The sequence below is a fragment of the Cheilinus undulatus genome, linkage group 7 (assembly GCF_018320785.1).
Source record: "Cheilinus undulatus linkage group 7, ASM1832078v1, whole genome shotgun sequence".
In the NCBI taxonomy this organism is placed as follows: Eukaryota; Metazoa; Chordata; class Actinopteri; order Labriformes; family Labridae; genus Cheilinus; species Cheilinus undulatus.
Genome location: NC_054871.1, coordinates 6,883,117 through 7,002,998, shown reverse-complemented (window position 1 = coordinate 7,002,998; position 119,882 = coordinate 6,883,117). Strand labels below are relative to the sequence as shown.

The following is a 119,882-nucleotide window of genomic DNA, read 5'->3' as shown; positions in this document are numbered from 1 at the left end:
TTTTTCTTTCTCAGTAAACCCTTTCTTGCCAGTTTATATCAATGCTTCATCCCATGTCACCAAACTTCCACCCATTTTTGCAAATTTAACCCCATTTCAGCCACATTTTATCTCCTTTATACCACTATTTATGCCCATTTTTGCCACTTTAACCCATTGTTGCCACTTCTAACCTATTTCTGCTACTTTTAAAATCCAACTTTACCACCTTTTCCACCATTCTTTGCCTTTATTTACCCATTGTAGCAATTTTTAAACCATTTCATTTTTTTTTAACAAGTGTTTTACGTTTTTAAGAAGGCTTTTTACTACACAATGATGAAAAAAAGGTATTTTTTAAATGTTTTAGAAGACTAAGAGAGTCTTTAAGGCCATGACATGTTTTAAACAGTTTAAACATTCTAAACACTTTTTAAAACGCTTAATCTGCCTGACGACACACATGGAACCTGGCTATTCTATTAGCATTACAAGGTTACGATTCTTTATTGCATAAATTAGAATTTAAAGCCCTTTTGTTTTACATTTTCACCATTTATGGATGTTAACAATACTGACCCTTTTTAATTCCTTTCTTTCATCTATTCTTTGATAATCCATTTTTCATCTGTCTTCTGTTCAGAGTTTAAATATCATTTATCAACATGACAGGATAAAACATAGACTGGACATGGTTAATCATTCACCCTTCTCTCTTTTTCCTGCCGCTCTCTCTCCCCCTCCACAGTCAGCCAATTAAAATAGTTTCTTAGTGTTTGTGTCTGGAACTAATTACCGCTGTATTTGGTTCTTTTTACATGCATGTCCATGTGCAAACAGCAGAAACAAACTGATTTTAAATGCTGACTTTATTAGTTTGACCACATCACTGGTAGGTAGGTGGGATAAGTGTTTGTGTTCCCAGGTCTACAAAGAAGTTGTTTTGAGGCTCCGAGAACATTCTGCAAGGAGCCGAGGGCCAGACAGGCGTCTGAAAGGAGGGAAGACAAAGATGGCTTGTTCTGCTCTGCAGAGAAGGAGGAGGTGGAGGAAGAGAAGAGGAGCAACAGGCTTAAGAGGAAACCAGAGGAGAGGGAGACGTGATGAAGGATGGAAAGAGGGAGGGGAACATGAGAGAAAGGGGAGGGAGGAGGGGGTTGAGTTTCCATCCCTCACCGCAGGAAATCTGTGTTTGGTTTAAATGCAGGCCAGAGTCTCTTACAGGCTGCGAGTGAGTGAGAAGAAAATACAGCAGCATGGTGAGCCGGTGAGTCGCCTTTCTATTCTTTCATACAGGATAGACAAAAACAAGCCAACTTTAAATAGTTTAAGCTTGTAGATTCTTAGAAATTAAACCCTGGAAAGCATCTTAGTGATGTTTTATTTTTCCTTCTTTGTGAAGATAGCTGTGATGGTGAGATTTAAAGATGTGTGATGCAAGTTTTCCACTATTCCCTTCACTCAAAATGGGTGAATGCTTACTGGAAAAGAGATTCCTGCAGAAGTGAGACACTGAAAAAAATGTAACTGCATTCTTGCACTATTTAATGTTTAATGAAACCATCCAAAGCATGCCATCAAGTTCTAAATCAGACTTCTAAGACTCCGTAAGGCTCACATTTCATTGCAAAATATTTAGATTGCCTGAGTTATTTGCAAGAAAACTTTCAAACTGCTTTCGAGGTTAGTTTCAGGAAGAAAATACCTGAAATGAAGCTGATAGATGACCAGCTAACCTCAACACATGGTCTGTGTTGTTGCTGTCCTGAGGCTTTTGTGTTTTTCAGTTTAATACCACCTTAAAAGAGACTGCACGTGCATAAATTTCACTATAATCAAGACATTAAAAATCTGTTTTTCGTGTTTGATTATACTATGAGAGCTTGAAATAATGTAGACCCATTTCCAAGGGAGTTGGGACGGTGTGTGAAATGGGAATAAAACAGAATACAGTCATTTGCAAATTGTTTTCTGCTTGTATTTAATTTAATACAGCACAAAACATGTTCCAAGTAATTAACTATTTTTGTATGAATGTACACACATTCTAAATTTGATGCATGCTACCTGTTCCAAAGAAATTTGTACAGGAGCAAGTTTTTAATTGTTTCATCACCTTTTCTTCTAACAACACTGGAAGCATCTGGGGACTGAAGAGATTCATTGTTGAAGCACTGAAAGTGGAGTTCTTTCCCATTCTTGCTTGTTATACATTTAAAGTTGCTTCACAGTGTGCAGGTTTTATAATGCCATAATTGCCCTTCATATTTCATCATACATTCTCAAAATACAGGACTGGACTGCATGCAGGGCAGTCTACTCCCTGCATTCTTTCACTGTGAAGCCATGCTGTTGTAACTCATGCAGAATATGGCTTGGCAATGCCTCCCTGAAATAAGCAGGGACATCCCTGAGAAAGGTACCACCTGGGTGAAGGCATAAGTTGCTCTAAAACATGTGGGCCCAAATACACCCCTACACAGTCTCAGATGCTGGCTTTTGAACTCTGCTTTGATAACAATCTGGGCGGTTCTTTTTCATCTTTAGGCTGGAGGATTTGGTGGACATTATTCCCAAAAACAGTTTGAAAAGTAGAGTTAGACGTCAGTCCACTTTTCAACTTAATATCAGTCCATCCCAGATGAGTTTGGGCCCAGAGAAGTTGATGGCACTTCTGGATGTTGTTGATAAATGGCTTTCACTTTACATGGTAGAGTCTTAACTTGCACGAGTTTGCTGATGCTGAGCAATAATGCAGTGCAGTCCGAGGAATCAGAATTCAAGAGCATTTAACTTGGTGCTTTGCCTGCAGAGATGACTCCAGATTCTCTGAATCTTTACAAATTAAAGACTTTTGGGGGGATGTTTATGCCTTCACTGAAGGAGGACAGTGGAAAGAACCAGGAACAAGGATGAGAGGGTGGGGGAGAAACATCAGTGAAGTAGCTGCAGGCTGAACTTGAACCTGGTCTGCCCATGTAATATATGGGGCAAGACCTAACCCTAGGCCATCTGTGCCCCCTCTGAATCTTTAGATGATATTATGGACTGTAGATGCATGAAATCTCTACATTATTTTCAGTTGCACGCCAGATGGATTTGTTTCACATATCCAGCCTCTCATAGACAGCATTTGGGAAGGGGTAGAGGCTTTGCAAAAAAAACTCGGCGGGTGACTGGATGAACGTTCTGTCTGTCACATCTTTACAGGCCAATCAGAGCAACAAAACATGTGACATAAGCTACAAAGGAGTAAATCCATAGAGAACTGCATAACGCCAACCATGGCAACTGTAGACATGTCAGTACACAACTTTTGTCTTTTTTTTTAAAAGAAAACAACTCACTGCTGTTCTTTGTTCTTCTTCAGACGAAGAAATGTCATCAAGTTCTGATAAAACTGGTGCTTTAGCAGCATCCTTGCACTGTCTTCCACCACAATTGCACCGGCCTCTTGCTGCTTGCCTGCTTACGTCACGACTCCGCCACACACCCGAAAGTACTGCCCCTCACCGCTGATTGGTTCTGTCACTTTCTAACTGGGCCCAAACGGTTCAGACGGTTGCTTTGCAAGATGGATTACCAGTGAGAAACACGGAAATGGGCGTATCAGTTTGCTTTGCAACGTTAACTTTGAGGAACCTGTCCAAACTGTTGGACTCTTTGAGGGGTGGGTCACCTTTATTATGATAGGACAGCTGGAGAGAGACAGGAGATTTGGGGAGAGAGTGTGGGGGAAAACATGCACCAAACAACGCTGAGACCAGGAATCGATCCCATGGCCTGAGCATTGGGGACTAAAGCCTACCATCAAATTCAGAATGTTTGTATATTTCCAAAAAGACAATAAGTTTATTAGTTTGAAAATTCAATACGTTATCTTTGTGCTATTTTTGATCCAAAACAAGCTGCAAAGGATTTAAAAATCACTATATTCTGTTTTTAATTATAATTTACACAATGTCAAAACTTTTTTGGAATTCCATGGCTTGTGATGTCAGACTGGGTCTATAAAAGCTGTTAACCTTTTTTATTTCAAGACTGAGAATGTTATTAAAAATTTTACACAAGAAAAAGGCAACTCAACTTTGAATGTTTTTTTCAAGATTTGGTGGTGTACTGTTTCTTAAGTTTGATCTTTTATTTTTCCCATCAGTGTGGAGCATCCTGCTGCAGGATACAGGAAGATCTTTGAGACTGTGGAGGAGCTGAGTGAGCCCTTACCTGCAAGAGTCACAGGTAGGAAAAAGAGCAGATAATTGAACATTTTTCACAAATTCTGTCTTTATTTATTTGATGCACTTAGTTTAAATGAGTTGTTTGATGATTCAGGAAATAAAATTAATCTCCTTATATCACCAAAAATGGCAGATCACACTTCACAAACAGTGTTGCTAAAAAACTCCACCAAGGTCAAAGGGCATGTTGAAACATCAACTCTAGTCTTATGTTTTTGTCTAAAAGTTGTGTGACTTATTCATTTTACTAAGATATGAAGCCAAGACTTCATGTGATGTTTTCAGGAAGGATACCATCATGGCTGGGCGGCAGTCTTCTCAGGATGGGTCCTGGGCTTTTCGAGGTGGGGGACGAACCTTTCCACCACCTGTTTGATGGTCAGGCTCTCATGCACAAGTTTGACCTGAAGGACGGACAGGTGACCTACTACAGGAAGTAAGAGCACCAGTCCTTACCTCATTTATCTTGTTTAATCTTGGTTCTGTTGTGGGGAGAGCATACTCTGAAGTTTTGAGATGATTTCAAAAGTTTTGGCATGAATACGATCAAGGTGTGTGTCCAGGAATTTTTAATGGATGCCTTATCGTTGCCAGGTCAGGAATTTTTTGCATTTTCTGCTGACAACAAGAAAATCCTGCACATTTCCTTTCTTTTTTTATCATCTTGATGCTGATCCAAACACACAGAGATTTTTTATCACATCTGATTTCTGTTAGTGAATCCTTTGCAAATGAAGAAAACAGCTGACATTAAATTCATTCAAAGTGGAATGTAGCAACAGAGCAAAGACAACACTCAGCAGCAGACCACAAAAATCCCTCTGCTGCTGAAAAGACAGTTAGTTTATTTAGCTAAGTCAGTGAGATATTTTATGGCACTCATATCCACCCTGGCAGCTTGATTACTGTTGAATATTTTAAGGATTTATGACTCTCGTGAATGATTCTCTGCAGGTTCATCAGAACAGATGCGTATGTTCGTGCCATGACTGAGAACAGAGTCGTCATTACTGAGTTTGGAACGGCTGCATACCCAGACCCCTGCAAAAACATCTTCTCTAGGTGACCCAGATACACAACGTTGCACAGACACTGTTGAACTTTACATTTGGGATTTGATAGTCAGATGCTTAAGAAGTACAAACTGGTAGACATATTGGAAAATAAAAATATTTAAAGCATTGTCAGGTCTAGGTAAGGACCAGAAGACTCTTGGTTTAGCTTAGCATAAGACTGGACACAAGGAGTTACATGTCAGCAGCATTTGTTTGGTCAGTGCCCTTTTCTTACCATGCAACATGCAAGTTATAACGTGATACTATTTGTTCTCTAAGAGGTGCTAGTTTAGAGTTGTCTGTCTGACCTAGCTCATTTGCATCACTTTATTTATATACATTTCTCATCATATTAAAATAGATTATGAATATTTTACGTATATGCAATCCAAGCATCAGTGTTTCTCATTCCTGTGCAGATTCTTCACCTACTTCAAAGGTGTGGAGGTGACTGATAACTGCATAGTGAATCTCTATCCAATTGGTGAGGACTTCTATGCTGTTACTGAAACCAATTACATCACTAAAGTGGATCCTGATTCGCTGGAGACTTTAGAGAAGGTGAGAGCTGATTGGGTAACATCTTGCTTGTGTTTGTATGTTTGTTTGTGGAGGTGATGAGAGACTACAAGACAGATTAACATTATTAATCATGTCATTTATTTCCTAATACAGATTATGATCAGTTTATTAAGACAGCCATTAAAATAGCATCTTAAATAGAAGATTTATTCGAGTGTATTATTGTGGCGAAGAGACAAAGGGCCCTATTTTGATGGTGTAAAGTGTGTTTCCTTAATTGCATAGTACACATTAATTTAAGGCATTTCTGTCTACATCTGGGCATGAACTCCAGAGTGCAGCACACAAAGAGGTTGGATAAAGTTGCTTGTGCATGGTTGTTTTGTGAGTAACATGAATCAAACCTGGGATGCAGAGGGTCTAGTGCAGTGGTTTTCAAACATGTTTGCCCAAGGCACACCTGAAATCACGCCAAAATATCAAAGAACACTATACTCATTCTATATGTGAAATAGCACACCTGTGTCCCTTGCCACATCAGTTGAGAACCACTAGACTCTAGTCATGCCCCATGTTTGCAAGCAGCCTGGGTTTAAGTCTGGCCTGCAACTCCTTTTGAGGCTGCACAGCAGCACAGGGGTTAGTGCTGTTTCCTCGCACCAAGAAGATCCCTGGTTCCCTGGCCAGTGCTTTTCTGTACAGAGTTTGCATGTTCTCCCCATGCATGCATGGTTTCTCTCCAGGATTCCTCCCACCATCAAAGACATGATCCTAGGTTAGTTGGTGACTCTGAATTGGCTCTGAGTGTGAGAATGCCTGGTTGTTTGTCTCTGCATGTCAGCCCTCTGATTGGCTGGTGACCAGCCCAGGGTGTACCCTGCCTCCCGCCCAATGACAGCTGGGATAGGCTCCAGACCCAGACCACAGACCGGATAAGCAGTGTAGAAAATGGATGGATGGATGGACTTAAGCTATTAGAGCGTTAGCTCTTATTCTCTAAAAGATTCAGGGAGCACCTTCAGGATTTAAACTATGGATATTCTTATATATTTATTCTCTAACAGACTGAACTCTGGTTGGCTCTTTAAACTTCTCTACATTAATTGTGTCTCTGAACAGACAGAACACACATGAAACTGTATGAAATATGCTGATGAAGGACATGAGTTATATTTCCAGGAAGCACAACATCAGGAAAAGCTAAAAGAAATGTGAAAACATCTTCACACTGTGTAGAAATAATTATGGAAGGTAGAAATTAAAAAGACATCTGCGCTGCATGTTAAATGCTGTGCGCCATGCATACTCTAGGGCCCTGTGCTTTTTTTTTTTTTTACACACACATCAAGCAGTTCAATATCTTGTCATGTTTTTACATGTGCGACTATTTTTGCTGTTATTTTGAATGTGCATAAAGTTAAAATATAACAATGTCATTCAAAATATCCTGTACTGCCTTACAACAACTCCTTGATTGTCAGAATCTGTTTTCATGGGTCATTCATGGCTTTCTCTTCTTGAATCACTAAATCAGGTCGACGTGTGTAAGTACCTGTCAGTGAACGGGGTGACTGCCCACCCCCACATCGACAAAGATGGGACGGTCTACAACATCGGTAACTGCTTTGGCAAAAACATGAGTCTGGCGTACAACATCGTCAAGATCCCTCCTGCTCAGGAAGGTGAGTTCATTTTCAAATTTAAATAAATGTCTTTATTCAGATGTTATATAGTTTTTTCTCATAATTAAATATTTTATATTTATTTAATTCAATAAGGTTAATTTCAACACAGACAGAATTACACTTGAACTATTACCTAGAGGTTACTGGCCTCTGTGAGGTATAAGGACTGTTAAAGTACAGTAGGGTACAACTTTCAAAATCTACTCATTTCTTTTGGGATTACTGGATATTTTTCCCAAGTTTGAAGATAACCCTTAAAGCAGGCCCGCCCACAGAATTGACTGAGCCGCTAATAAACCCAGAGGATGGGCCCTCACTACTTGTGTTTTATTGATGATGTCAATGCATGTGTGCTGGATCAGTAGCAATGGTGCTAGCATCCTAGCTAACAGGTACCTTATTTTGGAACTGAAAAGGGTGACAAGCTGTTACTGGGTTCTGAGGTTGGAATTATTTATTCATGCTATTTTTTGATCCGTTTCACCACCTTTTCCATCCATAACTGCCACTTCTTTTTTCCACTTTTAACCCATTTTTTGTCTCTTTTTTGATTTTTTTTTTGCCACTTTTATCCCGTTTTGACAATTTTTTTATGCATATTGCCCCTTGTTGCCCATTATTGCATTTTTTGCCTAATTTTTGCCATCTGTCACTAACTAATGCTCTTAATTGCCATTTTCACCCAAATTTTACGTTTTCTTTGCTATCTTTTGCCACCTCTTTTTGCCACACCATCCCATTTTTGCTACATTTAGCCAATTTCTGCCACTTTTAACCCATTTATGCCCTAATTGCCCATTCAACCTATTTTTGCCACCTTTCATCTATTTTTGCTGTGTTTTGCTTTTGCGACCTTTCACCCATTTATGCCACTTTTTAATGCCGCTTTTTACCCCTTTTTTGCCAATTTTTGCCACCTTTCGCTCATTAATGCCATTTTTGCCATACTTCACCCATTTGTCCATGTTTTTTGGCACCTCTCTTGCCACATTACCTCATTTTTACCACTTTTGTCTTTTTTACCCATTTTTGCCACTTTCACCCATTTCTGCTCTTTTTGCCTACTTAATCTATTTCTGCCACTTTTACCCCTTTTTTGTCTCTTTTCTCTTTTTCTCTTCTTTCCACAAAAAGTTGGGGTTTGTTCTAAGTTGTTTTCTGGCATCCTGTCATTTGTGCCCATTGTGGCTCAGCTATGAAGTCTGACATCACTTTCCTAATCATTTAGTTCAGTGTGCCCATCCACATCATTAACATCACCAAGAAAGAAAAGTCGTTAACATTTAGAAAAAAGGCTGTTCTGTACCACCGTACTCTTAGATAAAATTCTCTGTTTTTGCTTTGATGGGGGGGGGGCATAAATAAAATAAACATGATTATCACAGATTAACTCTACAAGGGACCATGATGTTGTTGACCTCCATGGGCTAACAAGCATAGAACGGACTAGGGATGCTCGACTGCATCTCTTTAACATTGGTACAGGAGACCGGGTCTGTTTACAAACATCAGTCATTGGCCATATAATGTGACGTACAGAAATGAGTTATTAATGTTTAGTTCAGGGGAGAAACAAACTAAGAACAAATAAAAAATGTTTTAAAGTGAGAAGATAGATAAGAATAAAAAAATTATGAAATCTTAAAATAAATATGCACGAACAATAAAATGAAGAGGGAAAAAAGCTAAGTACAGATGTACAGGAAGAAGAACAGTAAGAGACATAGAAAAAAATGAAATAAATCAGTCAACATCACCTACCTTTCGTTTTATTTGTCTTTTGTTTCCAGACAAGTCGAATCCGCTGGAGAAATCTGAGGTTGTGGTTCAGCTGCCCAGCAGTGAGCGGTTAAAACCCTCCTACATTCACAGGTAGACGCTTCATTTCTTTCTCTTCTTTCCATTGCCATACTAAAAAATAAATTTGCTCTTTAATAATACTGCAACTATTTCATTCGGTACAAAAATTTTCTCTGTTTGTGTCTTTGCAGTTTTGGAATGACCAAAAACTACTTTGTGTTCGTGGAGCCGCCAGTGAAAATCAATCTGCTGAAGTTTCTCTCAGCATGGAGCTTCAGAGGAGCTACGTACATGGACTGCTTTGAATCCAATGAAACCATGGGGGTAAGCTACAGGGGACACTAGGGGGAGGTTGGTTACTGATCACCATCTACCAAAGTCAGAGGGTTTCAATTAGATGGTTTATAAGAACCACAGATCGAACTCTTGAGATTTTTATGAAGTGACTGCCAACAGTGAAGTCAAGATGCACTGACTGAAAATTAAATTCAGTACCATTTAAAATATCATGTAGCTGATTACTCCTATGTTTTAATCAGCTCTCCCACTATGCCAAATTTCCCTTTGCATTTGACAAAAAAACAGATCATACTTTGTCCAATAGAGTACTTCTGCTTCTGTCTCTCTCTGTACCAGCATCAGTCTGCCTGTTTAAAGTGTGAAAAGTAGTCACTCCTGTTTGGTATCATGGTGTGTACCACATAAAACATGGACCACAGAAAGCTAAGGAGACAGCTGTCCCAGGAGATTAGAAAGACAATTATAGACAACCATGTTAAAGGTAAAGGCTATAAGACCATCTCCAGGCAGCTTGATGTTCCTGTGACTACAGTTGACCATATTATTCAGAAGTTTAAGGTCCACAGGACTGTAGCCAACCTCCCTGGACATGGCTACAAGAGTAAAGTTGATGACAAATTGAAGAGATGGATAATATGAATGGAAACCAAAGAGCCCAGAACAACTTCCAAAGAGGTTAGAGGTGAACTCAAAGGTCAAGGTACGTCAGTGCCAGAACACACCATCTGACACTGTTCAAGCCAAAGTGGACAACAGAGGAAGACTTCACTGTTGAAAGCAAATCTCAAAAAGCCAGACTAGAATTTGCCAAAATGGATATTGACAAGCCGCAAAGCTTTGGGAGAATGTCGTTTGGACAGATAAGGAGCTTTCTGGAAAGTCACGTCAGCTTTATGTTTACAGACACAGAAATGAAGCATCCAAAGAAAAGAAAAATGTAGTTACTGTGAGACATGGAGGAGGCTGGGTTATGTTCTGGGGCTGCTTTGCTGCATCTGGCACAGGGTGTCTTGAATCTGTGTAGGGTTCAATGAAATCACAAGGCTGTCAAGGCATTCTGCAGCCAAATGTGCTGCCCAGTGTCAGAAAGCTTGGTCTCAGTCCCAGGTCATGGGTCCTCCAACGGCCTAATGACTCTATGAGCTGTAGTTAACCACTGCAAAGAACCAGACATTTAGGACCATTTCACTTCTAATCCCAGTTTTACCCTTGGAACGAAGAGAGGGATTTTTTGGGTTGATTGCATGTGACAGCCTGTTTATAGACTTTCATGTCTGTGTTGTAGACGTGGTTCCACCTCGCCACAAAGGACCCTGCAAATTACCTGAGCAGCCACAAATACAGAACGTCGGCTTTCAACATCTTTCACCACATCAACACGTACGAGGAGGAGGAGGGATTCATTGTGGTCGACGTCTGCACCTGGAAAGGGTGAGTGTCTATGTGAACGTTTAAACGTCAGTCTTATTACCTCATCCTGACATTTACCCCTTTTTAAATAGTCATGACTTTGTGTATAACTACCTTTACCTGGCCAACCTGAGGGAGGAGTGGGAGGAGGTGAAGAAGGCAGCCATGAGAGCTCCTCAGCCAGAGGTCAGACGATACGTGCTGCCGCTGGATATACACAAGGTGAGTGGTGCTTATACGCTGTATTCATACATGCAAAAAAACCTCAAAAGGGTACTAAAACAGGGGTCATCAAGTACATCTGCACAAGGGCCAGATTTAGTCTCGACAGAAACTCTGGGGGCCGGACTTTCAAATACACAAAAATTAAATAAATATTTTGGTCTGATTGAAGTATTGTTGTAGTAGTATTTGTATTTTCTTTCAAAACACAGGGCGTCTTTAGGCATTACCAGGAACATATCAGCCTACTATCTATAATGCAGCAGGCCAAAAGGAGACAGGCATGACAACAAAATTGGCTGGGCTCTTGAAAATCCCAGAGAATGGGCCCTCGCCAATTGTGATCTAGTAATAGTATTAACTCATTTTTGACACTTTAACCACTTTTTGCCTCATTAATCCAATTTTTTCAAAAATGTAACCCCTTTTGAACCACTTTACCTTCATGTTTAATCCCCTTTGTGCCACTCTTATCCATTTTTGCCATTTTTCTTTTAGTTTTGCCACTTTCTAACCCTTTTTTATTACATTTTTTCAACAATTTCTGCAACTTTGAAACCAATTTTTGCCATTTTTAACCAATTTTTGATACTTTTGCCTCTTTAACCCAATTTTTGCCATTCTTTAACCCATTTAAACCACTTTTACTGCATGTTTTATACCCTTTGTGCTACTCTTTTATCCATTTTTGCCACTTTTCTTCTATTTTTGCCATTTTTTTTAAACCCCTTTTCATAATTTTTTTTGCACTATTTTCTGTCATTCGTAACAAATTTTTGATACTTTCTGCCCCTTTTTTCCTCTTGCCATTTTTGTCACATTTTAATCTCTTTTCATCACTTTTTCTGCCAATTTTTGTCCCTTTTTGTCACTCCACAACCCATTTTGCCACTTATCACCTATTCTTACTCTCTAATCCCCTTTCAACACTTTATCTGGTCATTTTTGCAGCACTTCTGCCAACCTTAACCCTTTTTTAAATATATACTAATTATGACAGTAAATTTCAGTAAAAACAAATCAAATGTTAAGTCGTTCCAAAACTATTTAAATATTGTTTGTGGGGTGGATTTGACATTTAAAGCTAAAGGACACTCTTAAAACCACAGCATCTTCTTTTCCTCCTTTTCTGAATTCAATGATTTTTTGGGGGGGCTGGACAGGAAGCTTTGAGGGGTCTGATATGGCCCCCAGGCTGCCAGTTGATGATCAGTGTACTAAAATATGGGCTGAAGGAGTCTTAATGAGTTTACTGTGTTTCTCTCTGGACATTGTGGACTTTGACAGCTGAAATGATAAATGTCAGTGCAAAATTTGCAAAACTAAAACTTGAAAAATGTGAATTTCAGCAATGTGACGACTCAATTTACTTAAAAATACTTTATTTTGATATTTTACTTCCTGTGTATCTGTTTGTTTTGTCTCCTTCCAGGAAGAGCAGGGGAAGAATCTGATCTCTCTGCCCTACACTACAGCTACTGCCGTTCTTCGCAGTGATGGGACTGTCTGGCTTGAACCTGAAGTCCTCTTTTCTGGACCAAGACAGGGTAACACACAGATGTAATGAATGCATGCAGCCTCACCTACTGCAGTCTTCCATTTATCTCTTTTATTTTATATTCTGTGTTGAATAATTATACACCAGTCCTCTCTTTTAAAGAATTGTTATTCATAGTACAAAAATCAGATACTAAAAAGCTCCATTTAAATAAAATGTATGGAGTTTTGGTCTTGAAAAGGTAAAAGGCAAGCTTTCAAAAAAACCCTTGCATAAAATTGCAAAAGTGTTTGCAATGAAATATGAATCAATATTATGTTAAAGAGACCCAGAAGTACAAGAATATCAAAGAAAACTTCCAAAGGTGCCTCTGAATATTAACCTTGCAAAACAGATATATTGGCCAGATTCCATGTCCCATGGACCAATCAGGGTCATTTAATGAGAACAAGGCGGTAACTAAAGGCATGGGTTAGATTTACTGCAAGCAAATAAACAATGGTGGCCAGTGTTTAGCTTAAATGTAGTTAAAACAGGCAGAAAGAAGTTTTTGCTCTTCTTCTGACTGACTTGTGTGAGAGTTTTATGCACCAACTAGCTTCACTGATTGTTAACAATGATAGTGACTTCCTGTCAAGCTCATGTTATAGTTTTCTGGTCTAATCCCCCTCCTCCCCTCCCCCTCGGAGGTTCTTCCCTTCCCAAACACTGACTATGACGATATCTCTCCCTCAGCGTTTGAGTTTCCTCAGATTAACTACTCCATGTGCAGTGGAGAAAAATACTCCTTCACCTACGGCCTGGGACTCAACCATTTCATCCCAGACAAGGTAAGACAGCCTCACTAAATACAGCGTCAGCGTCCCTACTTTTAAGAAATCAAGGGAGCGTCTTTGTGATGTTGTTTTTGCGGACTTGCTGCAGATAGTGAAGCTGAACGTTCAGAACAAACAGACCTGGGTGTGGCAGGAGGAGGAGTGTTACCCATCAGAGCCGCTGTTCGTACCCCGACCTGGAGCAACAGAGGAGGATGACGGTACAGCACACACAGACTTAGACTTTAATAGACAACAAGCAAACTATGACTCAAGAACTTCACCTCAAACAAACCCTTATACTAGTGGTGATAGGTATGCTATCATTAATGTTTACACCTCATCATTGTCACATCTGTGAGGGAAACAAACACCTGTCTCTTGTGTTTCAGGTGTGCTGCTGAGTATCGTGGTGAAGCCGGGTGCAGAGAGACCGAGCTTCCTGTTGGTGCTGGACGCCAAGAAACTGAGGGAGCTGGCCCGAGCAGAAGTGAACACCATTATTCCTGTGACGTTACACGGCATGTACAAACCCTAAGTCTTGATGAATAACTGACTCTAAATAGTGGATTTCTGAACATATTATACCCTTAAAAGTGACTTTAAGCTATACATAGGTCAACAAGTACTTCTATCAAAGGTCTGGTTTACATATAGTCAGGTATTTCTGAAAACTGAGGTTTTCACCATGTTACATGTATTTTCAACACAAAGAAACGCCTCAGTTTTCAAAAATACCTGCCTATATGCAAACTAGGCCTAAATGGTTTAAATTAGTGGATCTCAATTGGTGGGTCGGGACCAAAAAGCGGGTCATTAAGTGGGTCCTGAATGTGTGCCTGAAAAAAAAAATGCGCCAGAAAGTCTGTGAAACTTTCAAACTCACTTGTTTTGCCCTGTCTCTTTGTTTTGTCACATTTGCATGCTTTAAGGTAGTGCAGCACAATTTGGTATTAAGGTGTGATTTTAGTTGTACTGGACAATAATGCAGTTTGCAAATGTGATATAATACATTCAAGTTTTTCCTTTCTGAAAATAAAGGTACTTCTATAAAGTGCAATGGTGGCACCATTGTAAACTCAGAGGCCTTTCTGCAGGCTTTTTCATAAACCTTTTAAGTTCTACTAAATGCAAAAAAAAAAATGCCTGGCATCAAAGGATTTTGATTAGAGTAATTGTGCAGCACTACTTTGAGGTCTAAACTATACTATTTTTCATTAAATAAATCCAGTAAAAAAAAAAAATCAGATTTTCGAGTTTATTGTCTCATTGAGGAGTAGTTGGTGGGTCCTGGAGCTCAACTATGTAGTTAAGAACCACTGGTTTAAATTATTTATTGTGCTTAACAAATTTATTAGACCACTTGTCATATTTGTCTCAGAGACCATCCAGCATCATGAAGTGCTTTAATGCGGACTGTTTCATTTTCAGTGAGCTCTCCACCTTTTACCATTTTGAACAGGAATGAGGAATTTCAAACTGAATTCACCCAAATTTGAGCCGGTTCACTGGGCTTCTCTGAGATGTAAGAAATTAATCAAGCATAACATTCAACCGCTAAAACTAATTTTTCTGTTCAGGAATGCAAGTAAATAACTATAATTTGACATTTTAATCAAGAAATAATAATGTGCTTTACTATTTTTCAGTTTTTTTGTTAATCAGTAAATTTGAAAATTCCTGGATAACAACAATAATTATATTTTAGCACTAGAAATATCATTTGGGTTAAAGAGCTTCTACATATTGGTGTATTAACCATTGCAGAAACATAAAAAATGATTTTGGTAATTACCAATGCTGTTAATTTAGGGCAGCTGTGGCATAAACCTTACTTTGGGCGGTGGTCTAATACATTTGTTAAGCACTGTACATTATTGGTTGTTTCTAAGGGGGCAAAAAGTACAAGAAAAGATTCTCAGTATTTTTTTTACATGCACGGGCCTCAGGATACAAAACAAAACAATGTAATCTTAATATTTGTCTCAAAAAGATGTTTTAGTACATTTATCCAGCAGTTAAAGCTCCCTGCTGATCATATCTTTTCATGTAATCTACTTAGCAGAATCAGCAGCAGGTGAACAAAGACAGCCATTTACTTATCCTCAATATTGTCTTATTTAAAATCTCAAATCATCTTGTGATACATTTTTCATAATTTCTTAAAATACCAAAAGTATATGGTTTTATTTAATCAAGTTATCCAGCACGTGGTTGGGTACCATTATTCATAATACCTTAAAGAAGATGACATTTATATTATTGTTCGTATAAGGCTATGTTTTACTATTTTTGGCATTCAAGCTTTTTTTGTTATGTATGTGTTTGCAGCCTCTTGTGTGTGTGCATGACAAAAAAGAACATTTTTGCTTCTTGATGACTGATTTATAAAAATATTCTGCAATGCTTTGGTAAATTTGATACTAATTTCTTCCCTGAAATAGTTTTCAAAACGTTGCATAAGTGTTGCACGTGCAGCTGCATGAAACGGCCTAAACAGGCTTCATCATCCACTGTTGTTCAGAAATAAAAAAAGTGTTTTAAAACGTCATTGGGTCTCTTGATTTCCTTTAGATGTCTCTTTAACTTTATTTTTAAATATGGGTCCCCTGTTTGTCTGAGTTCTGGTTTAAAATCTTCCTGTGTAACCAGCTAAAACAACCTGAACAATCTGACAACGAGTGGTGTGGGCCTGGTTATTTGTACTATGGGAGCTTGGTGAGCTGAGGCGTCCCAGGAGATGCGGGTGGATTGGCAGCAAGAGTGGGACTGAAATACTGACAGAGAACAAACAAAGAGGGCTCAGCTTCAAAGACGGGAGAATAAACCAATGCACTGTAAAAGAGAAGGAGCTCTCAGAGGTTTTTGAGTTTCACTGGAGGGAGCTGAGATGTACAAAGTTCACATCAGAGGCAGGTTTCTCTCCTGATGTAAGAATCAGTTTGAAGGATTACTCATAAAGCAGTGAGGGTTTAAGAACAGTTAGACATTTACTCTCAGGTTTACTCAGACAGGTGAATATGTAATTGTAGCGCCTTAAACTGAAGCCTCTCCAGTATCTGTTGAGCCAAATTCATCCATTTAAAGGGTGCAGTTTAATGTGAATGGTCTGGAAGACGAAAATGTTATTTTAGTAAAGACTATAATGATTTCCCTGCAGCATGTGAACCCCAGAGTGAGGGGGATCAGAGTTTCATCACACAGTGAGCTGCAGAGTCTGGCTGCACGGATCACACAGGTAAGGACTTTATTTATCAAGGGGCACATTTAGTCTGTTTACAACATTACGTTTACAAATCATGGTGTTTTTCTTTGATTTTTTTGTCTAGATTATTAACAACAACATTGTCACAAAAATGTAAAATGAACTGAAGTTGAAACGTGAAAACTTCTGCTGCTCAAACTTCCACATTTGCCAAACTAATGAAAAAATTAAGGCAATTTTTCTTCTTTTGCAAAATGAACAAGACACGGGAAGAATTCAATATTTTGGGGGAAAAAAACATGCTGCTAAGAAGAAATAATAGATATAGATTATGTAAAAACAATGTTTACTGAGATAAAATAAACATATTGTATGAAAAAATATACAAAAATAAATCATTCAGACAAAATTAACATGGGGAATTGATGCAAATTTAAACAAATGCAAAAGTCCTTGTCATAATTCATCATTTATTAGAGATCACATTTTTGATTATAGGGTACTTTTATATATTTGATAACAATCAGTTAAATAAATCAGTTGTATTTGTTTGGTTACTTGTATTTTTTGTCAGAATTACAGAAGCCCTAAAAGGATACCTATTCATATGTTTAATTTTACATCATATTTATATCAAAATTAGTACATTTTGCTAGAGGTTGCTCCTTATTCTGAAGTAGAATGTATGGATGTAGGAATTCTTCAGGACACATTACAGTTTGCATTAACATCCTCTATGTTGATCTGATAAAAGGTGGAAAGCACTTCAGTACAGCATGGTGTAAACAGGGTCTCAGTCTGTCCTCAGGATGCAGTGTGACGGTCATGCAATATGGAGTTATTTTCCTGCCAAAACTTCACAAACAAATAAAGTGTGTTTCACAAATATCTGGGGATGCACAATCTAATACAGCAAGCAACAAACAAATACACACAATTTTTTCTAATACAAAACCATGCCATATGAAAAAATATGAATATGGAAAAAAGCGTCTAATATGACATAGTTCTCTGCTGTACTAATGCATGTTTCCAGCAGGTGGCGCTGAAGCCCTGTCAAAAGGTGATTGACGTCAGCTCAGGTGATCTCCAACAAGCAGGAATGAAACCAGTCTCATTCCTTCGTCAGGTCAGTTTCAGCCAAATGATTTCCTTCTACACATTCAAAACTTACCTCTTGACTCTGCTGATTTTCTGTTTTTTATTTGTTGTAAATCAACTTATGTTCCTGAGTTCTGTTTTCTAGACACGTCTAACTCTGTCATGTTTTCTCAGGTGTTGGCCGTCTGTTTGCACCCTGAGCTCCTTAAAGACAAAGATCTTCCTCTGGATGTCAGACTCCGAGCTCAGAGGTTCCTGGAGGTCTGTGATGGAGGAAGTCTGGGTGAGGACTTCTCTGTAGCATCTGTCTGTTCAGGTTATTTTATAGAATCATAAGGAGTCAGGGTAGAGGAGGGGGCACTTTGTCAGATGTCCACAGGAAGACTATTCTACAGAGCAGTGGTTCTCAAATGGTGTACCTTGAGGCAAGTCTATGTGTGCCTCGGGAATTTTTATAACCATACATTATTACTACAACTATACAGCAACTAAAGATACTGTAACCCATGTCCTTGCTGCATGCACGCATCAGACATTGCATTGGATCATGCAGCACTGCATGCTCACTGTCCATCTGTCATATTTGCAATTCTCTGCCCTGTATATTGACTGTTTCCATCCATCCATTTTCTATAATGTTTATCCCGTTTGGGGTCACGGGGGCTGGAGCCTATCTGAGCTGTCATTGGGTGAGAGGTGGGGTACATCCTGGACTGGTCGCCAGTCAATCATAGGGCTGACATGTAGAGACGGACAAGCAGGCACAGTCACATTCACACCTACAGCCAATTTTGAGTCACTAGATAACCTAGTGAGCATGTTTTTGGTGGTGGGAGGAAGCCAGAGTACTTAGAAAGAACTCACACATGCACAGGGAGAACATGCAAGCACTGCACAGAAAGGCCCTGGCCAGAAAGTGAACCAGGAACCTTCTTGCTGTGAAGCAACAGTGCCGTCATGCAGCCCCTTGACTGTTTGGCTGTTTTCCCCTTATAAAAATATGACACCTCATAATTTGAAAGTGGAGAGTTGGAGGTGTGGTGCCTTGCATTGACTAGACTCTGTGAGCCACATAGTTTTGTCTCCATATTTGCAGACAGACCATAACATTTCATAAATGGATGTGGGTAAAATTCATGCATCACACTCTCCACTTAGTAATAAAAGCTAACAATTTTGGTGAGTAGAAAGTTGAAAATAATTAAGAATATCCTCTCGTAAGATACTCCTGGTGCTTTGTCATCCTCTGTGCAACCTCTTTTCTTGTCACTTGTCCATCTCGATACGAGTGACAGAGAGGAAAATAAGAATATGGTGACAGGGGAGAAACCTTGTGCCATTAAGGTGTGTGCACTCTGTCGCTCATAGGCTGTCAGGCTGATTTGCAGTTGCGACACGAGCTTAAAAGACTGTTTAAAAGGACATGACTATAGTGTGCCTTGACACTTTGACTTGATTTTTAGTGTTGCTTGGGCAACAAAGTTTGAAAACCACTACTGTACAGGGCCCTTTGTCATGTATTGTCCAATGAGAGGGCTCATCATTGTGTTTCATACAACAGGGTCATCCAAAAAAAGTGCCATTTTTCAAGGCATTGGTGAGTCTACTGGGGGTTTCTGACCTTTTTGTCAGTGTTCCCTTTAATGAATGAAAACAGTCTGCTACAGGAAAAACCTTGTCCAGCACCGACATGGAAAAAATGGTTCATTGCTGTCAAAATTAGCATCAATTTCTATTGTTCTCATTGATAATGTCCCATTAAAAAGGCGCATACACGTGTGTCACTACCAAAATAGTCTTTTATGAACCATCCTGTTACATTAGTTTTAATAAATATATGCAAACCTAATGTTGACAACCTCTGGGCAGACAAAGCCTCTGACCCCTCTAAAATGTTTGGCATCTCTAGGTTCGTACACGGCCTCTTCTGGTATGGAGTACATCAGACGAAGAATTGCTGAGTTCATCACCAGACGAGACGCTGGAGTTCCTTCAAACGCCAAAGATGTCTTTATTTCTAGTGGCTCTCAGAGGGCCCTCATGGTAAAAATTACTTTGAATGTAAACCACCTTTGCCTGAAATGTGTATGTGTAATGTATAAATATATGGATAAGTCTTGCATTGTGTTGTTAAGGTGGCAGTGAAGCTGATTTCCACTGTGGAAGGGGACATCCGTTCAGGAGTGCTGACCCCGATGCCCTGCCCTCACACCCTGCCTGCCCTGCTGGATGAGGCTGGGGTGACACTGGAGCCATACGAGCTGATTGAGGAGCAAGGATGGGCTATAGACCTGGACAAACTACATGAAGCTTTGAAGGATGCTAGGGGGCGCTGTAACCCTAGAGCTATTTACATCAGCAACCCAGGAAACCCTACAGGTAAATGACAGACAAAACCTACATTAAAGCCACATTTAACCTCTTTGGGATTGTCAATTTTTGTTGCTTTTTGTCATCCCAGGTCATGTGCAGGACAGACATTCAATAGAGGAGGTGATTCAGTTTGCAGCAGCAGAGAGACTTCTGCTGCTGGTTGATGAGGTAAAACTTTATCTACAACTCAGTATTTTCTACGGCGGCACATTTCTGCCAGCAAGCTAAAAAATCATAACTTATAAAGTAAAAATGTAATCATTCAAACAAAATATTTATCACAGCATACAATAATAGTAAATAATAGTAGAAGCAAGTAAACAATTTCTGTGTCCATGTTTCAAAATTGTCGTTTTTTTTTTTTAATTAATATCGATATTTCAGTGCAGAAATTATACATAATGTATCTTTAAGGGGCCACCAAAAAGGACCTAGGAGGACTGACTGGGCCTCAGGACCTCCAATTGAACAGCCTGGGTCTACAAGATTAAGAACTGTTTAATGCATTTTCAGTTTATTTGGGACAGTGATGCTGTTTGGGAAGTGAAGGGAAATAAATTCTTTTTTATTTAGGTTTACCTGAGTGTCAGTCAGTGTTTTGGTGGTGTGATAAAAAGCAGTCACATTTTGATTTTGTTAACACAGTATTTAATTATCAAATGAGGAGAAGTCTGTTCAGTGATACTGTCCCTTTTAACCTACAGAATCTAATCTAATCCAACTGCATTAATTCCCTGTTATTCTGTTTTTTTCTCCAGGTGAACCAGGACAGTGTGTTTGGACCAGGCAGAGAGTTTATTTCCTATAAGAGAGTCCTGTTTGAGATGGGCGAAGAGTTCTCACAGACAGTAGAGATGGTCTCCTTTTACTGTCTCTCCACCGCCTGCTGTGGAGAGTGAGTTCTGTCTGCTATATTTGTAAACAGCATTTTGTGGGCTTTTGGGCTCCTTTGGTGGGTCCTGAGGCTAGACCAACCAGGAAACAAAGGGAGTTAGAATGAAACGTCTTCAAATATGTTGAGGATGAAAGAGAAACTAGCCTTTTTCACTTGTGCATAAAATGTTTATGCAGTGTTTTTAATGTTTTTTGTGGTTTTATAAGAGAAAAAGTAGCTAAATTGCTCATGGTTTGTCTTAGGTGTGGTTTGAGGACAGGATACATGGAGATGATCAACATCGACCCACAGGTGAAGTTTTTTGTCGACACGTGTCTTTGCATCGATATCTGTGCTCCGGTGGTGGGACAGCTTGCTCTGGATGTCATGATCGACCCACCAACACCTGGAGACCCGTCCTATGACACATATACACAGGTAGCACATCAGCCTCTTTAGGTTTATAAAAGATTATCAAAGAGCATCAAGATCAGGAACATGCAAGTTTAGCACACAGCCAAACTCAAATAAAATCTCTGTTGTTTCCTAATCCAAAAGGAGATTCTTCTCACTCGAGCCACTTTGTCCCAGAATGCTCAGCGGGCTCAGGAGTTCCTGAATGATCTACCAGGGATGAGATGTGAGCCAGCGATGGGAGGGATCTACCTTTATCCCCGCCTTGATTTACCATCTGAGATTGTCAGGGAGGCAGAGGTGGGAAAATAAGACAAAAAGCTTTAATATACAGGTGAAAAGCAGCAGATTAGACGATATTTTTTAACAGTTCATTCCTTTTGAGAATTTGGTTAGACCAGAGCCATTCCTTGAGTGTTGATATAGAGTAATCTCACCTTTACCTGGCTGTATACAAGGGGCTTTTGATTTGTAAAGTGCTTTTTGTTTTTTCTCTGCAAACGTCAGCTTTCAAACTAGCAATAGAAAGTAGTAAAAATGTGTAAAATCCTCCCCAGTGTGCTTTAAAGTCTTTCCATAAAATAACATTAAACATTCACTTCTCTGTCTTTAGATATCAGAGGTGGAGGCCGATGTTCTGTACTGTCAGAGGTTGTTGAAAGAAGAAGGCGTGTTAGTTGGAGCTGGGAGTCAGAATGGTCAAACTACCGACAAACACCATCTGAGGTGAGCCACGTTAAGTTAAACATATTAAAAGGTCTGTTATGATGTCTCATAGAGTGACTGTATCATGTTTTCTCTCAGGCTGTGTTTTAACGTTCCTTCTGACTCTCTGGAGGACGTCCTGACTCGACTTGGTTCTTTTCACCTTCGCCTCTTGGACGCTCTTCCTCATTCTCACAGAGGTGTGGAGGACATGGATACGAGGGGAAAATATAAAAAAGACATAAAGCCTTTGGTGTAGAAGGATTGATCCTAAATATGAATGTGTCCTATAGAGAGTAGATTTGTGATACTAACTATACTTTAAAACTTTTGATGATTAATGATCCAAACCAGACTGGGACTGGTGATCTAAAACACCCCAGTCCTTCTTTTTTATGCATAAAATTCCAAGGCAGTAGTACTAGTTCAGTATAATCACCTACTGTATGTTTGTCTCCTGCTTAACAAATAAACAAAGCACAAAAGTCAAAATATCATTCTTTGAAAAGCTTTGAATTCAAATTTAATTGTACCTTGAATTTTGTGTAACCATCCTTGTATAGCAATTGACACACTGTAAGACAATTCAAAATATTTACAGTTCTTTTAAAATTCTTTTATACAAATAAGTAAAAATACATTACAGCGATTAAATTACAATTGTAATTACAGAACATGATTTCCTTCTGATGTTTTAGTTTGTTGACATTTAAATACATGGTTACAGCAAAAACCAGTGCTGAGTATTAAGGCTGGGTGACTCTTTATGTCACATGTTTTCCTTTAAAAAGGATCTGAAGTGGGTTAAGGCTGAAAAGACCCATGAACAGCACACTCTATTTATGTGCAGAACAAATTTAAATGCATTTCCAGACTGCAATCCAAAATCTACATTTATTCTAACAGTTTACAGGTTTTTAATCATCTGTATACAGCTTTTGTCAACACATTAAAGACTAGGGTCATCATAATTACTGAAACTTTGACACTATTTTGATGTCACTTGTTTCCATTAGATTCAATCTCCAGAAAACCATGAGTGCTGGGAGGTAAAGAAGCTGTGAAAACCTACATAACCTCAATTAGATTTTTAGCATAAGGCTGCTACCAGAAAAAGAGAGAGGAGTAATGGTCCTTCTAAAGTCACAGGTCAGCAAATAGTGATGTTTCTCAAGACTTTTTGGTATTAAAGTTATGTTTTTATCTCTAACATTCTCTTAACTGCATAAAAACACATTTCATTTTCAGGTATGAAAACAGGTATAAATGCTGATTGAGTCTTACTATCAAAGTTTAAAGGGGACATATTATGCAAAAATCATTTTTTCAGACTTTTCTAACAAAAATATGTGCCTCTGGCCTGTCTACAATCCCCTCAAGTACCAAAAGAAAATCTCTCTTCAGCTGGCATCTGAGAGGAGGATCAGGAGAGCTACATCCATTCAGCCACATCCATTTTCTGAGGGGGGCGGAGTCAGACAGCTCATTAACATTTAAAGCCACAGACAGAAATAGCTTGTTCTGAGCAGGGCTGAAACAGAGGGTTTTTGTAGACATGAAAAAATCCAACACTGGAGTGGTTTTTTAGCAACAAACTTCATTGGCATGTTTTGGAGCCTCTGAGACCAATTTAACTTTTTCTTAATAGGGTAAAATATGTCCCCTCTAAAATTCTAATATCAAGACTTTAATTTGTAACGACCAAGAATGTGCAGAAATCTGGATAAGATATTTACATTCACCAGTATCTTAGTCAGGATGTGGAGTTTACATGCTCTAATCATAACCCCGATACTTACGGTTCTCAATCTGATCACAACCAGGGCATCTGTGTGGACATTATCTCAGTCTTTAATTGAAAACCTTGAGGAAGATTGCTTTTTTCCCCTAATATGAGGTTAGAAGACCAGCATCTCGACATCTCTATTGATATTTCTGTATCATGTGCAAACAAATGTGTAGATATTCAGCGCGTCCAACTTGCGTTTCCTTCAATAATCAGTCAGTGCTTCTCAGAGTTTAGTGTAAATCCTCTTGGCACGTTGGTGAGGAATCACTTATCTGCAGTGTCATTTTAAGGCTGTACAGAATGAGTTTTGCTTTGTCCAGAGAGAACAAGGATCCTCTATATACGTAAAAGGGCTGACTGAAGTTTCTCGGTGGAAAGCTGATACCGCTGTTGTCTGATGATGTCCAGACAGTCACTGAGAACCTGCAGGCAGAAAAACAACAATCATGAATATCTGAAGCTGAAACTTAGCTTGAAATCTCTGCTGGAGTGACGGCAGGATCAGAAAGTGTTGGTATGTCATGTATAGAGCAGTGGCAAGACTGGCACACTCTGGTTCAGCAACATGTAGTTTAGACTGGGAGAGGAACAGCAACATCACCAGGGCCCTTGAGGAAACTAAATATATGAATTCAGGACAAGTTCTCCAGCCGTTCCTTTAAATAATCTTTTATCTCTATTTTAAAATCAGTTGTCTTTCTTCACTGCTTGGCTGTTACAAGTTGTGACTGTTAAGAAATTACTAAATATGTTTATACTGCCCCCTCCTGGCAAATAATCAACACATGCAGACCAACACCTATAGCAATCATAAAGATGCCTAAAACAGGCCAATAATGTGTTTACAGCAACACATTAGTCATTCAAATTAAGTCTTCAAGGTGAAAAATTGTATCAAATATTCACATTCATTAACACGAAAAATAAAAACACCCCATTATAAGACGTTTTGCCCCTGATGAAGAAGTGACACTGATGCAGTGTTGTTTCCAAAAGTTGAACTGTTCTCATCTGGTCTGTTAAGGATGCTTTGATGCTTATGATTCTGTTCGTCATAATTCTCTAATCTATTTTTGAAAATAAATGCATTAAATTTGTGATTTAAAAAGTGATGGATCTAGTCCACAGCCTGTGATTTTCTTGAGTCTGACCTCTTCATATAAAGTTTCTTTCTTTACCTTCCTGGTGTCCTGAGGCAGAATAACTCCATCATCCCACAGCCTGCCAGAGGAGAAGAATGCTGAGCTCTCTTCTTCTAATCTCTTATTTAACTTCTCCTCCCGTTTCTTCTGCTCCTCGTCTGGCTGCTCACTGTCAGGGGGGAGCAAAGAGTCAGAGTGACCAGGAGCCGCCATCGACACTCTGGCGTTTGGCCACAGGAACAGGAAGTTTGGATCAAAGGCCCGCCCACACTAGAGTAAAGACAAATCAAGTAAAAAAGCTCATTAAAGTGTGTAGCCTAAATCCTGCAAATGCATCATGTTACCCTTACTTTACGAGGTTTAATACACCTTTCACATTGAGATTCACATTGCATGGCTCTCTAAAATTGAATAACAAACTTTTTTTTTTAAACATGCAACATGTATGACTGGTGTGCTTATTTAGGAACAAAGAGCCAACAATTGTCTGGCTGGAACATTACACATTTCCAACTTAGTGTTTTAGGAGTTTACCTGCGATTTCTGTTAATTGAAAATCAGAAAATGCTCAATATTGGGTGCCTATAGCTTCTATTTCTGTTGGTATCAACAAAAGGGTTTTTCTCATTGGCTTTCTACTAGCATTATTTTGAAATTTGACACACTGGTACAACCTTGCATGGATTTATTAAATCATTAAAGTGATAATTTTATTCTTCAGCAGAAAAGAAATAAAAACCAACTAAAGCACACATTTAACTTTTCTATTATCATTTTTTCAAAGTGAGGAGTACTTAAAGTTTAAATTCTATCCATGTAAAACTGAATTCAGAAGTATCTCCTCAGACTCTCACCATGGCGTAACTATCAGCACCGTGACAACCACCAATCACCACAGTGATTTTAGGGACGGAGGCACATGCCACTGCTGACATCATCGACCCTTGAGCCTTCAGACGGTTACTGTTTGTCTCTGCCTGAAAAAGAGAAACAGACACACAAAGACTACTTAATTATTAGATAAAATACTGCAGAGTTTAATCACATATTCCTTATTTTCATTCATTCATGTATGACTTTACTTTTAGTTGTTTTGATGTCCAGAAAATGGCAGATAGAATTAAAATACAAGAAGCAGAAAGAAGTTTTGAAATTGACTTGTATGATGCATTTTGAAACTGTTAAATTAAATTAGAATCAGAAACACATCATCTATCTGGAACAACATTCACTTGTTTAAGTCCTGGGTTCTCAACTGCTGGGTCAGAGCCCTAAAGCAGGTTGCATAGCCATTTTCAGATTTATGCCTGAAAAAAAGTTGTGTCAGAAGTCTCTGATGTGCTTTTACTTTGAAGGATGTGTCTCTCTGTCTTTGTTTTGGACCATCCCAAGTCCAAACTGTCCCATAAAAGTAATTTGGTTATGATTAAAACCACCAAACAAATTTGGGTTAAGATTTATTAAGGATGTGGTGGTTGGTCCTGACACTAAACCAGCTGAGAACCACTGGTTTAAGTTGCTCTAACCCAATCTAGCAGGGAGAAATAGAGGTATATAACAGAAGTGCTAAAAGGAAATCAGTATGTTTTTTTTATTTTATAGCTTTCTTGGAACAGCAAGTAATTTTAAACAAAGAAAGGCAAGACCACGCTTCAGCTGAAAAACAACTGCAAACGACTGCATCTCAGAGCAGACAGACTATAATATTTTTACTCTAAGGAAGACACCTGCCATCTCATAACATCAGTTTGTGGTTTGTTTACACCATATTAAAGTTGCTGAACTAACCTTGAGCTGCAGCATTTCTTTCAGTTTTTGCTGTGATAAGTCTTTTTAGTTTATTTTTTCAAGCTCTTAGCTCATTTATATTTTTGTCTCAAGGTACTGACCCTTTCTTTCTCATGGTAACAACTTAGTTTAGGACAATTTCTCAAGATCTTGAGAAACAGAGTCTTTATCAGGGGAAAACCAGTGTTGTCATCACATGATAACACCGTAAATTTACCACAATATCAAGAAAACAACAAAACTTTTCCTGCTGTCACAGGAAATCTTGATCCAATTAAATGCATGGATGCATTTCCTCTTAGGGCTTTCTAATAGAAATGCAATTTAAAAAAAGAAATGAATACAAAACTCCATAGTATCAAAACAGCCACAGACAAAAGGCTGAGACAGTTGAAAGAATACAGCATTTTGTCCAGAAAGCACAGTAATGGACAACAGATGATGCACATGCAGAGTGTTGCAAAGTTCTTACCTGTGTTGTGGAGAGTGTCAGAGCAGCTGAGGGGGCCGTGTTCTGCAGGAAGATGAGTGGGATGTCTCTCTGGTCACATAACTGGACAAAATGACTGCCTTTCAGTGCAGCCTCGTATGACAGCTCTCCGTTGTTGGCTATGATTCCCACCAGGTGCCTAAAAAGTGGGATTTAAACATAATTTGACAATTGAAGTACATTAAATAATAAGTGAATACCTGATTAATCTTTACTGCTGTTCAGGTTCACTCAACATGTGCATAAACATGTTGCTCAAAGTGTCCAGAACACAAAAAACTATGTACCAAATGCAAAATCAATAATGGCTACATCAACCACACCACTGTATTGCTGATTTATGTAGGCTTGTATACATCAGTTAATGTTGCCCTTTTTGCAAGTGCATCAAGAAATGGTAACCAGAGTCAAACTGCATGTTTGTGCATATATAAAGACAATAAAGTTGACTGATTCTGTGCAACACAGACAGGATTGAATGGGTATTATTGGCGAAATTGTCTTGGATTCCTCAGACCTGCTTTAGTCTATCACAAAGTCAAATTAGCTCCTCAGACTCTTATGAATAATTAAATTACTATTCTATTCATTATTGTGATACTTATGACAAATAAATGCTACTAACTGAACCCTTGTTTAGAAATCTTATGTAGCTTTTAGTCCCTATTGGAGGAAACGCATTGGAGTTTTGTATTTGGCCTCTGTCGCTGAATACTGATCTGATTAAGAAGTCACAGAGGGCGGCTGTTAATCCCACAGGGGGTCACCCAGTTTATAAGGGAGGAGTTTAAACATTCATTTTCAGGTTAAAAAAGCAACTATAGCTTCAGATAGATGAGAAAAGACTGTATTTTTGCATCCATGAAACAAAGAAGATACTTTTACATAGTAATACAGTATTTGACCTTCCATCTTGAGGTCAGTCAGTAATAAATTATATATTCTATTCTTCAGCTTTTGGTTCTGCAAGAGAGATTGCTCTTATCTTTTCCTTTTCTATCACTCTTAAAAATATCTAATTCCAATTCCTCTGTTGTTTTTATTTTGGTCTCTGTGTTTAATAGTGCTCCAGGATTCTTATGTTTGATTGTAGCTTTTGTTGTTTTTAAATGTGCTTTCTAAATAATTTTGTGTTTAATATTTACTGGGGAGATTTTATTTGATTTGTGCTGGCAGGGTCCTTACAAAAACAGAGATTCAGTACCATACAATATCCTACTTACCATTCTGACATTACTAAGGACATAAGCTGCCAGTTTCTTGTTAGAAATGTACACTATTCTTGTATTTGCTCTGATGATATCATTCTGTGAATGTGTTTGATTACCCATGTATCTTCCCAAATCCGGTGACGAGCGTCGTCCCGTAGCGAGCTTTAAACTCCTGGAAGCGGCTCCCGTCAGTTAGTCGACTGACTACCTGGACGGACACAAACAGCCAAATAACCGTGATCAGTGCTGGTTAAGTAAATATTCACTTCTTCTTCACTTCTTCTTTTTTTTTTTTTTTTTTTTTTTTTTAAATCCCGAAGGGCTACTGGGTAAACACAAGAAAATAAAACAACAGATGGATATGAAAACTACAAAATTTTCAATGTTAAAATTTAAAATTTTAGGAACAAAACAAGCATGTAAGGAATGAATCCAGCATTATTTAAGGATATATGAGATAAGCATATTCCCAACCATGAAAACATGTCTGTCATATGTTTTTAAACATAAAGGCTTGGTGCAGAGATTGTGAAAACTTTGATTGTAAGTAACGCTTATCAGTGTACCATTTTAGCATCCAGACTGTAGTTATAACTCCTTGGAGCAAGCCCCAGAAGCTCCTCTGGACTGTACCGGGGCTCCTCCTCTGCTTTCCTCTTCGTCATCACCTCCTCATCATCTTCCTCTGGTAGCTGGAAGTTTAGTGTAGATATGATGTTTCTGGTGTAACTGTATGCCTCCTTCTCTTCCCAGGCAAAATGGTCCACACAGCCACTCACTCTGTAACCACAAAATGGATAAACTGATTCAAATATGTTGTTCTTTCTTTTGTTTCTGTCTGTTTAGGGTTTTTTTTTATTTTATAGACTCACTCAGCATGAAGCCTAGCTCCTCCCAAGTTTTCTGGTGTGACTTCTTCTCCCGTGGCAGCCTTAACAAGAGGTGGTCCACCCAGGAAGATGGTCCCTATCCGGTGCACCATGACTGCTTCTTCTGCCATAGTAGGAATGTACGCTCCACCCGCTGTACACGACCCACAGACCACCGATACCTTTAGAATTATAAATGTTTTAATCTAAAACAGTACTTTAATGTCTAATGTGACTTCTAGTTATCTTTATCTTTGGATACTGCCCAAGTAAAGAAAGCATGCACAGCTTTTAATTCTTTACCTGTGGGATCTTCATGGCTGACATGATGGCTTCATTATAGAACGTCCTTCCTCCCTGGTTCTTATCAGGAAAGATCTCAGACTGGATATTTATGTAAACATAGAGAATTAGAGATTAAAACAGCAGGCAGCATATCATAGCTTTCATTCAGACCTCCTGAGAAGATGCCTCTTTAGCTCTGTCAACACTGGTAAGAGTTCAGACAGAAACCAGCATTTATATGCAGTACTACGCAAAAAATCTTGGTCCATGCTAACACTCTAGAAAACACAAATCATAATAAAATTCACAGCTGTGGGCTTACATGAGTAAACAGGAACCAGATTATTTTTCACTGTTTGGTTAATAATTTGCATTAAATATGGTACTAAAACTGAGGAAAAGCAATGCAAGCAAAAAACAATAATGACAGCCAATCATTAAGATAGATGTGCAGAGATGTGTTCATATGTTAACCTGCAGAGGTAGAAAAGCTCCTCCAGAGTCGACCAGATACACACAGGGCAGGCGGTTCTGTATTGCTACCTCTTGTGCTCGTAGCTGCTTCTTCACTGTGATTGGATAAGCTGTGCCGCCTTTCACTGTGGCATCGTTGGCAATAAACACACACCACAGACCATTGATCCTGCCAATGCCTGAAGGGGTGCAAAACCAACACATACACACAGTACACAGGGACATATGTCATTGGTGTTTATTTGTGTATCGCTGCGTTTTCATACAGTTAAAATGAAAGCGATAAATGTCAGAAACAAAGAGATAAACAAAGTTAACTTGGTAAATCAGTAGCAGTTCGCTGTAGTCAAAGCGATCAGATTATACAGTCTATAGTTAGTACCAAAGACACAGATGCAGCGAGTAGTTTCTGACCAGTCAGGCAGCCGGCTGAAGGGATATCTCCGTACGGCAGACCCAGACCAGCAAATGGAGACAGCTCCAGGAAGTCCTCATCATCCAGCAGGAGCTTTAGCCGATCCCTGACCAGCAGCTTTTTGTTCCTCTGAGTGTGTCTGGCGATGGCATTTTCCCCTCCACCTTTCCTAATTTTTTCACTCAACTCCATGAACCTTACAAAGACAGATTTGGAAATGTATTACAGTAATGTATGAGCTGATCAGAGCTCTAACAGACCAGCTAATGAGTGCATGACTTACTCTTTGTGGCAGGTGTTGCTGTTTCGGAGGTTGGCTTCATAAACGTGGCGTTGGATGAGTTGTAAGGGCTGCTCAAGTACAGGGAAGGCACTGCGGAGAGATCTCCTCTTTCGGGCTGCAGAGCTCATACAACGGACGGGACATTTCCCACACTGCTCAGAAAGCCTGAAACACAAGATAGTAACTCAACATGAATAGGGTAAGTACAGGCTGTAATGGTCCAGCTGGTGAGATGAACTGTGCAGGGAAAAGAAGCATGTTTGTATCCTATTTACAACATGACACCATGATTAAAACAAAGAGATTACTATCAAAAAAGAGTCTAACTCACACAGATTGTCAGTAAGCACTGTCTCAGCTTATTCATCTCCAGTTTTGCATCATCTTAATTAATCCCAGATAATTTATTTGGAAATGCAGAATAAACTGATAGTATCTCACTTATGTTATAAAACGTCAATGAGCAGACGAACTATAACTATTCGTTTTTTTGTTTGTTTTTTTCAAGTACACTTCTTTATTTAAAGGTGTTACATTGTAAGCATGGTTTAGTTATGTTATTTTTGTGACTATCTACATGTGTAATGTGGATGAAATAGTAGCTATGTCAATATTATATATATATTTGCCAAATATATTTCCAGTTAATAAACTATTGACATAAATGTGGGCAACAGAAAGCCAGATAGGTAAATTAAGACTCTGACCTCACTAAAACAAAGTGATCAAAAATGCAAATTTCTGAGTTACAGATGAGATGGTTACTTTTATTGGATGTGATCTGGATCTCTCACCTTCCAGTATATTTTAGCAACTAAAGAAGAAAATGCAAGGCACAAGACAAACTGAACCAAACTTACCGGAAAACTTCTGTATTTAGCAAGAAAGACCATCATCAAATGCTGGATATCTAAAGACAACCCTCTATTGGATGACTGATAAAAGACGGTTCTGAGAATACTCCCTCTTAAAAAACTGACTTATGCCTTTCCTAGGAACACTGAGGGATTCCTGAGGATATGGTAGCCTGTCTCAGATGCTACTGATCCTTTTAGTCTTGGCTTTGCTGTGGTGGTGCGGGTATTTTTATTTTTTGCCGTTTCATACGTGCTGTGTCTATGTATCATCAGATAATCTCAAATTTCGGCCTGTAAATTTTGTAAAAGATGCTCCACTGACACTAAAACCTCAATAAAAAGAGCAAGAAAATATCATAGACAAATTCATGGGCAGGTGCATTTGAAATTAATTCAAACCACAATATTTGTATCAGCAGGAGCCTCCGTCTGTGTTTACCTGTAGTGTCTCTCCTCCTTAGATTTTCTCAGCATCCGTGATAAAGGTGAGGTAAAAGGAGGCACAAAGACTGGACACATTCTTCCTCCACCGCACACACTCCTTTGAGGGACAGAGAGAGAAGTGACAAACAGGTTGGTTCTCAGATGTTGATCTGGTGTAAGCACGACAGAAAGTTCACAAGTTGATATTTGTTTCCAATTATAATGACTTGGTGCATGAATAACTACATGTCTACAAGCATATAATATTGGAGTATTGCAACTGTAAACTTACTTTTTCAAGATCCTACTCTGGATCTGACCCATCTTTGTATAAAAAAAAGACAAATATTCCCTTTCTCCTGCTTCTTGATTATGAAAATGTGGTGCTTCTGTTTTCTTCTTACAGGGCTGATTCCCTGACTTGAGGACAGGACCCCTTGTATAGGTTATCAGACAAATGTGAGGGATTTGAAAGATAGTTTTCAAAAATGAAAAACACTGTTCTGCAACACAAATTTAGATGATCCTATTTGCTCTGTCCCTCTCATGTTGTCTTTCTGTGCTATCAGGGGTTTTACTACTTTGTTGCCTCTGTTATGTGCTTGAATGAACCAACATGAAGCCCCACAAGGTCAAAGGGAAAAGTTTTTTTATCATGCAACATATACAGCACCATTGTCTTTACAGAAAAAGATTATGCGTATAAAACAGCTGATTAAATGTAATGCAATTTTGTAATTCATAACAACTTATTAGGCTTTTCAACTGGCATCAATTCAACTCTGCACATGTTGCATGTTTTCTTTTGCTGCCTTGATGAAGTGCAACTAATGGCACTCTTCTTATCACCACATAAATTGAAATACGGCAAGTTGAAATGTCTTAGTCGCATAAGAAGGAATGTATGACCTTCTCACCCTTTTTTTAACTTCTCTATCGTTTAAATACTCCAGGAGAAAAACAAGAGCAAACAGAAATCTTCAACACCACTGGCCTATAACTGAGACAAGAAGAAAATAAATGAAAACTTTTGCAATTAACATTAAAATCTTAAAGAACACTTAGAAATGCTTTTGTGGATGAACAACAATCTTTAAACTAGCTCAACAGGAACATCACAAACTAGCATGATATTTATTTAGGCAATAGGTTATAGACAAAGAACAGTCTGAGAACACAAACACATTTGGCTCATATTTCTGCTCATAAATCTAAATTTATGCATAAGCACACTGTCAAACCTTCTTTTCCAGAACTATATAGATATTTTAATGCAAAACTAATCTTTAGCTTAACGGTTACTATATGTAAGGAAAATGTATGCCAAAGGTCGTGAAGACATAGAGTACTTGAAGTGACAGACAAATGAAATGATTTATGAAAGAATTATATGGTATGACAACGTCTCTTACCTTGCCATACGTCGATACATGTCTGCTGTAAAATATCTGATCAATTAAGCTCAGAAATTGCCTGAAATCTGCTTCAATACAGTTTCGTTGACATCTCTCCCTAGGCTACTAGCTACTCTACTGTGGCGAAATTCTTCTTCGTCTGAAGCGTATCAGCCGGCAGTCGGGCTGTTGAGCTCACTACCGCCACCTCAAGGAAAATTACTAATAAGGACTTTCTGTACTTTATTTGTACACTGCAAAATTATTGACATGGAAAATAAATCACTTTTTGTAGTATACCGAATACTTTTGTCTATCTATCTATCTATCTATCTATCTATCTATCTATCTATCTATCTATCTATCTATCTATCTATCTATCTATCTATCTATCTATCTATCTAATGTTCTTATCACTGTAGTGACATATCTTGTCCACTAGAGGGAACTGTTCTTTCACTAATGAAGGAGTTCAGATTCAGTGTAGAGATTTATCAGTATGCCACTTATTACGTGTACCACATTAAAAACGCACTTATTTTCAGTAAATAAAAATGACCAACAAATTGTAAACATAAAGAAGACATAATTTGAAAAGCCATTGTAGAGATCAACATGTGTTGTCATTTAAAACAAAATGCTTAAAGGCTAAACTATTGGATCATAAAAATAGAAATTTCTACTTTAAGCCTCTGATCATCTTTGATCAAAACTCTTATGAGGCATCACCATATGCACTTGAAAAAAAACTTTGAGTAAAATACTACAATAACTAAAAAAAAAAATCTTTTTTTTTTGTTGTTGTTGTTGTTGTTTTTTTGCACTGGAAGTTACCCCAAAATATGATTCGTTTGGCTTATCAATCAAGCATAACTAGCCTTTATGTGCATTTAAGTTGAAATAATTTAATGTTGAACTTGATTAAATTATTTTTATATGTGTTCCTTTCATTAACTTATGATTAATTATGATTGTCTGTTGAGAGAGTTGCACATAAAATATAAATAGGCTTCTTGGTATACAAGTTGCTCATATCAACACTGTACAGTATTTCAAGGGCCACTTTGGTCCGGGACCCCTGGTTTGGCCGGCCCTGCTGATTGAGGCAGACACAGAGCAGCAGCAGGAGGAGGAGGAGGAGGAGGAGGAGTGTTTGTCGGGCAGACAGTCAGTCAGTGTGGACCGGAGTCCCAGCGGCAGTTTGGGAGAGTCTGAACCGGGAAACCTACGTCTATTACGGGAGAAGTCAAAACGGGGGAGTCCGCAATGAGTTGGGGAACGGAGCTTTGGGTATGTTTGAACTCTTTAAACTGACTAAGTGGCTTTCACTGCTTCTTTTGTTTGCGTTGGCACGGATGAGACGTGGACTTTTGGGACACGGAGAGGAAGAAAGGTGTCGTGTGGTGTTACCTTTTAGCTTTGTGTTGAAACGTTAGCTTCCCGACTGAGCCGTTAGCCGTTGGGAGCTAGAGCTAATGCTAAAGCTAATCCGCGGTGCACCTTAACGGCTGTGACAGTCAGCGGAACAATAGACAAGTCTGCAGACCACACGGGCATGAGAGCCGGGGGCAAAGGGGGGGTCAGCCTGCCTTCCACGCCTGGTTAACTGACAACTTAAATCATATGCGTGTGCTTGAATTGTATTTTAAGATTAAGTGGGAAGTTATAAAGTAGCATGTTGACGGTTTTTGTGTGTCACACCCAGTTCATTGAGAGGCTGGCAGGGATTCCCGGTAACAGGGCGGAGAGGCGCTGTGATCCGGGTAGACATCACCATCCTGCTCGGTCTTTATGAAAATTAACCATAGCTTATAATCCTTTCATGTCAATATCGGATTTATCATACTATTTATTGTTGACGCGAGTTTTCCACTGTTTTGTCTGAACTTTAATGCGATTAATTAAACGCTCATATTTCAGCCTTTAATACACAGATGACAGTATTTGCTATGGCTTATGGCATTAAAACTCAACAAATGGCTCTATGAAAGACATGTTTACTCTCTAGGTGAATGTATATATAAGGGCTGGCTGTTTGACGATGGAAAAAAAAACATAATCCTATTTTTGATTGATGGTTAGATCACAATTACTGAAGATTACTCACTAATTTTTCAACATCTGCATCATTTATTGGAGTTTAACACTCTAAACACAACACTATTCTCCACACTTTGAAAAACAAACAATATTTAGTAGGTATGAAAGACTATATGATAATAAAAACAAAGAAATAAGACTAAATTAACTATGTTTTGGGGTAGTAGTAATCTATTCTAGTGGCCAACATATAATAACAAATACTGAAACATGACTAAATAAGCCTAACACATCAAACAGCAAAGTAATAGTTTAATCTCGATTATCTTATTATGATTATGGGCAGCCAATTGTGATTGAACTAGAAACCCAATTAATTGCACAGCAATAACACAATTCTGTTATAGCTATTAGCTTTAATACACAAACCTTGAGTGCTGATTTTAACATAAGAGTGATGAACACTTAATTTAAAATAAGCTCCTTGTCTTATATTTTCGGCTAGTATTACTGTTTGTCTCAACATGGGTAGGGATGAATTAATATTCCAGTAAGCATCATTACTGACATGGTGGTGAGCCTCGACCTTTGATTTTTGGGGTGTTGGCCATGGCGAGCTGTTGTAAGCAGAGAGGCAACCATCAGCATCCCCTGTGGGTGTGTTTAAAGTGTGTGTGTGTCTGTGGGTGTGTAATGCTCCTCTAGCTGACCTTGGTGGTTATTACCTGCAGTTTAATTTAAGCTAATTTTTTGCTTGCTCAGCCCACATTTGTGGCGTAATCCCCTTGTGAGAGACGAAGATTAACTTTTAGTGCTCTGCTGTGATTGAAAGAGATTTTGTTCATGAGCATGGACTTGATCTGTCAAGATTTTTAGGGTTTTTGGGAGGTTGTCCATCTCATGTTATTCATGTTTATACATTTTACTGTAAGGTTGAATTAAATCGGCTGTGCAAGTAATTCCCAGATGGCTGCACACCAGATAATCTCAGGGCAATTTTTAGCCAATTTATGGCCCAGTTTGCCCCCCATAATAATCAGGGGGACATGGCCTGTTTTAAAGGCTTGTTGCACTCGATAATTTGTCCATATAAACCTCAAGTGTCCAGTGTCGGAATGATTCTTGATTATTCTACTGTTGGATTGAATCAGAGCCTCCCTGATCTCAAATCAATGTTTACGAATCCTGATCAGGCTGCCTCTGACAGAATCTGCACAATAGCTAATGATAGGTAGCAGACTAGTAGCATCACAAAATAGATGTTGTATACTTCAGTATTTCACCCATTCTTTTTCAATTTTTTTGTTGCAAAACTGAAAGCTTGCAGAGACAGCCAGCTGACACTGTTAATCATCCTGCATTTTTTTAAATATGCAAAATCAGTCTGTTTTCTATTATCTATTATTTTTGTTTGTTGAATTACCACTGTGAAATGATTACCAGGGATTCTCAACCTTTTTAGCCTGTGACCCCAAAAATAAAGGTGCCAGAGACCAGGGACCCCCACTTTACCTGAAGGCGGTTCGACACAACCATGCACAATTTGGGATAGTCAGATGCAGACAAGGCTGTGTATAAAGAGGGATAAATGGGGGAGCTTTCTGGAGTCCAGTCAAACTGGGGGTATATGGAGGTCAGAAAAACCATGGTCCATAGTAAAGTTAAGCTTTGATATCCATATTTCATATTTAACCTGAAAAAAGCTGCCGTTACCAAATAAACTAATATCTTTTTAAAATAATTTGTGTAGTAAATAGTCTTCTTAAAAATGTAAATCTCCTTTGTTAAAAAAATTAAAAGATAAAAATGGTTTTAAAATTGCTAAACTGGGTTAGTAATGGCAAAAAAAATGGTGGAAAAGGTGGTGAAATTGGATTTTAAAAGTAGCAGAAATGGGTTAGAAGTAGCAAAAATTAGACAAATTGGCAGAAATGGGTTGAAGTGGCAAAAATGGACATAAATAGTGGTAAAAGGGAGTTAAAAAGTGGCTGGAATGGCTTTAAATTGGCAAAAAATTGGTGGAAATTGGGTGAAATTGGACAAAAAATTGATATAAACTGGCAAAAAAAGGGTTAACTAAGAAAGAAAAAATAGGAAGGAACTGGTTAAACTGGCAAAAATGGGCATATCAAATGGTGAAATGTGGTTAAAACTGGGTAAAAATGGGCATAAAATGTGGTTAAAAGGGGTTAATAGTGGCAATAATAGGGTTAACAGAGGCAACATTAAGCTCAAGTGGTAAGAATTGGTTCAGAAGTGGCAAAAACAAAAAAAGTGGTGGAAAGAGTTTCAAACTGACAAAAAAGGTGTTAAATGGAAAAAATTTGTTAAAATTGGTGGGGAAATACTTACGAAAGGGGTTAAAATTTGACAAAAATATTGTAAAGTGACAAAAATGTAATTCAAAAAACATTCTTTTTAGTTTTTAAGGGCATCTGGAGACCCCCTTTCAGTGTCTCGCGATCCCCAAGGGGGTCCAGACACCAAGATTGAGAACCATTGCTGTAGACAGCAGGTGTGTGGTCTTTTTCTTTGGCTGAATTATAAGGCATTTATATGTATTTATATATGCATATGCATTTTTAAAGATTTATTCTAAAGCCTGTATGTCTTAATTGGAGAGACAAAACAGTAGCGTGTAGGAAATTAGTGAGAAAGTGGGGAATGACATTGTGGGAAAGGAGTTACAGATCAGATTTGCACCTTGACCCCCTACTTGGAAGCCTAAAGCATCTGTAAATAGGTGACAACTTAATCGCAAGGTCACCACTGCCCCATTATTGTTTTGTTTTATTGAGTGTAAACAGTCCTTTCTCTAAGGTTAGTGTTGGTAAAACGCAATGTTACTGAGGATGCGCACTATTATCAGCGTGATATTGGAATAAGAAGATAAAAGCTCAAAAAGTTTAATATTGAAAATGGTAGATATAAACATTTCTGCCAGTTTTACAACCAACATATCTGCTGTATAAATCATAAATTGGCCTCAAATATCAGCAAAATTTACAGTTATACCATCAGAACCAGCCCTAGGTATAGGTGGTTGCCTATAGGGCCCCACATTGAAAATTTGGATGTAGCCCCAAGTGTAAACAACAGCCAGACTGTGCTTCACTGCTCATCTCTCAGCTCGGCTTGACTCAGCCTCTCTTTGTCTGTCTTTCTGATACACAGTTCTAGTGCAGGAGACACTTGGTGTTCTTGACAATGAAAATGTTGTGTATTTGCTAAATTAATGTGTCTGTATCCATCAGTGTCCGCCAAAATGAATTTTAAAATATCAGCATGTCAGAGACCTGCAAAAATCCGATATCACACATCACTAAATGTTACTTATGAATTATCAAAAGGTCCAGGACATAATAAATATGATTTTACAGAAAAGTTACCAAATTGGAAAAACAACATAGGATTAATTTAGATAAGTGGTTCTCAAACTGGGGTCCACAAGCCACAGCTTGGGGGTCCGCAAATAATTCAAAATAAATTATGAAAGTAATGTCATGTCATTCAAAAGCAAATAAAAACACAAAGGGACCACAGTGCCATAAAACAACCATACAAAACCAATGACTCCCACATAAGTCAGCTTTGGGCCAATAAAAACTCAGGTATGATTGTGACCTATCACGTAAATCTATCACTCATCAGTCACTTTGGTGTGCAGGTCCAGCTACCAACAATAGGTAAATATTTAAGCGTGTCCACTTCATCAAGTGATGCAAGACTTAAACCAGCTAAACTGAGAAAAGCTGATGACAGCTTTCTCAAGTTTGGTTTTATTGAGAACAGCGACAGAAGGCCAAACTGTGTTGTGTGTCTTCATGTATTTGCAAATGAAGCCCACCAAGCGAAAGCTTCATCTGAAAACAAAGCATGCAGAGTTTAAGGACAAAGCAAAAGATGTTTTTCAGACAAAATGGTGAGGAATGCATCTGCCAGAAAACATGAATGGTGAACCTGACCGCAACCTCAGAAAAGCACAGAGGGTTTCTGATTTGGCTGCTCAAAGGATCACAGAAAGAAAGAAGCCACACTCAACTGGACAAGAGCTTGTATTGAGGTTGAAGAGTTTAAAATACAGCATGTAGGAGTAAAAATGGCAGTTAACATATGTTTAATCAGCATGAAGGTTATGTGGGGGTCATTGGGAAATTTTCTGCCTTGTAAGAGGTCCCTAGTCCCAAAAAGCTTGAGAACCCCTGATTTAGATTAGACCTCAGTGACAGGTTTAGTAAAATATAATGAAATCCATATAAGGTGTTCATTACCGTAAATCAGTAGATTACGTAACTATAGGAACAAGATGGGCTGAATCATTCATTCAAGCTGTTAATTCATTCATGAGTCATCTTGTTGTCAGTGCTGAGTAGAGACGCTGTCTAAAGGCCGTCATAATCCCCTGAGTCCACTCATGAGATTAATGTGTCGGCTGTCCGATTACACATAATTGGCTGTCTGATGTCAGATTACGGATTATCGTCCGTGTGATTTGATTTAAAACAGATGATTGCCTGTTGTTTTTCCACACACAATTGACTTTATTAAACCAGCCATGCAGTATAGTTACTGTAAAGATTATGTCACACATAGATGTATTCCAAAGGTTAACCTATCCAATAGCAGAGATTACATTTGGTAGCAAAATACCATTAATCTGAATAATTAGATCACTGTGTGTCTATTAAGAGGCTTCATTAGGGTCAGATCACATTCAAAAGCTTTGCCTTGCTAATGTACACAATATCCCCTAAGGACAGGATTAACTATTATCTATACTGAGGCCTTATCTGCTTGTTAATTTCTGGGCTAATCCAGGGGAGTAAGAAAACATACACTGAAGTAGTATCACATCTTCTGATACAGATTAAAACAAGGAATAATAGTCCAAACATGTAAAACACATAGAAAATGAACGGCTAAAAGCAGGTAAATAGGTCAATAAGACCTATACATTAATTTAGTCCACTTCTAGAGGCTTCTGAATCAAAACAGTAACAAAAGACAATGAGAGTAGTGTGGAATCATCAGAGTGATTTTGTGCGGTCTTAAGCAGACTGTAAACAAATGAATGCATCATTTTATAATTGCTTTATCTTCCATCAATAGGCATATTTTATAGACAGCATTGTTTGAATTAAAGCATCCAGCAGTCAGGACCGTATCGGTTTGTTCTGTTTAGTTTGGCGCCTTCGCTTTTGCCCTGCGCTTTGGCTCCAGCCCAGCTCTTTGAGACATCACAAAGCAAGTGAGGAACATCCTATTACCGCTCTGGCTTCCAGCCCTCCGAGACACACACACATAAAGTAGGAAGTGTTTGTCTGAATCGAAGCTCTGTGTGCTCTGTGTATGTGTGCCGAGTGCCAGGATGCTGCCATGCTGTGCTCGAGTCTGTCTGGTGGAGGTGAGCCGGAGGCCGGCCGAGGCCAAGCAGCCAAGTGTGACGGGGAGGCTTCTCTACTGAGCGGCCAAACTCAAAGACAAGGATGAGGGGATAAAAGATGGAAAAGTGGAGGAAAGAGGACAGACTCTAAACAGACGGATAGACTCTTGAGTTTGCTTTGAAGTCTGTCAGCTGTTAAATGGATTGGACACTCAGGAGTGATTGTGGAGAGTCGGGGCAGAGCAGTGAGCAGGTTTTACCCTCCTGCAGACCAAGGGGTTACAAGAGTTTGCTTTTCTAGTCTTTGAATGTTAAATGGATTTGGAAAAGGCTTATTACTGTCTTCCCTCAGTTGTCCTAGTGAAGGTATTGTTGGAGCCTCATATGTATCTTTTGATACTAGTAGGAAACATGGACAAAAAAGAAAATAGAAGCTGTATTTTTAGCTTTAGGTGGCTGCTAGACTTAGCTAAGACTGCTCAATGTTCTCATTTGATTTTTGATATATCACAAACTACTGGAGGCATAACTGACAATGGCTAGAATCTTGTCTTTAATCTTTAACCTTGTCTTGTATTTAAATCCAATATATCAGCTATACCAAGTGTACAAATCATATAGCTGCTTTAAATATATGCAAAATGTACAATTTTGCAATTGGGTAGTTAGTTTCCAAGGATGCTGCACACTCAATGTCAAGTACTAGACTGTCTACTTCACCGTTACTCTCAGCTCTAGTTGACTTGGCCTTTCTTTGCACAGGAGACACTTGGTGATTTTTCCAGTAAAAACGGTCTGTATATACTGGTATTGGTTAAAGGGATACTTCAACATTTTGGCCAATTCGTCCATTGCCATAATCCCCATAGTCTTAGTAATAGGTTCGATACCTTTAGTTGTCGGTGCAAGCTGTTTTTAGATTGGCTGCTGCTGAGTTTGGACCTGCTGTGCCAACTCAATGTAAGCAGATGGTATTCCGGCTTTCCCTCATCAAACTCATCAAATACACAATCCAACAACTCCAAAACGCTCTTGTGGACAAGTTGTGACCTGCACATTCACCACGCTATGAAATAATTACTTATAATTATGTAACATTACGACGTATGAAGCAAATACTCTGAACTATTTCTTGAGTGAACCACTGGGCAGAGTGGCACAGTGCAGCAGCCATGCCTGGAGTGTAGTTCCGGCTTTGCATTTAGCTTTAAAACATCTCCGTCTCGTAATGTTCCATGATTTTCCATGCCGTTCTCAGATTTTCCCCTCATGACTTCATCCCCAGGTTTTGCCGGCCCTCCCCACTTCGAAGAAAATTCCACCCTCCTCTCCTGATCTTCCTCTCAGCTGGCAGCTGAGATGCGGGATAGCTCAGTGGGTTACCCTGCTGACTTCAGTCTGGGAGATTGATGGGTCAAATCCCAGTCAGGTCCTGCCACAGGAGTGCCACATCTATTTCCTGAGAGCGGGATCAGACAGCTCATCAACATTTAAAGCCACAGACACAGAAACGGCTTGTTCTGAGCAGGGCTGAAACAGAGGAGTTTTTATGCAAAAATTTAATACTAGGGTGTTTTGTTAGCAACAGTCTTCATGGATATGTTTTTTTGGGACCACTGACAACAATATAAACTTGTCTTTAAATGGTAAAATAAGTCCCCTTTAAACCACTAAGCCACCTGTGCCCTGGGATTTTGAATTTTTGCCGGTATCCCAAAGCGGATGTATCTGCTGATACAGGTATGCTGATAATATCGTACATCTCTATTGTGCACACATAAGGTGTAGTGTGTAATTATTCCTGCACTGTGTGCATTTTTGAGATCTATCATGTGTCTCTTTATAATTTATTTAAATTACAGCCAGGACAATAACATTCTGTTGAAATGAACCAAAGTACAGAAAATCTACACCAATTGTTCAAAAGCATGTTTACAGAAACAGGTCTTCAGCTTCAGAGGAAACTGCTGTAACAATGTAACCCTAATATAATCCATCCACTGGTAACATGCATGGCTCCCAACAACCCAGGTTTTCAGTGATAGAGACTTGATGCAAAGTTCAGTTTGAAAGAAAAATGTGATGGCTTTTGATGTTAAGTAACAAGAAAAACCTTTTTTTTTTTGATGGCTTTATGAATTTGAACAGTTCACAAGTCTCTATATGAAACAAATATGTTATATGGTAAAAGTGCAGTAACAAATCAGGGTTTTACCTGCCATTTTTACTTGGAAGTGGCTGCCCCTGCCTAGTTGTGTACAGCCACTCCTTATAAAAGTCAGATGTGTTTTCATTAAAAGTCCCAATTTCCAAGGGCACCGGCTGATGTCTTCAAAATTTTAAACTTCAAGCATGACTATTCCAGTGCACCAGAAGAATCATCCTTTCTTCAATATTCAGTTCCTAGTATCACTTGTAAAAGTGTTCGGCTGATGCACACAATACATGCACGTGTGCACAGTTAGAAAGGTGTAACTACTGCCTCATTTTGAGCCCTGAAAAATCCTGCAAAGAGTGCAAAGGATGATGAAATAAATATGACACAGCTATGTGATGGATGATTATACATCCATAAGGTGGATGACTCAAAAATAGATGCAGTACGCTCTGTAGAAGGTACAGTATGTACAGTTTCAGACTGTCAGTCTTTCCTTGTGTTGTTTCACTGGATTGTGGAGCTCTAAAGTTTAGAGGCTCTGCTTGGAGGGTTCTTATTGTTTATCAGGGCAGTAGTCTGTGTCATCTTAGCAGACCACAGCGGGTGTGAATGAAGTCATGTTGAAGCCGAGGGCACTGGCCTGGACACAACAAGCTGTTATATCCAGACCAGCCAAGTTTTTCAACACATTGTGTATGTGCTTGGGTTGTTTTTGTAGGTGTGAGGGAGAGAATGTGTTTTTAAGCCCTGGATGAGTGATGGTGATAGTTGAAGCCTTCATTATTTAGTTTGTGTCCTGAGTGCAAGGGAGGATGTCTTTCTTAATTAATAAAACTGTGCTAACACACTCCTTCAAGTGACAGGATGATGGAGAGACAGGAAGGAGGTGTGAGACAAGCATGGAGGATACAAAATCTCATAAAGAGGAAAGATGGGAGAAGGTTCAATAACAGAGAGGAGGGGGGATTTTTTAATATGATGGCAGATGGACTAAGACAAATGGAGTTTACAGACATAATGGATTAGATGAAACTTTAATGATCCCACTGGGGACATTGACTGCTGCAACAGGGGGTAGTAACAGGATACATCAGAATGAAATCCTGTCAGTCAGAGGAGAATATGTTTACACTATAAACAGATCCAAACATTACACTGTCTGTTTTAGAGTAAAGTAAATAATAAAGCAAGGTAGCATTTAGGCATGGTTATCTGTGATTTATACAGTCGCTAAAAAAAATATGTGAACCCTTTGAGATTTCTTGGATTTCTGCATAAATTGGTCATCAAATGTGCTCCAATCTTCATCTCATTCACAACAATAGACAAACACAGTCTGCTTAAACTAATACTGCACAAAAAATGATATGTTTTCATGTTTTTATTGAACAAAACATGTAAACATTCACAGTGCAGGGTGGAAAAAGTATGTGAACCCCTAGGCTAATGACTTCTCCTAGAGCTAATTGGAGCCAGGAGTCAGCCAACCTGGAGTCCAATCAGTGTAATGATATTGGATGTGTTGGTTAAAGCTGCCCTGCCCTATAAAAACACACACCAGTTTTGAGTTTGCTATTCTCAAGAAGCATTGCCTGATGTGAACCATGCCTGGCACAAAAGAGCTCTCAGAAGACCTATGATCAAAAATTGTTAACTTGCATGAAGCTGGAAAGGGTTACAAAAGTATCTCTAAAAGCCTTGATGTTCACGTGTCCACTGTAAGACAGACTGTCTACAAATGGAGAAGGTTCAGCACTGTTCCTACTCCCCCAAGGCGTGGTTGTCCTGTAAAGATGGCTGCAAGAACACAGCACAGAATGCTCAATGAGGTGAAGAAGAATCCTAGAGTGTCAGCTAAAGACTTACAGAAGTCTCTGGCACATGCCAACATTTGTGTTGACAAATCTACAATAAGTAAAACATTAAACAAGAATGGTGTTCATGGGAGGACACCACGGAGGAAGCCATTGCTGTCCAAAAAAAACATTGCTGCACAGTTGAAGTTTATGAAAGAGCACCTGGATGTTCCACAGCACTACTGGCAAAATATTCTGTCCATAGATGAAACCAAAATTGAGTTGTTTGGAAGGAACGCACAACGCTATGTGTGGAGAAAAAAAGGCACAGCACACCAACATCAAAACCTCATCCCAACTGTGAAATATGGTGGAGGGGCCATCATGGTTTGGGGCTGCTTTGCTGCCTCAGGGCCTGGACGGATTGCTGTCATTGATGGAAAAATGAATTCCCAATTTTATTGAGACATTTTACAGGAAAACTTAAGGCCATCTGTCCACCGACTGAAGCTCAACAGAGGATGGGTGATGCAACAGGACAACGACCCAAAGCTTAGAAGTAAATCAACAACAGAATGGCTTCAACAGAAGAAAATACATCTTCTGGAGTGGCCCAGTCAGAGTCCTGACCTCAACTCGATTGAGATGCTGTGGCATGACCTCAAGAGAGCGATGCACACCAGACATCCGAATAATATTGCTGAACTGAAACAGTTTTGTAAAGAGGAATGGTCCAAAATTCCTCCTGACCGTTGTGCAGGTCTGATCTGCAACTACAGGAAACGTTTGGTTGAGGTTATTGCTGCCAAAGGAGGGTCAACCAGTTATTAGCCTAGGGGTTCACATACTTTTTCCATCCTGCACTGTGAATGTTTACATGTTTTGTTCAATAAAAACATGAAAACATATCATTTTTTTGTGCCATATTAGTTTAAGCAGACTGTGTTTGTCTATTGTTGCAATTAGATGAAGATCAGAGCACATTTAATGACCAATTTATGCAAAAATCCAAGAAATCTCAAAGGGTTCACATACTTTTTCTAGCGACTGTATGTAGCTTTTACAGCTGCCTGTCCTTCAGGACAGAACAAGGCAACTTGTAAGTCCCCCTTTTATTTAGATATGGTCACATCTTTCTCGAGATCCGACATAACAACATTAAAAGAAATATTTGCACTAGTATAAGTGGAGACTATGATAAGTTTTAATATGGGTATATGCTATAGATGTTGTCTGTGGCTTTCATTGTTGTGCTTCTCTTTGTGTATTTTGAGTTGACATGAGGATCGTTGTTGCTTCTAGGCCTGGACGATATGGCCTAAAAATCATATCACGGTATTTTTCGTGCCTTTGACGGTAACGGTATTATATTGCAGTATTACAGAATTATAAAGAGATATTTTTATTGATTTTCCATTTATTGGATGGGTACAGAAAAGGATAATGACATTATAAATGCACAACAAAAAGCCACCTCTCAATTGTATTAAACTTGTCACAGATGAAAATAATGTCTCTTTTAAAACAGGATGCATTAAAGCGCAAGTACCCCTTCCCCATCTAAACAACTCACTCAATCATACTCATTCACGCCACAAGTAACAAAAATGGACAAGACAATCAAATGTTGGAAGGTATCGACAAGCAGTGAGTAATATATCAAATGGATGATGCTTTTAAATCCAGATTCAAATGTTATAAAACCTATTCTCCCCTTAAAACAAGGCTTTGATGGCCTACTCAATTTTTGTCTAAGCATAGGAACACAGAAATTTTTATTTTGTTTTTGAAGTCTCTCTAGGTTTACTTCTGTCTAACTGCACTCCAAGTTTCACATTTCATCTCTAACCTGATGAGGTGTGTTAAAGGGATACTTAAACATTTTGGCAAATTCACCTATTGCCATAATTCCTATAGTCTTAGTAATAGGTTCGTTACCTTCAGTTGTCGGTGCAAGCTATTTTTAGATCGCCGCTGCTGAGTTCGACCTGCTGTGCCAACTCAATGTAAGCAGATGGTATTCCGGCTTTCCCTCATCAAACTCATCAAATACACAAACCAACGACTCCAAAACGCTCTTGTGGACATGTTGTGACCTGCACATTCACCACGCTATGAAATAATAATGTATACTTATGTAACATTACAACACATGAAGCAAATACTCTGAACTACTTCTTGAGTAAACCACTGGGTGGAGTGACACAGTGCAGCAGCCATGTCTGGAGTTTACTTCCGGCTTTGCATTTAGCTTTAAAACATCTCCGTCTCATAATGTTCCATGATTATTTCATAATGATTTAGCTTAGCTTTGGCTGCCGTACCGGCAAGATTATGCAGCTAGTTTACAGCAGCTTTCCTGACCTCATTTAACGTTGCAGCCTGAAACTTTGAATCCCCGTGGACTTAGAAAAGAAAGTCATAAGTTAAAAACACACCTTTAAACATTTGTTCAAGCCGTTGTAAAGGCCGGCTCAGACTACACGAGTTTTTTTGGTCGTTCACGACAGAAACCATGTCAGACTATACAACAGAAATCTTGCCCCATCTTGGCCGACAACCTGGCCACACTACAAGAGTGATCCTAACAGCTTGCGTGCTGATGTCACCACTGACTCCCCAACTGAGTGTGAGTTCACAGGTTGAGGGGGGGGGCGGGTCAAAGAGTGTTTTTCACTGGACAACAGAAGTGCTCTATGTGATTGTAGTGGTCTTTTGCTTGTAAAAAGGGAAATAAGAAAAAATGATGGATTGGATTGTAGATAATAAGAAAAATTCGGACATGCTAGTCTTGGTAAATCATGGTTGTATGGCATCTTGGACGCGTCGTTAATTATGTCACATTACAAGATCGTTTGTCGTCCCTGACACTCTAAATCAGGTCTGAGTTTTAAAGATGAGCTGTGACATTGCAGTCCAGCTAAAATCTTGTTGAATTTGTGTAGTCTGAGCTGGCCTTAAGATGAATAGCTGCAGTGCTGGGCTCTAGACATACTGAGACCAGCCAAAGCAGCACTTAGGTTTTTTTAAGTGCGCTGTAGCTAAGCGGTACAGCGATCAAACTTTGAGTGGAAAGAACACGTGTTTTGTGTGTTAACCGTGCATAGTTACAATGGCAAGAGTGTGTGACGTGCGGTTTGTTACCTAACTACACATAATGCTAGTGCTAAACATGCTAGTGACTGGACTCAGCTGTGGGAGCAGATCTGCCTTATGCATGTCTCACAACACAACGTAGGCATTTAAACCAGAGATGAAGGTGTTGCAAATATCCATGCCATGGCAGAAATTTTACCAGTGACGGTATTAACACCGGTTTACCGCCCACCACTAGTTGCTTCTATTGTTTTGTTGTGGTGGCAGCTGTTTGTGTGTAGGGATAGGTATCAAAACCGGTACTGACTTGTTACATGTACCAAAACCCCCGTCACTTACCAGACCAAATTACAATATATATATCGATGCTTCATAAGGATAGCCTGCCACCCAGTGAAAGGCAGGAAATACTTTGTGCAATTTGTGTGATTTATGTGTTAAGTTACACTGGTTTCCTTTTTTTTATTCCATCTTTGACTGGCATCTTATACAGATATTTCTGTAAATCGTTTAGAGACCACTTTAATTCTCCCGATGACTTTTATCACATTTTTTCCTCTCAAAAGTTTTGATTAGGCACCAGCCCCATACAAAAGTATAGATTTAGCACCGTTATCAGAAAAAATGCCGAACTATATCCAATCCTATATGTGTGTTGAACTTGTCCAAGTCAGATTTTCCCAAGGGAGCAGTCAAGTGTGAGTGATGTTTGCGCATCGTATCATATGTATCTTATCATGTCATGTTGCGTGGTGTCGTGTTGTAACATATATCTTATCAAATCTTAACGCATTGCATCACATTACATCACATCGCATCATTTCACATCATACTGAAACCAAGCCTAACTGAGCAGGGTTGTAGTTGCATCTGACCTCATTATGTTCACAGAAGAATTCAGAGTGAGGAGTCATGAGTTTTGGGGGATTTTTGTGGAAGTGTGAAAACATTCTAACTGAAAATAAGTATGTTCTTGCTGATAAGCTCTTCTCCCAAACTTCTGTGAATTACTAAGGGTAGAAATGTTAAATTCTTAAGAACTAAGTCACAATCAGTTGAACACTTCTGGCAATATTATGAATGACACTAGCCAACAAAATTCTGAATGACTAACTTATCCTCTGAACCTAATTTTATCATGGGAAACTAAGACAAACACAGAGCTGTTGGCTTTTTCCTCTCTTCTCTCTTCTCATCCTTCCTTTTGTCCTCCCATTGCCTCACTCCTCGTCCTCCCTTTGGACACGGTCACAGCTGGATGCAACCCACCAGCTGTTTGGCAGTTGAGCTCTTGTTGGACTCAGTTAATTTCCCACCTGTACTCTATGACCTTGAATAAACCTGTCTCCTATCAGTCAAAATCGACCAACTTTAAATGCCCAGATTTGTGACATTATTTACATTGTCGTAAGATGAAAAGGTTGGAAACAGGTGTCCAAATGTGTAGGATTAATTATTACCTGCAGGGTGACTTGCTTGCCAATTTGTGCAATAAGACCTCACAGCTTCTATTATAATTTCTTTCCAGGAAGTGAAAATCTGAATCACCAGAGACACAAACAGTTCCAGACGTCTCAGAATCATGACTTGTTTAGATGCAGGGCTTTGGTCAGAGCTGCTGCAGCTGCGTTCACTGTCTGCTGTCGTCCAGGAGTCAGCCCGTCTGTCAACTGTTTATTAGTCAGTTTCTTTATTAGCCAGCGGATAAAAATGTAGGCTTCAGGACATGTGGAAAATTGGAAGATGTGGGGAATTTTTCTGTTGAATTTTCCCCCTGTTTCAAACCCAGTCATTACAGTAAAGCCTCAGCTGGATGGCTGTCAATCTGAGGCCTGCTTGTGTAACATGCTGACGGTCTGTGTTGTAGATTTTACACTGAGAGTACTCCCTTTTGTTAGCTCCGTTTATTGACTGTAACACTCAAGGTATATGAAACAACATGCAAAGGAATGGAACAGTAACAGTGAACTGACTTATGCCAAACTGCTTATACTCTAGCACTTCATACATGTGTCTGTTTGGAACTGCTTTCCATTTTCTGCATTGACGCTTTCTAAATAAGGTTGTCAAAATGTCTGATATTTATATAATTTTTCAGTATCACATTTTTCAAATGATGAAAATTTGTTTTCATGTTTGATTGTAGTGAAAGTAGTGAAAAAGATTTATATTTTCAACTCAAAGTTGCCGTGATCAGAGGAATGCATATGTGGAAACAGCATTTGTCCTTTTCTTGTCTTGTGTAGTAGTGATTCTGAGTGGAAGTTGCTGAGCAGTTCACCTACCTTGGTAGCATAATCCATCAATACATTAACTGCAAGGCTCAGATCAACCCTAGACTTGGACTCACGCATGGGACGATGGGTTGGCTGAGCAAGGCAATGTGGCATTCCCAGTATCCTTGTGGTCTGAGAATATTCTCTTTGGCTGATGGCCAGAGGCACCAGCTGAACTCCTTTGTGACAACTTTTATTAGGCACATTTTTGGGTATCATTGACAAGACTGTCTAATGCAGATATGCTCAGGAAAGTGGGAATGGAAAGGGTCAGCTGCTTGATAGGGGAATGGCAGATGTGCTTTTATGGGCACCTGGCACCTCATACTGGGCACACAGGACCTGGTGGACTGGTCCAAACACTGGCGGTAGCTGCATGCATCGTGGCTGGGTCGGCTGGGGATTCCTGAAAAGATGGGGCATGGGCCTGGTGCAGGCCTGGATAATGGCTATTAGGAGGCCAGAACAGTTCAGGATGAAGGTTGACATGGCATATTCTCCCATATCTGAACTGATGGTAACTGAAGCTGATAGAGGCTAATTGAATGTGTTATTGTGCTGAAAGTTTGTCAAAGACAACAGTAATTATAACTTGGACTATCTTGGAAATTTTGATAGGTGTTTTTATCATCCTATAGACTAGGCAGTAGGGGTGCACGGTATATGCGGTAGACGGTATATATGATATAAATTTGGCCTACGGTAGAGATTTGGACTCTACCGACCAATCGCGATAACGCTTGTTAATGATGTCATCGTATCTGCCTCAGTGTGAGTTAGCAGGCAAAAACATGTGTTTTTTCCTCTCAAAGTCTGACAGCTGTACTGCAACTAAGTCAGTGTGCCGTCTCTGTCAGCCTGCCTGGGGCTGTAACACAAGCTAAGTGCTGCTTTGGCTGGTCACAGAGGCCAGCGCTGCAGCTCTTCCTCTTTCAACGACATAAACAACCGTTTAAAAGTCTATTTTAACTTGTGACTTTCTTATCTAAGTCCACAGTGAGTCAAAGATCCAGGCTGCGATGTTAAATGAGGTCAGAAAAGCTGCTGTAAACTAGCCGTATTCCGATATGATTTTAAGGCCATATCACCAAGGCCTACTAGGCAGATTAATCATCTATAACCCTGAATACTGAGAAGATTTGCACTCTTAATAGGCTACTTTCTGTTCACTAAAGCATCATAAGATGACTGCATCTGTCATGGCTGTCAATTCCCAGGTTAAACCTGAAACAACTTTGAGCCTGTGTCGTAGAAGAGAGATGTCCCTCAGCTGATGTCCTTCTGGTTTCTGTGTACTAAACACATCAGCTGCTTGTTAAACCTGCTCACCTCTGCTGCACTGATGCTATCTGTTCTGTGTGGATGGACACAAGGCAAAATACCTCTGTGATATATACAGGGCTTAAAGACAACAGCAGATTTACTACAACCACCCTTGCTGAATTTTTCTATACTGTCTTGGGGAAGAAATTAGAAAAGGATTACACATAAAGACATACGAGTACCACAGACACTTACTTAAAACAAAGCTCCCACTGTGCAGCACTGTGTCCTCTGCCTGTTGGATTACTTCCATGTTTAGTGATCTGTTTCTCTGTTTCTACCTCACCATTACTTCCCTTAGCTACCAATGTTAGTGTGTAGAATAAATCAGGCATGAATGAATCAAGCACCTTTTTGTTCCCTGTATATGTGTGTTCATGCGAGAAACGACCAGTGAGTAAATGTGTGCCGAGTGATTATAAACCATTACCTCCTCTCATCCCATTATGGAGTTCATTATTGCTCTATACCCTTCATCTTCCTCCTTACACCCACCCCCTCCTCTTCTTCACCATTCCACTGAACAAATATCCTGCCTATTTACCCAGAATTCTCAGCATGGACACTCACATGGAAGAGTTTCCCATTGGTCAAGATAAATTACAATAATGTGATTTTTTTTTTTTCCAGGTTTTGTTACACGGGATATAATAGAGTTGAGAGTAACATATTTATGTTAGGAGAACCTGATGGTCAGGTATTTCCTTTGAATTATTATTTTTAATTTGATGTTAAGGTTAATGTCAGACCATTGCTTCTTCCTGTTTTTCTAACCTGCTCTGTAAGATATCAAAGTTGTTCTGAACCCACTTATTAAGGGTCAAAGTTTCCCTATAAATTTGTAGAATAATGTTGTCAAAAAATTCCCTACTATAATTTTTGATACCAGGTGTTTTAAAACAACACTCTGTTATTTTTATAATCACATGTTAGAACGTATGGACACAGATGCTATAGCAGTTTGGTCAAGCCATAACCTTGCAAAGCAGATAAATTGTCCAGATTCCATGTCAGTTATCAGGCAAACCTGTCTTGCAGAGCTCCAATCTAAACTGAATGTGCAAGGTCTGAAAATGGTCCTGACCAATCAGCATCATTTGAGGAGAAAGGGGCAGTTGCCAATAGTAATGGCTGCTGCCAGTATAATGTTTAGCTCTGATGTAGTTATAGTATAGCAGCAGTTTTATCAGAACTTGACCACATTTCTTTATTAAAATAGAGCAAAGAGCCACACTGAAAGCTTGTTTTGGCAGAGAAGTTTCTGCACTTCTACTGACCTCTGTACGAGTTTTATCCATCAACAAGCTCCACAATTCATAAACTACAGCACCTGACTGCTGAGCTCAGGTAACTACTGGAGCTGGGCGTGCTACCCTGTTTTGTCTTGTCTCTCTAATTGGCCTGTTATGAATGTGACAGACAGAACATTCATCCAATCACCTTTGAGAATTCTGTGAAAAGTCCTGCCCTTCCCATACACTTTGTGTTGGAGGTTTCCTAGATAAATGTGAAACATATCAGTGTATTTATGAAACAGTCTGTCTGGTGTGTCAGGTCGGTCAAGCTCCCCTGTACTGCAGAAAGACTCCCAAGCAAGTAGAGCAGGTTTGAATCTGACTTGTGGGTCCTTACCCATAAGTCCCCCTGATTTCTTCACTGCCCTGCCCTTTTTGAATCAAGGAAAAATCCCAAACAATGAACCTTCAAGCATCAGAAAATGCGGAAACTCTTGATAAACTAAGCTCTTCAGTAATATTTTTAACGAGTAGCAGACCTTCCTTTGTGTGTTAAAATCAGTACCATATAGATTGACTTTCACAAGACATTTAAAGTTCTGGTTTAGTGAAACTTTACACTTGTTTTGTCACTGTGAAATATTTAAAAGCATTAAGTATCCTTTAAATTAGATATAGATTTGATGCAATTTAACTCCAGTTGAGGATAAGCCTGCATCTGCTTTATGCAGTAGTTAGAGCTTCATTTGACTGTTGCCTTAGTGGTGTGAATGAATGGTGCATTTATTAGGGCTGAATGGTTTTGGAAAATAATCTAATTGTGATTTTTTTACCCCAATATTGCAATTGCGATTTGATTTATAATTATTCCTTTCTAATATTCCTAAACAAGGGCTGAACAATTTTTTAAAAGTATACAATTCTGATAATTTTGACTCGTATCGCAAATTGGATATGAATTGTTGCATTGAAGGGTTTTTGTCATTCTTGTATTTAATTAGGAAAAAAGTACAAAAAAGAAGAAGGTAGGATTTTTTTTAGACTATTATAAAAAAATGGCACCTAAATGATTGCATGATATTTCATGCATAATATCTCTGCCGCAACAATAGTTTAAAACTGGTATTTTGACACAAATTTTAGGTCAAAGAAATATTGCACCTTTTGCAATTTGAAAATTGCAGCAGGCCATATTGCAATTTAATCAAATTTTCAATTAATTGCCCAGCTATAGCATTTATCCACAACTTCATCAGGTAGATTAATAATTTATTCATGGCTTCATCTGATTGAATCAACATTTGCAAGTGTAGATGCATGAGAAGTGTATATAAACAGATTTTTAGTATGAATGGTAGTTGCACTTGAGTTAGTCGCTGCAGTTTGTGTATTGCACATGGAATACAGTTAACCAGTCTGCAGTTCTTCATGTTGAAAAGAGGATTTGCATTGGTGATAGGAGAAAATGACTGAAACTTAAGGTTCACTTTCTAGCTTTTTAAAGCTCTGAACCACAGCTTACCTAATCTTGAGCAACTCAACAGGAGCTAACACTTTTTAGTTTGTTCAGTGATCAAAATCAAAAGTTCTGCACTTTAAAGTGGGATAAAGAAATGAGAAAAACAGCAAATCCAGCATTTTAGAGGCTAGAAATGTCAAATTTATCCTCATATAAAAGTTGTTGCTTAGCAACGGTTAACTTAAAGAGCTCAGTTTAACCTTTAATTCTCTTCCTCATGAAAAACTAGTCCCCCTGATTTCCTCAATGCTCCATGTGTACATCAACCCTTACTGGGTCTGTGACCTCAGCGTTATTATTCGTCTTAACCGTGGACTTCCAGGAACAATCTCATGGGTTCTTGTCGGTCCCCACCCCCCTGCTGATTTAGCAGTTGATGTGTACAAGTTATACAAAAGCGGTTTTATCCTGCTGCCTTATCAACCAGCAGAATCTATTCGTGGCGCATTTTTCTGCTGTTGTTGGTTGATAAAGGGATGTATGGGAAACACTCGTTGACAGGAATTTACCACAATGAACATACCATAAATATCATGTGAAAAAATGTGCATAGGACAAGCGTAACTAGGACAGCCCCACCCCCGCTCTCCTCCTTGGTCTCCCGTCTTTTCCTCCCTCCCTGTCGTTTGCATTCGGGGGGAAACAATGTTAATTCTAGCAACAGAGGAGTTTTCCCAGGCTGTTTATTTGTCCAGTGTAGTTTCAGAGCCCCCATAAAACTGCTCTCTGCTGCTTATTTACACACACACACACACTAACAAACATGCCCAGCACACACACATTTACACACTGCTCTACATGGAGGGTTTCTGGTTACCTTGGAAACCTGTACATGGAGTATTCAGTGCCCCCCCTGGTTGCCTTGGGTACCCCAGACCTTAATATTTCAGGTAGTTAGAGCCCTGAATAAAGGATGTTAATGTGCTGAGCAGCAGACTGACTGAATCTCAGTTGGTTGTTTTCATTCATGTTTACCTGAAACAAGGGGATAGCATTTAGTTTTTTTTAACCAATATAAGATGACAGCTCTAAAGAATACCTTAGATTTGTTAATAGGAAATCCTCCAATAATTTTGACAACAGTAGTCTCAAACATGACTCCGATTTCTACAGTCAATAATGAACTTGTTCAGCCTCACTTTGTGACCCGCTATTGTGTTCCGCAGCGGCATTAAACAAACACTGCTTTGTTTTTTTCTAGGCTTCACTCACCATTGTTCATTTAAACCCTCTTAATGTTTACAAATTGTTACTCTAAGTGTGTCACAGAAGCACTGACACATTTGGGGCCCCTGCTCACTACTGGAACGGTGCAGTAAAAGCAGCCAGAAGTACCAAATAGTACACCAACAGTCACAGAAGCATGAGTGCTGCAATAAGCAAGGACTGCTGCATTGTAACAACAGATGCCTTTATAACCCACAGAAATACTGTTAGCCATAACATTTACCAAAAACATCATGAACATGTGAAGATTAATCCCAAGACATTTGGGATTAAGTGAAACACAGAAGCATCAGTTGAACACTGGTGACCAATATCAAACCTGTTGACAAATATCAGCCCTGTAGAAAACATTGTGGCATGCACTGACTTTAGTAGACATATTCGCCTGGTTTTCATGGTACCAGCACCAACACAGTCAGTGCCTACAGGGCTGAAAAGTAACACACATTTCAATGCTTTCTTCCACTATCCCACCAAACCAGCGTGACTCCCTGCCACTCCAATTGATAGACATGAAATGCATAGCTTATATGAATTTGTATAGTGTATGTGCACCGCTTTATTTAAGCAAAGCACTAACATCTTTTAAAGTTCCTGTAGAGTCATGAAACATTACTAACTTTATAAAATCAAGCCTCACAATCATGAAAAATAAGGCAGTAAAATCTGCCCTAGGATGGTGTCAGTTGAATGGCCGTGTTTTCCTACTAAGGATACAGTCAAGCTGACTGACAGATTTGCTATGCTTGTCTCTGACACAATACCAGTGAATGAATTTTGCTTGAGCCTCTTTCGTAAAGTTAGACCAATTTCCTTTTCTTTTATTTTGTTCTGTTTACATCTTTTTAAGATATTTCTCTGAATCATTTATGGTATAGAGACAGCTTTCATTCACTCACTGACTTTAAACCCCTCCTGTTTGAGAATCTATTCAGGCACTGTTTAGGTTCTGGTCTTTTTTTAAAAAGTGTTGATTTAGAACAGGTATTTGAAAAAGAAACTGTAGGACTGAAGCATGTCATGCTGTCCTGTCATGCAGTTGGTTGATGAAAACCAACACTGTTTCTTTGATTTTATGACGACTTAACATCAAAAGTCCGTCTGATCACCATCAGCAGTCTATATGAAGAGTCTGTGCATTTTCTAAATGTAAAAACATTCAGGCAACATGTGATGCTGTTGCTGTCACAGATACACCAGCATCATGCAGGCAGATGTTCAAATACACAAGGATGATCTTAAGTTAGTATTCTGTGCTTTTAGCAGTAACTCAGCCCAGACCTCATATATGTATGGCTTGCAAAGTTATTTCAATAACTATTAACTGCTCTAGTTTTCAAAATCAATGCATTTCTAATGAGTGTGAAGCTACATGATTATAACCATGACTTCTCCACACATTGACGGTAGACTTTTCACAATATCAGAGTTTAAAATTTCAATAGAATTCTAATAAAAATCAAACGTTACCAGTACCTGTTTTGAAATTATGGCAACAAAAATGCTCTTCTAGGCACCTTAAACTTGTTGATCAAGGTACTTGTGTTTTCTATCCAACAGATAAGAGTCTCTGATCAAAATTAGACACACCGTTAATCATTATGAAAAGGAAAATACGGAGCATTTTCTCAAAGATAACAGACCCAAACAAAGTAAAATATTTCCTCTGCATGAGGCTTTCCTCAGTCCACAGCTGGGTCAGTTAAACACCGACCAGAGTGTAGTAGTGTATCTGATGACAGCAGCGGTAGTAGTTTTATCACACCCAAGTTCAAACCTATCATTTATTGGTCACATGAAAAACAGTTAAAGGTTAATCCATATGATACTCATTCAAAGGGAAGCCAACTCTGCTGACCAATAGCACATGCAAGAAAAACTGAAAACAGGCACACAGCCGGAGAGAGATTCCCTGTCTGTATGTCACATGACTGCTGCAGTCATGCAGGAAGTAAAAGGGCATTCTGTAAATCTACATGCTCATTTATACTGGGGTGAAGACTTATTTGAGGAGTTGTTTCCACTGTAAGCAGGCACTTTTTGAGTCAGTGCAGTCTATTTCAAGAAAGCTTCTGCTTCATACAAGGAAATGTTGTACAGAATATTCCATTGACTAACTGAGACATGTATAACCCCGTTTCTGAAAAAGTTGTGATGTTCTGTCAAATGTATTTCAAAACGGTATGTAACGGTCTGCACAACACTGAAACATATGTTTGATTGAATGAGGCATTGCTAGGAACACATTTTTCTAAACATTTGGGGCAAGGTAGAGAGAACCACTTATCTTTTGACATAACTCTGTAAACATTTGTGAACTAAGAAGAGCAGTTTCTTTCATATTGGCAGTGAAAGTTTGTTCCACTCTTGCCTGTTTTTAATCTATATTTTACACAGTGCCACAAGTGTTTTTTAAAGCAATGGGTTATATCAGAGGGATGCCTAGACAAGGAGAAGAGATATTCTCAATTACCAGAAACATTTAATGATCCATGAACACAAAATAGTCATTTTATAAGTGCCATTTATGAAAATATATTCTCTCTAGGCCTATAAGGTCATTATTGTGAAGAAAAAACTTTGATATTTTGGTTGACATGCTTATTTGCCATCTTTCAAGGAACAGATTGATACCATTGGTTAAATTCAAGCAATGAGGAAAGTTAAAGTTGGAGATACACAGGGGATCTGGCTAAAGCCAAATGTGCAATCTTAACTGACTCTGAAAATGTTAGAGATTCCACACATGATGACAAATTATGACAGGTTTAACAGTTTTCTTCCTGTTAGTATGTGGTGTGCAAAGAGATGATCAACATAGCACACCACATGCTAACAGGTTCAGTCACCATCAGCCAAAGTCTCCACTCTCAAAACTCAAAATCTTGCATGGTCAGGGTGTAGAGCCAAAGGGCCAAATGTGGCCAGCTGTTAGCTGCTATGTCTATGGTAACACTTTTGGCCCAATGTTGTATGTGGTATGTTGTAGAACAGTGATTCCTAACGGTGATCTCCCCCCAAGGACTCAAGAGAGACACATATATTCAAAAATCATCATAGATTATAGTTGTTACTGCTTTATCATAAAAGTCGTTGCCATGGCTGCATTTGTTATGCTTCCTCTTTTAGTCAAATAGTCTCCTGATTGGCTAATATGCAGCTCTGTATAGCATCCACAGAGTGATCGCTCAGCTGCCCTCGGTGTTCCCCCATGGAACTAGGTTTTTGATTATAAATATTCAACATGTTTAATGTTTACAATTTCAAGTCAGAGCAGCTCTGATCATCTCTGGAGCTGGGATGGGAGGATAAAATCTCTCTTGATACAATACAATACATAACGATATATGATAAAATACAATGCAAAATGGTAGGATACAATGTGAAATGTTACGGTGCACTGCGATATAATATCAGGTATAATGCACTCAATATGATCCGATACAATACAGTATAATGCAATGCAAGTGCTATGATGCAATGCAATCAATATGATATGATACGATATGATACCATAGGTTACAATGCAGTCGATACATACAATATGATGTATTTTTCCTTTGCAGAAATTTGTCTTGGGTTTAGTTGCCTTACACCAATGTAATGGAGAAGCATATACATAGCAGTGATCAAGTCACTGGTGTGTCATCTGTGGCAAGTACTGGCTTGTAGCACTGTGCTGTGCAGCATGCAGTTCATGTCCAGTCAGTCTGTTAAACATGAAAACAGGTCAGTATCAGAGCTCGGGGTATTTTAGGTGAAGCTCGTGGTTTGTACATGCACATATAGTCTTTAAACCATCACTTGAAAGTTTCTGGTGCTTCTGCAATGCAGCTTAAAAAAGTCTAAGTGTTTCATTTCATGTCTGCCTTCTTTGTTTGGTTAGACTTGTAGTTCTAGTACCCCTTGCAACATTCGTTTACATGAATTGCAAATTATCATTGAAGTTGTTGGTTTAGTAAGCTTGAAATATGCCCAAACTGCTTAGCCCTTGTTTGCTCCCTCTACGCGGTTGGATTTGTCTAAACAAATGCACAGACCTTCTAGTGCACTAATGAAGATCTACACCTATTTTTACAGTTGTTACCCTCTGTTTTCAGTCTCTATGCTCCTAAACTAACCCAGTGCTTGATGTTGTTCATATTTCAAACTTTTTTATTGAGTAGCACTTCTGTGCCTAGATCTGAATTCTTTTGTGTTAGGCAGTGGCATGATTTCTCTGACCTAAACATAGCGTCTAATCTGAGTGACAGTTTGACCTTTTGTACTTACCATCACACTTGTTGCTTTGCTCTGTAAAAGTTAGAAAAGACACAACTTTATGTGATTGTCAGTGATGAATGACCTTACGCTGACGCGTTATTCGCCCAAAAATAGTTCCAGCTGTCAGCACTCAAACCGAAAGTGTCATAGCCTCAAGTCAAGCGCACGAACCATCATGGATAGTGTGAGGAGAAGGTGTCAACACACAAACATACACTGACACACACTGGCACAGCTGGAGGCCTCATGTCCAACCCTGGCTGAGATTAGGACTCTTGAGTCAGCGGTCGGATAAATCAGATATCCTGTGGGGTTTTTTTTTTTTTTCAGAGATGAATGAGCTGTTTGTTTGTGTGTGTACTTAGGCATGCACATATGGTCTGATGATACAGCTCAGTGGATTGTTGAACAGATACAGTAATCATCACATCCTGTTCTTTCATATTGGACTCACACACAGGAAGCGCTTTGGATGATAGTGTGGCCAACCACTGAAACAGATTGGGCTGTAATTAGACATCCCTCGAGTGTTTGGGAGTGTGTGAGTCTCTTTGTGTAGCTATCCGTACCACATGTTTAAGACATGTTTTCTTTACTTTCACATTTAATCAAATCAAAAAGTATTGCTGGATTTATACTCTATATTTTAACCAAGAGCCTCCATGGGCAGAATGTTTTTAGCAGTGTTCTCATGTTTTGAGCAGTGCTTCTCAACTGGTCTAGCATCAGCACCCACCACCTCTTTAACAACAGCTTGTGACCCAAATATCTTGTGTTTTTCAATCCTAACCGAATGTTTTTTTTTGTTTGTTTTTTTGTGTGTAAAAATGGGGGAACTTGAGATGGAACTAAAGATGTGATGAGACAAATAAAATGAGGCATGTTTCTCAAAATAAAAGCCCATCATGGACGTTTTGCCATATATTTTTTAAGGCACACTATGACCCGCATCTACAACCCACTGAAAGTGGCTTCACAACCCACTTCTGGGTCTGACCCACCAGCTAAGAACCAAAATTTCAATGGAAAAATTATATCTTTGCATAACCGTGAAGAAAGGTGCCAAAATGTCTTCATGCAGCTGCTGCATTGCTTTATTTGTCCTACAAGTGCATGCTCTTGTCTTAGCTCCTTGTTCATCATACCTGTAGCTCAGACAGGACACAGTGGATTTTTTTCCTTCTAATGTTAGCTAATTCAGATAGTTTTATGTGTGAAATTCTGATGCATCAATATCATCTAGCATTCATTGCATTAGCACAGAGAACAGAGGAGAAACTGTGCTGAGGCTGCACACTACTGCCCACTTGACACATGCACCAAACAGCAGAATGATAAGGAAATTGGCAAATAATAGATAGCGTCAGATACCATTCTCAAAATTAGAATAAGAAATAAGTAAGTCTAATGTCAAATTAAGTTTGACAGTCTTGATTAATCTCCTTATTGTGGCATTTTTAAATCTACTATTTTGCATGTAAAACTGTTTTTTTTTTTCAATTGTAGACAGGAACAGAATTTGGAATATGTAAAATATGCCAATAATTGTTAGTGTGATTTAGACAGCTGCTTCAGTTCCCTGGCAACTAAATAGAAGTCCTAGGTAGACAAAATTGGATCATTAACTTGTTTTTGATCAACACAGATCGCAAGCAAACTCCTGCACCCTGTCATTATGTAAATGTTTCAGATTTCCACCAAGTGTTTGTGCATTATAGACAGTATCTCCTCACCTTTCAGCTCCTTTGCTTTCAGCTTCTCTGCTCTCTGTTCGTGTTCAACATCAACATAACTTCTGCAGCTTTAGGTGATGCCAACTACCTACAGAAAATTTTGAATTTATGGACCTATGAGTTTAACTGGACCAATGCTGCTTTATCTTCCATTTCTTTTCTTCCTGCAGCTTATTGTTCAAAATAGGACTGAATATCTTTAGTTTTTTAAAGCTTAACTTTTTTGTTCTTTTATTTTATACTTTTATGGCAGTAATATAATACACAGAGATCTGTCTGTCCAGTAACATGGAGAACTGAGCCAGGATTGTACAAATAAGAGTAAGCTGTGAACAGCTGTCATTGTGGAATAACAACAGTGATCATAGTACTTTATAATTTTGCTGTTGCATCTTTACATTGATTTTCAGGAAAATCCTGTTTACTGTGCTTTCATTATTAGAATATTAATACAGTATTTCTCCCCACTCATGAGTCCATACTCAGTGATCATAACATCGATCCACTGCCTGGTAGAGAGAGGAGAGGGTGTTATGGGAGAGCGTGCTGCCGTTTCAGCTGGTAGATGTGTATCCTGCCAGATTTTAAGATAAGCAGCTAATTATGCTAATCTGTGCCAACTTCACTGGTTACAAACAGCTCTTGTTTTCTAACTGTTTAAATCCATTTTAAATTGGCTAAACAAGTGCAGCGTTTGTGTAAAACATACTGGGCGTGAATGTGACACAACTTGTTGAACAGATGTTTTCATAAATTATGCATAATGTACCATAAAAGAACCAACTGTGGCAAGACTTGAATTTAGATCCAGTTTTTTGACGCAGGCCTAATCCTTTCAAAAGAAACGTGTTGTAGATTTGCACTTCGTGCATTTTTTAACTTTGCTGATTCCCTCTGTGGTGTCTAATTATGAGTGAAAGGTGCTAAAACCAGAACATAAATGACTTAAAGCTGAACTCTACAGAAAATCTTCAAAGGTTTTTAACTTTCCCGCTTTTAACATCATGACCAGCAATCACAAAATGCTTTAGGCGCTCTGTTCAGCTGTTGTATGTGTGTTTCTTTTTCTGATGCCCTGAGCTAACCTGAGGCCGCCATAAAAACTTCCATCACTCGCCTCAGCATTTCAACAGCTAACCGCACCCAGTGTTTATTAAACATGGAGCCTTCCACGATTTGGCCTATTGACCCAGATAGTTTTGTAACTGTTAATGTTTGCTTGATGTATAAATAAATCCTTCAGTGGCACAGTATTCCTGCTCATGTTTGAGCTGTTGGAAGACTGACAGTCATGAATGATTTGTCAGTTTCTTTTTTAGGGTTTGAATTAAGATTAGATTAAACAGTTTATAGTTAACTCAAGATGACTTAAGAATTGAAAAGTAAAAAGCTGAGAGGCCTTACCTGTAAATCCCCACTGACAGGTGAATTCAACCTAAAGGTGCATCCAACAGATGTCTGTTTTTGGATTATACTTGTTTTCAAGCCCAATCTGTCTACTTGATTCCCTTGTTTTTACACTGAAATCTGTGGACAGGCCGAAGTAAAATAAATACTTCAGTAAAATATTTTTGTGGTAAAAGTGTAGGACAAGTTTTGGTCTAAAAGACTCAATAAACTCAAGCCCATCACATTCAAAACAATGCTTTCTTTCATCTGTTTGTTCTTGGATTGCTCTGTTTAGTATCAAGACCTCAAACGTGATGGTTTTGTGAACGAATCCCAAACATGTCTTTGGCATAAGAAGTTATTTTACAAAAAGACTGCTTACTGTTTTTGCACACTAGAACACAGTTTTCTCTGTTGCACATTTTAAAATCAGATAGTGACCCAGGATATCCGCTGGTTGACCTTCAGTGTCAGAGGGCCGACCTCGGAAAAAGAGCACAGACAAAATCACGGCCGAGACAAAGAGGGTCAGACTCAGACTGAGACAGACTAATGGATCCACATCAAAGGAGAAGGCTGACTTTTCCAAATAAAGCAGGGGAAAGAATGAGGGAGTATTCAGCTTTTTAGAGATAACCACAGTCATTCAAAACAGATTACTGACAAACTGTTGTTTAAGACATTTAAATGGCCTAACTGCAAGTTTAAAAAAACTGCAGCAAATAGTTTTTTAGTTTATATTGTAAATTGAATCTGACTAATGCTATCATATGCTGATCATTTGGTGAGTACCTGAAAGCAATGCATCTTTACTGAGTATTGTCTGACTGTTTTTAAGGCCAGGTCAGTAAAAATGACATTCCCAACAAAACACTGGCTTGCAAGGAAATAGGGTCAATCGAAGTGATAAAGGCTTTGTTAGCTAACAGATAGATTACTGTTTTAGATCTTCTTTTGAGTTTTAATCTAATCCTTCATTCTACTTTAAGATGCTATTTTCCTTATCAGAGCAGTTAAAAAAATCCAGAGCATCCCCATTTTGGTGAAAAGCTTCCTTTTTGTTTTTCCATAAGCGGCACAGAGTGATGATGTTTTTGCATCTGTAAACTGCATAAATTGAAGCAGACTCTCAGCTCTTGGATTTCAAATAAGGGTTCAAATAAAGGTTAGAGGAAAAGGTTGACTGTCTGGGCAATTTTGCTCACTTTTCATCTGCAGACCGAGGCAGACATTTGCATTTCAATGCTGGATTTTTTTTGGGTCACTGCAGACGCTGGAAGGTGTTTTTCTATGAATGAAGATGATGGAGAGAGGTACTGGTCAGACCTGCTGAACGTAGCCATTTAAGCTGACCAGCAACATGTTTACAGTGTAATACTAGTCAACCAAATGAGTACAGGACAATGAAGAAGTTCAGTTTGCAAAACAGTGAGAGGAAGGATTAGAAGAAAACCTTATCTGTTTTTAACTGTCATTCAGCAAACATGTTGGTGACAAGTTTGAAAGTTGAAAATCAGTCGTATTCTGTGCTTGTTAGAACATGATTATATCTGCATCAGTTTGATATCCATCAAATGTCCAATCACGTCTCTTTGCCTGTCTCTCTGTCGCCTAACCAGTCTGTCAGGGTGTGAGTGAGTGAGGGAGAGCAAGACAATACAAGAGATCAGGTTGCCTTGAAACCTGACGAGCTACCCACATTCAGGAGTGCCCAGGTGTCTGTGTGACTGTGAGTGAGTGTGAGTATGTCGTGTGTTTTCCACAGACAGGATAGCAAACATAGCGGGACTGACCTGGAGTAATGCTCCAGGTTTTAGGAATAGGTGCCAAGTAGACTAAAATGACACTGCAGTTTTTATGTTGGTAATCCGTCTAAAAATACTTTACTGGATTTTACTGATGAAATACCTTGAATACTGACCTTATATTATATTTTGAGGTCAGTTAAATATGGCCTCATGGGCCTGATAGACTGCAGTTAATTTGTCCCAACTAGATTGGTCTGTATCCCCAACTTTGCCACAGTGATGTGGTTTTTTTGTGCAAAGCTGCACATGATGTTTTATCTTGTGGATAATAGTTTTCTGGTCCATACTTGCTTTCATTGAGTTTGTTGGTCTGAATAGAGGGCTAATGCTGCTGACAGCTGAGATATCAAGAGAAAAATGTGAACTATTGGAAATGCCAAAGATTACTTGTGTTCACCTCACATATGTCCAAAATGAAGTTAACAATATTGGGGAAAAAATAACATTGTGATATCTTTTCTGTCTACGATGTATTTTGTGATTTGAAAAATGAAACTGATGTTGTTCCAGGAAAATATAATGAGTTTTTAAGGGAGCTGCACAGCAGCTCAGGGGTTAGTGCTGTTGCCTTGGAGCAAGGAGGTTTCTGGTTAGCTTCCCTGTCAGGGCCTTACTGTGTGGAGTTCGCATGTTCTCTCCGTTCATGTGTGGGTTCTGTCCAGAAACTCCAGCTTCCTCCCACCACCAAAAACATGCTCCTTTAGGTTAACTGGTGACTCTAAGGCCCCATCCACACGGAGACGAATTCAGAAGTATACCCAACTGTTTTTTGTCATATCGGTGTTTCATCCACATGGAAACGGTGTTTTAGGAGGTCCTAAATGCTCCTTTTTGAAACCTGGTCCCCGAGTGAACAAATCTGTAAACACTTACCGTTTCGTCTTCGTGTGTTTGTGCTGCAGAAGCTATTTAGCTTATTATGGCTTTTACAGCAAAATCTGATGCTCCTTTACCACCACTGAGAACAGCATACAACCAGAAGGGCAACTAGAAGAAAGTCTGTGTCAGTTTTCTGTGATCTTCTTCTCTCTTTTTGGTACATTTCTGTGGCAGCAACACAGCGCCAAGTATATAAATGTTTCAGAAACTAAAGGAATGTTCATTGATTTTAGAACGATGCCTCCACTTATTTCCCCTGTTTTTACTCATGGCTATGCTGTAGAAGTTGTACAGCAGTACAGATATCTTGGCACAACCATTGACAATTCCTTCAGCTTTGATACCAACAGACACATTCTGTACTAAGGCTCACCAACAAATGTATTTTTTATCATAAATTGAGAACTTTTAATATTGACACATCTTTTATGGAAATGTTTTATTCTTTTTTTTTATCAAGCCCATTTTAATGTTCTCTCTTATCTGCTGGTTTCAGCCCCTCACTCTTAAAAATAAGATGAGTTAACAGATTTTTAAAAGTGAGTGGTAAAATTGCAGAGACAAAATCTGAAGAGTTCACCCGCCTTTATAGATCCAGAGCCTCAAGGAAGGCTAAAGCTTTCCTTGCTGATCAGAGTCATCCCTTGTCTTGTGAATACAGGCTGCTGCTATCTGGTCACAAGTCCATGGTACCAATATGTGGAACAAGAGGATATAAGAGTTCATTTATTCCTTCTTTTGTTGACCTTATTAATAACTTGATCTGATCTATCCTAATAAACTGTAGTGGCCTACATCTGCATGTTTCTGTGCATGTTGTGGACTTTGCATATATATTAGTCTGCTTTAATTTATTCTCTGTTGGCAGTATTATCCCCCTGGGATAATAAGGTTTACACTGACAAGCTATAGGCAATGTATTTTTTAAAGTAAAATCTTTGTGAGGTTTTGTATCAAAGCCAATATATTGTTGTTTACACTCGAGTGAAAGTTCTCACAGCTTCCTCAGTTGTGTCTGGTTTGTTGTCTTTGCATAAATCTTTTTCATCGTCACACATGGCCTACAATGACTCCTGTCCTTTTGACATTTAGAATATAATCTCTGAAATACTTCCTGGTTGAGATTTTTAATGCTACATCACTGAGGCAAAGCTTGTTTTGATCTTAAATGCTTTTGTTGCTGGTGTGTGGGATATTTTAAACTATCAACAGGAAAACCTTGATGCATTGCAGACAGTTGGCTTTTGTTGCACAATCAATGCAAAAAAATTCTTGTTTGAATAAAAATGTTCACAATATGCCAATCTCTGTCCAATATTCAGCTGGGTTCTGATGGGCTCTTTTCTCACATATATTCAACCCCAATAATCTCTCAACCTTGTCCATGATGGGTGTGCATGTAAACACAAATGGCAAAATCTTTCAACCAACTTTACTCCGTTTTCATACTCCAAAAATGTTGGTAAAAAATCTTAGATAATTGTCCACTGTGGGATACATTTGTGATAGGTGTTGTCCAGGATATATCACTACCTAAATGAATGAAGTTGACTGGAAAACATCAGAAATGTATGTGTGAAAGGCACACATTAATTAGTTAGATGGTTGTGCTGGGCGTCTGCCATCCCTCAAAACATTAGCTCAGATGATACTGCACGTCTCTGTTGGCATAGGGAAACATCTTAGAACAGCTGACAAAGCTCTTTCCATCTTGTTTTGTCCTCCATTCTTTGAGCTGCAAAGCCTGCGCTTGGCGCATGACAAAGCTTATAGACATCTAGAATTTAATTTAAAATGTAGACCCACAAATAGCATCCTGACCCCTGATTTAGCAATTTGAATTGATATTGGACTATTAATATCAGCATCAGATCAATATATCTCTATCTGCCATGGTTTGGTTAAAGTCTCACAACAGGACAGGTCAGGAATTTTCTTGCTAGTTGAATTTCTCTATTAACACATGCTAAAGAACAGAGCTGAAAATAAAAGTGGATTATATTCAGAGCTAAATGGTTGTCATGTGCAGGCATGGTGTCTTCTAACAGCCGGAGTATTTGAGATTTTATCAGAGAGAGACAGAGACAGTGTGTATGTTGGACTGGCTTTAGGAACAGAATGTTTATTGTGGTAAATGGGGTCAGATGATAGAGTCAGTGTCACTGACATCCATGTTTATTATCAACACATGACACACACATGTGCTCTGTGTGTCTCTCACTGCTCCCCTTCTTCTTGTTAACCAGGTGTCATTGTTTCCACAGTCAGCAGAAAGCTTGTTACGCATTGACAAACTCCTGACCTCTCTGAGTGTGACTGTCACTGATTTATAACCAGATTGGAGAGGTCAGTAACCCCTCCATTGCAGCACGTATGACTTGAACTGTGCATCTGTTCTACAATATCTACCAAAGATCGATATAAGTGTGTGGCAATGCCTCTGGCAAGATTTTTCAATGACTCTTGTTTAGATGATATTCCCACTGTTGTGACTATTTAGCAGAAAGAAGTCCACTCTTGCAGAGTTGGGTTAATGTTTGACTGACCCTTCTCCAGCTTGGTCACAGACACCTCCTGATGGGTCTTTGTTAAATATGCCATTGTTAGCTTGAAGAAAAAGCTGGTTAAGTAAAAAAACAAAACAAAACAAAAGAAACATGTTGGGATACAACGATTGGGAAAATCAGGCCTGATACCAGCTATGCTTTTTAAATAAAAAATATTCAGTAGTTGACTATGATTCTGGCTCTGATACTCACACCATCAGATTTGTTTTTTAAGGATTCTTTTGGGGGCTTCGTTTCCCCTCAATTTGATAGGACAGCTAACAGCTTGGGGGGGGCATGCACCAAACAGCACCAAGAACAGGATTTGAACCTGTGACTTGTGAACTGAGGACTTTAGCCTCTGTACACGGGTACCTGCTCTGCTTACAATGCAAAACCAGCACCTGCTAGATGGGTGGTTTTCTACGATTAAATGATGTCACTCGTTTTTTTCATATGACTTCCCCTACTCAATCAATCAGTCTTTATGTATAACCCCTTTCAGATGAATTATTGTTAAAGTGATAAAATTGCAGACTTTTGTCATGTATTTATTGCAAAATCCCAATGAAGGTAAATTTGTGATGCTCACATTTGCAGGTCAGGTGTTAATCTGTGTCAACTGTTTGAGAAAATCATCCATCTCAACAGTAAACAATACTAGCAGAAGCTTCAGCTGTTACATAAGAGGAAGAAACCCCCAGTTATCTACATCAACTGAACTTTTTGGTTGGACTAAAACATGTACTTTCTATGGTATAGATGGAACAATTCACAGAAGCTGGTTTGATTGATTTTGTACATAAATGATACATCCATAACCAAAAGAAGAATGATTAATTTTTGATGCACTGGTCAGTATTAATAGAATCCAACATGGAGTCACAGGGTTCAGATCCGTAGCAGTAAGGCATCTCATTGACTCGTGGCTGACTCTGATCCCTGAGGCTTACTATCTGAATCCCCTTTTTTATCTGCTAAAATAATCGGTAATTTGGTCAGGTATGAATCACATATTTCCTCTGAGGTTTGTGAACAAAGCCAGTCTAGTCTGTGCTTGTGTAGTGCTACAAACACACTTTGGTTTCTTTACTGCAGGGGAAAAAATAAAGGTAGATCCTGCAGGGCAGAACAAATAGAGTGATAGGAGTGTGTGGCTCTGTGTGTTTACAGGGTGTAGATAAAGCCGTGTAAACAGCTCATTCAAAGCTGATCTTAACACTGAAGGAATTTAATTACCTACTCTGCTGAAATGTTGGGTTGTGTCAGGTTGAGTGCCAGATAACAACATTTAAAAGCTCCAAACCAGGCTATTAGCACTCATGAGATTTAGCAAAACAACAGGAGATGTTTAACGAAGTTGGAAAGAAGTTTAATTTGTATCTGACTGTCCAAGACACTAACAATTTAAACAAGCAATATCAAATCTTCAGGTCATAGCAGCCCTAAAAATCTTGTTTTTTTAACTGGTAACATCCCTGATATCACGCAGTGTCATTCCATCTTTAATGTCGTGGATCCAAATTCGTGTTGCAATGTCTGGCTTTACTCTATTTCTTGCAAAAAAAAGTGTTAAAAGAGCCACATCATTAGGGCCAACCTAAAAATTTGGCTAAATTAAAGATTTACTCAGGATTGGAGCAATTCTATTAAAGGGAAGAGTGATCAGGTTTTGATTTTGCAGGGATGCAATGCAAGATATCATTGGCATAATATTGGCAGATATTAGCTTAAAAAGTTTAGTAACGGTATCAGCAAATCTGAAAATCTATGCCAATATTTACAGCTGTATTATCAACTATACATATTGGCTATACGTATCATATGTCAGCCTGAAATATGGGCAAAATGTGCATATATACCATCAGGTATAAGTTAAGGTGCCACGCACTCAAGGAGGCCCACTGTGAGCCCTGACCCTTCTTGAATGAAAATCGAAAAAATCCAATATCATATCATGCATTCCTGGTAATAGGTATGTTTTTATCTTTAACAGTCATAGTGGGTCAGAAATGATCAGACTTATAAATTGTCGTACCTTCACACTTATAAAAAAATGCTGCAAAGCAAAGTGGGTTTTTTTGTGCTTGAATTGTATGAACATTTACCACATCTCCTGACTAAGGTTAATCAGAAAACTTGGTTATTTTAGCGTCAGCCTCTATGAAAAGTTAGCAAACTATTGGACCTATCTGTCTTTTATTCCTGCCTGTAGAGCAGTGAGGAGCCTGCCAGTCTTTCTGTCTGTTTTGTCCATAAATGGACTCAGAGACTTTATAACACAGCATCATTTTAGCAACAAAATCAAGTCTATTCAAATCCAGATGCTCTTGAGAGGGGGAGAAGCAGTGTGTTTTGTGTATTTGTGTGTTTTTCTAATATAAAAAGGTATGTGTGCTTACCTCCTGGTGCTTTGGTCTCTACCAGAGCTCAAATAGTTGCAGGTTAACTCTTTAAGCTGCAAATTTATATGACTTATTAGTTCAGAAAACAACAAAAGAACACCTTCACTGATGTGAATGCTATGCCAAACCATTTAAAAAGTTCACTGGGGTTCCAGCAGCCACAGTGGTTATGTCTGTGCACTACTTGTGCAAAGATAGCTGTCCTCTAAACATGCAAGGGTTCAAATCCAGTCTCCTCAGTTTCCAACTCTAGCTACCAGGCTAAAAAGCCTCAGAATAATTTTAAAAAATGGTGCATTGTGAAGAAGCAGGAGTAAAATCATAGAAATTAGGACTATGTTCAAAATCTGAAAAGGTACCATTTTTAAATGTTCCCATTAAATTGAAATTATAGGTTGTTGTTTTTTAATAGATGTCCTTGTTTGTCATTTCTTAATCAGGTTAATGGTAGTTCATCATTCAAACAAAGACCAGTATCATGTTTATCACACACTAATGTTAACCTGTCCTCCTGTCTCATACTCCTCCTTCTTTCCTCTTGTTTTTCTTACCTCCTCTCCTAAAATCCCTCTTCTATTGCCACCCTCCTCCTCCACTCACACACAAATCATGTGTACTCCCTCCATCAAATTCTTGGAAGATGTTTTCTGGTTGTTATTCGAAGAAGATGAACACAGACAGTAAACAGTCACAGTCTCAGTGCAGACGGGGCCAGGGGGCTCTTTAGAGAGATGCCAGTGTTTCAGGCGAGTTGACATTTCCCACCCTGTCCCTGCCATGTGCGGCCCAGTCTCTGAGTGTGTGCCCTGGAATGCCTCAGTAATTAATCCTTTGTCCTCAAAGCATTTTCTATGCTAATTACCCGCTCTCTAAAGGAATGCACTCAGGCTGACTGGTCCTCTGATTGGCAGAGAAGGGGCTGTCTAGCTGTCTGATTGGTTACAGGGCGGCAGCAGCAACCCTCTTCATGTGGGAGCTAAATGACTAATTTATTCTCTCATCCAGAAATTGAAGCTCATTATGGTACGGCGGCGGCTTTGTGGGTGAGAAAAGAAGCAGAAGTAGACCTGCTGAGGCCCATTTTAGAGTCTGAATCTGGAAAGGAAACAAATATAATTGGTTAGCACTAACCAGTCGCAGTGGCATGTGTCCAATCAGGCATGTGCTGAAAACCAAATTATTGGTAAATAAACAGTTTTATGTCTCCAGGCTGGTGACACCTAAGGCTGTCTGGGTCATTCTGTTAAATAAAGATTGCTTTGAGAGGGGTTTTTCAAAACTTTAACAAATGTCCACTCTGACATAGAGCTGAGATGATGAAAATAAGAAGGTCATAGGCCATAGCAGCTAAACTAGTCTTTAAAGTTATTTTACCAGTCTCCTCTGTTGCAGGCTGGCAGATGAGAGAATTAACAGAACAGCCTTTTTTAACTTTTCCGCACTGATTCAACTATAAAAATAACACCTGCCAGTGGCCAAATAAGGGCAAATTTTCAGTTTGACCGGTAAACAGAATAACTAAAGAGGATATCTGCCAGTCTGCTGTGATGTAGTGTTAGCAGTAAGCCTGTTTTGTGCCTCTGTGTCAGGCCTACACTGTTGTGAGCTCCACTTACGTGTGTGTTGATGTGTCCATGTTTCCCTGTCGTACTCTGCCAAAACACTACTTTGTAGTGCCATTTTTATGCCAGTTCCTGACCCCGTCATTTCATTTCCTGCTTGTTTGTGTAAAAGACACCATACCCGAAATAAGGCGTATTAAAATGAAGTTGGAGCTGATAAATACCAAACAGCAGTTGATTTTACTGCTGGGCTGCCTGCACGGTTTCTGATTTGAATCCCAGTAGGAACTGGCATTTCTGTGTCAGGTTTGCAGGTTTCTCTGTGTGTAGGTTCCCTTTGACCAACCTGGCCAGAAATATTGTCCTTGCATAGTACTTGTTAGACTATGATGCTAAAATGCCCATAGGTGTGAGTGAGACTACTTGATTTGTGACTGTGTTTCCAGTCATTGACTGGTGCTCAGTCGAGGGTGCACCCCTCTTGTCCACTGACAAACTGGAATTGGCTCCAGCCTCCTGTGAACCAACAAGACATAAGCAGTATAGATAATGGATGGATGATTTAACAACAGATGAAACAAAGAGGATACATCAGAGGAGATTCAGAGCATGTCTGCTGAATCAGCTGAGGCAGAGAGCGGAAAATTTTTCACACTTGTTTGACCACTCAAAGAGACATGTATAAAGAAAACACGTCTGATAATTTAAATGTTAAAAAGTGGATTTGGCTTGTTAAATTGCAGTCTGCAGCCATTTATCTTGTGTATCTTGCAATATGGACTGCTGCAATTTTCAAATCGCAGAAGGTGCAATAGTTCTTTGACCTGAAACTTGTGTCAAAATACCAGTTTTGAACTATTTTTTGCAGCAGAGATGTAATGCATTATATACCATGAAATCATTCAAGTGCCATTTCTGAAGAAAATCCTTTAAAAAATCCTACTTTTTTTCATTTTTGTAGGTTTTTCTTATTGAAATGAGAATGACATCAAAATGATCACTCCCTCACCAATGCCAACAAGCTGGTGAATTGCATGGCATGCAGTCTACATTGTTTGGATGCCTAGTTCAATTTTTGATTAAGTGCAGGACTTGTGCATGCATAGGTCTCTGGTTAAGGTTAGGGCTGTGCAGATCTATGGGCGAAGGCTATGGTAAAGTCTAGATGCAGAGGCATTAATCAGGCTTTTGACTAACTGTAAAGCTACTAAGTTGTGCTATTTCTCATCCACTGAGAAGGATACAACACCAGTGAATTTTCTATATCATTAGAATATTTCTGTTTTCCTTTCAAAATCCAACAATATGAAATTGTATAGAATAATTATGGTTTAACAGGTACAGTAGAAGGGTCCTTTTTAAGTTCAGTACATGCTGTATAATCACCTGAAGTTGCTGTGATGCAACTCTGGTGTTATTGTTGTGTTTATGAAGGCACCTTTCCTGTGATTATGTGATGATTATGTGACAGGATGTTTTGTTTCTGCTGCTGATAACACAGCTACTGGTACACCTTTCTCTTCTTATCAGAGACCAGCTGATATGAGGTCTTTTGTGTTATCCATATTGTTTTATTTCTTATATTGCTGAAAAGAGGATATGCTTACCTTTAAGTTAATGCTGCAAACATGTAGTGTACATGTTTGCAGCATTTTCAATTACCACTTGAGTCTTTATGCACTGGTCAATGAATAACCAGGTGATAACTAGGTCGAGACGCTGTTTTATTACCGGTACTCACTGTTCTTCACTGCATGGACACAACTAGAATTTAAACCTTCAGAGTGATTCTTTTAAACAAATATTTCAATGAAATCCAGATTAATTAGCAACCAGAAGGCTGTTCCGCACTAATAATGCTCAAACATTATTGTTGGAAAATGAAGAGAAATTTAATAAACAATAGACCTTCGCATGCATTGCACAAAGCAATCACTTAAGTAGAAATATACTGAACAGATCTGTCATTATTAGTACATTAGCATCTGCTCCTTTTGATTTATTACTTCCACAGTTGGATGCCAGAAAAATCTGATCCTGGACTCTGAAAGGTTCATTTCCATTGCAGGTGCTGCAACAGCGTGGGTTACCAGACTCTCTCAGTTCTGCTCAAACCATCTTCATCATCCTCATCCTCCCACTCTTTTTTTTACCCAGAGCCCAAAGATGTTGTCATTTCCCCAGTGAGCCTGTCTGCGCTCAGCTTGCCACAAACTCCAGTATGAGCTCATACGCTATTACTTATTCATAGGCACTGTCACAAAGGCTGACGCAACCACAGACAGACACGCTGGCTAAAAGGAGGTGAACAGGCCTGTTAGCAGGGGCCAGGATGCTAACAGACGCGCTGGCAGGCGTTTACACAAGGCAACCAGAGCGACAGGATGATAATATTAGAGCCAAAAACAGTCGTCCTGTTGCTTTCTGTTATTTTTCACATTTTCCAGGGCTTGAGCTTTTTGTTTAGACAACAAAATCTGCTTGAAATTGGCAGCAGGTTTGTAGCACTGAGGTCTTTTTTAGCATCGTTCTCTTCAGTAAAAATTGGCTTTAAGCCTCATACACACAGTTCGATGCTGTTACATCCCTCAGTTCATGCTTTAGTCTATCAGTAGTTTATTTTAACATGGTGGGGGCCTTTTTAGACACAGCCTGGTTTTGGAGAGTGATAGTGACAGACAGCAGCAAAGCTTATGTGTTTATGCACAGCATCCTGCAGAGTAGATGCCTTTTGATGGTTGCTCCCTCTTTTTGACACATCTTTTTAGGGTCAAATCTTTGTTTGAATGAGAAAGTAGCCTTGAAAATGTGTGTATTTGTTTCCTGCTATGAGGTCTTCCTCTTCACTTAAAACTGACATCAAGCCTGACACAGACCTAAGGATGCTGCCTACATGTTTGACCCTGCCATTGATTTGTTTTCACATTGTGGGTTTCTTTTGTTTGTCCCAGTAGTCGGCCTGAGTTTTGACTGATGGGGGCTACACGTGTGTGGGTGATCTTCTGTTTGCTGTTCTTGTGTCAGTCAAAGATCCAGGCCTTAATGGATCTCCAATGTTGGACATTGGTGGACAGTGGTTGCATGAACAGCTAAATATCTTACGGCCAATATGCACTTTTTGAAAGTTTATCTCTTGAGTCTGATTCTGCTTGTGTTTGCTGATTTCTTTTGGAAGGAGGATACATTTTTCTACGCTTCTGCTGCAATGACAGCCTGGGCTCGAGGCATAATGTTTTCAGGCTGTCTGCCATCCACCTGTACGAGTTATTCTTCTGAACACGCTATCTCAAAATTGCTTTCACAGACTTTCTTCAAACTGACCCAAGAATGAACTGATTGGATTTTGGAGGTCAAAGGTTAAGGGCATTAGGCCTTATGTTATTTCTTGCATGTGAATGTATCTCAAAAACACTTTGAGGAAGATTTTTCAAATTTTGCATCTGTATCCAGTCCAGTGTTAATTTTGGCAGCTATTTTTAATGTTAGTCTTAGTTTTAGTCTTTAAATGAAATGCATTTTAGTTTTTATCACATTTTAGTCATTTCTGCCCTTTTTAGTTTTAGTCGACGAAAACTCAAAACATTTTAGTCTAGTTTTAGTACGTAAAAAGTCCTCATTTTTTAGTCTTTACTTTTAGTCCAAGCATTTATTCTCTTACCTAAATCTGGTACCAAATCATGGTAGTGTGTTCTATCCACTCTGTCTAAGCTGGGGTCCCTGTTTTCTACAGCTGAGAGGCAGAATAGTGCAGCTACATTGTTTTTTGACAGATTTTCCCACAGTGGAGAAATATCATGGACTTTGAATATCCGGTGAAAACTACATTACATTTTAGTCTAGTTTTAGTCATCTTGCCAAAAACTAAACTTAGTTTTTGTCAGTTTTAGTCATCACAGATCTATTTTTGTTAGTCTTAGTCTAGTTTTTGTCATGGAAAAAAGTGCTGTCGACAAACATTTTTAGTCATAGTTTTAGTCGAATATAAGGAGCTCAATAAGGAGCTGGTATGAATATGGTCAGTGTACCTTCAAATCTGCAGGGTGCGAGATTTTCAAGAATGCATTGAGGCTTTTTTGTCACATTTGACACAAACACACACTTGGTCTTGAGGGTGAACTAACTTCATTTTGAAGGTCAGAGGTCAGTGCAACTTTGCATTTTGTACAGTCAGTCAGAGTGGCACTGTACCATATTGTGGCTTCTTTTCTTAGGAGCTACACCCTCTTGTCTGGCAGTTGTATATCTTGCAGGTTCACAAAACTACAGGATGCTAGTTCCCTGACTAATCAGGCTATTTAGATTGGTTTATCAGACCTGCTGATTGAACTTTACAGCGGCATCAACCACACCTGCCATTGTTGCCTTTTTTAATCTCTATATTTATCTAAAGCAGTGTTAAATAAGTAATCCCACATATTGAAAATATTATTAATCTTTTGCTTCTCCAGGTCCATGAGTTAATTTCATATTGGTTAAAAAGGGATGCAGTCAGGGTCAATAAAAATAGGGGTGTTTTCAACATGAAGTTGAGTCATCGGTTTGAATGCATGCATTGTGTTGTAGTGCACATGAGGCATAACCAATGCAACCCTTAGTGTGGCAGAGAGATATGTGACAAGTGACAGCTCAGTCTGAGTCCAGTCATCAGCACGTTTCACTCCGACACGGAAGAAGAGCAGCCAGGTAACAAGCCAGATGTAATCTGCATGTGTGAGTGTAATTGATGTGCAGCACAGTTGTAAGGTAAAACGTGTTCTCTCTACAAGTATAGTGTATGTAATAACAAAATGCAGTGAGTGTGTTCGCTCTCTCTGCCAGTCCATCTGGGGCTTTATAACACAAGCTATGAGTTACAACAGAGTAACTTTGTTAGACTTCGGCCCAGCACTGCAGTAATTTTTTCCAGTCAAACAACTATTTAATGGTGTATGTTAGGGCTGAACAATTCAGAAAAAATAATTGAATTGTGTTTTTTTTTAATCCAATATTGTGACTGCGATTTAATATGCGATTATTTCTTAAGTTCCTTATCTCATTTATGTTCCAACAAAAACAAGCAATAATTCATTCTATGCTATAACCAACACAATGTAAGGTTAAATTAGGGCTAAACAATTATGAAAAAATATCTAATAGTGATGATTTTGACTCATTTTACAAATTGGATTTGACTTGTTGTATTAAAGGGAATGATCATTTTTATGTAATTCTTATATTCAGCAAAGAAAAAATACAAAAATGAAAAAAAACAAGATTTTTTTTCGTACTCTATTCTAAAAATATGCCATGTAAATGATTACATAATATGTACTGCATCATGTGTCTGCTGCAAAAAAAGTCCTAAACTTCTATTTTGACACAAGTTTCAGGTTAAAGAAACATTGCACCTTCTGCATTTTGAAAATTGCAGAAGGCCATATTGTGATTTAATCTAATTTGCAATTAATTACCCAGCCATAGTGTATGTTAACATATTACTCGCTTGTTTTAAGCCAGTGATGATTCAAAGAAGTGGGATTTGGCATTAAACAAGGTATGAGAAGCAGCTTTAGACACACTACCTGGCACCACTACTAAGCTATTTCTCACAGGTTCTTCACTATAAAAGTCTGTAGTTTTTAACCACTTTTATGGTGGATAAATGAGGGGTTTTCTATAGTGTTGTGACACATCTCAGCAGGGGAGAAATGAAGCTTGAAACTACAGATGCAGTTACAAAGAAATTAACACAGAAAGGATTTTAAAGATAGTTTTCTGTGATCATATGCACCTTACAAAAATACCATCAACTGCACTATAAAAAAGGCTCCTTCAACAGGATAAAAATGTAACTTAAACATGGTCATCAAGTCCTTATCTGTGGTAAATGAAGACCTCAACAAAACAAGACTGCTCATCCACTCATCCCTGCAAACAGACTGTTTCCTCTTTAAGCACTCTGTCTAAACACAATGACTACACTTGGTCTAAACACAATGACTGTGACTGAAGAAACAATGCTGCTCAGTCTTGCTTCCAAAGCGTCCGTGCTGTCTTTGTATTTGAAGAAAATGATAACTGAACTAACAACGAGGTCAGCTGTCTCCTATTTCCCTTAGCTACACTTGTTTGCTCCAGTCCAGGTCTTGCTTTGTGTTGACAGAGACTTGCACACAAAAACACAGAAAGACAGAGAATACACAGTGGTAGCTGGGGCAGCAAGCTCTAAACTCCAGTGGTAGGTAATGATTAGGACAGAACCGGGGATATGCTGAATAACCAGATACACATATCTAATGTGCCTTATATCCTGACATGCTAACTTAAACTGGGATCCAGTTATCATTTTTATATTTAAAAGCGGAGAAACTATGTCATTGTTCTGTACAGCATCTTATCTTGTTGGATTTCTTTGCTTGGTTTTTCCTATAGTTTCTTTATCTCTTGGTGAGCAGTGGTGGCCTGAATTAGTTTGTTGGCTTTTAATCAGAAAGATGCAGATTAATCTCCAGTCTGGAGGGAAAATTGAGTTAAAAGAAGAAAATTTTCTGCAGCTGCTTCTCCCTCATTACCATTATTGAGATTCTACAAAGCACTTAAATGACCAGAAACTGGCACAGAGGGCCACAGATTAGTGTGTTTGTGCTGGCCATTCACCAGGTGTGGATTAGAAGGCTGCTTTGAACTAAACCTTATATACAAAGGTTTTACAATACTGTTAGGACTGATTGTGTACATTTAATATCTCAGCCGTCTTATTTCTAAAGCACCTGGTGTCAGTTGATAACAGAATACCTTGAATTGAATGCTACAGAAAGTCTCCTATATGTTATCTAACTTTTCTTTCATTAGATTAAGTAAGATTTCTTTCATGGGTCTTCATCTGACATCTCAGTTCCTCTCAGTAACATTCAGGAACTGGAAATATGATGTAGAGTTTTGTTTTTAACAATTTTGTTGTGAATGCGTAACCTTTATAACCCTGTGAAGGCCTCATAGGGTATGTTGACAAAGGTGAAACTTTTGGCTAACAAAACAGAAAAAATGTATTAATTCATCTTAAAAGGTGGGCTACTTCAGTAGAAATATCCCAACATTGTTTGTAGCTTTAATAAATAACACATGAGAAATTTTCAAGGTGGAAGGGTGGTTAAACCCACATCACAGAGGTATAGGGCATTTAAAAACAAGAGCTAGAGATGAGTGGTGGGGAAATTGATAGCCCAGGATCAATCTGTGTGTGTGTGTGTGTGTTTGTAAAGTACTCAGTTGGTATTGAGTACCTTTAAAAAGTATCCATCCTAAATGTGTACTAGAAAATGTCTGACAATGATTCCTCTTTGACTATTTGTCAGAAAGCACTATTAGTTGTAAATACCAGGAAGGAAATAAGTTTTGTACTCAACTCTTTCAATACACTTCACTTTTTCTGTGGTGAGCCTACTTTCTAAACCTGTCCCCCTTCATTTCAATGAATTTGATCCTATAATTCGACTGCCTTATGCTTTCTGATTGGCCAACTGTCACTGGAGTAGTAGCCATTCTGTTTTTCACTGCTTTGGTTTACATTTTAGAGCCCTCAGTTTATCACCAAGCACTCTCGATCTTTAGTATCATATCTGCTAAATAATTTACTTTAAGCTTCTCTCCCTCTCCAGCCTGATGTGCCAAAAGTTTTGTTGTTCCTCGTCCTTTTCTGATGGTAATTGTATATTTTTTCAACTCTTTTGAAGTGAGGGTTTCTCAATGAAGACATGTCCTGTGTACCAGTTCAGATCCATCTTTTATAGCCGGTTAGTCAGTTTTTTAATGACCCATTTACAACCTGTTATGTTGTAAATCTAACATTTAAATGACTGAAACTAATGGATGATTTTTACTTTAAATTAGGCCTTTCAAACAATCAGAATTTCTAAATAGAAATTAATCACTGAGTTTGTGGTTAATTGCAATTAATCTCCATTTTGTTGCATTTTATATGTCACTGTTTGATAGTTTTTGTTTTAAGGATTTTTGCAACGTCTCAAATTAAGGGTATTTTACTTCCTGTTTGGACACAGACCTGCTTTTATTTAAAAGGAAATATTGAACTGTTTTTGCCGATTGAAGATTATGACATGAATTTATAAACATAAAAAGGAACTTTTTATGTATTGAAAAGGAAACAAGGGAAAGGTTTGACATCTCAAAGCAGAAGACTTTTGACTTGTCCACTGAGCTGTCTGTGAAATGAGACATGAAGGAGCAGTGGTGGTTTTACTTTACGTCACTGTGGCTGCAGGGAGATGTTATAATGGCTTAACCAAAGTGCAGTGGAAGAGTCAGTACTGGATTGATGCACTGATTATGGACCTTAATCACATCACCATTTAAGCATTAAAGCTGACAGCCCCACTTTAAATTCTTACAGGTTCATAATATCTAAACGTTTCACTGAACTTGTCATGGCTATCAGTATCTCCTAGAAAAAAACAATACGGGTTGACACCCTAATTTAAACATCAGCAGGCCGACGGGTGCTAGGATTGCACATGTGGTCAAACATTCAAAACACACCAAGGTCAAACACATCTCCATAAAAATAATGCAAATACAACCACAGGGACATTGTGTAATAAAAATGCATTTCCAAAATGCTGACCTACAGTACTATTATTGAAGCATGAATAGACAGTAATTTTCCAAAACATGAACTATAAGGGAAGCAAGAAACCACATGAATAATGACTTTTTGTGGACCTTTAAGGTCAAATAAAAAATAATCTTCAAGTTAAGGATCTTCAGCATTTTGTGGATCACTTTTGTTTCCAACACTTTAATGGATTTGATGTTAATTTCAGGTATTTATGACAGGCAGTAGATATTTTAAAGCATAAGAGCACTGCATGTTATTATTTTAGCTTATTTCTCAAAGATATTTGTCGTAACCCTTTTAAATACTTTTGACAAAGGCCCAAAGGATGCGGCTTTAGTATGATTAATATATTGTGACATTAAGAAAGTATACAGTATGCCATATAAGTAAACATAGTTGGAGAAGATTTAAACAATTTAGAAGTTATAAGCTAAGTAAGTAAAATCCGGCTCCCTGACTCCTGCCATGATCTGATAGTGAATTTGATACTAATCCGTCCAGACACACACGCAGAACAGTGAGGGTGGTGGTTGTTTATTGTCAGTACAAATAGACGTCTGACAACAAACCAGCTGATACAATCCCAGTGTGTGTGTGTGTGTGTTCAGGAGCTGTAAACGATTGTGTTTTTCCAGATGAGCAAATCCATTGTTTCCTTTCGATCTATCTTGAAGATACACGCACGCTTACATTGACACAAACATAGTGTAGATGTCATAATTACATAACCAATTCACTAGTTTGTGATGGGATCATATGCTACAGAATATCATGACTTTATTATAATTACATAAACTGATCTTTAAAGGGCTAATGATGTAAGAATGAGGGAGGGATGGGTGTGCTCATCATTTATATTGTAGATTTTTGCAGGGCTTTTCTTTACCTTTAAAAAATTTTAGTTTTGTGTTTACATCTTGCTTGAAGAAACTGCTTTTTCTGTTGTGTTAATCTTCATATGAATTATTTGTTTGAGCCTCAGATATGTGAGCTGTCTGTGTGTAGCTTTTATTTGATTATTTCAGTGTCTTCTACATGTCTGGGCGTAAATCTGGTGTGATGTATGAGACTTAAACGTGGCAGACAAAAAAAAAAAACAATTACACTAGAGTCACTCACAGGACAGCATGTGTGTTTTATTTGTTGGACCGTGAATAATAACAGACTTGTTTTCAGGCTGACAGGCTGCTGAGTCATGAATTTTAAGCCAAATGTTAAAATGGCAAACTAAGGCAGTTTTCATTTAGCTATCAGTGCACAATGACTTTTCTTTCATTTCTTAATTCTGAGATTTAAATGTGTAAAATCAATATTTCTCATGATTTTTTTTTACCATGGATTAGCTGAATTAAAACTATCTTTGTATTTTTTTTTCTCTTTTTTTACCATCTTCAGGACCAGTTTGATAATCTGGACAAACACACTCAGTGGGGCATCGACTTTCTTGAGCGCTATGCAAAGTTTGTCAAGGAGAGGCTGGAAGTGGAGCAAAACTACGCCAAGCAGCTACGGTAAAAACATGTTCTCATGTTTTCTCTTCTTTTACAAAATCAGGAATATTTTCTGATGTCAAGTTTTTGCTATCAAGCCTTTTTTCCCTAAATTTCAGGGTTCATAATAAAACTGTGCCACACTTTGGCTTCACAACCATTTTTTCTACACCTTAAAGTCAGAATTGTTTGAGCTCATTGATAGAGCTTTCACCAATATGACACAAAAGCAGAGAGATACATTTCTTTCACTCCAACAAAACCAGTCAGTGAAGAGCTCAGCATTAAAGGAACCTATCCGGCATCATGTTTAATTCCTTTTAAGTATTTTGCATGGTGACCTAGAAAGAAAATTTATGCCTGAATCAGACTACACACATTTTTTCTAACGGATCATCTTCAGAATAAAAAATTCTTGTCTTCTTGGTAGAGTTTCATCAGGCTTTAGGGCAACGATACAAAACACATCATAGAGGATGTCAAACCAAAGGAGCGAGGGCACGAAAATTCAGACATTTTAGACTTTTTTTCCTCTGGGATGTGAAGCCTCTTAAATGCAGCTCTGGTTGCTTTGCATGACATAAAACATGGTGCATGTTTTTCATCTTAACTTGTCATGTGAAGTCTGTCAGCTTGGGCTCATACCCTAAAGTCTGATCTCAACATAAGAGCGGTAAAACGATAGAAGGTGATCCTTATTTATCAAGACTTTGCATATGATACTGCAGCTCAAACAGAAATAAAAGATTAGGAACAATGTCAGCAGTTAGGGGTGGAAAATAATGAAGACGCAAACATTAAAAAGCAAAACAGTTGGGGCTGCATGATGTATCTATGACCCAGATTATGGTTGTCATGATGCCAGAATTTAAAACTCAGTAGGATACTAGTAAGAATCAAACCATTTCAGTACTTGTTTGATACCTTGACACCAAAAACCAAGCACCTAGCCATACAGTCTCCATTTGCAAACATTTGTGATCCTAAATTGGTTGTTCTGAAGAGCTCAGTGACATCAAGGTAGGACGTGTGATAGGATGCCACCTTTGTAAGAAGATAATTCGTGATATTTCATCCCTGCTGGATATTCCACAGTTAACTGTAAGTGAAATCACTAGAAAGTGGAAGAATTTAGGAACAACAGCAACTCAGCCACAAAGCAGAAGACCATGTAAAATCACAGAGCGGGGTCATGACAGCTAAGAAGGGTGGTGCGTAAAAGTCACCAACGACCTGCTGATTTCAAAGCAGAAGAGTTCTGAACTTCCACTGATGAATTGGAACAGCGATTGTGAGCGAGGACTTCTTGTCCGATGTCAATGCATGACCTCATTTATGCTCAACAGAATGAATGGCCACAAATTCCCACAGAAACACTCCAAAATCTTGTAGAAAGAATTCCAAGAGGAGTGGAGGCTGTTATATCTGCAAAGGGGGGGCCAGCTCCATATTAAGGTAAATGTATTTTAATACAGTGTCCTTATAGTCCCTATTGGTGTAATGGCCATGTGTCCTAATACTTTTGTCCATATAGTGCACTTTATATGCTCAGCAAACTGATTTTGAAAGCCCTTGTTTAGAGAAAATGCTGGACAGGAAGCCAATGAAGAAGTTTCAGTATTGGTGCAATATGATCTGATCTTACCTGCACTGAGGTGTCATCACAGAACACTTATTTTTTTAAACTTTTATTCAGTTTGTCTCAGTTATGTTGTTGTGTCGCACAACACATGGGTAATAAATGGATTCATCAGTAGCACACAGTACACACCACATCCTAAGCCCTTTAAACCTATTTGGCAATAAACCTGATTCTGATTGAGATTAATTAGCACAGGAAAGGACTGCAGATATTGATTAGCTTTTAATTTACATTGACACAGATAACAAGCTAGTGATTATCCCCATTAAACTAACAAAAATAGTCTATATATTGAAACCATAGGCAAGATGACTAGTTATTTCTTAACCTTTTTGTTTTTAATGCAGGGCTGCAGCCCTGTTGAGACTATTCAACAAGCTAAATGGAGTAACAGTCATTAAAACCTGTCGAGTCCCATTGTGCTTGTGTGATTTCAAAGAGGAAGGGTCCCTTCATGCATATTACAGAACAATAAAAGATAAAGCTCTGTATGTGTGTTGATGTTTGAACATTTTTACATGTGACAGACAATAAATCTGGAAGACACATACACACAAATATCTCTCTGGTTAAATCATTAACTGGCTTGTTTAGTGAAGTCAGTTATAGTGAGAGCCTGAGGGAGTGAATGAGGAGAGACTTTGATGTTTCTAATCTTTGATTCATCTTTTATAGAAACAAGACGACTTCCCCCCTCTCTCTTTCTCTCATTGTTAGTGTGGGTTTGTTTTTCCCTGTCTGCCTCGTGTCTGTTTACCTTTATGTCTGCGAGGCTGAAAATACCAGACTGTTTTTTAACTTTTGTCTCTTTTATTTTCTTTCTCTTTTTAACACATCTAGAAACTTGGTGAAGAAATATTGCCCAAAACGCTCCAAAGAAGAGGAACCAAGGTGAGCAAACGTAGAAAGTTCACTCTTTTTTATTTTTTTGCTTTTTTGTATCCTTCCTGTACAAGTTGAAAGGTCTGTGAGAACGTCTTTTCCTATCTTTTTTGGTGTTAGAAGTAATTTCATTCAGTTTATTTGGGGGATCCTGATGCTGTGTTTAACGTGGGTGTTTTTGCATGTGCAGTCAGTCTGCAAATATCGCTTCATTTGGTCATACTACAACAAATCAATGAGCTGTTATTTTAGGCTGCTCAATCATTATATAACATGCTGCTAAACGAGGTGGCCATGTGCAGACAGATGTGAGCTGACAGCAGAAGATTGTTGTTAGCTGTCTAAGTTGATTAAAAAAAGGGAACCAAGAGCTAAAACAGAACTAACATCAATCTTTAAGCTGAGGTTCTACATATCAAAGTGATATAGATAGATTTACATCCCTAGACAGGAGGAAAATTTGACACAAGCACCAATAATGAGTTTAAAAGGTTAAACATGATATTTTTAACAGACACTACTTCATCATACCATTAAAGTAATGGATTAACTTAAATTTAGACTGTAAGAGAACTTATGTCACAAAGCAAAGCAAACATGCCTTTTAAATCAATATGCAGTAGCAAAAAGCTGCTAAAAATCCAAATCAAGATGTTTACTTCAGATGTACAGGTGCATAAAAGGCAGAATATCATGTAAAAGTTCATTTTTTTCTCATGATTTACTTCAGAAAGTTACATTTCCATATATTCTAGAGTTACCTCATACAAAGTGTGACATTTCAATTTGTGCAAAAGAAGCTCCAACCAATTACTGAGTGCATTAATGAGCATAATTTCCTGAAGGTCATATTTCTACTATTTCTACATTTGTACATCTTTTTTTTTGTGACTGAGCTTTTGTGATATTCTAATATTTTAAGATGTTGGATTTTTTATTTTGTGACTTGTTAGCAGTAATCATCAACATTAAAACAAAGAAAGTCATTATATACTTCGTAAAGATGAATCTACAATATATGGAAGTTTCACTTCTTGAATTAAATCATAGGAAAAAATGAACTTTTACATGTTCTCATTTTTTGAGATAAACCTGTACATCTAAAGTATACTGTACTTGTATTTTTCTGTTTTAAATTATAATATTGAATTTATCCAGAGTCAATTTGATTTAAAAAAAAAAAAAAAAAAAAAAAAAAAAAAAATTTTTGATGATTTTCTAATTTTTGAGGTGCACCTGTATATTCATACTTCTGTTTCTAATAAACCTTTAATCATTGTAGTATGTCTGCTCTGACAGCTGTTAAAAAATCATAGAGGAAGCATGTTGCATACAGTCCTAATCACATGTTTAACGTGCATCTGTTTTGCAGGTTCACATCATGTCTGTCATTTTACTCCATACTAAATGAACTGAATGACTATGCCGGTCAGAGGGAAGTGGTGGCGGAGGAGATGGCTCATAAGGTGTACGGAGAGTTGATGAGGTACAGTCAAGACCTCAAAGCTGAGAGGAAGCATGTGAGTACAGTCAAAAGTTCATAAATCCCGTGTAATTGAATCAAAGGGATGTATTAGTTTTAATTGCAGTGATTTCATTCATTCATGATTTAAATCACATTTTTTTGAAGACTTGTTGCTTCCTGTTTGAAAGCGGATGTAAGTGTTCATCCTCTCTGTTGCTTCATGTACTTTTGTTTCTATCTGGCTTCTCAAGAGGATGAATATGTTGGATGTGATGTTGACCATCTGTCTTTAACTTCTGCCTCCATCTGCTGAGGCTATCAGTCTGAAAATGTAGAGATCTGCATGTTTTGGAAGAACAGCGCCCTCTGCTTGTAATCTGCTGTAAAGCATCAAATATCTCTTTAATGTTCACCCAGTGACACATGACGCACATGCACAAGATCTTTGTTATTTGTGTTGGTGGTATGGTTTATTTCAGGCTGTTTTTCATTAGTTTATTTCTGCTGAGTGTCTTCTGTTGGTTTCTGGTCTTTTGTATAAAAAGGGCTGTCTTGTAAGCCTGTTTTGGGTTGGGCATATTGTTAAAATTTACCACAACCATAAAATCAAGTAATATCAAATCTGTTTTTATGGTAACAGTGTAGGAGGATTATGTCTAGCATATTTTGTGACTGTAAGTGCTTTATATAAAATATAAGCCTTAAAAGTGGATTAATCAAGACACACACATTTTATACGTCTTGCAACCATACTGTCAATGTATATTGCTTGTACGTACTAGTACAAATACCCAACTAGAGCTTGTATATATATTAAAATCTTATTTTTTTCCAGTTTTAATTGTTTAATTCCTGTACATTGAGACCAAAGATAACTGAAGTGATATTCCTTATTGCATGAGCATATTTGACCAATAAAGCTGATTCTGCTTCTGTTTTAATGTCTGAAATCTCTCTAAAAGATTTTATTATTTCACACAGATAAAATATCAAGCACATATCATCTAAAAGCCCCAATCTTAAACCCCCATGTTTACACTTAAATACTGTTTAGGAAAATAGTAAATTAAAATATGAACAAATAATGGCTTGAAAAGAGTCAATTCTATTTCAAACCATCCACAATTGTTTAACCTATTTTGTTAATTTTGACATTGTCAAAACTTTGTCCAAACTGAGGTTGATGGCACTTTCTTAACCCCCCCAACAGACTGCATCTTATATACCAGCATAAATTCTAATCTTGATTTTATGATAATATCTTGAGTAAAATACAACCCGAAGTAGAAAAAATAGCACTGTCTAAATTTTGCAGTTCGTTGGCAGACATTTTTGGTTAAATTTATACAGTGTGCAGAATTTTGCCATCAATTTTTGATAGTAAAAATGTATCCAGCACTGGGACCTTCATACTAGGATTTTTGTTGTCTTGGTATAAAAACATTTATAATTCTATCAAATTATTACTAGATTTTTAAAGAAATTTAAAATTTGGTATTGTGTCAACCCTAGTCCAAACAGACCAAGAGCTTCTACTAGTTTTCATTGACCTTTTTATCCTTTAAATGGTCCAAACACAAAGCTCTTGTCTTGCATTTCCTTAACACTTAAACCACAACATTTACCTCTGTGATGACGACACCTCAGACTGTGGATGATCTAACAGGAGAAAGCTAAGGATCTTGAGTTAGGGTCTTTTTGATTCTTCATTTGATTAGATATCTTAGCAGAGTTAAAATGAAGGGTTTGCCCACCTGAGACGCATGCAACACAGTTATAAAAATTTTCTCCATAATAAGTAACCAGTCGTCACTCTTCATCTTCATTTTACTGCTTCAGTCACAGGACTCTTGTAAATCTTCGCCTGTTGCCTCAGCAGTTTTTCCTCCAGTGGGTTTTTAATGTGTATGTCACTGTAACATGAATAATTTAAGTCTGGCCGTTTTGTGTACGTGCATATGAATGTGTTCCTGTAATAATATTTATGTATATTTTCTTGTTTCTGTGTCTTTGTTTGTGTCTGCGTGCCTGTGTCTGTGTGAGCAGCATCTACAGGAGGGCAGGAAGGCTCAGCAGTATTTGGATCATTGCTGGAAACAGATGGACAATGTAAGTGTGGAGGGAGGGGGGAGGAAGAGGGATGGAGAAGAAAACATAAATGTTTAGAGTAAATACCCTCAGCTAGGAGGCCCCAGATGTACTGGTCTAGTGCTTGTTTTCAAGAGGAATGCTAGAAATGCAAACAAAGGTGACTCCAGGACAAATGAAAATCCTCTGTTAACCTCTAACTCCACGTGACATAATTACTCGGTACAAATTGCGGCCCTTATGGCTCTTTTGATACACAACTGTGCAATAGTCAGAGGCCACCATCAGATTTGTTTTTCTAGCAGTGTTACAGTCACTCATCATGTCATTCCTTGAGAAGTGCCAATCAGGAATGTTTTTATTGTACAGCATGACAGTGTTACCAAGCATGATGCTGATGTAGTCAAATCATATTTGTAGAGAGAAACAGCACTGACACTGACGGTTCTGGACTGGCCTTTAGAGATATTATTATGGAGACTGTATGAGATCATCTGGTTAGGAAAGACTTAAGAGGCCTGGTACTGTACCAAGATATAAATCATGAAAACTTAAAAATGGATGCCTGAAAGCCAAGCCAAGCTTCTGTACATGGCACGCCTCATGTACAGAAGCTGTAGTCCGCAAAACAGGTGACCTGTGTTTGACTCCAGCCCTTTTCACTAGGTCATTCTGCATGTCAGTGCCCACTCTGTCTCTCTCCTGGTTTCCTACTCCGACTACTGCCCTCTTTTACATTCAAGCAGCAATATGCATCTTTTCCACCATGAGTTAGCAGTTTCAAAGTCACTCTATGTCACAATAACTTTCAAAAGGTAGAATAATGTCTTATCGCATTTTTATTTCCCGACTTTTAAAGTAATTTAATTGAATTTAAAGCATTTTTTAACCTCCCTAAAGCACTTTATGATAACAAAAATAGGACCATTAACAGTAAGGGAAATCCAGCTAAAAAAGTTTTGTTTTTTTTCTTGATAAGAAACTTCTTATTCCAAATTGTTTTAGGTGCAGCATTGACAGTTCAGGCTCCAAGGCCTGCTTAGGTTTCTCTTTAAAAACACTGTGTTTGCTCTACTGCAGTGGTTCTCAACTGGTGGGTTGGGACCCAAAAGTTGGTTCATGGATGTGTGCTTGGAAAAATATCACCCATTTTTTTGTTTGGTCAGATCTTTGATACACCTCAAGCCCATACTCTCCCATTTTCCATTTAAAATATTTAATAATGGGGCACAGATGGCCTCATGGTATGGGTACCCCATGTACACGGGCAGCCCAGGTTCAAGTCTGACCTGGGGCTCCTTTTCTGTATGTCTCTCTCCTGCTCTCTCATCCCAATTCCCGGTTCTATCCACGTCCGTCCTCTACCAAAAAATGGCATAAAATGCCTGATTGAAAATGATGATTGAAAATTTTCAAGAAATTTGGGTCACAATTTGCTGTTAAGGAGGAGGTGGTAAGTCCTTACACTAGACCAGTTGAGAAACACTGCTCTATAGTGTCTTTTTTTCCCGGTTGCAGTGAAATTTACTTTTGTGTGATGCTGTTTTAAATGCCTTAAGAAGTTGCACCTCTTGTCAGCAACACACCCTGATATCCTCCTGTTGAATAATGTACATATACTTCCTTGCCTTACTTCAAATTTTCTTTGTCCACTGTAACACAAATCATCCTGTAAAACAGTGATTCTCAACTGGTGGGGCACGGCCCAAAAATGGGTCACAGAGCTGCTTTCAGTGCGTCATGAAATGGTGCCTGGAAAAAAGTTGTAGCAACGTAGCAAGGATTTATGAAAATTCTTGGTTGACATATTTCCATTTATTTTTATTTCATTTTCAGCACTTTATCTGCAATTACCTATGCGCTTTCAAAAAGTACTATTTGTTTTTAATTTATTGTTGTAATTATCCCTGAAATGTATTATTTTGTGACGTGTGCTACTGGCTGGGTCACCCTTGTAAAAGAGATCTCAATCTCAATGGGGTTTTATCTGGTTAAATGAAAGTTAAATTAAATAAATTGAACAAGGAATAAAACATTTTGAAAGTCCTGAAATTGATTCACACAACCTTTACGACACAGGGAATTATTTGAATTTAGTTTTCAAACATTTCAAATTCAAGACAATAAAACCAAAACTCAGGTTGAACCAGAAAAAGCTGATTGGTGAAAGTATGTTCCTAAATGTTTTGTATGAGATCACTGGCATAAACATTAGAGCCATTGGAAAAAAGCTTATTTCTTCCTGTTAAATGTCAGAGTAGTACAACTCCAGTCACATTTTTTGGCGTGTAGCCTCATGTTTGAGTCACATACGATAGAGAGTGTTTCAATGTGTGCCCTGCATGACTTTAAAGTGACTCCTCAGTGACTGAACTGCAATGTCTCAGCTATTCTGTGTTTCCTTCAGTGCTAATGTAATCCAGATGGGCTGGCAGGAAGTATCTCTGTGTGATTCATCTCCCTTTTTGACTGTTTTTTTTTTTATTCACATATTTTTTTTAATTTTATTATCTGGGAACTCTTTGATAGACCGGAAATAGTGAAGGTGCCAAGTAAGGAAAAGGGGATTTACTGAGTTCTTTGTGTGTCTTAATGTGTTTGACATTTCTGTCTTTCTTCTTCCTTGTTTGTTTCTTTTTTTAGAGTAAAAGGAAGTTTGAGAGAGAGTGCAAAGAAGCGGAGAAGTCCCAGCTCACCTTTGAGCGGTTAGATAACGACATTAATGCCACAAAGTCAGAGGTGGAGAAGGTAAGGAAATCTTTTTCACCTCTATGCTGCTGTAGTATCACTCCTCAACTTCCCTTTTTTAATATCAGTCAGATTATCATCAAGTTCACCTTCAGGTCATAGATAACTAAGAATGTGTAATTATTGGATGAACCGTACCTTAAATAATGGACATTTAACACACACTTATTTAATTTTTTTCCCAGTAAAATCATCATTTAGATTTCCACAGTAAAAAAAACAGAATGACTAAGTTTAACATACCTTTTCCAAGGTCAGCACTGTATAATTGATGCCTGTGAAATTATACTGTGGCTTCTTTTTCCCCCCACACACAGCATATAATTAGACAAGGTGATTTTATTCTGAGCTTACAGAAAAATAAATCTTTCCATATTGAGGTTAAAGCACAGCCCAGTGTTCTGTTTCTTTTTAAAACTTCTTTTTACTTCAGTTTCACAAAAATCTTGCCCAGTGTTCAGTAACAGCAGAGGCAAATATCTTTTTTGGGCAGTTCTAGCATCCTTACAGTGTCTGTGTGCAGTTTCCATGTACAGAATATGATGGTGTCCTTTATCATCAAAGATAAATCATCTTTATTAGAAGATTTACAAGTAAATTAAAGAAAAGAAGGGAAATAAGTGCCAAAACTTCTACCAAACTCTTTTGAAACATGCTTGTTTTGCCCGGTCTCTCAGTTTTGTACAGCTTGAGGTCCAAATTAATATTTTAATTGAATGTAACAGGTGGAAAAATGTCGATTTTTGAGTCACAGTCTCTCATTGAGGATGGTGGCTCCAGCTAATGTCTCCAATGTTGTACTGATTATGTTGTCTTTAGGCCAAAGCCCAGTTCTACCTGCGGACCCACATGGCCGATGAAAGCAAAAACGAGTACGCCGCTCAGCTCCAGAACTTCAACGCAGAGCAGTGGAAACATTTCAACAACGCTATACCACACATCTTCAAGGTAAAGCAAACATCTTAATCTGTGATTTCGTGTTTGTAGTTCACACAAGTTTATTGTCACAGTTACAGGCTGGTAGGTACTCTGCAAGGTTGTTAACACTAGACAGTTTGAAGCCTGATTTAAGGCCAGATATTTGCCCCCCCCCCCCATGAGCAATGTCCCCAGTTTGGCAGTTAAGATCCAAGATTTAGTGAACAGAACTGAATAAAGTAGGCAAAAAGGTACAAATGCAAACAGAAACTGTGAGTAGTAATAAAGAATAACATATGACTAGAACATAAAAAAGTGTTTAGTGCACTCGTGATATACATATTTTCAGCCTGCAGGACTTGTTTGGAATAAATAAGGATTTTATATGAAAAATTAATCCATGGATTACCAAAACCAGTGTGTATTCAGCTGTTTATTAAATATTTATAGCCTGCAGGAAATCATATTCTTTGTGTTAAGGAGTTAATGACTTCACATTAATTATTAAACTGTCCATCACAGTGATGTACTGTTAATGAAACTGTGGCTGAGTGTGGTTGTTTTGGCCTGTAGCGCCTACCAGAGGGGGGAACTTGTCAGAAACAAACCGGTGGCTTTATACTCAAGCTGTTGTCACTCAAATCAGTATTGTTGTGTGTTTAGAGAGAGGCCAGTGAAATACATAATAAAATCTGCCTTCTGGCTTAAATGTGTACATTTATGTTACCCAATCCCAGCTTTTTTGAGACGGCCTACTGGCATAACATTTAAAATGGGCACATGAATTTTCCAAAGACAATGACATTTCTCAGTCTCAACGTTTTATATGATCTTCTTGTGCTATTTTTATTGAATATTGGGTATAAATGCTTGTTAAATCATCACAATCTGTTCTTATTTACATTTTACATATTGTCACAACTTTTAAGGAAGTGGAGTTGTATTTTTCTCTAATGATCATATTTTCTAAACAGCCTTATTTTTTCTTGAATGTGCTTGCTTTGCTTCTTTATTGTATTATTTTTCATTTTATTACTTTTATTCCTCTTTGAGATTTGATATTTCACCTTAAATTGAGAGCCATTTACATTTTGGATCTTGTAATTATTGTTGTAAGTGTCAGTATGAGGTGCTTCATGGTGAAGACTGCTTCTAACTTACTTTGCTTCCTGTTCTGCATTTCAGAATTTGCAGGCCATGGACGAACGTCGAACAGTGAAGCTTGGCGAGACATATCGGAGCTTTGCTGAGGCAGAGCGTAGAGTCATTCCAATCGTCTCCAAATGTTTAGAAGGAATGGTTTCTGCTGCCAAAGCTGTCGATGAACGAAGGGTAAGTAGACAAGCTAAGGTTAGATGTAATAAATCAGTAACAGCTGGAAACTGTCCTGTTGAGATCTGTTGTTTTATGTGATGGAAGAGAGGATTTATTAGATGCTGATTGAAAAACTTATTTATTTCATATCTTTTCCCTCTCTTTTTTTATCTTGCCTTCTACCCAGGATTCAGGCATAGTCGTGGAGTCATTTAAATCAGGATTTGAACCTCCAGGCGACTTTCCCTTCGAGGATTTCAGTCAGAATCTGAGCAGGACGGGTTCAGATGGGACCATCAGCAGCACACCCAAAGGAGACAGAGACAGAGATGGGGCCCCAGGGCCACGACCTGACCTTAAACAACACCCCATGAGCAGAACCAAGAACAAACTGTGGCTGTTTGGGAAGAAACCAAAGGTACCAAAGGAGTTAACAGTGTAGTCTTGAATCAAGGGCTCAGCTTTTGTTGCATATCTCGTTATTGAGATTAAAGTAAATCACTGGTGTCACCTGTGAAACTGACTCTTTACCCTCAGTGCTGCAGAAATTCCCCTCCATACAGCTGAATATAAACTTCATTAGTCGCATCCTGACCTCCCTTACAGTCTGTCTGATTCCTCCAGTCTGTCTTCTGTAGCTTTTTTTATCACACTAAATTATTATTGTTATTTATTCCTGTTTTAATGCTTTCTCTCACCAGAAAAAAACACTTCCAATCTTTTCTCCCATTCACTCCTTGGACATTGCCCCTCTCCATAAACCACATACTGTTTAATCATTAACTCTCTGCTGTTGTTGCTTTATGTCAGAGTCACAGCTGCTTCACACTATCAGAAACCTGTGTGGTGGATCAGGGTGTGTTTGTGTATACAGATGTATTTCATTGTAATATATGATGCCCTAAAACAGCCTTAGGTGTGTCGCACATAAACTTTATGCAGCTGAAAGCTTGATTTTAAATCACTATGTTTAGAATTCATTACTTTATAATTTAAACACAACGTTTAAAAACATCTGGATTTAACTTTTTAAGCTATTTGTTGTTTTGTCAGTGGACATACTTGACATTTAGACATTCTAGTCAAAGCAGCCAATGAAAAGAACATAGAGATGGGGATGAAGGTCAGAAAATAAGGGCCTGTGTCCATAACTGTTGTTTTTTGTCCCGCTAGCAACCCCTACATCCTCAATTTCAGAGCTTTTTACCACAGTTTCTTGCTAGTGTGTGAAAGTTGACTTCTTCTATTTGTACTGTCTGAGTACATACAACTCAATTCATTCAAATCCCGTCCTTGTCCAGAGAAGTTTAAATCTCACAGGCAAATCCAGAGAAGAAACTTGAGCGCACAAATCACTTTTTGCAATTTAATCAGGTGCAGGCACACTGCGTCTTCATCAGAGTCAAACTTTTGTTTTATGAAGAGAGATTCGTGTGCTCCAGTTTCCTCTTGGATTTGCCTGTGAGATAGATCCATTCAGAATTCTCTGTATGTTTCTGGTCCTTTTTGTGAGCCCTCACCTCCACCTGTGGAGTGGCTGAAGCGCAAGAGACTCCCTCCTTTTTCCAGTTTCTACTGGCATTCCCCAAGGTTCTGAAAAGGGGCCCCCTACTGTTGATGATCTATTTACTTCCTCTTGGTTATATCGTCCCTAAATTCAAAATCAACTTCCACTGCTACGCAGATGACACCCAGGTCTACCTATCTACCAAACCTGGAAGTTACATTCTGGAAAAGATGAGTCAGATGGGTATTTCCTCTGTCATTGCTATGAAGGCTCTGCCATTGACAAAGCTGATTTCAAAAGTCCCGCCTCCTTCTTGTTTTTGATTGGTCAGAGAGAAAGACGTGTCATTGAAGAGTGGGGTGCTGTTCCAAAAGTTTAACTATTTTCTACAGAGAGCACGATGACAAAAACCAACTGACACTGTAGACATTTTAATGCTCAGAATGCTGAGTGCTGAAAACACTGGACAACTGGACAGTGAGCGCTGCCAGCTAAAAATACTGCTGTGGACACAGGCCCTTATGCATTCATTTTCTGAATGGCTTTAATTCTATGCTGTTGAACTGTGGTTAAACTGCTGTATCAGGAAGCAGCAGGGTACTACTTCCTGCAGCGCCCTCCTGCCCTCACAGTATTGGAAATGATGGACACTGCTACTTCTCAGAATATCCCATTTCAGTTAAAAACTCACAGACAGCTCAGTGGACAAGTTGAAATGAATCTGCACCAGTTTCTTGGGAAATCACTTTCCTTAACTGGGTTACTTGCACAGAGAAAGGAACTAAACCTGAACTCCTGAGAAGCGTAAATGCTGTCACATCTGAACTTGACTGTCATTTTGTACATGCACTACTGCATGTTTCTTATTGTGTAACAGTATTAAACAGATAAATCAACACAATAAGCCAATGAAACTGTCTCTTACATCTAAAGCCCCATTCATACTTGCAAAACCCCCCAAGAATTAACCAAATTTACCTGAGAGTGCTCTATACATCTAGGAGTCAACGTTATAAAATACATCCCTTTAGATCAGTGATGGGCAACTGGATTCCCAGGGGCAAGAGGCGACCCCCCCACCCCCTCTCAATTTAGCTCTCAAGTTAATTTCAGACATAGAAAGTTGTAAAAATTGGGGAAACTTGATAGAATCTGTGATGAAAACATGTAAAGTTAAAGCATTTCTATAATTATCTTTGATAATTGGTATATGTTAGCAAGAAATTAGAAAAAGTAATCATCACTGTTGTTGATGTTATACTTATGTGTTACATTGTCTTGTAATACCAAATCTAGTCACTTGGCTTAAACCACCTCCTGGGTCTCCTTTGAAGCTTTGGAGCATGGTTCATAAAAGACTGAATGAGTCAGTTTTTATGAAGGTGATCTAACTTTGGGGGGATAAGTCATCCATGAGTCAGGCTTTTGACTCATTTGGAATAATGTTAACCATACCCATGTAAACCTGACAGTTTAAATAAGAAATTAGGTCTTGCATTCCCAAAGACATTGAAAAAAGCCACAGACTGTCACAAGGGAAGTATGTGTCATAAGACAGCAGAAAAACTAAATAATGTGTCGCCCTGATCTCTGCCTGCTTTTGTTCCCCTCCCTGCTCCCCATCAGTCCCCCTCCTCCTCTCCTCCTCCACCCCCTTCATCCTCATCCTCCTCCCATCCCCGGTCCTCCTCCAACATGTTTCCTCCACCTCGGTTCAGCACTGAGCTAGTGAGCCACTATCTGTCTGAGATAAAGACTACAGTACCCAGAATCCCCCAGAATTTGAGGGGCCTGAGGAGAGGGGTGAGACAGGAAGTTTGTGTTTCGGAGAGTTTGACATGATTTCGGTTTTAAGTTTCTTCTGCAGGATGTCTGCAAGTTTCCTAAAAGTATATGAACTATATCAGGTTATCTTTAAGTTCCATCACTGGTTTTAGCTGGTCTGATTGGCTACCAGTTTCATTTTAATATAATTTAATTTGAATTTAACAGAACTTGCAGGCACCCTGCTGTACTGTTCCTCCCATTCAATCTTTTTTTTCATGTGTTATTGTTTTCTATTGTCCCTTATCCTTCCCTCTCTTCTCTTTCCTCCCTTTCTTTTGTTTTGTGGGATTTTTTTCCTCTCTTTTTATTCATCAGAAAGATTTTTACTCCAATCACAAGAATGAGGATCCCTGATGATTGATGGTGTGTGTTTTTGTATGCCTGTGAGGGGAATTTGGAAAGAATTGTTTGCTCTGGTTGCTTTGCTGTGTGGGGAAATGCATCAATAACATCATCAGATGTTGGTTTTACTCAAGTTTGCAGTGATCTCTGTGTGTTTGCATGTGTTTAAATGTGTTTTGTGTATTTAGGGTACATGGCTTGAGGGGCCCCTGAAAAAAAACAAGAGAGGACTAGATTCGTTTTGTTTTTTATAACTTGTGCTGGTATAAAGCACTTTATTCTACTTTATATATACTGGTAGTTGTCTTTCAATGGTGGTATGTGAGACAAAATCACCCATTAATTTTTGAAGTATTGCCGTAGAGGAATGAATTAAAGATCCCTTTGCATGAACAAAGATAAAAATGAAATATTGCATTTCTTCACACCAGTGGGCCTGTTAATATTCTTGTCAATGTTAGATAGTTTTTTTTTTCAATCTTAGATAAAAATGTGATTTAATTAACATTAACTGAGGGATTGTATTCATCCAGGCATCCTCAGATGCAGTTGCTTTTTCAGTCAAGATTTACCCCACAGAGACACTGATAAAATGCATCAATCTGACTGCTCTTAATGCTAACCCACCAGCTTGTTGGTGACTTTTTGGCATTCTTAAAACTAACCAGCAACCCCTGTTTGTCTTTTTTTAACTGTAATGGTTAACGCGTCAGTGGTCAATAAAGACGGTAAGTGAGTGAGTGTGTGCATAAAGTAGATACTGGAGTGTAGATGTAGAGTATCCTCACCCTGTAGGGCTCCCTGTAGTTTCCAAAACACAAACCAGTAGTGAAAGCAAAGATAGTGACTTCTCCTTTCCTAGTTAGCTACTCCCCAGATGTATATATTACTGTTTGCCTCATAATAAACATATCTTGAGATCCTCTTTGTAAGTCAGTTTTGATGTTAGCTGCTGTACAGTTTAACATATTGACACTACAGATGCAGAAAATCCAAATCCAATCCAAATTAAGGTATCCAGGTAACTTAATATTATTATTAAGCATGAGTTATTAAGTATAAACTGGGTTTTTGTTGTGGACTCATCTATAATCTTACCAAGGTTTCTGTCTCCAAAGTCCCATATCCTTACTTTAATTTATCAGTATTTTTGGCAGAATTTTTCCAGTTTTTTTAGATTAGTTTATTTAAAGTTAGCTTCGAATGTTTTGACAACAAAACATTGAATCAGTTGGATGCGGTGAATGTACAGTGGCGTTATTACTGTTTTAATAGACCTCCATCCCTCGAAGAAAAATAGATCAATCCTTATTCCCTTTGTTCTATTCTCTTGGGATGTTTCCTTCACATCACTGACTTTATTCTGACTAGGTATGCTGTTTGATAAATGTGGCTTTTTTTTTTTTTCTTTTATCCCCAGGCTCCATCTCTGGAGGATTTCAGTCACTTACCCCCCGAGCAGAGGAGGAAGAGGCTGCAGCAGAGGATCGATGAACTCAACAAAGAGCTGCAGAAAGAGATAGACCAGAGGTAAGGCCTTACACCTGATTCATGTTACTGGCTGCATCATGCAGAAAAATCAGAAAAATCAAGGAAATTAGAAATAGTAATAAGATCTGTAGTTGTCCACCTCATATGCGTCTCTTTTAAGCAGTCAGCTCACATTATAATAATATCAACAGACATTTCAAGTCTTAAATCCTGTTTTCTTTCTTTCTTTCTTTTTATGTGAATGAGTACTATGATTTTGAAGTGGGATTTCAGTGCCACCAAAACACAGTTAGCTTACAATTAATACCAAGGCCTGAATCTATTCAGTGTAGTCACAAGCAGGGTGAAGCTGCTGCTTTAAATCAGAGTATGCCATTATCCAGTGTTTTTTTTTTTTTTTTAATGGCAATTTTTAATTCAGTATAGGTGGCTCTGACATTTAAATGTAGGTTTGCAGCTCTAATTCAACACATCTTTTGTCAAGTTTGGTAAATATTTCCTTTGAAGGCATCCTGATGTGTTTCTGGATGGTTTTGCATCAAGGACCCAGGCCTGGATTGCAGCACACTTGATGCCAAAATCATATTAATTTGATTAGTGTAATCACAAGCCAGACTTCGTTACTGTGATGAGTCCTCTTGGACCCCTTGTCTAAGGCAGAATTTGTGTTAACTGGCTGATTGAATACAGGGTACTCAACAGTGAATGGAGCTATAAAGGCAAGGTCTAAACATCTTATGTTTCTTCAAAAATCATCAGATCCAGGCAGCATGGGCACATTTGTATCTCTGAGCTACACAGAAGGTGTACAATTAGGAAGAAGGTTAGGAGCATGATAGACTCCATTGTTTGCTCACACTATAAATAAATATGTGAATGGTTGTTTCTCCTTCCTCTTAGCAGATTTGCAAACCAACTACATGCATACTGTTACATACTGTATCTGACTGTGTAAATAGGCAAATGTGCTTGGGTATAGAACAGTGTTACTAATGTGACAGCAGACTGTTTGTAAAGAACATTACAGACAAAACAAAAAAATACACATATCAGAGCAAGTTTTATCCATATTTCCTGCTTCATCAGCCTCTTGCCTCTAAAGTGACCACTTGTGATATCACTTCTACTAGAAAATAGACTTAAGTAGCTATTATCCTGCAGGGTTACAAGTAAGAAAATAACTTTTGTCCTCTCTGAAAGTATTACTAATCTTTGTCACCCACAACAACCTGCTTTTTTATGATGAGTACATCCCATTAACTCTTAATTTATTTAATTGTATGTTTCAGAGATGCCCTGAACAAAATGAAGGATGTGTATGAGAAGAATCCACAGATGGGAGACCCTAACAGTCTACAGCCTAAAATATCAGAAACCATATGTAACATGGAGAAGCTACGCTCAGAAATTCACAAAAACGAGGTAGAACAGAAAGATGTTTCTGATTTAAATTGAGCCAGAAAGCGCTCTAATGTTTTCAGCTTGTAGATACTGTGGTGATGACACATTGTGGTGTTAGCTGAAATACAGCGTAAAATGTTCTGTGATAAGTTTCTCTTCTCACTTTGTTAACAGACCTGGTTATCTGAGGTGGAGGGAAAGCAGAGCTCAAGAGGAGACAGGAGACACAGCGCTGACAACCATCATCACGCTCCTCAAGGCAGAGAGAGGTAAACAGACACAGAGAGGAGGGTGATCAATACAAATATAATATGAAGTTTTATAAAATTTAGTTGAATCAGAGGAATCTCATATGAATTAATCAAAGAAGTATAGAAATCAGTGATTGAAGATAAGCAAGAGACTGTGATTTGATCATAAGAATTTTGGCTCATCTGCTTGTCTCCTGTCAGTCCTGAGGGCAGTTACACAGATGACACCAGTCAGGAGCATCACACACCTCACCACCGCCCCAAAAGTCCACCGTCTGGTCACCCAAACCCCGACCCACATGAGTTTGACGATGAGTTTGACGATGACGACCCGCTGCCTGTCATCGGACACTGCAAGGCGCTCTACTCCTTTGACGGTGAGGACAAACGTAAAATCACGGTATCAGTCTTTCAGAGCTCAATAAAGAATGACAATAACATTTATTCAAAAGGATCTGGGCTTAATATAGAGGTTTGGAAAACATCCAACCAATAGCTCAAACCATCATTCCCTTAAAAGAATAAATGAATCCAAACCAGTGAACCAGATAGCCATCCTGGCTTGCCTCTTACAGTATGTGAGCTACTTTTTAAACTAAATGTTTGCAGTTTTGTCTCTCTAAAAACAGGATGTAGTGTTTTCATATGCCTTCTTAGAGTTTTTCACTGAAAGAAATTCTTGACAGGAGCTTTCACTTACCCTGATCAGCATTTTGAATTATCTATGATACATTTGACTGAATATTTTTGCATGAAACTTTATCTATAATCATTATTAATTAGATAAAGTGTTATTATATGCACAAAATTCCCAACAGTTCCTCAGAGAAGTGTGCAGAGATAAAATAGTAACTTTGATTTGTGTTCAACATCGCTGTTATTCTTTTAACTTGCAGGTCAAAATGAGGGGACATTGGTGATGGCAGAAGATGAGGTAAGCTTGTTTCTTATGTTGAGTTAATGGTTTGTTTCCATGTTTGTTGAAATAATTTGTCTTTGTGTCAAGTCAGAGCCTCAAAATGGAGTTTAGAGGCGTTGCATTGTGATGCATATGTAGATGGATCTGTGTCGATGAAGAGGCAAAACATTATTTATGCATTCCTTTTAACTGACACAAGAGAATATGTTTTAATATTTCTTTTTTGATTATTATTGAGTATCATTTAGTTATAAATTCCAGTTTATAACAGAGGATGCAAACCATTGTGACAAATAGTAATGCAGTGTGATATCGAAACAAGGCGAATCATTGGGCCACTAGTCTTGAAGGGAACATATCCCATTTTTGAAGCTTTTCTAACAAAAATATGCACCCCTGGCCTGTCTACATTCCCCTCAAGTACCAAAAACATCCACCCCCTCCCTCTTTCTCCACATTTTAGAAAATGTGTGCTGAAACAAGCCGTTCTCAGATTTTCCCCTCATGATGTAATGTGGGGAGTTAACCCTGCCTCAGGGTTCAGTTGGCCATCCCCCGCTTGGAAGAAAGTTCCACCCTCCTTTCCTGATCTTCCTCTCAGCTGGGGATCAGGGGAGCCACATCCATTTCCTGAGTGGGGCAGAGTTAGAAAGCTCAGTAACATTTGAAGCCACGGACACAAACAGCTTGTTCTTAGCAGGGCTGAAACAGAAGGGTTTTAAGACATGCAAAAATCTTAAACTGGAGGGGTTTTTCAGCAACAGACTTCACAGCCATGTTTTGGGGACCTCTGAGACCAATATAAACTTTTCTTAAAAGGGTAAAATATGTCCCCTATAACCAATTCATGAAACCAGTGAAGATTCAAAGCACTGCTGTAGTCCTTCTCTTTGTTAGTTTACTCATTAGATCCTTTTATGTTTCTCCTCCCCTGCAGGTGTTGTACATTATCGAGGAGGATAAAGGCGACGGCTGGACGAGGGCAAGGAAGCAGAGCGGAGAGGAAGGCTACGTCCCCACCTCCTATGTAGACATCACCCTGGAGAAAAACAGCAAAGGTGCTGTCACCTACATCTGAGCTACGTCTCTGTCCTCTCATCCATCTGTCGTCCTCTCTCCCTGTTTTCTGTCCCTCGTTTTAACACTACAAAAGAAAAAGAGACTGCATCCCAACACCTGCATGGACATTCATCTGTTTCCTCATTTCCATCCCGTCTCTCTCCTCATGTTTATTCCTCTTGTCACTCACCTTCCTCCTCTAGTATCTGTGGTACTGATATTTGAGAGCATGAAGACAAATAGGATATTTGTGTTTGAATGATGTTTTTATTGTATATAAGGCATTTCTGTGTGTGTTTGAAGGATGTCTCCACTGCTGTTTTGAGCCCCGTGTAAAGGCTGCACCACTTCTTTATCGATCAAAGTGTTTTAGATTATTTTATGTAATATATTAGAAACAATTTATTTTTATTTTCTTTGATTGTTCTGATGTTTTCTTTTTTAAATCGGAGACGTTTTAAACTCCCTGGTTTTAAGCTCTTTGGATTCACGTGTCTTCATAATTTAAAGCTGTTCTGATTTCACTTCTGTTCGTGATTTTCTGTGTTACCTGTGCCATTACACTTATGGTGGGATTACAGTTACAGAGGTTTGTCTGGTTTCAGCCTGGCTAAAGAATCAAGAATAAGCTGGAAGTTTCAGTATGAAAAAGGTTTTCCCTTCATTTAAAGGAGGCTGAACGAACTGATTGTGTATTTTATTATCTTTCAATCATTATCTGACTGTTCTTGGTCAATGTTTAAGTCACTGATTAAAAACAGCACTGTTCATCAGTGTTTCCACTGGTACCAATGATAGTTCAACTCTTTTTTTTCAAGGCCACATCTCAGTAGAGTCATGTTTGATGAATTTTTATTGCAGCCAACACCTTGTAGTTCAAACAAAGGTGCAGTAACTTTGTGCATAAATGCTGCTATTACACTGTTTATATCATAGCATTATCATGTTTTCTGCTTTAATATACTGCAAAACACTCAAGTCTTGCAGAGTTTATTTTTTCTGATTTCTCATCAACATATCTCCTTACACGTAAAGAAGCCACATTCACCTGAAAAGTCTAGATAAACATCTTACTTTAAGACATAAATGCCTGTTTATTATATATTATCACCATGACGTATCCAATTGCCAGACGGAAGAAGTTTACTGGTGGGTCAAGAAGAAGAAGGGCTAGAGTGGTTTTTGAGGTAGAAATCATTTCAGCAACAAGGGAACCTGATGCTCAGTTACCCTAACCTAAGCCCTCCAAAATCTGACCACATTATCCTTGAGTCAGAGAGGACATTTCAGCACAGTCTGAAGAAAATGTGTTGCACTTGCAAGCAAGGGATGAATGTGTGGCCTAGTGACCTTTACATTTGACTTAGAACCCCTAAAATCTGAACACAAGAAGAGCCAGATGAAGAGACAACTTGAGAACATATTGCCTCTGGCCTTGACCATTGCAGACGGGACGGGACAGCATTAATACTGAAAATAAGGCTAAAATTGCTTGTTATAAGAAATTATAATATATAAAAAAGTATCTGCAAATTATGCAATACTTATTACGAGACACTTCAGTATTTTTTCTCGCTGCACTGGCAGATATATTTTATTGCAAGTAATTCAGACCATACACAGTATCTCTGCTTTTTTGTATTGTAGTGAGATGTTTCTTTCATCTTTATTCATATTTATTTTTCAAGTGAATGTGACTTTAATTAGTGCAAGAAGATATTTTGACTAAAAGTTAAATAACAGTTTTTTTAGAGCAGTTACTGGTAAAATGGGTTAAATTAGAGGCTGAAAGATTTTACTAAACAAATCTACTGCTGTGCTAACTTCATATTTTTAACAACATAGTCATCAAAACTACAGACAGGGTTTTAGGGACAATTCAGTTTGCAACACATATTATTCCATACTGGATATATATAATAACTCAAAAGTTTTTAAATTCTTGCTGTGGTCTCAAACAGATGGAGATGTTGAACTGCCTGTTATTCAGGTCAATATGAAGAAGTGTATGTAGCTGCTGGGAAGTCATCCCTTGGTTTAGTTTAGTTGACTTATAAAGGGTCCATGCACAACTCAACTGTTAATTCAGAGTTAGCCGTAAAGCAAATTTACATCCGTGGTCCTTGGCGAGGCCATGACTTTCAGTTCCTCATACAGCCACCATTTCCTTCTAACTTTCTTTATAACCAGGCCTTATGTCCACTCACTTAGCTGGGGTTCATGCCTCATGTTTTTTTTAAGAACTGATACTGTTTGTTGTTTCTCATGCACTAGATCCTAATAACAGTTTTGCAGCCTTGATTTGTATTGAGGAAACAAATAATGAAAATTAGCATTTAGCATGACTTTAGTATGAGCAAACATGTTCAACCAGAATCTGCGTCCAGAATATGTGCTTTTGTCAGCTTTAATTTTTTTTTGGGACCAAAGTGTCAATTTACAATTCTTCTTTTTCCAGATTAGCAAGTTATGCAAGCCCCAAAGATACCATTTATTATTATCTCAGTTAGGGATGCAAAATGTCAGCAGATATGAAAATTTCTGCTAATATTAACAGCCTATATCAGTGGTTCCTAACCATTTTTCCTTGGAGCCCCCCCCAACCTGTATTTAAGGTAAAGCTGAGCTCCCCAAAACATATACATAAAAAATTCAAAACCTATCGTTGCCAAAAATCAACTTTCATTGAAGTGTTTCATTGATAAAACCCTAAGAAAATGGTTTTATATGTTTTCTTACCAAAAGACTATCGTATAACCTGTTCATTTAGTGTTTTATTGTGATTTCACTTAATATATGCAAATCTAATTATAACAACCTCAGACCAGAGCAAGCCTGAGGTCTTTGCACCCCCTGAACTCCAGGTTGGGAACCAAACAGCAGCAGTGAATATCCGCATTGTGCACCAAGTTTTGTGAAATTCAGGAAAGGACCAATGGAACTAAATCAGCTTAAGTATTTGTCTTTGTTCATCTTCATTCTTTAAACTTTATAGGGTTTTCTAAGGACTTTTGTTTCTTTGTTCATTCTTAGAATAAAATATTTTTTGTAAAAATAAGATAATTTCAAAAATCCAATATTATGCATCCTGAGTCTTAAAGTTTTGCTTTTGCTTTGGTGCAGATCAAAATGTTTTAGGCTGCAACAACCAAACAGGGTTACAAAATATTTTTTACATATTATAGATATGTATGAAGTGGAAGGTTTGAGGCTCCATTGTAAGTCTAGCACACAATTCACAAGTCCAGAGGCTACTATTATACACTAACTTTAGGCAAAACATTTTTACCTATCAAGACATGACACAAGACATGATGGCCAATTTAGAAAATTGTAGGTTGAATGCATTAATGGATTAGCTTGGCATCTCCCAGCCTAAGCGTCATCTATACTCCTTTACTACATTTTATAATTATTTGTTTTGTAATAAGTCCACACCTTAAGTTTTATAAACTTAGGCAGTAATTAGCCTCTCAAGATCAACACCTTAATCCTGCTAAATCACTGCTCTTTTTCAACATCAACCAACTGTTTGTATCTTTTAGTAACTTGCTCTCTTCTCTATGTGACCGCAGGTTCCTGAGGGCTGCAGGGTGGCCGGGCGATTTGATTGGCTGGTGGAGGGCTCACGTTGATGGCTGATTATTGGTGGTGGGGGTGGTGACAATGAAAGAAAGAGAAAAAGAGAGAGTACTGAAGGAAATGAAGAGGGAAGTAGTTAGAAATGAAGAGGGTGGGAGGCAGGTTTGCACGACTGCATGCTCACTCATCCGTAATCAGCAAAGCATTCTGGGATACTAGAGTGGGGTCTTGTAGAAGGGTAGGTGATCTGAAATAGAGGCACTAACATAATTGAACAAGTGGAGAAGTCCAACAGTGTTTTAAGGAAGTTCTCCACATCCTCTAAAGACCTTACAGACGTAGTTGCCTTCTATGAGGAAGTTTGACTTCTAAACCTGCAGAAGAAACAGAATTTTAAACCATATGCTTGTTCACTGTGTGAGAGCAACGAAGAGTCTTCTCTTCTGTTGCTGGATTGCAACTGGTCGGTAAAGGTCATAAAGATTTAGAAAACTTAGAGCTTATACGTCTTTAGGAGGGTTAACATCAGGGGGAAAACCTGCTGAGGTTCTGCTCTCTGTTGATGAGAAACCTTAAGTAAGTAGCACCTTGTTTAATTTAGACTGTGGCTACAGATGAAAAATACATGTGATCTTAAATGCTTTACTCCATAGAGAGCAGTGCAATAGCAGGTTCTCCTCAAGGGATTTCTCAAAAACAGTTACCCCCTTACATCTCACTTCATGTTTTGACCTAGAAGAAGACAATTTCCAATTTATTTATGAATATTTGTCTTTGTCCTTGAATATTCTGGTCAAACTTTTGGAGGAAAAATTACCAAAAAAAGCCCTAGTTTTACCTACCAACGCTTTTTCATGTGCAAAAATTAGGGATGCACAGACACATGCCATCTGCCAATATTGGCCCTTTTCATAAAACATTGGTCATCTACAAGTTATGTGGGATCAACTGATATCAGTAGCAAATGCTTGTCTGTTGTGCCATATCAATTTAATGCTGGCATCGAGCACCCTGGCTGCTGATTTAGGCTGGCCATACACTAGACAATTTTCAGATCTTAAACCATTTTAAACGTGGGATACCATAAACAAAAGGACTATTTCAAACAGTTTTTCATCTAAAATTCTCTGACACACACTAGACAACCTGCCATCGACCTCACAGTGAAGATTCCTCACACACTGGATTTCACAGAATCTCAAATAAACTTGGATGACTATTGATATCCTATCAATATGATTCTAGGTCTGGAAGGCTACAATGCAATTTGGAGTAGTAAAATAATCCGGATGACACAACACACCGGAATTATTCGGACAAATAATCATTTGTCATGAGCCCCTACTCAGGATACACCCCCATGATCATTGAGGAGGCAAATCTTGCTTCCAATCAGGCTTAAAATTGTGCAGTGTGTGGCCAGCCTGGGAAGGGATTTATCATTAAGCAGAAGATGTGACCTTTTGGAAAAACTATGATCTGTTTTTATGATCAAATAGGAAAAAATAATAGAATTGTGGGAGTCCAAAAGAAGCAATGAAAAAAGCACTGGCTTCAGTTTTTGCAGGCTCGGTTCATATTTGATAATCAGTGAATCTCTGCTTTGAGCTTTTGATTACAAATGTTTTTAATTATTTAGTCCCCTTGACATATTACTTTTGTAAGAGTAGTGCAGGAAGCTCAAAAATGTTACTTAAAGATGCAGCCACTTCGGAATTTAAAAAAAGCACCCAGAATTGCTAGCTTTTGTGCCTCTGCCATGAAAGCTGCATTGCTTGGATGCAAGGATTTAGATATTTATGCCCATTAATTTAACAAATAATCCTTTTTTGTGCCTTTAAACCATTAAACCAGGCCAGGTTTGTTACATTCATATAAAAATGTCCATGTCGGTGATTTGTTTGCCAGATGTTCCTAAAAACAAGAGAAAACCCCCCCCCCAAAAAAAAAAATCCAAATTTGCAAGTTTCAGAAATCACAGTGACAAAAAATGTGTTAGTTGTTGAAATGTAAACTGTCCTGCTAAATATGAGAAAAAATATGACATACATTTTCTAAAATAAGAGCACATATTAATGATAACTCCAAGTTTTCTTGCATTTCTTCTTTCCTTAATGTTTTGCACAATGTATCTGATTGCAACATGTGCCTCCTTAGTCTAAAATACTTGCAAAAAGCTTTTTCACATCATAATTTAGCACAATTAATCAGAGGATAGCTGATAACCAAGATTTACATTGATCGTGTTAAATTCATACTTTTGTGGCCTTTTTATTATGAATGTTTATATTGCTTTAACAATGCAGTAACAATAAATTGTACATCCCTATTTATAGCTTAACATTCTTTGATTTTAGACTATTATAATGCTTCTTTCCTTTGCTCATATTCCTTTGCATTTCCTGCATGTGTTTTAGACATGCTCCTAACTTTATTTTGTGTTCATATTGTTGTTGCTTTGAAATTTGAAAATAGTAAGATGACTTTTTTTTCCTCCAAACTTTTGATTCAGCTTCTTGTGATAAAAACAGTCATTATGAAACTCAGGAAGTCAGAGTTTACCTCCTTTTTAGGGTCAATTACAAATTTGCTACTAACTCAACCCGTGTTGCTCTGCTCCCACTCATCCCTGTCATCATCATCGTCATCTGTGCTCTGTTGGTAATGTCTGCCTGCCTGCCTGAGCCACTCTGCTCCTCATGCCTGCCCTCACCGTCATACAGCCGCATGTCCTTAACGTGTCCCCAACATGATCAGGTGTCTGTGACTTTAACTACAAAAGTGTTTGTGTTCATCTGTGAATGAGTCCGTGTTGAATGCATGAAGATGATTTTTGTTTTTGAATGTTCCTCCAAACAGCTTGTGGGTAAAATCAGAGCAGAAAGCAGGACTGTCAGGTAAAAACAAGACCTCTCTACTACTCTTTCTTTTCCCACCTTCCTCCTCTCGTCCTCCTTGGTTGTAATTCCACCAGTCGACCAGCGGAGGGCGACATTTCCTCACCAAACAGCAGCTCAGCGACAGCAGGACTGACCCGCTTTGAACATCACCAAACAAACAAAGGAACTTCTGCCTTAAAAATCACGTCATTTTACTGTGGAGGGAGTATCCCACATGTCAGGATTTGTCTGTGTGACTACATTTCCCATCAGCCACCTGGGCTCAGCTCCACCTGCCTTCTTTGGGACTCTACATTCTTCTCATTTTAATCAGTTGTTTTTGTGAATGTGACAACACAAACTCACATGTTACACTCATATGCACTCGTGTATGGAAAGCCAAACAGGCCAAAAAATGTCTGCGTTTTTGGCTGTCCATATATGTGCACAATGCTGTTTCCAAAAAAGCTGGGACGTTGTATAAAATGAAAATAATAAAAGCAGAATGTGAGTTTATGGAATGTAGAAACATTTAACTGAAATGAGAAAAAAGACAATACATCAATGTTTCAAAAAAATTCAGACAGTTGCAACACAAGCAAAAAAGCTGTTTCTGTTACATCTTACAAATGTCCCAACTGTTTTGGAAACATGGTTGAACACATGTGTTACATGTTTGTTGTTAGTTATTCCCTTTGAATGATTTGTACATATTAACATCTTTAATGTCATGTTGAATGTGTTTTCATGGTGATTGTTTTTAGATTTGTTTGATTGACACAAAGTTTGAATTGAACTGACGCACTTTGCCCTGAAGTACTACAGCATTTGGATCTGATTGGATGAATGAATGGGTGAAAATATGAATGAGTGAAGGTGTTTCTGTCTGCAGAGAGAGGTTAATGAATGAGTTCTGTCACAGAAGGTAAAACAAAAGCTCTACAAATTCTCTTTTACTCCTTTTGATACTGTTTTTATAATGTTTGACGAGCAAAGAGCAGCTTGTTTTGCATGATTTCTTATCAATTTTTGTCTCTTTGATGATTGTTTTCAAACCATTCACTTTATTTCTATGAACAAAACTACACTAAAGTAAAGTAAGATTTCATTTTGAAGCTATTTAACATAAAAATGCCACTAATTATTCCAATTTTAGATCTGAACAGCAGGTGGCAGCACCTTTGCTGTCTGAAGAAGAAGCTGTGAAATGTACAGAGATGCTGTAGGTGTTACTTGAACTAACAATGATGCCCCACCTTTCTGCTTCAGTCAGACATCATTCTGCTCCAAGAAAATGTTAAAAACCTAAACATTTAAAGAGATTTACTTTCCTCATTGCAGATTTAACACACTAAAGAGTCATTTTTACTTTTTAACCGTACCTTTTCAGTCATTATTCTCAGTTAAGTGTGATCGCATATGTGAAAAAGGAAAACTTGCACACTTTTGTGTCAACAGGTGCATAAACCCCCCAACAAATGTGTCATATTTAACCACACATGAGATTCAGATTGCTCCTCCCCACTAACTCTCCTCAAGTCAGAACATTTTCCAAAATAGTTAACCTTATAACCTTATTTTAAAAAGCCTTGTCGGTTTTTTATAAAGCAATAAGAGATAATGATATTTTGCACAGTGCAAAAGAAAATGGGACTGTCTTTCCACTTAAGCCAGAAGATCTGACTAAAAGTCTGGAGTGTTTTTGAATCGACTAATCTCAGCTTAACTTAGTTGTTACATAAAATTCAAGCATATATATTAACTACAATACAAATTATTTCCATACAGTGTAAAACTGAACAAGTTGGAAATACTTGAAATATTTGTTGTAACTGATTTAGTAGTGGTCAAGTGGTGGAGATGTATTTTTTTAGTATGGATCATACATAATGTACATGTTCTCATCCACTGCAGTTTCCCCTCATGTGTTTCTCATATTTTAATTTTCATTAGCAATGCTGCCCAAAGTAAGCTGATTTGATTGACTACAAGTAACAAAGACTGAAGGGTGAACTTTGACCCAGAAAATGCTTCTCCACAGAGTTCAGAACATTATCCTTGTCATGTCAAGGATGGGCCCCACAGGTGGTACCTGCCTAACTGAGAGAGAAACTTCACTCATGGTGCAAAAGCGACTAATGCCCAAAGGCAGGTTAAGAGATGTTTGTCAAATAATTTGAGGACAGTGACAAAAACAAATACTTTGCATGAAAGAGTACTTTTTCCTTAAAACTAAAATGTGTTCTATCAACTCATAAAAGTAGAGCTGAATTAGCTATTTTTGGATTTTAAGTTAATAGAACTCATTTTTTCAGGGATGTCCAACCTAAGGCCTGGGGTCAACTGCAGCCCACATTTGAACATAAACCATATTCTTTGAAGAATTGTACTTCTTAGTTACAACACTAGGTGGTACTGCTGTGTTACTTTGTAAACAAACATTTTGACAAGAATTCTTAAATTGAGATGATGACAAAAATGGTAAGCATTTTCATGTTCTGATGGCGAAAACAAAAGGATCACAGCAGCACTAAGGCTGGCCACACACTACAGGATTTTAAGCCAGATTTTAGGCACAATTTTACCCCCGCTGATGGAGTACCCACAACAACCAAAGAGAGCATGCAGACCGGGGAGTGTCACCAGACAGATCATACTTTCACTGCTCACAACCATAAACACAACTGTACCTTAATTCCAGCCAGGATTTCGTCCTGAGTCTTTCCCTGGTTTTATGATTTTTGCAGCACCTGTAATGCATGCAAGGACAGCTTGTTGTGGAGAAACAGCAAGACAGTATCAACAGACAGTCTTGTTTTTTTTTTTTTCTAAAGTCACGTGATCACGTGAGATTGTAGGCAGGTTGGCAAGTGTGTGGTCTCCAGTGATCTGACAATCTGGCTGAGTTGTCTTCTAGTGTGTGCGTTCGGAGGATTAAATATGAAAATCTTTGGAAATTGTCCTGAAGTCTGTGGTCTCCCATGGTTTTAAAATCGTTTCAGATTAAAAAATTGTCTAGTGTGTGGCCGGCCTAAGACGCTTATAAAGTCTGGCAGCTTCATGCAGTTTGCTCTTGTTTAGTCTCTGAATGTGAAGATAAGCCATCAATGTCTTCCCGCTTTGCTGCAAACTAGGAGTGGATCCAAGGAAGCCATGCCAACACAGGGTCCCCCTGAAATTTGAATGGCTGCCTAAAAATTCCTTAACAATGACTGGCTTTTTGCCTTGTCAGCCATTAATAGTAAGTTGTGATGCTAGATATATTTTTTTCAAGCGTATACAACTACTTTGCAATGTCAACCTACATTGGATTGGTTTTCCAAAAGATGAGGTCGAGAATATCAAATTGTCCTTGGGGTCCTTATATTGTTCTCTAGGTGGCCCTTAGTGGAAGAAAGAGTTAGGACGCCCCTGCTATAGATGTGCAGCTTATCCACCTCCTTGAAAAGCTAATTTGCCCATTGTTTACTTCACTCTCTAACATAGCGTCAAATTAATTTCATCCTTAAACCCTCGCTGCTCCTGTAAAATTCACCTAAAATGCAGAGAAGCACAGAAACTATTTGAAAACAAAGGTACGCATCAAGTTGTAGGCCAACTGTACAGTTACAGTCCTCATAACTAGTACATTTCAGCTGTTTTCTCGTGATGATTTCATTATGACAGGATAGAAGAGCTGGTTTTCTTGTAATAATTATTTCTGTAGTTTCCTGGACAACTCGAGGAATGATGGAATTTACTCACTACAAAACCAGAGTAAAATAACCTGGGTATATGACTACTTAGAGCTTCTGTAGTTTTTCATCTGTTATTTATTCTTTATTCACATTAATTAATGAAAATAATAATGCCTATCAAAGGTATAATGTCTTCCAGTGCAAGCTTACGTTCAACAAACAATCCAAACCCAAAGAATTTTTAATTGTTGTATCAAATGAGACTCCTCACAATTGAAGGGCCTGTACCTGTGAGTATTTTTGTTCTGAAAGAGAAAAAAAAAAGTTTCTAGCACTAAAACCTGCTTGTAATTGTAAATATGCACTCAGAGATAGCAGTAGTGGAGAGGTTAATCAATAACAGGAGTGTTTAATGTGTCAGTATATGTTCAGGGCTTTTCTAACTAACTCTTTGCAGACGATACACTCCAATTTTTATCAGATTTCCTTCCGAAGGTCAGTGTATTTGGAGTGTATTGCCCATTTAATCAAATAAATGATGTCAGTAGTAATACAGCAGCTTTGAAATCAGCCAAAACACTTCATATTTCCACTGATATCCATGTAAAACTGTGAGCTAAGTATGTAAAGAGCTACCGTGCTGTCATTTAGAACTTTATGCAAAAAATACACAATAATAAATCAGCTTTGGTGTTATTTTTTAAGTTCTTATAAAATACTGTTCAGACTGCAAGCATGGTGCCGTTAACAAACCAGCAAAAACAAAAATGTCTTTTCTTCTACATTCCTGTATGTTTTTAAAGATTCTTTGATCATCATGTGTGAAAGTGCTGAAACTTCTAACAAACATGTACAGATCCTCTCTGGCTCTTTAACTCCACGAATCAGCAGGTCCAGCGTGATTTGAACCTTCAGAACATGTAAAGTCGTGTGTTTTTACCATGTTGTAAATGTTGTAACGATAACCAATGGCAGTACTTCTCTTCTTTATGTCGTGCACATCTTTTTACTTTGAATGTTGTCAGACACTTTGTGAACAAAATGCTTCTTTTTTTCTTTCCTCTGAAACATTGTTCTAATAAAATAAGCAGCAATGAGACATGGGGTTGTTTTTCATGTTTTATCAGTGCAAGGAAGGGAAATAGGGTTTAAAAGTCTTGGAAACACTAAAGCAATGTATGTCTTTTTCATACAAAATGCTGGGTACTTTGATACAGTTATGGACGTTTACTACGGCTAAACACGTTTCCAAGCAGCTGACAGCCGGCACCAACTTTACTGCATGTCGGCATCTCAGCTTCTTGAAGTCTGTGGCCAAATCCATGAAGGGCATACTGCCCAGTGGATCTGGTAGACACGCTATCATACAGTTTAACAACTACACAACAACAACCTACCGCTATTTAACCAACAAAGAAAAAAATACACGAGAAAAGAAAAGTTTGGAAACTTACTCACGCTGAAGCTCACGCTGCCAAACTCTGTCCACTGACTCACCATCCACTTAGAGAGAGCGAAAGAGAGAGAGTGAGGGAGTAAGAGAGATATTTTGATTTTTAAAACAACTTTATTTGCCATTCTAACATGTTCACATTTATATTGGGAATTCACTTACCTATTAAAAAAAAAAAAAAAACACATTGAATAAAGAAAATAAATACATGAAAGATTCAGTCTCCTCATTTACATCACCAGCACGTCTCCAAACTAGGGCTGTCAAAATTGACGCGTTAATGCGGATTAATCCATCATCATGATTAATCTGATTAAAATTTTAATGCAATTAACCCATCTACAGTGCAGAATGACTCAAAATCCCTGAAACGTCTCTGGCAACACATTTCGGGCAGTTTGTCCAAGTAGGGTTACTGTCGAGCATGCCGCCGTGCATGTGCAAATGGGCTTGATTAATTGAAATTTAAATTAATCCACAGCAATCCTGTGATTAATCTGATTACAAATTTTAATCGTTTGACAGCACTAATTTAAATTCTTAACTTATTGAGTGCCAGCCCTTTTGTAAAATGTAAAGTGCCTTGTGCCAGTGTTTTTGGCAATTTTGAGTCATCTTTCAAGACCCACAGAATATTTTGTACTATGATTCTGAAAACACCGAATTGCTCAAATGAAAGAAGAAACTCTCTATTTCATCAGGGAAAAAATGTCTGTTTGCACCTTGTTCCGTTCTTGATTTATCTTAAGTTGAATAGAGGCTAGTTTCACCAAAAAGACCACTTTTTTCCAGAAAGTTGAGTATGTATGTTGAGTATGTGAGTTGCGCCCATGAAAAATTTGCTACATCTTTCTGCCAAAGCCAAACAGCTGATTCTGCCATTGACTCTTGTTTGGTGTTTGGTGGATTGGATGATTGAAGTTTGAAGGGACAAGACATATTGGCAATTTAAAAATGTACTCATTTAACAAAGAGGAGCCTCTTTGTAGTGATGCCTTATCTTTCAGTTCATCATCACGTTTGTTGTATATTTAAGCTCCATTAGTTTTATTTATGTCGGAAAATTGAGCTTCCGCTCGCGCCGGGATAGGGACCGTTGTCAAGTTACTTGACTCTCCCTCTGTGTGCACTCTGTGAAATGGCATACATACAGCTTGGAATTAGTGAATTGATGACACTCCCTTAAAGTTTAGAAGCTCCTTTCTGTGTGTTAGAGTCATCATGTTGTTTATATATTGTTTAATAATTTCATATGTGAGAAACAGGATGCAGTATTTGTCATTCATACACAAACTTGAGATTAGATCTGCTTTTGTTATTTTATTCTTTATTTGTAGAAAACACACATCCCAACGTCCATGAAACAAACTCAATGTGCACCATCCCCTGGCTTCATCTGAGTGACTCAACAATAAATGAGTGGCAACTCAGAAGGAGAGAGAGTGTGTGACTGGGGTCATTTCAAAGGGTGCTTTAAAGGAGAAAGGTGTTTACAGCTGTCGTTTATCTACACGTGAAGGACATGATAAGGGATGGGAGGACCACATGAATCAACACATGGGTGTTGAAGTTCAGACTTTTAAAAGACTGGCCCTGTTAAAGCTCCTGTCAGGGAGTTTTGTTTTTGTGTTGATCTTGGCGACTCTATGGACAAAGTTTAACCTCTTATCTCTTTGCTTTTTTGTTCTCTACATGTGTTAGTGTTCTCCGATGAAGAAAAGATCACCCTGTTCTCTTTTCTCAGACATATTCTGAGTTTTATGGGGGAAAACTGTAAACAAAATGCTTCCTTCTCTGCATACAGCTAATCAGCTAGAACCCTACCCTGCAGCAGCCTTTACAAGTTTTAGAAATAATAGAATAGAATTAACGGCCTTCTGGTACAAGGTCTTATTTTTTTTTTTTAATTTTTTTTTTTTTGTTAAGGCTTTATAACGTTGGCCCAGAAAGTCAACTGGATAAAAATTTCATGATTGGAAAAGAAAAAATCATCAGATGGCAAAAATATTTCTTGAAACAAACATATTTTTTCAAACAGAAATACAACATTTCCCTTTCTGTGAAAAGAATTTCACTTTCTGCAAAAAGATTCAGTCTACAGAAATGATTAAGGCTACTGAAAAATAAGAATTTGAGACACTTGTGAAAGTCATAATTCTGAGATCAAAGTCATAATTCAGATATTAAATTCACAATCCTGAGATTAAAGTCAGAATCCTGAGTGTGAGAAAGCCCATCTGTGAGAGCTTTGTGTCCCTCTTCACTTGCCTTAGCCGCCAGGAGTGGATGATGTCATCAGGCAGGGCATGAGGAGGAGCTTAATTCTCCGTGAGTCAGAAGCAACAGCAAGAACATGTGCATGATACCTTTTCCTTTATCACCTGTGATTACCTGCGTGAATGACTACAGTGAGTTACCAAACGCCTCATTCCTTGTTTCAGGAATAAGAGGTGTTGAATGATAATTCTTTGTTAGGCTTTATGCTAATTTGTAACTTCTATTTTGTGCTAAAAGTGCTAATTCTGTTATCCATTAGCTGTTAGCTATCCTGTGTTCCGGTGCACATGTTTATTGCTAAGAAGTTTAATGCCAAATGGGTCTCTAGATAATACGTTTAAGATTATAAATATTCTGTTTGCAGAAACTGTTGATTTACACTTCATGTTTTAAATTGATACTGCTATTTTACCATATGTGAGCAGGATTTATCTCAGTATTCTGTTAATGTGAAACAGTAGCTGTATTTTATTTAGCCAATTATATTTAACAGGGAATATCATGTAAATTGAACAGTACACTCAATTTATGTTAATTTGTTTATTTCAGAACCACATGAACACACTCAAACACATACCCAGGTTGCTTTGTTCAATGTACCTGCCAAGTGTTAACCTACCTGGACCATTAAAGACCCTCGGCTGTCCATCTGTGTCACGTGATTCTCTGACCAGAATACATTCCTTCCTGTCACCTACTCATAAGGACCTTTTAAGAAGTTCATACTTCGCCACACTGAGATTAAATTCAGAATCCTGAGATAAAAGTCAGAATCCTGAGATTAGAGTCAGAATTCTGAGATTAACGTGCAAATTCTGAGATTAAAGTGAGAATTCTGAGGAAAAAGCCAGAATCCTGAGAATCCTGATTTTAATCTCAGAATTCAGACTTAAATCTCAGGATTCTGACTGTAATCTCAGTGTTCAGATTTTTCATTTGAAATTTGACTTCAATTTCAGAATTCTCACTTCATTCTAGGAATAATTTATTTTCTTGTCAGAATTCTGACTTTAATTTCAGGATTCTGACTTTAATCACAGAATCCTGATTTTAATCTCAGAATTCTGACTCTAATCTCAGTATTCAGATTTTTTTATGACTTTGTTCTAGGAATTCTTTCCTTTTTTTGTCAGAATTCTGACTTTGATCTCAGAATTCTGAATTTTTTCCTAAGAATTCTGACTTAAATCTTAGAACTCTGACGTTAATCTCCGAGTTCTAACTTTAATCTCAGAATTGTAACTGATTAATTCTATCAACTGTAGGACCTATGTAAGGAAAACAGCTTAATCTGCAGTAATTTTCTTTTTCTTTTGGATTTTGTAATGTCAAAAATTTCTACCTTTTAGTTGACATTAATTTTTCTAATATTCTTTTTCTGGTAAATTTATGACTTGTTAAATTAGAAATTTTTGCTTTTGCTAAAAATCTTTTACTTAAATATTGACTGAACCTTTTCATTTTCTTATTCTTATTGTGGCTCTAAATGCCGTTGTAATGATGGATAGTTAATACGCAGATATTTATCAAGAAATAGTTTTTGTGAGCCTGTTATGCTGGGATTTTGTCAATAAAACAATTAAATATGATGTTTAATTTTTCAGAGATTTTCCTGGGGGGCTTTAGAGTGTTTAGAGTGGAGGGACCCCAAAGAAAAAAGGTTAGGACCCACTGATGTAAAGGAATGTAATTTCAGAAATGTTCTGCCTTGTACCATTTTTGAAGCAAAATAACTGTTTGGAGAAATTTCCAGAAACCAGATGAACAAAATGAATATATTTTGATGTGGTATGTTGACATTTCTCCAGACAGTAACCCTGCTGTTAAAAACCGCACAATCAAAGCTTAGCGAGTGTCTTCTCTCAGTCTGGAACAGGGTCTGCTGCTGGAGCAGGAGAGGCTGATGTCAGACTGTGACAAACTGAAGACTGAAGAGCAGGAGAAGGACGCCAAGCTGCAGAAACTCATGTGAGTGAAGGACTCATCTGTATGCTTATTTATTTTGAATGTGAGTTAATGTGGTTTTTGTTTGCAGGCTGCTGAATGAGCAGAAGGAACGGGCCAGAGAGGACCTGAAGGGCCTGGAGGAGACCGTAGTAAGTATTTCCTGTTTCTACAGCAGAGGAGATGAAGTCCCCATGAGGGGCTCAGTGATCATCCATGCATGCAAATAAAGACTCCATCCTGTAAAACTCCAGCTGTGTCTGCGTTTTTGTTGCATAACCCCCTACTTACACCTCTGACACCTCCCCAGGGGGGGCGCTGCACTGCGTCCCCCCTTCTCCATCAGGCATGCCTTGATCCAGGTACCAGCCACAGTGGGGTTTGAACCCCAGCATCCCCTGCAGAACTGGTCTAGTCCAGTCCTCTGTGCCACTGCTGCCATACCTTTCACGCTACCATCTCTTCTCCTGGCGCATTTATCTTCTTTGTTCAGGATGTGGCTTTAAAATTCACTGAGACCAAGATGGGAGTCGAACCTGAAACCTCTAGACTCTAAGTCAGTCCACTATCTCTTTAGGCTACAGAGCCAGACATGCAACAGAGCCTCAGAGGGGCCTTTCCTTCTTTATTTGGACAAAAATCTTGAAAACTTATAGACATTGGTTAGATTTGAAACGCCAACTCCTCAAGTCTATATTTGGACACAGACTTTTTAGATGAACCCATGGTAAGATTTGAACCTGTAAACTCCTGATTCACAGTCAGTTGGCTTTTCCACTAATCCACTGAGACACAACCTGTTCATGTTTCTCAGAGGATTTGATCTCTGCTTTTGGGGACTGGACTTAAAAATGCACCAAGAATCAAACCCACAACCTTCTAACTCTATGGCAATTCTCTTTACTCCTGAGTCAGCAATTTACACCAGCAGCTTCAAAAATCCACAGAAGAACAAGATTTGAACCAACAACCTAATGATTCAAGGGCAGTCAAACTAAGCTAACACACAGGGTAAATCTAGCTGCAGTTTCTCTGAGACTTCACATCTTGAGTAGAACATCTCAACAATCGACAATCTTTGCTGCTGGAGACCATTTTCACATCTTTAGTTGCACATCTCCATGAGTGATAATCTTTACTGCTGAAGACCATTTTCATACTAGCATTGCACATCTCCGTGAGTGATAATCTTTGCTGCTGAAGACCGTTTTCATACTAGCGTTGCACATCTCCACGAGTGATGATCTTTGCTGCTGAAGACCTTTTTCATACATGAGTTGCATATCTCCATTCTCAGACAATTCTCAGCTCTTTCTCTTCTCCATGCTTGGTGTGACACACACAGGGGCACAACACAAAGGCTGAGTCAACTTTTATTCATTCTAACTGGCTTCAGGTGTGATTTCTAAATTGCCAGCACCTGTTACTGCCACAGGTGAGTTTAAATGAGCATCACATGCTTGAAAAAAAAATGATTTACCCACAGTTTTAAAAAGGTGCCAATAATTTTGTCCATTTTTGAGTTTTGTATAAAATTATGTTGATTTTGGCTTTTTTTCTTCTGCTTTTTTTGTTCCAGTGCACATAGAGGAAATAAACATGTGAATACCTAAAACATTTGCAACTGCAACAGTTTCTGGGAAAATGTGTGTATTTTCTGGAAAAATTCCAGGAGTGTCAACACTTTAATCCATGACTGTATGTGGTTGTTTAGCAGGGCCGAGCAATATTTCTGCCTTTGATATGCGCTATAGAAACAAAAGTATTTGGTCATACCTTTCAAGTATTGAATTCAGGTGTTTTAATCAGACTGTTTGCCACAGGTGTAGAAAATTAAGCACCTATCCATGCAGTCTAC

The 119,882-nt window shown here is 38.4% G+C and overlaps 4 protein-coding genes across 6 annotated transcripts; 3 read left to right on the top strand and 1 right to left on the bottom strand.

Annotated features, from left to right (window-relative positions):
* Positions 1-1,169: 1,169 nt before the first annotated feature.
* LOC121512430 (retinal Mueller cells isomerohydrolase-like) lies at positions 1,170-14,887 on the top strand. Its single transcript, XM_041791701.1, has 14 exons — positions 1,170-1,246; positions 4,136-4,218; positions 4,503-4,653; positions 5,172-5,279; positions 5,692-5,833; positions 7,329-7,476; positions 9,270-9,351; positions 9,471-9,603; positions 10,865-11,010; positions 11,082-11,211; positions 12,644-12,758; positions 13,445-13,539; positions 13,634-13,745; positions 13,917-14,887. The coding sequence occupies exons 1-14, from the start codon at positions 1,236-1,238 to the stop codon at positions 14,060-14,062; spliced, it is 1,602 nt and encodes a 533-aa protein (XP_041647635.1). The 5' UTR covers positions 1,170-1,235; the 3' UTR covers positions 14,063-14,887.
* Positions 14,888-16,669: 1,782 nt separating this feature from the next.
* LOC121512201 (alanine aminotransferase 2-like) lies at positions 16,670-22,455 on the top strand. The gene is made up of 11 exons (XM_041791359.1): positions 16,670-16,762; positions 17,769-17,858; positions 18,005-18,113; positions 19,740-19,873; positions 19,966-20,209; positions 20,292-20,371; positions 20,962-21,098; positions 21,341-21,515; positions 21,636-21,791; positions 22,105-22,217; positions 22,296-22,455. Exons 1-11 carry the CDS (start codon positions 16,670-16,672, stop codon positions 22,453-22,455), a joined length of 1,491 nt encoding a protein of 496 aa, XP_041647293.1.
* Positions 22,456-23,735: 1,280 nt separating this feature from the next.
* si:ch211-198n5.11 (methylcrotonoyl-coenzyme A carboxylase 2) lies at positions 23,736-33,770 on the bottom strand. 2 transcript variants are annotated; one of them, XM_041792360.1, is made up of 13 exons: positions 33,635-33,770; positions 32,239-32,340; positions 30,943-31,107; positions 30,659-30,855; positions 30,245-30,423; positions 29,789-29,869; positions 29,489-29,667; positions 29,183-29,396; positions 28,733-28,824; positions 27,388-27,544; positions 25,982-26,104; positions 25,164-25,397; positions 23,736-24,408 (listed from the first exon to the last, which is right to left on the bottom strand). In XM_041792360.1, the coding sequence occupies exons 1-13, from the start codon at positions 33,652-33,654 to the stop codon at positions 24,322-24,324; spliced, it is 1,830 nt and encodes a 609-aa protein (XP_041648294.1). In that variant the 5' UTR covers positions 33,655-33,770; the 3' UTR covers positions 23,736-24,321. The 2 variants fall into 2 exon arrangements, with proteins under 2 accessions (XP_041648294.1, XP_041648293.1); XM_041792359.1 differs by lacking the exon at positions 33,635-33,770 and adding an exon at positions 32,515-32,648.
* A 978-nt stretch (positions 33,771-34,748) lies between these two features.
* fnbp1l (formin binding protein 1-like) lies at positions 34,749-113,432 on the top strand. 2 transcript variants are annotated; one of them, XM_041791074.1, is made up of 16 exons: positions 34,749-34,906; positions 82,264-82,379; positions 84,841-84,891; positions 86,255-86,402; positions 88,394-88,456; positions 91,079-91,183; positions 92,003-92,131; positions 93,287-93,433; positions 93,603-93,833; positions 98,512-98,621; positions 99,872-100,004; positions 100,158-100,252; positions 100,436-100,611; positions 101,131-101,168; positions 102,091-102,211; positions 105,788-113,432. In XM_041791074.1, exons 1-16 carry the CDS (start codon positions 34,883-34,885, stop codon positions 105,793-105,795), a joined length of 1,695 nt encoding a protein of 564 aa, XP_041647008.1. In that variant the 5' UTR covers positions 34,749-34,882; the 3' UTR covers positions 105,796-113,432. The 2 variants fall into 2 exon arrangements, with proteins under 2 accessions (XP_041647008.1, XP_041647007.1); XM_041791073.1 differs by lacking the exon at positions 105,788-113,432 and having other exon boundaries at positions 34,750-34,906; positions 102,091-103,000.
* The last annotated feature ends 6,450 nt before the right edge of the window (positions 113,433-119,882 follow it).

What these genes read in the sequence shown, in the direction of transcription:
- LOC121512201 (XM_041791359.1), top strand. Translation starts at nt 16,670, where the DNA reads ATGATTTCCCTGCAGCATGTGAACCCCAGAGTGAGGGGGATCAGAGTT. An exon ending in CCTATGACACATATACACAG is followed by an intron (nt 21,516 to 21,635) that starts GTAGCACATCAG and finishes CTAATCCAAAAG; the next exon opens with GAGATTCTTCTCACTCGAGC. An exon ending in ACCGACAAACACCATCTGAG is followed by an intron (nt 22,218 to 22,295) that starts GTGAGCCACGTT and finishes GTTTTCTCTCAG; the next exon opens with GCTGTGTTTTAACGTTCCTT.
- si:ch211-198n5.11 (XM_041792359.1), bottom strand. Translation starts at nt 32,546, where the DNA reads ATGGGTCAGATCCAGAGTAGGATCTTGAAAAA. An exon ending in ACAGTCTGGATGCTAAAATG is followed by an intron (nt 28,825 to 29,182) that starts GTACACTGATAA and finishes GTGTCCGTCCAG; the next exon opens with GTAGTCAGTCGACTAACTGA. An exon ending in TGCCTCAGGACACCAGGAAG is followed by an intron (nt 24,409 to 25,163) that starts GTAAAGAAAGAA and finishes TTCTGCCTGCAG; the next exon opens with GTTCTCAGTGACTGTCTGGA.
- LOC121512430 (XM_041791701.1), top strand. An exon ending in GACGTCTGCACCTGGAAAGG is followed by an intron (nt 11,011 to 11,081) that starts GTGAGTGTCTAT and finishes CTTTTTAAATAG; the next exon opens with TCATGACTTTGTGTATAACT. An exon ending in ACCATTTCATCCCAGACAAG is followed by an intron (nt 13,540 to 13,633) that starts GTAAGACAGCCT and finishes GACTTGCTGCAG; the next exon opens with ATAGTGAAGCTGAACGTTCA.
- fnbp1l (XM_041791073.1), top strand. Translation starts at nt 34,883, where the DNA reads ATGAGTTGGGGAACGGAGCTTTGG. An exon ending in TCCAAAGAAGAGGAACCAAG is followed by an intron (nt 84,892 to 86,254) that starts GTGAGCAAACGT and finishes TCTGTTTTGCAG; the next exon opens with GTTCACATCATGTCTGTCAT. An exon ending in TGTTTGGGAAGAAACCAAAG is followed by an intron (nt 93,834 to 98,511) that starts GTACCAAAGGAG and finishes TTTTATCCCCAG; the next exon opens with GCTCCATCTCTGGAGGATTT.